The sequence below is a fragment of the Arachis hypogaea genome, chromosome 5 (genome assembly GCF_003086295.3).
Source record: "Arachis hypogaea cultivar Tifrunner chromosome 5, arahy.Tifrunner.gnm2.J5K5, whole genome shotgun sequence".
NCBI classification, from domain to species: domain Eukaryota; kingdom Viridiplantae; phylum Streptophyta; class Magnoliopsida; order Fabales; family Fabaceae; genus Arachis; species Arachis hypogaea.
The window spans coordinates 86,289,852-86,434,030 of record NC_092040.1 but is presented as its reverse complement, the minus strand read 5'-3'; positions in this window follow the sequence as shown (position 1 = coordinate 86,434,030).

The window sequence follows — 144,179 nt, the reverse complement described above, 5'->3', positions numbered from 1 at the left end:
TCTAAACTTCAAAGGAAAAAGTGAGATGCCAAAACTGTTCAGAAGCAAAAAGCTACAAGTCCCTCTCATCTAATTAGAATTAATATTCATTGATATTTTGGAATTTATAGTATATTCTCTTCTTTTTATCCTATTTGATTTTCAGTTGCTTGGGGACAAGCAACAATTTAAGTTTGGTGTTGTGATGAGCGGATAATTTATACGCTTTTTGGCATTGTTTTTAGGTAGTTTTTAGTAAGTTCAAGCCACTTTTAGGGATGTTTTCATTAGTTTTTATGTTAAATTCACATTTCTGGACTTTACTATGAGTTTGTGTGTTTTTCTGTAATTCCAGGTAATTTCTGGCTGAAATTGAGGGACTTGAGCAAAACTCTGAAAAAGGCTGACAAAAGGACTGCTGATGCTGTTGGAATCTGACCTCCCTGCACTCAAAATGGGTTTTCTGGAGCTACAGAACTCCAAATGGCGCGCTCTTAACAGCGTTGGAAATTAGACATCTAGAGCTTTCCAGCAATATATAATAGTCCATACTTTATTCGGGAATTGACGACGTAAAGTGGCACTCAACGCTAAGTACATGCTGCTGTCTGGAGTTAAACGCCAGAAACACGTCACAACCCGGAGTTGAACGCCAGAAACACGCTATAACTCGGCATTCAACTCCAAAGGAAGCCTCAGCTCGTGGATAGATCAAGCTCAGCCCAAACACATACCAAGTGGGCCCCAGAAGTGGATTTATGCATCAATTACTTACTCATGTAAACCCTAGTAGCTAGTTTAGTATAAATAAGACTTTTTACTAGTGTATTAGTCGTCTGGTCTAGTCTAGTCTTTTTGGGGGGGACCACGTTTAATCTTGGGACAATTAGTTCTCAGATCATGGGGGCTGGCCTCTCGGCCATGCCTGAACCTTTCACTTATGTATTTTCAACGGTGGAGTTTCTACACACCATAGATTAAGGGTGTTGAGCTCTGCTGTACCTCAAGTTTCAATACAATTACTATTATTTTCTATTCAATTCTCTTTTATTCTTATTCCAAGATATACGTTGCACTTCAACTTGATGAATGTGATGATCCGTGACACTCATCATCATTCTCACCTACGAACGCGCGTGACTGACAACCACTTCCGTTCTACCTTAGGCCGGGCGCATATCTCTTAGATTCCCCAACAAAATCTTGGGGGTATAAGCTAGATAGATGGCAGCATTCATGGGAATCCGGAAAGTCTAACCTTGTCTGTGGTATTCCGAGTAGGATTCCGAGAATCTGGAAAGTCTAACCTTGTCTGTGGTATTCCGAGTAGGATTCCGGTATTGAATGACTGTGACGAGCTTCAAACTCCTGAAGGCTGGGCGTTAGTGACAGACGCAAAAGAATCAAGGGATTCTATTCCAACCTGATTGAGAACCGACAGATGATTAGCCGTGCTGTGATAGAGCATAGGACCATTTTCACTGAGAGGATGGGATGTAGCCATTGACAACGGTGATGCCCTACATACAGCTTGCCATGGAAAGGAGTAAGAAGGATTGGATGAATGTAATAAGAAAGTAGAGATTCAAGAGGAGCATAGCATCTCCATACGCCTATCTAAAATTCCCACTATTGACTTACATAAGTATTTCTATCCTATTTTATTTTCTGTTTATTATTTATTTTTGAATTTATCATAAACCATTTAATCTGCCTGACTGAGATTTACAAGGTAACCATAGCTTGCTTCATACCAACAATCTCTGTGGGATCGACCCTTACTCACGTAAGGTATTACTTGGATGACCCAGTACACTTGCTGGTTAAGTTGAACGGAGTTGTGACCACACATAGTTGTAAACCATGGTATTGGCATCATGTTTTTGGCGCCATTGCCAGGGAAAGAAAAAGCAATGAATTTTACAAAATGCAATAACATATGAATCACAATTTCGTCCACCAGAGATCCAAGAGCAAATTCGAAACAGGAGCTGGGAAATCCTAGCTAATCCTGAAACAAAAGTGGGAAGGAATATGGTTCAGGAGTTCTATGCTAATCTGTGGCAAACAGACAGGCAGAGAATATCTGGAACTGCCCTCTATGACTATCGGACCTTGGTCAGAGGAAAGATTGTTCACATCCACCCTGACAAAATCAGGGAGATCTTTAAGCTGCCTCAGCTGAAAGATGACCCAGACTCTTTTAATAGGAGAATGATGAGAACAAACAAGGGCCTGGACAAGATTCTAGAGGATATATGCATCCCAGGAGCCAGGTGGACCACCAGCACCACGGGTGTCCCAAATCAACTCAAGAGAGAAGATCTCAAACCAGTAGCCAGAGGCTAACTGGACTTCATTGGGCGTTCCATATTGCCCACTAGCAACCGTTCTGAAGTCACTATTAAAAGAGCAGTGATGATTCACTGCATTATGTTGGGAAAAGAAGTAGAAGTTCATCAGTTAATTTCGTGTGAACTCTACATAATAGCAAACAAGAAATCCAAAGACGCCAAGTTGGCTTATCCAAGCCTAATTTCTATGCTCTGTAAAGATGCCAGAGTAAGGATGGGAATAACTGAGTATATCTCAGTTGAGCGGCCAATCACTAAAATATCAATGGAAAAATAACAGTTGCAGGATGACCCCATCAAGAGGAGAGCGCAGGAATTCCTCCCAGAAATCCCTCAATTTGAATACTGGGAGCATCTTGAGGCATCTGTTTTCAAGTTGCAAGACGCTATGGACCAAATAAAGGAAGAACAGAATAATCAAAATAGCATGCTTTGCAAATTGCTTAGGGAACAAGAGGAGCAAGGGCGCGACTTAAGGGAACTGAAGCGTCAGAAATTAATTCTTGAAGGACCAAGCACCCCACAGACTAGAGGAACATCCACTTCCCAAAATACAGGTTGTTAAGTTCTAATTTTAGCTTTAACTCTAAGATAGTTGTTGTTATAGGAATTTACCTTAGAAGATATATAGGAGTAGTGGTAATTAGTATATCTATTTTGATTTTATTTTCAATTAAGTTATAATTTATTTTTCTCATCATCATCAAACATGAATAAAATAGTAGATTTTTAGAATAAAAAGGTAATTTATATTTTTTGAGTTCTTAATAAGAAAAATTGTAATTAATTATATGTGGTGGCAATACTTTTTGTCTTCTGAATGAATGCTTGAACAGTGCATGTTTTTTATCTTGAATTTCATGAATGTTAAAATTGTTGGCTCTTGAAAGAATGAGAAACACGAAAAATATTATTGATGATCTGAAAAATCATGAATTTGATTCTTGAAGCAAGAAAAAGCAGTGAAAAAAAGAGAGAGAAAAATTACAAGGAATCATCGGATCAAGAAAAAGAAAAAAAGCCAATAGCCCTTCAAACCAAAAGGCAAGGGTGAAAAGGATCCAAGGCTTTGAGCATCAGTGGATAGGAGGGCCCAAGGAAGTAATTCCAGGCCTAAGCGGCTAAATCAAGCTGTCCTTAACCATGTGCTTGTGGCATGCAGGTCCAAGTGAAAAGCTTGAGACTGAGTGGTTAAAGTCGTGATCCAAGGAAAAAGAGTGTGCTTAAGAACTCTGGACAGCTCTAATGGGGACTTTAGCAAAGCTAAGTCACAATCTGAAAAGGTTCACCCAATTATGTGTCTGTGGCATTTATGTATTCGGGGGTAATACTGGAAAACAAAGTGCTTAGGGCCACGGCCAAGACTCATAAAGTAACTGTGTTCAAGAATCAACATCCTACACTAGGAGAATCAATAATACTATCTGAATTTTGAGTTCCTATGGATGCCAATCATTCTGAATTTTAAAGGATAAAGTGAGATGCCAAAACTGTTCGGAAGTCAAAAAGCTACTAGCCCCGCTCATCTAAATAAGAATCTAAGCACCACTTAAAACTCTGAAATATTATTTCTTCTTAATTTCTTTTCATCCTATTTTATTTATCTAGTTGCCTGAGGACAAGCAACAGTTTAAGTTTGGTGTTGTGATGAGCGGATATTTTATACGCTTTTTGGGGGTAATTTCATGTAGATTTTAGCATGTTTTTATTAGTTTTTAATAGAATTTTATTAGTTTTTAAGCAAAAAATCATATTTCTGGACTTTACTATGAGTTTGTGTGTTTTTCTGTGATTTCAGGTATTTTCTGGCTGAAATTGAGGGAGCTGAGCAAAAATCTGATTTAGGCTGAAAAAGGACTGCTGATGCTGCTGGATTCTGACCTCCCTGCACTCGGAATAAATTTTTTGGAGCTACAGGAGTCCAATTGGTGCGTTCTCAATTGGGTTAGAAAGTATACATCCAGGGCTTTCCAGCAATATATCAAGCATGAGTAGCATAGATCAAGCATTCAATGTCCAAGTTAGATTACCAAGTCTTTCAAACTAACAATATATTTGTAATAACAATTATATTTAATTAATAAAATATAAAAAGGATTTTGTGAAAAGCAGGCATTTAGAGTAGTAGAATAAAAGAAATCTAAAAATAGTGCACAATGCCATACAGGAGTTTTCACAAACACATAGCATGCATGGTAAATAAGTGGTGGAAAGTATTAAATTGAACATACAGGTAACCCTATAAAAAGTAATATAATTGTCAAATAATTCCTAATAATCCACAAACAAAATATAGAAAATAATGAGCCAAAGAAATTTCCAACACCAATTAAAAGAAAAATAAAGAAAAAGAAAGCGTAAATAATGAAAGTAAAAAGAAAAAGAAGAAGAGAACATAAAAAGAAGAATAAGAATAGAAAAGTAAAGAGGGAAGAAGAAAAGAAAAGACCTTGAGGATGATGGTGAGAAAGAGGAAGTAGAAAGTGAGAAAGAAGGAAGAAGGAAGAAGGGGGAAGAAAGAAATAAGGAGGGAGAAGAAAAATTAGGATTTGGGGAAGAAAAAGATAAGATATTTTGGCTGATCTGGATAAGTTGTGGGGCGCAGGCAACGCGGACGCGTGGGTCACGTGTCTGCGCGAATAGCGCTTATAGGAAGTGATGCGGACGTGTCGGTCACACGGACACGTGACATGATTTGTGCTAGTGGCGAGAGAGTAGCCTCACATTCGCACAATTCTCTGTGTGAAACTCTTTTTGCCAAATTTTAGGGTGACGTGTTCGCGTGGTTGACGCGATCGCGTGAGTGGCCATATTTGGAAAACGACGCGGACGCGTGGGTAACGCGTTCGCGTGGTAGGGCTTGTGCTTCTAGCGCGAGTCTAGCCCAATTCTAGCTCAATTTACTGCCATACACCCATTTACATCGATTTTATAGGGCCACGCGTTCGCGTGAGTGACGCAGACGCGTGGGGAGGCTTTGTCGCAAATGACGCGAATGCGTTAGTGATACAGTCGCGTGGGCGAGTTTGTGCCAAAGGCACGCCTCCAGCCACACTTTCGCGTGACTCTCTGCTCAATCTTATTTTCTTCCCAACGCACATATGACGCGGACGCGTCGGTGACGCTGTCGCGTCTCATGCATTTTTTTATGCAATATGCAAATGCAGATGCAAACTATAGGCACTAGTTCTGAGAAGAGCTATTGAAAAAAAGGGAATTAAGGGGAGGAAAAGAACGATCATACCATGGTGGGTTGTCTCCCACCCAGCACTTTGTTTTAATGTCCTTAAGTTGGACGCTTCACTAGCTCAGTTTTCTGCTATGAGTGGATCTTCGAAGAGGAAGATCTTTAGCTCCTTCTTTTTCTTCATCTTCTCACCATGATATAGCTTTAAGCGATGTCCATTGACTTTGATGAATTCAGAGCTTGAAGGATGACTCAGGTGGAAAACTCCGTATGGCTCAGCCTTCTCTACTCTATAAGGACCATCCTATCTTGATCTCAACTTGCCTGGCATGAGCCTCAATCTGGAGTTTTAAAGGAGGACTAAGTCCCCAGGTTGGAACTCTCTCCTCTTGATGTGCTTATCATGCACAGTCTTCATCTTTTCCTTGTAAAGCCTGGAGTTCTCATAAGCTTCTAGGCAAAGGCTTTCTAATTCCTACAGTTGCAACTTCCTTTCAGCTCCAGCTTTCTCAAATCCCATGTTGCACTCTTTCACTGCCCAAAAGTCTTTGTGCTCTACCTCAACTGGGAGGTGACAGGCTTTTCCATAAACTAAGCGGAAGGAACTCATCCCAATGGGTGTCTTGTATTCCGTTCTGTATGCCCAGAGTGCATCTTGTAGTCTGGTGCTCCAGTCTCTTCTATGAGGTTTGACTATTTTCTGCAATATATGCTTTATCTCTCAGTTAGACAACTCGGCTTGCCCATTAGTCTGGGGATGGTAGGCTGTCGCCACTTTATGAATTATCCCATGCTTTTTTAGTAAGCCTGTTAGTCTCTTGTTACAAAAATGGGTGCCTTGATCGCTCACGATTGCTCGTGGTGATCCAAAGCGACAAATGATATGGTTTCTAACAAAGGAAACAACAGTGTTAGCATCATCAGTGTGGGTAGGAATTGCTTCCACCCATTTAGAAACGTAATCCACAGCTAACAATATATAAAAGTAACCATTAGAATTTCAAAATGAACCCATGAAGTCAATGCCCTAAATGTAAAAAATTTCACAGAAAAGCATAATCTGTTAAGGCATCTCATCCCTCTTGGATATATTACCAAACCTTTGGCATGGGGAACAAGATTTACCAAATCCAGCAGCGTCTTTAAAAAGAGTGGGCCACCAGAATCCACAGTCTAAAATTTTTCTAGCTGTTCTTTGAGGGCCAAAGTGTTCTCTACTCTCAGATGAGTGGCAGCCTCTAAAATGGACTGGAATTCTGATTGAGGCACACACCGTCTAATTACCTGGTCAGCACCACACCTCCATAAATACGGATCATCCTATATATAATATTTGGACTCGCTTTTCAGCTTGTCTCTTTGATGCTTAGTAAAGTTTGGAGGAAAAGTGTGGCTGACTAGATAATTAGCTACATGCGCATACCAAGGGACTACTTCAGATCTTGTAAGTTGTCAAATGGGAAATTATCATTTATAGGAGTAGAGGCATCCTTAATGTGCTCAAGGCGACTCAAGTGGTCTGCCACTAGATTCTGGTTACCACTCCTATCCTTAATTTCTAAATCAAATTCTTGTAGTAGCAGTATGCAACGTATAAGTCTTAGTTTGGACTCCTTTTTAGCTAATAAATACTTTAGAGCTGCGTGGTCTGAGTACACTACTACTTTAGTACCAAGTAAATAGGCTTGGAATTTATCCAGAGCAAACATAATAGCTAAGAGCTCTTTTTCAGTAGTAGTGTAATTAGACTGAGCAGCGTCTAATGTCTTAGACACACAAGCAATTACAAACGGATCCTTACCTTCACGCTAAGCCAGCACTGCTCCTACTGCATGATTGGAAGCATCGCACATGATTTCAAATGCCTGGCTCGAGTCTGGTCCTCTCACAATTGGAGCTTAAGTCAGGGCGGTCTTCAGCTTATCAAAAGCTTGCTCACAATCTTCACTGAATTCGAACTCGATATCTTTCTGCAGCAATCTACATAAAGGTAATGCTACCTTACTGAAGTCCTTAATGAATCTCCTGTAAAAAGCTGCATGGCCAAGGAACGAACAGACTTTCCTCACGGAGGAGGGGTAAGGTAAACTAGAAATAACATCCACCTTTGTTGGATCTACAGAGATACCAGTATCAGAAACAATATGTCCTAGAACAATTCCTTGTTTCACCATAAAATGACACTTTTCAAAATTTAAAACAAGGTTTGAACTAACACACTTGTCCAATACTCTAGATAAACTATCCAAGCAAAGGCTAAATAAATCACCATATACGCTAAAGTCATCCATAAAAACTTTCATACAAGTCTCAATGAGATCAGAGAAAAGAATCATCACATACCTTTGGAAAGTAGCTGGTGCATTGCATAAGCCAAAGGGCATTCTCTTATAAGCATAAGTTCCAAAAGGACATGTAAAAGTAGTCTTTTCCTGATCTTCAGGGGCTATATGGATTTGAAAGTAGCCTGTATAACCATCTAAAAAGCAATAATGGGATTTACCTGACAGGCGATCAAGTATTTGATCAATGAATGGCAAGGGATAATGATCCTTGCGAGTGGCTTTGTTGAGATGCCTATAGTCAATGCAAACTCTCCATGAATTCTGCACTCTAGTTGTCAGAAGCTCTCCTTGCTCATTCCTTACTGTTGTGATTCCAGACTTCTTGGGCACCACTTGTACTAGACTGACCCATTCACTATCTGAGATGGGATAAATGATATCTGCTTTAAGTAGCCTGGTCACTTCCTTTTTGACAACTTCTAAGATGGTGGGATTCAATCTCCTTTGAGGTTGACGGACAGGTTTTGCTCCCTCTTCTAAGAATATTCTGTGCTCACAAACTTGAGGGTTGATACCTACTATATCCTCCAAGCTCCATCTAATCGCTTTCTTATGTTTTCTCAGTACACTGAGTAGCTGTTCTTCTTGTTGAGAAGTGAGTTCCCTTGCAATGATAACTGGAAACTTCTGCTTGTCCTCAAGGTAAGCATACTTGAGGTGTAGAGGGAGGGGCTTTAATTCTAATTTCTGCTCATGGCCAGGCTCTGGATTATCTGGAGCTGGTGATAATGGTAAAGTGCTCTCATTGTCTTCTGAAAATGTCCCCACACTTGGACCTTGCCCTATGTACTTCTCTTATAATTCTTCCCGGTGAACGTCAGCTACGGTTTCATCAATGATGTCACACTGGGAGATAGAATGATCTTCCGGAGGGTGCTTCATAGCTTCATTTAAACTGAATTTCACTATTCTACCATCTATTTCAAAAGAATAAGTTCCTGAAAATGCGTCCAGCTTGAACTTTAAAGTCTTCAAGAATGGTCTTCCAAGCAGGATTGATGATGGCCTCCCGGAGTCATTAGGGGACATTTCCAGGATGTAGAAATCAATGGGAAATATGAGCTCCTTGATGCTCACTAATACATCTTTAGCAATTCCAATCAGTGTAATAATGCTTTTATCTGCCAACACAAAACGAGCTGCTGACCTTTTTAAGGGAGGGAGCCTTAAATCATTATATATAGACAAAGGCATTATACTAACACACGCTCCTAAATCACACATGCAGTCAGAAAATATCACACCTCCAATAGTACAGTTAACCATACATGGACTTGGATCACTACATTTTTCAGGTATACCTCCCATTAAAGCCGAGATAGAACTATCTAAAGGAATAGTTTATAATTTATTAATTTTATCCTTATGTATACATAAATCCTTTAGAAACTTCGCATATTTAGGCACATGTTAAATAACATAAAAAAGGGGAACAATTACCTCAACCTTTTTGAATATTTCTACCATTTTGGGATCAAGTTCCATCCACTTCCTGGGTTTCCTTGCAAGTTGTGAGAAGGGGACAGGACGGGCGTTATCTGCAGCTTTAGCATCCTTTGGTGCTTCGCCCTGTGGTTGAGTTTCCTCTTCTTCAACTATGTCCTGCATGTCCTCTTCCTCTTCAGCATCTTCCACTTCCACTGCATTTATAGCTGGGGTATGTTCTGGTGGACTTGGCTCCTCTTGATTCCTCTCCTCCAATGTGGTTCTGGATCTCAGAGTGATGGCATTGATGCCACCCTTGGGATTAGGTAAAGGTTGAGAAGGAAGTACACTGGAGCTTGAAGGTTGGTTGGTGGAGTTAGGTGGTGAATCTAACCGAGATGAGATCTTGTAAAGTTGCAATCAGACCATTTAAAGTAGAGTTCAGCTGTGTATGCATGTCTTGCTACCCTTGTGCAAGAGAACGGAGCATCTCGTCACGTGATGAGAAATTAGAATAAGTGATCTGAGGGGCTTGTTGTTGATTATATTGTGGTCTTTGAGGCTGTCTTAGGTGAGGTGCTCTGTAAGATTGATTCTGATTCTGCTGTCTGATGTTGTTATTGTTATTCCACCACTGGTTTCCATTGTTATCTCTACCTTCTCTATTATAATTGTCCCTCCAACCATGGTTAGAATTATCTCTCCAACCTTGGTTGGAATTGTCTTGCCATCCATGGTTGAAGCTGCCACCTTGATTGTAGCCTTGATTGGGGCGGTCATAGAAGTTATGAGTGGCTGCCACAGTGTTGTCTTTATGTTGGAGCTGCGGACATTCATCAGTATAATGACTATAATCAGCACATATCCCGCATACTCTTTGTGGAACCAACTGTTGGCTTTTCTGTGGTGGAGAAGGCTGAGCTTGTTGAGCTTGTTGTTGATTCAACTGCATCTGCTTCAGTAGGTTGGTCATTTCACATATACTCTAAGTCAGAGCAGTAGTTTCTCTGCTAGAGGATACCTCTGCAATAGCTTTTGAGTGGCTTTGCCTCTGCCTATGATTCCTAATGGATTCAGCTAAGTCGCTGATCAATTGCCATGCTTCATCAGTGGTCTTGTACTTTTTCATAGACCCATTGCTAGCACCTTCCAATGTGGTCTTATCTTGAGGCTTCATACCCTGTGTGAAGTACCCGAGCAACACCAACTTGTTACTTATGTGGTGGGAACATGCTTCTAGAAGATTGTTGAAGCGCTCCTAATATTCGTAGAGAGTCTCAGATTCACCTTGAACAATCATGGAAATTTCTTTCCTCAATCTATCAGTAACTTCAGCTGGAAAGAATTTTTCCAGAAATTTTCTTCTAAGTGTATCCCAGTTAGCAACAGTCGCTCGAGGTTGAGTGTAGTACCACTCTCTCGCCTTTCCCTCAAGAAAGAATGGGAAGGCTTTTAATAGAATAGAAGTTTCATCTGCACCATCATGCTTGACAGTAGAACAGGCTGCCTGGAAATCCCTAAGGTGCTTGATAGGCTCTTGAGTAGGTAAGCCATGAAACTTAGGCATCAAGTTGAGTAGTGCAGTCTTTAGTTCAAAATCTGCAGCCACCGCTGGGTGATGCGCTTGATACGATTGCAGTGTGAAATCAGGGGCTCCATTTTCCTGGATAGTAACTCTCCTAGGTGCGGCCATGTCACCTGCACGTAAATCAACCGAACCAGTAGAAAGAGAGCTTGTTTCTTCCTTAAGTGACGTTTCAGATTCGCCCTCGGAGAGGACTAACCGACGCCGAGCCTGCCTTATACATGAAATAGTTCTTTCAATCTCAGGATCAAATACTTGCAAGCTTGGATCAGGTAGTGAATGCGTCATTCAATGAAAGAAACGTGCAGCTCATAGTAGAAAAATAAAATAAAATGCAAATAAATAAATTCCAATCAATAAATTAGCACTCTATTGCAACTCCCCAGCAACGGCACCAAAAATTGACGTGGCGAAAATTGGCAGATTAAGAAATAAATGTGAGAGATACGTTGCAAGTACAGTTCTTAACCAACAAAAATCTGCTTATCAATTTAGAAGGGTTGTCACAAAATTAGAATTAAAATACTAGGAGTATGAATCCCAGGTCGTCTCCCAACGAGTTGCAGAAAGATGTGCTATTTTAGTAATCAGAGGTTTTCCAAAGTGGTTTTGAGTTTGATAAACAGAAAATTAAATCAGATAATTTATGTAATTTAAATAAAAATCTTGACCGAGAGTAGATTAATGATGCACGGAAACTTGTCTCTCAACAAATTTCCCTTCGCTAGCGTTATTGGCACTCACTTCTGCCAATAAGGTTGCTCCTTCTTCAAAGTTGATGCCATTAATGTTCCCACTAACGTTCCAACTTTTCTTCTTTCCACGTTAGTGCCCACGTTAGTAGCACTAACGTAGCCACTAACGTGGCTCTTCTCTGCTTCTTTTGGCCTGAAATCAAACAAACAAAGTTCATCAAGGTAACATACAAGATGATCTTTATATATTAAGTGTGCTAATAATACTCAAAATCAAAACTTCACTCAGTGTGATCTATTTTATCATATTTACCCTGTATATTAGCTAAAATTCACCTATGCTTGAGATTTTGTTTCATGCAGAGATTTTTCATGCTATTACTCATATATTGGCAAAATTTGTATGAAAACTAAACAAAAATCTACTAAAATGACTACTAAAAGTAGGCAATGATGCACGCGCATCAATTAATCGGAAGTTCTATCCTTGTTGGAGTTCTCCCAAGATTAATTGATAATTGAAGGTTGTTCTACTTAGTCATCCTTTACTAGGTAGAGGAAAGTCAAGTAAGTTGGAAGTCTACTTCTATTCATAAGTTCTAATCCTCTCCCTTGGGAAGGATTAGTGTCAGTGATTAGAGAGCCATCCAACAATAAACCCAATTACAATTTTACTCTTGAGCATTCCAACTCAAGGTTCTCCTTTCAATCAACTCCCAATCAAGTTAGAGAACTACTCTATCATCATGAATGTAAACTCCACAAAATAAAAAAGGGAAATAAAGAAAGACATGATAAACAATAATCAAAAAGATCAATTAAAAATAAAAATATTTCTTGTATTAATAAGTTCTAAAAATAATCCGATCGTAACTCTGAACAAATTAAGGATATGAAAGAGTAAGTGAAAAGTAGAGAAAACAAACTAGAGCGATGAAGTCTTGCAGAAGTAACAACTCTTCTCAATATCCCAATCCAAAAAACAATAAAAACAAAAATCCTAAGAACTATATATGTGTAGAGAGAAAACCTAGAGGAGGAGTAAAATTAGATCTAAAAACAAAAAAATATGCGGAATGAGAGTTTTTTTTTAGTCTCTGCATGTTCCCTGGCTCTAATATGCATTTCTGGGCCGAAAGGTGGGTTAAAACGCGGCCCAGAATTCACGCCAGTGATTTCTGTAAATTCTGCAGATCACGCACATCACGCGACCGCATCGTCCACGCATTCGCGTCATCCAGCATTTTTCTGTGCCATGCGTGCGCGTCGTCCACGCATTCGCGTCACTCGTGCAACTTCCAATCCACGCATTCACGTCAGGCACGCGATCGCGTCACTACGATTTCCTCCATTTCGCGCAGTCGCATGAGCCATGCGCCCGCGTCACTTTTCGCTGGTCATCTCCTCAATTTCTTGTGTTCCTTCCATTTTTGCAAGCTTCCTCTCCATTCTCTAAGCCATTCCTGCCCTATGAAGCCTGAAACACTTAACACATAAATCACGGCATCGAATGGTATAGAGGAGAATAAAAATATACAATTAAAATATCTTTAGGAAGCAAGTTTTCAATCATAGAACAATTTTGGAAAGGACTTGTAATATCATGCTAATCATATGAATAGGTGGGTGAAAGACTTGATTAAACCACTCAATTAAACATAATATAAATCATAAAATAATGGTTTATCATACTTGTTTTCATACTTTTCTGCAACTTCTCCTTTATGGTTGTCTTTGTTTGGGGTTTCTTCTTCTACAACCTTCCCACTTTTAAGTGTAATGGCCTTGCATTCTCCTCTCGGGTTGGCTATGGTATCACTGAAAAATGTGTGTGTGGGCATTGGGATTTGCTTGGATAAGATCCCTACTTGTGTTTCCAACTTTGAGATTGCTGTGCCTTGATTTTTCATATTTGACCTGTATTTTTCTTGATTGGCGTCTATCCTTCTATTAGTCTGCGTTTGTCTCTCCATAAGGGTGGAGACGGCTCCTGCAAGCTGTGATGATAGTTGTGCTATTGTAGCCTCCATTCTCTCAAAGTTGCTCTTGATTTCACATGGTTGCATGGTTGAGGATGGTGTGTCATGATAGTGATTGTTGTGTGTTGGTTGGTTGCCATGGTATGATGTGTTTTGTGAATTATGGTAAGGTTTATGGTTGTTTGTTTGATTGTTGGGGTTGTGATTGTTGTGTTGATTTGATGGATAAGGTTTGTTGTGGTTCTGGTTATGGCTTTGTTGGTTTTCCCACCCAAAATTTGGGTGGTTCTTCCAGGCTGGGTTGTATGTCTTAGAGTTGGGGTCATATGGTGGTCTAGATGAGTTGTTCACACAATTAGCTTGTTCCCAGTCACCTTCAGATTCTGATGTACTTCCTTCTTATTGAGGAGTTTGGTCTTGAATGGCTGAGACTTGATTAGCTTCCATCTTATTGGTTAGGGTTGCTAGTTGTGCTGCAATTGCCTTGTTTTGAGCAAACAAGGCATCTACAGAATTGAGTTCTAGCACTCCTTTCTTCAGAGTTCTTTCTGAAGCATATAAATACTTATTTTCAGCTATAGTCTCGATGACATCTATGGCTTCTTCAATGGTTTTTTTCTTGTTGAGTGAGCCTCCTGAAGAATGATCCACGACCTTCTTTGATTCATAGGACAGCCCTTCATAAAAGATGTGTAGTTGTACCCACTCATTGAACATTTCTGGTGGGCATCTTCTTGTCAAATCTTTGAATCTCTCCCAGGCCTAATAGAGTGTTTCACCATCTAGTTGTTTGAAAGTTTGCACCTCAGCTCTTAGCCTGTTGATTCTTTGTGGAGGGTAAAATCTTGCAAGGAATTTGTTTACAACATCATCCCATGTGGTTAAGCTCTCCTTGGGAAATGCTTCCAACCACTTTGTTGCCTTGTCTCTGAGTGAGAAAGGGAACAAAAGTAGCTTGTAGGTGTCCGGATGTGCACCATTGGTCTTTACAGTGTCACAGATCCTCAAGAATGTATTGAGACGTTGGTTTGGGTCCTCCTGGGCACCTCCTCCATATGAACAATTATTCTGGACAAGTGTGATGAGTTGAGGTTTCAACTCAAAGTTATTGGCATGGATTGTTGGCTTTAGGATGCTGCTGCTACAGTTTCCTGGATTTGGGTTGATATAGGAGCCTAAGACTCTCCTTTCTTGCCAAACATGATTGCCAGCTTCCTCTCCATTATGGTTATGTGCTTCTTCCTCCATAGTGGTTTCTAGATCTTCCTCCACTTCTTCTTCTCCAACTATGCCTTTGCCTCTTGCTTCCCTCCTTAATCTAAGGAAGGTGCTCTCAGGTTCACTATCGAAGGGAGATACAATTCCTCCTCTTCTACCTATCCTACACTTAGCAAATGACCAGCAGAGAACAAGTAAAGTAAAAAAATGTTGATATTAGTGGTTAGCTTTGTTGATGCAATTAATCAAATAGTTAGAAGGATGGAAATATGGACAATGGATAACCAAAATAATCTAGAAAAAAAGGATAGAAATCAGAATAGAGACGTAAAATAAAAGAGCAATAAAAAATATAAAATAACAAGGGAATTAAATTGATTAATCTAGCTCTCCAATCAATTTAATCACTGTCAAATTTAAACCAATCCCCGACAACGGCGCCATAAATATTGATGGAGTTTTGGATTCACCCCCCATAAAATTTTTTATTATGAATCCACTCTTTTGGCAAGCGCACCAAAATTATCATCAAGTAATAACACACAGTGGAGTGGGATCATATCCACAGAGATTGGTAAATTTGAGCAGTTTTAATTAATTGATGAATTAGTCAAGCAGGACAGATAGATTGTAATTGTGGAATTATAAATGGCAGAATTGTAAAGTGTAGAATCATAAATGACTTAATTGTAAATGGGAATGGGGAATTGCATAATGTAAAAGTAAGCTATAAAGAAAGTGGTAAATAAGAATGGGAAAATTCATTGAGATCAGGAGATGTTGTGTCTTTGGATCAATTCCAGCTTATATCCTCTCCAATCCCTTAGTGACTCAATCTCCCAGATCTTGATCAATAGCCAATTTCATGGTCTAATTGTTCATGAAGAGAGATATGCTTGGTCCCTGATTATACCACACATCATCATAGGTCCAAGTAGAGGGAGGATTATATGTCACCATATCCAAACACCAAAACCCAGATTCTACTCAAGTGTGAGAAGGGATTTCAAGCATGGTTTCATGTTTCCTTTTCCAAGGTTCCCATGAAACCCATTTTCGCATTCAATCTCTTTCCCAAGATAATTGAACACTAAGCATGGAAAACGAAATTCCTCTTAGCAAATCAAAGAGAAGATAAAGAGAAGAAGAATTTTACTATCATCAGTCCATCAAGTCCAACAGAGCTCCCTCTCTCAAAGAGAGGGAATTTAGCTACTCATATCTCAAAGAAAAGTACTCAAAAGTAAAGAAGATGATGAAGTGTAAAAGTGGATCTAAAACTTAGCTCTCTAACTGCTTAACCCCCCTTTTTCAGTACTTCTTGGGGGTATTTATACTACTCCTAGCTCTCAAAATAAAAGAATTACAAAAGTGAAAAAGGAAAATTACAATTTGGAGGAAAAAGAAACTCAATAAGCGTGACTTCCCAGCTAGCGTGTAGCTGGCGCTTTAGTGGCGTGCCACGTGCTCCTCCAATTCAGGCTTGGCGTGCCACGCCCGGTCCCTCAAGTGGCACGCTCCTCTTCAATAACATCCCTGGCGTTCCACACCTTTGAGCTCAAGTGGCACGCCCAAGGTCCTTTAATACCCAATGTAGCCTGGCGTGCCATGCCTACGAGCTTAAGTGGCATGCCCTAGCCTTTTTTCTCTTCTTCTTGCCTCTGGAGACTTGAACAAGCATGGAACGCCCAGGGTCTGGCGTCCCACGCCCTTGCTGCACGCTTGATCAAGCTCTCTGGAAAGTTGAACTAGTGTGGCACGCCCAGGGTCTGGCGTGCCACACCCTTTGTAAGCAAGTGATTCTTCTATTTGGCGAGCCACGCCACGAACTCAAGTGGCATGCCCTAATGGCTTTTGCTTCCTAAATGACACTGGCGTGCTACGCCTGGGGTTCAAGTGGCATGCCCAAGTGAGGAATAGTGGAGGGCGTGCCACGCCCTCGACCCCAAGTGGCACGCCCATGTGTTTGGCCTCCTTCGTCCTCTCTGGAAACTTGTGCCAGCGTGCCACGCCTAGAAGCTGGTGTGCCACGCCCATGATCTTGCCTTGGTTCCAGTAGCTAGCGTGCCACGCCCAGCACTCAAGTGGCACGCCATAGTGAGATTCTTGGACTGGCGTGCCACGCCTTCGATACTAAGTGGCACACCCAGCCCTTGCTTTGGCCTCTTTGTGCATTGGCGTGCCACGCCTAGTCGCTCAAGTGGCATGCCTAAGTGGGATTGAGATCCTGGTGTGCCACGCCTTCGACCTCAAGTGGCACGCCTAGACTTCATTGGCCTTCGGCCCCTTCTCTAAGATTTTGTACCAGTGTGCCACACCATGCTGCTTAAGTGGCACGCCCATACATTTGTGGATTTCTCAAGCTTGGCGTGCCACGCCTGGTCCCTCAAGTGGCACGTCCAAGTGACTTTTTGATGCTGGCGTGCCACGCCTTCGATACCAAGTGGAACGCCCATAGAAGGTGATGGTTCAGGCGTGCCACGCCCAACCTGGCGTGCCACGCCCCCTTTAGTGTCCTCCATTATTGCTCTCTGGAACTTTGTACTAGCATGCCATGCCCAGTTCCTGGCGTGCCACGCCCATGTGAATGCTTGAGAATCCTCCTCTAGAATTTAGTACTGGCGTGCCATGCCCAGCTCATGGCGTGGCACGCTAGTTCATTTTTGTGGCGCTTGCTCTAAGTGGCACGCCCGCTTCACACGCCTAGCTCATTTTTGTTGCTTTCTTCCCCTTTTTGGTGTCTTTTTCACCTGAAATTCAGCACAACTCATCTCAAAGTAATGTACCATAATATTCATCAAATAATGCATAAATTGCAATGATCAAATGATATTTATGCTCTTTTATGATCCTCTTTATGCAAGAAAGAAAGGTAGATGATGCAAGTCATCAGCCTTCTTTGAGGTTGCACCACAGGTCTTGAGTCTTCTTCTAGCAAGATCTTGTGCATGTAGATCGTATGGCTTATACCCTTGATGTCATCAAGGATGAATTAATGATCACTGGAAAGTTATCCTCTCCACCAAGGAATGCATACTTGAGATGAGGAGGGAGGGACTTCAATTCTTGCTTCGGCACCTCATCTGTCTTGCCTTCAAAAGAGATTTCAGCTACTTGTTCTTCTATGACCTCTTGATCTGCTTCTATTTCTTTTTCTTGATCCTCCTGACCTTTGGTTTCAAGCACTTCTTCCACCAAGACTTCTATCATTTCAACTCTGATATACTTTTCTTTCTCAGGGGGATATTGCATTGCTTTAAAGACATTGATGATCATTTGCTCACCATGAACCCTGAGGATCATTTCACCTTTCTCTACATCAATGATAGCTCTTGCTATGGCTAAAAAAGGTCGCCCCAAGATAATCAAGTTGTGTCCCTCTTCTTCCATATCTAGAATGACAAAATCGGCAGGGAAGATAAATTCTCCAACCTTCACCAACAAGTTCTCTACAATTCCATTAGGTATCTTGAGTAATCTATCAGCCATTTGAAGTGACATTCTGGTGGGTTTGACTTCCTCTATTGCAAACTTTTTCATCAGTGAGAGAGGCATCAAATTGATGCTAGCACCTAAATCATAGAGAGCTTTTTCCAAGGTCATATTGCCTATAGTGCATGATATGATGAAACTCCCAAGATCTTTGAGTTTTGGTGGGAGACCTTTTTGAATTACTACACTACATTCTTATGTCAAGATCACAGTCTTCTTTTCATTCCAGCTTCTCTTATTGATGAGTTCCTTGAGAAATTTTGCATATAATGGCATCTGCTCCAATACTTTAGCAAGTGGGAGGTTGATTTCTAGCTTTTTGAAAACCTATAGGAACTTGGGAAATTGCTGGTCCTTGAGCTCTCTTTGCAGCCTTTGAGGATATGGCAGAGGAGGGATATAAGGCTTCACCTCCTTCCTCTGTTCTCGTGGATGCTCTTCCATGACCTACTTTCCCTTCCTTGAAGCTTGTGGCTCTTCTTCATTCTTTTTAGACTTCTCTTAGTCTTTCTCTTTAGCTATTACTTCTTTATTGATGTCACCCTTGTCATTCTCCAATGTCCTTCCACTTCTAAGTTGAATTGCCTTGTATTCTTCCTTGGGGTTGGGAATGGTATCACTTGGAAAAGCATTGTTTGGTCTTTCAATTGGCTGTTTGGATAATTGTCCAATTTGTCTCTCTAGATTTCTCAGTGAGGCCTTATGGTTCTTGTTGGCCAATTATTGATGCTTTATCAATTTCTTCATCATCATCTCCGAATTGGAGATTCTTTGGGATTCTTGTGGTGGTTGTGGCTGAGTGTGGGATGTAGATGGTGGATGAATGTTATTTTGGTTAGTTGATGGGTTATTTGGTGGATAGTAATTGGATGGGGGGTGATTATTTTGTGGTTTTCTGTATGGATTTTGGTTAGTGGTTTGATGATTTTGGTGGTTTATGTTGCGAGAGTTGCTTTGGTTGGAGTTTCTTTGCCATGACTTCTGGTTTTCTCCCCACTTCAGATTGGGTTGGTTCCTCTAAGAGGAATTGTAAGTATCGCCATGGAAGTCATTTTGTCCAGATCCTTGATTGTGCATGTACTGAACCTATTCAAGCTGCTACTCTTCATAGCTCTCTTCATTTTGTCCCCACGCAACTGGTGGTTAGTTGGTTGACCTTACTACAGCAAGTTGCAGTCCCTCCATCCTATTTGACATCATCTCTATTTGTTGTTGATGTTGCTGATGCATAATCTTGTTTTGAGCCAATATTGTGTCAACACCTTCAAGCTCAAATACGCCTCTCTTGGGAGTTGCTTGTCTTTTAGAAGAGTAGAAATACTCATTGTTAGCACCATGTCTAGAAGATCATGTGCCTCTTGTGCAATCTTCATCATTTGAAGTGATCCTCCTGAAGAATAATCCAAATCTTTCCTTGAACTCATGGATAGACCTTTATAGAAAATTTGGAGCTCAACCCCCTCACTGAACATTCCCTCTAGACACCTTCTGATCAAAGCTTTATACCTTTCCCAGGCTTTATACAATGATTCTCCCTCTAGCTGTCTGAAGGTTTGCACATCAGTTTTCAGTTTAATGACTCTTTGAGGGGGGTAGAATTTGGCTAGGAATTTGCTAACCAAATTATCCCAGTTGGTAATGCTTTCTTTTGAGAAGGTTTCTAGCCAATGGGTGGCTTTGTCTCTCAATGAGAATGGGAATAACAAAATCTTATAGATGTCAGGGTGGACTCCATTGGTTTTGACCATGTCACAAATTCTCAAGAACAAAGAGAGATGTTGGTTTGGATCTTCAGCAGGGCTTCCTCCATATTGGCAATTATTCTGGACTAGGGTGATTAATTAGGGTTTGAGTTCGAAATTGTTGGCATGGGCATTGGGAGTTAAGATGCTGCTCCCATAATTTCTTGGGTTAGGGATGGTGTAAGAAGCTAAAACTCTCCTTTGAGGCTAGCCATTGTTGTTGGCCATATCCTCTGGTGGATTAGGGAGGTTACCCTCCATCTCTTGATCTTCCTCTTCTAATTTTTCTTCTCCAATCACTCCCTTCCCTATTGCTTCTCTTCTCAATCTCAATAAGGTTCTCTCTGGTTCAGAATCAAAGGAGGTGGATGCACCTCTTCTTCCTCCTGGCATACAACACAAACAAACCAAAACACAAGCAGAGCACTCTGTTGCTAGAGTGAAGTCACAGTTAGTAGAAACAAAATCACAAACAGTTAATAAACTTTACGAAAACAAAGAAAAATGCTTAATGTAGATTATCACCTACTTGATTATTGTCGATCTAAATTGATCCCCAGCAACGGCGCCAAAAACTTGATGGACAAAAAGTTAAATTCTGCACAAATTCACCGGCAAGTGTACCGGGTCGCATCAAGTAGTAAAACTCACAAAAGTGAGGTCGATCCCACAGGGATTGATGGATCAAGCAACTTTAGTTGGGTGATAAATTTAGTTAAGCGGACAGTTGGTGTTTTGATTGAAAATTGATTAACAGAAGGTAAATTGCATGAAATTAAAATGCAGAAAGTAGATTGGCAGAAACTTAAATGGCAAGAAAAGTAAATTGCTGAAACTTAAAGAGCAAGAAACTAAAAGAGCTGAATCTTAAATCGCAAGAAATGTAAATAACTGAATCTTAGAGTACAAGAAAGTAAAATTGTAGAACCTAAATTGCAGGAAAACTTAAATTGCATGAATTATAAAGGGAATTGGGTTCAGGGAATCAATGCAGCAGTAATTGCAGAATTAAAGTAAACTCAGATAGATCTAATTTAGGAAATTTAAAGAAAATTATTCATCAAGGATTGGAGATATCATAATCCATCATGAATCAATTGAGTCTCAACTCCTTTCTCAATCATATGAGTAGATCTATGGTAGATTGAAATTGATTGGATCCCAATTCCTTGGCAATCCAATCTCTCTAATCATAATCAATCTTGCCAATTCCTTGATCTAATTGTCATGAGAAGAGTTAGAGCACATTCTCTTATCCATAAGTCACACAAATTCTCAAAACCTCAATTCCTCCCGAATGGGGTTAATTGAGAGAATTGTGAAGGATAGAGTTCCGATCCAATTCTAATGCAGGTGATTCCCCTTCCGAGGCTCACACCCACATTCAGTTGAATTAAACCCCCTTCTAGAGTGAATAATTCACAATCAAAACAGAAGATATCCTATAGCTACCCAAGCAGATTGAGAAGAAGAAGAATTTCATTGATTCATTATGATTACAATAGAGCTCCTCCCCCTAATGAAATTGGGGTTTAGTTCATCATTGCTCAAGTAAAAACTAGAAAATAGAAAATTGCCGAGAAATGCAGAAGAAAAAATACAAAGAAAATGAGTGCAAAGTTTCCCAATTTGGTTCCCTGAATCCCTAGCCTTCCAGATCTGCTAGCTTTTTCTCTAAATCAAATTCTTCTCTATTTATACACTTTCCAATTCAGTCTTCAAGTCCTTGGATTGGGCTTTTTGGCCTCTATTGAAGTAAGCTAGTGTGGGTCTTAGTGATGTTGAAGAGGGATATTTGGCAATTCATGTTTTTGATCTGCATGGGTTCTCAATTTCACTAAAGCTGGTGTCAACGTTGGTGATCAACATTTGACAGAAAACGTTGAGTCAAACGTTTGTCCTAAAAGAGGATTTGAAATAAGTGAGCGTTGGCACTAACGTTTGATTCAACGTTGGTGCACCAACGTTTTTCCACTGATGCCTGCACGTAGCCCACGCGTACGCGTCGAAACAGCGGTTTGCGCGTGTGCATTGCTCACGCGTTTGCGTGTCTGGCTAAAATCTGCATCCGACGCGTACGCGTCGATGCAAGTTTTCCAACTCCAATTTTGGGCTTCTCATCGAGAACGTTGGAGGCAGCGTTTGTGGCAACATGGGACCTCCAATGTTTGCTTAGTCACGCGTATGCATTAAATGAAATTTTTGCCATTTTGCGCGCGCACGTTGTTCACGCGTACGCGAGAATCGCTTTTCCACGCGTACGCGTCATAGAGGAGTACACGTCGCCCAAAGTTCTTTCAGCTTCAGAAATGCAATTCATTGCAAGCGTTAGAGGGTTCCCTCCAACGTTGGAACCCAGATTTTATAACGTTGCCAGCAACGTTGGTGGACCAACGCTGGTCACCAACGTTGCATACCGCCTTCTCTTCCAATGTTTGAGGTAACGTTGGTGTGCCAACTTTGGCCACCAACGTTGCTTCCTCTACTTCTTCTTCTGTTTCTTCCTCTGGTTCTTCCTCTGGTTCTTTCTCTCTTCTTTTCCACCTATCATTAATCAAACAATTGCATCAAACTTTGATATAATCACAAGGTGTTTGCATCATTCATAATATCAAGTAAAGTTTGCAAAAATCCTTATAAAAAAGCACATAAACAACAATGTTTAACTGAATCAAGGGATGCATGAAATTCCAATCCAATAACTTACTTATTACTCAAGAAAGTGCATAAAACCTAACGAAAACAAGTAAAAATGCTTGTGAAACTAGCCTAAGATGACTTGTCATCAATAATATTCACTAATCCTTCTCTTGAGACAATTATTATTAGAGTCAAATATTTCTATTAAATGGTAATGCACAATTGGGTAACTGTACAAAAAAGATTCACTGACAGATTTTAGCACAACAATCATTTAGAAAGCAACTTGTAATCATTTTGCAACAAATTTTAGCAAAAAAAATCATTTACCTAAAATAGATATTAGACTTGTAAAACACAATTAGCATAATTAGGGAAAAATTTCAATGCACTCACCTTGTTTTAGAACATAAGCGTGGAGTTTGGATCTGTAACACTCCAAGGAAGAGGAGCGTCTGGTAGCAGATTTGAAGGAGCAGGTGCGGATGTCAAAGGTTAGGTAAGACTGGTCTGAACCTTCGATAGGTGGTGCCTGTGGCAGAGGCTAGAAGTGACGGTGGTAAGACTCTCATGCACCTGCATCCAAATTGAACCACACACTACGTAGGAAGAGATCGTGAGTAAGTCTAGCAGAAGAGACAGAGCAGAGGAGCACGTGAGGACCTCGAATATGGCAGAAGTAGTGCTTTTCTCGATGGGGAAAGGGTGCTTGTTACAAGGTTAGTGGTGACAAACCTGAGTTTGGTAGGATCTGAAGGTTTGAGGATGTGAGAATGATTGAGGGCTAGGGTTAAGTTTGGTTTGTCTTCTGAAAGAAAAGATAATGAGACTAATCCTACAAGAGAACATAAGCAGATTGGATTTTGCTTTACCGACTTTTGTCCAATGTTCTTGGTAAGAATGAAAATAACACAAAAGAGTAAATTGAAACCAAATAAAAAAGAAAATGGGATGGATTTGGAACCAAATAATAGAGAAAGAAATCTGAACCAAGTTAAATAAAGGTATAATCTCAACCAATTGGCACATGAATAGCGAGCAGATCTGGGACAAAAGCGTCAGCTGTAAGGGGTAAGTGGGCGCTTCTCCTCTTGTAAAATATTGAAAATCTAGCCCGAAAAAGGAAAAAAAATAAAAAAAACCTAATAAATGAAGAAAGGAAGAAGGAGAAGACCTTGCGATGGGCAGTGGTAGAGCTGATGGAAGTTGGAGGCGATGCTGGTAAGACACTCGTGCACAGCTTAAAGGAGATGGCAAGCGGATCTGGTAGAGTAGAGAAGGCAGAAGAGCAAGGTGTAAAGAGAACGACTTTGAGAGATCTTGAGACCACAGAAAAGACGATAATGGAAATTAGAGAGAGAGAGAGAGAGAGAGAGAGAGGAGGAGGGAGAGATAACTCGTAGCAATTGTTAGGGTAAACACAAAATGAGATTGAGATGTAGCAGAGAGGAAGAAGGGGCAAACCTACATGAAAAAGTATAATGTATTGCAGCATTGCTTAAAATTACTGCGTAAACCGCCTCTAAATTCGTAGATAGCGGCTGATTTAAAAACCGCCTCTAATATGACGCCACCATCTGCCACTTTCCTTGTAGTGCTTGTCCTCGCGATTCGCAGTTCACTGCCGCAGCCCCTCTTCTTCCATCACCGCCACAACCTTTTTTTCTTTAATTTTTTTGTTTTTGCTTCTTCTTCTGGTTTTGCTTTTGTTGTTGCTTTGATTTCATTATCTATTGTTGGTGTTTTTGTTGTTCTTCTAGTTGTTGTTGTTTCATTGTTGTTGTTGTTTCACTGGTTTTGCTTCTGCATTCTGCTTCTGCATGCTTCTTCTGCATTTTGCTTCTATTTTTGTATTTTCGGGAAGGTGGAGGAAGGGCATTTTCGTCCAAAGAACGATTTTTAAACAAATTGAAACCTTAGGGACCATTTTGTAGCGAAAAAAAGACCTGGGACAAAATAAATTTTCAGCCTCTACGTTAGGGACCAAAGTCGTACTTAACACTAACAATTTACTACAACCTTCCACTGGAGGCTTGGTTGGATTTTCAGGTGAGAGGGTCCCGGTATTGGGATCTGTGTGGTTACAAACTGCACTGGGTGAGCCTCCCTTATAAAAAACTTCAGATGTTCAATTTTTAGTTTTTGACTGTTTTAGCCCTTAAAATTTGATACTCGGCCGAGCTTTCTTTAATAAGTTCGGTGCTATAGTATCCACAATTCATCTTTGTGTTAAATTTTCTGTGGATGATCTTATAGCAACAATTCATAGCGACAACCATAAGGCTCGTCAATGTTACAACAATATTCTGAAATGACCCAACCGAAGTGTCAACGCCCAAGTAAACAATATTAGTAGTTAGGACGAACTCCTAGTTTTGGCCGACCTTGATCCAAGGGCTGATGCCCTCGAACGGCCAACCCCGACGGAGGATTTACAAAAAATCTATTTTGCAGATAACTCGGAGAAATACACTTATGTGAGAACCACACTTAGCTCGGAGGAAAAAGCTTCATTTCAAACATTCCTAGAACAACATGCCGACCTAATCACTTGGACACTTGCCGACATGCTTGGCATTGCCCTATCAATAATCTCTCATAAGCTGGCATTGGACCCTTCTGTTCGACCTATAGCATAGAAGAAACGAAACCTAGGCCTTGAAAGAAAGCAAGCCTCTTTGGAAGAGACTCAGAAGCTCATCAGTGATGGCTTCGTACAAGAGATCAGATTCACAACATGGTTAGAACATGTCATCTTGGTAAAGAAACATAACAGTAAATGGCGCATGTGTGTTGATTTCACCGATCTCAACAAAGCATACCCAAAAGATTCATATCCCTTACCATCTATTGATTGTTTAGTGGACAATGCTTTAGGTTATAAAACACTAAGTTTCATGGATGCATATTCTGGCTAATGCATCCATCCGATCAAAATAAAGCTGCATTTATTACTGAATACGGAAATTACTGTTATAATGTTATGCCATTTGGACTTAAGAATGAGGGAGCAACCTATCAACGTCTTATGGACAAGGTATTTGCAGCACAGATCGGCAGAAACCTAGAACTTTATCTTGACGACATGGTAGCCAAAACAAAGCTAGGCAACAATCATCTTGACGACCTTGCAGAAATATTCAACCAAATAAGGAGATACAATATAAGACTTAACCCTGAAAAGTGCGCTTTTGGTGTACAGGGAGGCAAATTCCTTGGATTTATGCTCACCAACGGCGGAATCGAAGCCAGTCCAGAAAAATGCTAAGTTGTGTTGGACATGGCAAGCCCACAAACAATCAAAGAAGTCCAATGGTTAACAGGGAGACTTGCTGCACTCTCTAGATTTCTTGCTTAGCTTCAAAGTCTTTCTGTTTTTTTCAAACACTAAAAAAGAAAAAAAATTTTCATTGGACTAATGAATGTGAAAATGCTTTCACAACCATAAAAAACACTCTTTCAAAACCACCTATTTTGCAAAAACCCCTTCAAGGAGAACAACTATATTTATATTTATCTGTTACTGATTGGGCCATAAGCTTTGTTCTTATTACAGAGAGACAGAAGCAGCCACAACCGATCTATTTTATTAGTAAGACTTTGCAGGATGCTAAGTTTCGCTATCCTAAGATTGAGAAGTTAGCCTTAACTTTGGTATTTTCAACCCGACGTCTCTGGCGGTACTTTCAAAGCCATGTCATCCATGTCAAAACTGATCAATCTTTACAATAAGTTCTCCAAAAACCAGAATTTGTTGGCTGACTAGTAAAATGGTTGGTTGAATTCTCCAAATTTGACATCAGATACCAGAGCCGAGGTCCAATAAAGTCTCAATATTTGGCAGATTTTATTGCTGAATTCACGAAACCCAATTTCTGTGGATAATCCAACTCAATGGACTTTGTATGTGGATGGGGCATCCAACCCTCAAATTACTCAAAGATGGCAATGGTCACGTCATAGAGCAATCCTTACACCTTTTCTTTCAAAGCAAGCAACAATCAAACTGAATACAAAGCTCTAATTGCCGGGCTAAGACTTGTAGTCGACCTAAAAATCTTCGACTTACATGTATACTGTGACTCCTTGCTCGTCGTGCAACAGGTAAACAATCTTTTTCAAGTAAAAGACCCATTATTAGCAAAATATTTGACAGTTGTCAAAAACCTTATTTCTAACTTTTCAAAATTTAAAATTTTACATATACCTCGCGAACATAATAGCCGAGCTGATATCCTATCTAAGCTCTCCGGCACACAAACACCAACTTCGTCTCTATACCAATTCACACTACTCAAACCAAGCATAGATCTAACCAAAGTTCTAAGTATAACATAGGATGAGGATTAGTGAACACCTTATATAAAATACCTCAAGACTGGGATCATACCAGACAACATTGATAATACTCGGCAATTCTGCCAACAAGCCTCCTTTTTTTACTATATATAACAATTGCCTGTATAGACGAGGATTCTCTCGTCCTCTGCTCAAATGCCTTTCCAGGTCTGAAGCTGACATTGCAATTGCAGAAGCACACGAAGGAATATGTGGAACACACTTCGGAGCCTAAAGTTTGTCCTCAAAGATACTCCGAGCTGGTTTCTTTTGGTTGACATTGCAACAAGACTATAAAACAAAGGTAAAAAGTTGTGACAATTGCCAAAGGCACAACCCAATTAGACACCTACCAACCGAATCCCTTCACAGTTCCGAGGTAAGTTGGCCCTTCAATCAGTGGGGCTCGACATCCTCAGCCCTTTCCCTTTGGCGGCAAGCCAAGTAAAATTTTTAATAGTAGCAATTGATTACTTTTCTAAATGGATAGAGGCACAATCCCTAGCAAAAATCACATCCCAACAAATGGTCTCCTTTGTATGGAAAAATATTATCTGTAGATTCGGCATACCTCGACACATTATCACTGATAATGGTCGCCAGTTTTCCGATCATAAATTTACCTCCTTTTTGCATGATTTAAAGATCAAACAACACTTTTCATCGATAGAACATCCACAAACAAATGGCATAGCCGAGGCTGCAAACAAAGTTATCTTACATGCTCTACGAAAGAAACTTGACGATGCCAAAGGTCTCTGGTCCGAATTAATACCAGAGGTCGTTTGGGGATATAACACCACAACACCCTCAATAACAAAGGAAACACCTTTCCGTCTAATATATTTCAAATGTAATGATACATGTTGAGATCTCCCAAGCATCACTACGGACACAAATTGCCGATCACTGTACAATAGATACAGCTCGCCAACATGACCTAGACACCGTTGAAGAAACTCGATCTTTGGTAGCAATCGCACACCGATCTATGCAATAGCATATAGCTCGAATATACAACAAGAAGCTCCACCCCAGATCCTTCCAAGTAAATGACTTGGTGCTCAGAAGAACATAACAGGCTAGAAGACCCCCAACCCATGGTAAACTAGCAGCAAACTGGGAAGGCTCTTGATAAACCCCATTTGTAAGGTTTATCCTGTATTAATTTTTGGGGATTTTATCACCTTTTACCCATATTTATTCAATGAAATAGCATGGTTTTATAACTTCTCCCTTAATTGTGCTTAAGAGTGAAAACATGCTTCTTAGGTCTTAAAATAGCTAAATTTAATTCACCTTGATTCCATTAGATGCCTTGATATGTTTATTAAGTGATTTCAGATTTATAAGGCAAGGATTGGATCAAGGGAATGAAGGAAAAGCATGTAGAAATGGAGAACTCATGAAGAAATGAAGGAATCGCAAAAGCTGTCAAGCCGACCTCTTCACACTTAATCGACCATAACTTGAGCTACAAAGATCTAAATGATGCGGTTTCAGTTGTGTTGAAAAGCTAACATCCGGGGCTTCAAAATGATATAATATTTTCCTTTTGATTGTTGTTGTTGATTTCTTACATTCAACTGTTGTTAGATTATACTCTTGTTATCAATTTACTATGCTTTTCCTTTGTGCCTTCCAAGTGTTTGATGAAATGCTTGGTTGGATTTTAGTATAGATTTTATTCCTCTTGGCCTAGGTAGAGTAATTAGTGACGCTCGAGTTATCTAATTCCTTTGTTGATTGATAATTAGAAGTTGCTAATTGATTTGGATACCACTAAAGCTAGTCTTTCCCTTGGGAGTTGGCTAGGACTTGTGGAATCAAGTTAATTCATCCACTTGACTTTCCTCTATGGTTAGAGGTTAACTAAGTGGTAGCAATGAATAATTTATGATCACAATTGAGGAGGATAACTAGGATAGGACTTCTAGTTCTCATATCTTGCCAAGAGCTTTGTTAGTTATTAGTTTATTTTCTTTGCCATTTATATTTCTTGTCTAAAATCTCAAAAACCCCAAAATATCTCATAACCAATAACAAGAACACTTTATTGCAATTCCTAGGGAGAACGACCCGAGGTTCAATACTTCGGTTTATACATTTTAGGGGTTTGCTACTTGTGACAAACAAATTTTTGTATGAAAGGATTAGTGTTGGTTTAGAAACTATACTTGCAACGAGGATTCATTTGTGAATTCTAGACTGTCAAGAATCCTATCATCAAAATGGCGCTGTTGTTGGGGAATTGCAATGGTGTTATGTTATTGGTTATTGTATATATATGAATAGTGTGAATAGGTTTGTCTTTTGCTTGTTTTCTAGTTTTTGTTAGTTTTATTTTATTTTTCCACTATGAATTCTCACTTTGGCTATGAGTATGATTACAACTATGTTGTAGGTAATGGGAGCTATAATGAAGATGCATATCAAGAATGGGACAATCAAAGGTGGGAGGAGCCATATGCATATGATCAATCCTCATGGCAAAAACCTCCACCAATGCACTGTGAAGAAGAGTCATTCTATGATGCATACTAATCCAATGGCTATGGTGATTCTCCTTGTGATTTTCAAGAACCACCACCATATGCCTATGAGCTATACCCTCAACATAACTCTCAACAATACTCACAAGCCTCTTTTCACCAAACACCCCCATATGACCTTAATCTATATCCACCCAACCAACCACCTCTTAAACCATATGAGCCATACATGGAACCACCACCATTCTAATATCAACACTTCCAAGAACCACCTTCAATGTATGAAAATTTTCAACCACAAGATGAATTCTACCTTCCACCACAACCTCACATGGAAGAATATTCATATCCATCGATCCAAGAGCCATATGATCCTAATCATGATATCCAAGCAGAACAAAAGTCAATGGATCATCTCAAGGAAGTATTGGATCAATTTCAAATAACCATGCAGCATGTTGTGCAACAAGTGGAGCAAGTGGAGAATGTCGAACCACCATACCCTAATTATGATGAACCACCCTCTTATTATGAACCCTTCCTCCAAAACAATGAACCTTTCCATCCACCCCAACCTCCAATGGACAACATCCTTGATGTTCTTGTACAAGGACAAGAGGAGATGATAGGGATGTGCAATAATTCATGACCACCTTAGATGAGGTGGTAAACCGATTAGCCTCCCAATGCTAGAACAACCAAAGAGCTCCCATGGCTACATATGGAGAATCCAAGGAAGAGCATAGCATGAAGGAGAGATTGGAAAATCCAATAGAGAAGGAGGAATGCTACTTTATATTAGAGCAAATGGAGGAACCTATGATTGTTGAAGAAGAGGAAGAAGTGGTTGAAGATTTAGGAGATGCGGAACCTCCATGGGAACCTAGAGTAATAGAAAACTCCTCTGAAAAGATTGAAGTTGATGTTAAGGAGGAATGTGCACAACCTCCAAGGCATATCCCATATAAAGACTTGGAAGGAGTGGAGCAAGAATTGAGTTCCCTTGGTGATGAAGATCAAGCATCAAAGTCTAGTGGTGGTGAATCCTTTGAACTTGAAGAACCTTCTCTTGATGAGATAGAAAGCAATGTGGAGGTAGATTTCTCTCGTCCTCCCATTTATGATTTGAGTGATAGAGAAGAGTTAGATAACATTGATGGACAAAGGATTGAATTCGAGAAATCTTGTGAAGAGGTGGAAAGCCTTAGAAAAAGAAAGATGGGAGTTGAGTACGCTTTGTCAAGACCCTTGGAAGCTTCTTTGCCTAGGTTGTCATATATCCCTTCACTTGAATGGGTAAAACTCATTTCTATTAGCTTTATTGTCCCACTTGAATATGGTTTTCTTGAAACAGATGGTCAATGGTGCACGAATTTGTAATTCGCACAACTAACCAGTAAGTGCACTGGGTCGTCCAAGTAATACCTTACGTGAGTAAGGGTCGATCCCACGGAGATTATTGGTTTGAAGCAATCAATGTTTATTTTATTTGTCTTAGTCAGGATACCAATAGGATTCTTTAGCCTCGTATTTTAATAAAGAAAAGGGCATAAAATAAATAGTTATTACTTTAATAATGGAGAATAAAAGCGTTACTTGTAGTGCAGTAATGAGAAATATGTTGGAGTTTTGGAGATGCTTTGTCCTTTGACTTCAACTCTTCCTTGAAATCCTTCAACACACGCAAGGCTCCTTCCATGGCAAGCTCTATGTAGGGTGTCACCGTTGTCAGTGGCTACTTCCCATCCTCTCAGTGAAAACGTTCCTGTGCTCTATCACAACACGGTTAATCATCTGTCGGTTCTCAATCAAGTTGGAATAGAATCCATTGATTCTTTTGCGTCTGTCACTGATGCCCAACCTTCAGGAGTTTGAAGCACGTCACAGTCATTCAATCCCAGAATCCTACTCGGAATACCACAGACAAGGTTTAGACTTTCCGGATTCTCATGAATGCTGCCATCAATCTGGCTTATACCACGAAGATTCTGATTAAGGAATCTAAGAGATATTCATTCAATCTGATGTAGAACGGAGGTGGTTGTTAGGCACACGTTCATGGATTGAGGAAGGTGATGAGTGTCACGGATCATCACCTCCTCCATAATTAAGTGCGAATGAACATCTTAGATAAGAACAAGCGTGTTTGAATGGAAAACAAAGGAATTGTATTAAATCATCGAGACGCTGCAGAGCTCCTCACCCCCAACAACGGAGTTTAGAGACTCATGCCGTCAAAAAGTATGTAATTCAGATCTGAAAATGTCATGAGGTACAAGATAAGTCTCTAAAAGTTGTTTAAATAGTAAACTAGTAACCTAGGTTTACAGAAAATGAGTAAACTAAGATAATTGGTGCAGAAATCCACTTCTGGGGCCCACTTGGTGTGTGCTGGGGCTGGGACTAGAGCTATCCACGAGTTGAGGCCTTTCTTGGAGTTGAACTCCAAGTTATAACGTGTTTTGGGCGTTCAACTCCGGATCATGACGTTTTTCTAGCGTTTAACTCCAGACAGCAGCATGTACTTGGCGTTCAACGCCATGTTACGTCGTCTATCTTCGTGCAAAGTATGGACTCTTATATATTGCTGAAAAGCCCCGGATGTCTACTTTCCAACGCCGTTGAGAGCGCGCCAATTGGACTTCTGTAGCTCCAGAAAATCCATTTCGAGTGCAGGGAGGTCAGGATCCAACAGCATCAGCAGTCCTTTTTCAGCCTAACTCAGATTTTTGCTCCGCTCCCTCAATTTCAGCCAGAAAATACCTGAAATCACAGAAAAACACACAAACTCATAGTAAAGTCCAGAAATATGATTTTTGCCTAAAAAATAATATTATTCTACTAAAAACCAATTAAAACATGCTAAAATCTACATGAAATTACCCCCAAAAGCGTATAAAATATCCGCTCATCACAACACCAAACTTAAACTGTTGCTTGTCCTCAAGCAACTAGATAAATAAAATAGGATGAAAAGAAATTAAGAAACAATAATATCTCCGAGTTTCAAGTGAAGCTCAGATTCTAATTAGATGAGCGGGACTAGTAGCTTTTTGCTTCTGAACAGTTTTGGCATCTCACTTTATCCTTTGAAATTCAGAATGGTTGGCATCCATAGGAACTCAGAATTCAGATAGTATTATTGATTCTCCTAGTTTAGTATGTTGATTCTTGAACACAGCTACTTTATGAGTCTTGGCCGTGGCCCTAAGCACTTTGTTTTCCAGTATTACCACCGGATACATAAATGCCACAGACACATAATTGGGTGAACCTTTTCAGATTGTGACTCAGCTTTGCTAAAGTCCCCAATTAGAGGTGTCCAGAGTTCTTAAGCACACTCTTTTTGCTTTGGATCACGACTTTAACCACTCAGTCTCAAGCTTTTCACTTGGACCTGCATGCCACAAGCACATGGTTAGGGACAGCTTGATTTAGCCGCTTAGGCCTGGATTTATTTCCTTGGGCCCTCCTATCCATTGATACTCAAAGCCTTGGATCCTTTTTACCCCTGCCTTTTGGTTTTAAGGGCTATTGGCTTTTTCTGCTTGCTTTTTCTTTTTCTTTCTATTTTATTCCTCTCTTTTTTTCGCACAAGCTTTTGCTTTTTCACTGCTTTTTCTTGCTTCAAGAATCACTTTCATGATTTTTCAGATCATCAATAACATTTCTCTTGTTCATCATTCTTTCAGGAGCCAACAATTTTAACATTCATAGAATTCAATATCAAAAATATGCACTATTCAAGCATTCATTCAGAAGACAAAAAGTATTGCCACCACATATAATTAATTAGAATTTTTCTTGTTAAGAACTCGAAAAAAAATATTGCCTCTTTATTCTAAAAATCTACTATTTTATTCATGTTTGATGATGATGAGAAAAATAAATTATAACTTAATTGGAATCAAAGTAGAGATACTAATTACTACTACTAATATATAACTTCTAAGGTAAATTTCTAATAAGAACAGTTATCACAGAGTTAAGGCAAAGATTAGAACTCAACGACCTGTATTTTGGGAAGTGGATGTTCCTCTAGTCTGTGGGGTGCCTTCAAGAATTCATTTCTGACGCTTCAGCTCCCTTAAGTTCACATCCTTGCTCTTCCTGTTCCCTTAGGTGCCATGATCTTAATGAGTTTTAGCTCAGTGATCATGGCAAATCACACCAAACTTAGAGGTTTGCTTGTCCTCAAGCAAAAGAAAGGAAAGGAGAGGAATAGAAGGAGAGGCAGTTTCGAAAAAAAAGATAAGATGAGTTGAGAAAGATATGAGAAGAAATTAAAAAGATTTGAAAAGGAATTGGATTGGAAAAAGATTTGTGTTTATGAATTAAGATACATTTGATATTTTTGAAAAAGGGATTTTAGAAATTAGGGTTTTTAGAAATTAGGATTAAAATTTTTTGGAATTTGAAGGATGATATTTTGAAACATGTTTATGCAAGAAATCATGAATTGAAACATAAAAATTAAAAAATTTGTGAAGAAAAACGAATTTTACCTCCTCCCCACCATCCTGGCGTTAAACGCCCAACTGGTGCATGTTTTGGGCGTTTAATGCCCAATTGTTGCTTCTCCTGGGCGTTCAACGCCCAGCTGATGCTTCTTTCTGGCGTTGGACGCCAGGAAGTCCTTTGTCACTGGGCGTTTTTTTGAACGCCCAGGACGCTGTCAATCTGGCGTTAAACGCCCAGAAGGTGCTTCTTTCTGGCGTTCAACGCCCAGAAGATGCTCCTTTCTGGCGTTTAACGCCCAGATGGCTACCCTTACTGGCGTTGAACGCCCAGTGGGTGCTTCTTTTGGGCGTTCAACGCCCAAAATGTTTCTTACTGGCTTTTTCACGCCAGTGAGCTTCCAAATTTCCCTGTAACTCATGTGAATTCAATCAATTGCTATTTTTACCCTTTGAAGATACTTGGACTCATACCTGTAAAAAAAGGAAATTTATTTAATTAGTAAATAAACTTTGTAAATGGCTGGGTTGCCTCCCAGCAAGCGCTTCTTTATTGTCTTTAGCTAGACTACCACTGAGCTCTAATCAAGTCTCAGTTTTGAGCATTCTTGCTCGAAGTTACTTTCAAGATAATGTTTAATTCTCTGTCCATTAACAATGAACTTTTTGTTAGAGTCATTATCCTGAAGCTCTACGTATCCATATGGTGATACACTTGTAATTACATATGGACCTCTCCACCGGGATTTTAATTTCCCAGGGAATAATTTGAGCCTAGAATTAAATAGCAGAACTTTCTGCCCCGGCTCAAAGACTCTGGATGACAATTTCTTATCATGCCATCTTTTCGCTTTCTCTTTGTATATTTTTGCATTCTCGAAAGCATTGAGTCTAAATTCCTCTAGCTCATTTAACTGGAGCAATCGTTTTTCTCCAGCTAACTTGGCATCAAGGTTTAGGAATCTGGTTGCCCAGTAGGCCTTGTGTTCCAGTTCCACTGGCAAGTGACATGCCTTTCCATACACAAGCTGGTATGGAGAGGTCCCTATAGGGGTCTTGAATGCTGTTCTGTATGCCCACAGAGCATCATCCGAGCTCCTTGCCCAATCCCTTCTACGGTTAATTACAGTCCGTTCTAGGATTCTTTTGAGTTCTCTATTTGAGACTTCAGCTTGCCCATTAGTCTGTGGCTGATATGGAGTGGCCACCCTGTGGCTAACTCCATAACGAACCAAAGCAGAGTAAAGCTGTTTATTGCAGAAATGAGTGCCCCCATCACTGATTAATACTCTAGGGGTACCAAATCTGCTGAAGATGTGTTTCTGGAGGAATTTTAACACTGTTTTAGTGTCATTAGTGGGTGTTGCAATAGCCTCCACCCATTTGGATACATAATCCACTGCCACCAGAATATAAGTGTTTGAGTATGATGGTGGGAAAGGTCCCATGAAGTCAATGCCCCATACATCAAACAACTCAATCTCCAAGATCCCTTGTTGAGGCATGGCATAACTGTGAGGCAGATTGCCAGATCTTTGGCAACTGTCACAATTAAGTACAAACGCTCAGGAATCTTTATAGAGAGTAGGCCAGTAGAAGCCACATTGGAGGACTCTTGTGGCTGTTCGTTCACTTCCAAAATGTCCTCCATACTGTGATCCATGGCAGTGCCACAGAATCTTTTGTGCTTCTTCCTTAGGCACACATCTACGGATTACTCCGTCTGCACATCTCTTGAAGAGATATGGTTCATCCCAAAGATAGTACTTTGCATCTGTGATCAATATCTTTGATTGCAGCCTACTGTACTCTTTGGGTATAAATCTCACTGCCTTGTAGTTTGCAATGTCTGCAAATCATGGCACTTCCTGGATGGCAAAGAGTTGTTCATCCGGAAAGGTTTCAGAGATCTCAGTGAGAGGGAGGGACGCCCCTTCCACTGGTTCTATTCGGGACAGGTGATCTGCTACTTGATTCTCTGTCCCTTTTCTGTCTCTTATTTCTATATCAAACTCTTGCAGAAGCAATACCCATCTTATGAGTCTAGGTTTTGAATCCTGCTTTGTGAGTAGATATTTAAGAGCAGCATGATCAGTGTACACAATCACTTTTGATCCTACTAAATAGGATCTGAATTTATCAATGGCGTAAACCACTGCAAGTAGCTCTTTTTCTGTGGTTGTGTAATTCTTCTGTGCATCATTTAGAACACGACTGGCATAATAAATGACGTGCAGAAGTTTGTCATGCCTTTGTCCCAACACTGCACCAATGGCATGGTCATTGGCATCACACATCAATTCAAATGGTAATGTCCAGTCTGGTGCAGAGATGATTGGTGCTGTAACCAATTTAGCTTTTAGAGTCTCAAATGCCTGCAGACACTCTTTATCAAAGATAAATGGCGTGTCAGCAGCTAGCAGGTTGCTCAGAGGTTTGGTGATTTTTGAAAAATTCTTTATAAACCTCCTATAGAATCCTGCATGCCCCAGAAAGCTTCTGATTGCCTTAACATTAGCAGGTGGTGGCAATTTTTCAATTACTTCTACCTTAGCTTGATCCACCTCTATTCCTTTGTTCGAAATTTTGTGCCCAATGACAATTCCTTCAGTCACCATAAAGTGACATTTTTCCCAGTTTAAAACCAGGTTAGTCTCTTGGCATCTTTTCAGAACAAGTGCTAAATGGTTAAGGCAGGAGCTGAATGAGTCTCCAAATACTGAAAAGTCATCCATGAAGACTTCCAGGAATTTTTCCACCATATCAGAGAAAATTGAGAGCATGCACCTCTGAAAGGTTGCAGGTGCATTGCACAGGCCAAATGGCATCCTTCTGTATGCAAATACTCCAGATGGGCATGTAAATGCCGTTTTCTCCTGATCCTGGGGATCTACTGCAATTTGATTATAACCTGAATATCCATCCAGGAAGCAGTAATATTCATGACCTGCTAGTCTTTCTAGCATCTGGTCTATGAATGGTAAAGGAAAATGATCCTTTCTGGTGGCTGTATTGAGCCTTCTATAATCAATGCACATACGCCACCCTGTAACTGTTCTTGTAGGAACCAGTTCATTTTTTTCATTATGAATCACTGTCATGCCACCTTTCTTAGGGACAACTTGGACAGGGCTCACCCAGGGGCTGTCAGAAATAGGATAAATAATCCCAACCTCTAGTAATTTAGTGACCTCTTTCTGCACCACTTCTTTCATAGCTGGATTCAGCCGCCTTTGTGGTTGAACCACTGGCTTGGCGTCATCCTCCAGTAAGATCTTGTGCATGCATCTGGCTGGGCTAATGCCCTTAAGATCACTGATGGACCACCCAAGAGCTGTCTTGTGTGTCCTTAGCACTTGAATTAGTGCTTCCTCTTCCTGTGGCTCTAAGGTAGAGCTTATAATTACAGGAAAGGTATCACCTTCTCCCAGAAATGCATATTTCAGGGATGGTGGTAATGGTTTGAGTTCGGGTTTTGGAGGTTTCTCCTCTTCTTGAGGGATTTTCAGAGGTTCTATTATCTTCTCTGATTCCTCCAAATCAGGCTGAACATCTTTAAAGATGTCCTCTAGCTCTGATTCGAGACTCTCAGCCATATTGACCTCTCTTACCAGAGAGTCAATAATATCAACACTCATGCAGTCATTTGGGGTGTCTGGATGCTGCATGGCTTTGACAACATTCAACTTAAACTCCTCCTCATTGACTCTCAAGGTTACTTCCCCTTTTTGGACATCAATGAGGGTTCGGCCAGTTGCTAGGAAAGGTCTTCCTAGAATGAGAGTTGCACTCTTGTGCTCCTCCATTTCCAGCACCACAAAGTCAGTAGGAAAGGCGAATGGTCCAACCTTGACAATCATGTCTTCAATCACTCCTGATGGGTATTTAATGGAGCCATCAGCAAGTTGAAGACACATCCTGGTTGGTTTGATTTCTTCAGTTAAACCAAGCTTTCTGATAGTGGATGCAGGTATTAGGTTGATACTTGCCCCAAGATCACATAAAGCTTGCTTGGCACAAGTACCCTCTAATGTGCATGGTATCATAAAGCTCCCAGGATCTTTAAGCTTCTCAGGTAAGCTTTTCAGAATGACTGCACTGCATTCTTCAGTGAGGTAAACTTTTTCAGTTTCCCTCCAATCCTTCTTATGACTTAAGATCTCTTTCATGAACTTAGCATAAGAGGGTATTTGCTCAAGTGCTTCTGTAAACGGAATCTTTATTTCAAGAGTCCTGAGATAGTCTGCAAAGCGGGCAAATTGCTTATCCTGTTCCGCTTGGCGGAGTTTTTGAGGATAAGGCATTTTGGCTTTGTATTCCTCAACCTTAGTTGCTGCAGGTTTATTACCTACAGAAGTGGGTTGGGAAGCCTTTTTAGAAGGGTTGTTATTAACACTTGTATGTGACTGATCACCCACTGGCATTTGAATGCCAGGGGTGGAAGCTGGAGTGGCGTTAGACGCCACTTCCTTATTTGTTACTGGCATTTGAACGCCAGAACCATGTTCCCTTTGGGCGTCAACGCCGGATTCATGCTTGTTTCTGGCGTTGAACGCCAGGAATGAGCATGGTCTGGGCGTTCAGCGCCAGCATCATTCCTCTCTGGGCTCTGATTGTCCTCAGAGGGATTTTGAGTAGACATCTGTTCATTTCTTGGCTTCCTGTTGCTTTGAAGTGAGGTATTTAATGTTTTCCCACTTCTTAATTGAACTGCTTGGCATTCTTCTGCTATTTGTTTTGACAATTGCTTTTCTGTCTGCTTTAATTGCACTTCCATATTCCTGTTAGCCATTCTTGTTTCCTGTAATATTTCCTTGAATTCGGCTAGCTGCTGAGTTAGAAAGTCTAATTGCTGATTAATTTCATTAGCCTGATCCACCGGACTGAGTTCTGCAGTTACTGTTTTAGCTTCTTCTTTCATGGAAGATTCACTGCTTAGGTACAGATGTTGATTTCTGGCAACTGTATCAATAAGCTCTTGAGCTTCTTCAATTGTTTTTCTCATATGTATAGATCCACCAGCTGAATGGTCTAGAGAAATCTGAGCTTTTTCTGTAAGCCCATAGTAGAAGATGTCCAATTGCACCCACTTTGAGAACATTTCAGAGGGGCATTTTCTTAGCATCTCTCTGTATCTCTCCCAAGCATCATAAAGGGATCCATTATCTCCTTGTTTGAAGCCTTGGATGCTTAGCCTTAGCTGTGTCATCCGTTTTGGAGGGAAATAGTGATTCAGGAATTTTTCTGACAGCTGTTTCCATGTTTTTATGCTGTTCTTAGGCTGGTTATTTAACCACCTCTTAGCTTGATCTTTTACAGCAAATAGAAACAGTAATAATCTGTAGACATCCTGATCCACTTCTTTATCATGTACTGTGTCAGCAAATTGTAAAAATTGTGCCAGGAACTCTGTAGGTTCTTCATGTGGAAGACCAGAATACTGGCAGTTTTGCTGCACCATGATAATGAGCTGAGGATTCAACTCAAAGCTACTAACTCCAATGGAGGGTATACAGATACTACCCCCATATGAAGCAGTAGTGGGGTTAGCATATGACCCCAGAGTCCTCCTGGACTGTTCATTCCCCCTTAATTCCATGATGGAATAAATGAGATGGTATGTATGTTGATATTATTTATTTTATAAAAATTAATTTTTATAAAATAAAATAAAAATGAAACAAATAAAAGAAATTGAAAATATTTTGAAATTGAAATCTGAATTTTTATATAAAATTTTCGAAAAAATAGTTTAAAATTAGTTAGAAAGTATATTTTTTTTTTGAATTTTGAATTTTATGATGAAAGAGAAAAATATGCAAAAGACACAAGATTTAAAATTTTTAGATCCAATGTTCCTTATTTTCAAAAATTTTGGAGGGAAAACACCAAGGAACACCAAACTTAAAAATTTTAAGATCAAAGCACAAGAAAGACTCAAGAACACTTTGAAAATTCACAAGAACACCAAGAACAAAAGGAAGAACACCAAACTTAAAATTTTTAGAAAACCAAGACAAATTTTCGAAAATTAAAGAAAATTTAGCAAGAAAACACCAAACTTAAAGTTTGGCACAAGATTCAATAAAAGAAAAATTATTTTTGAAAAAGATTCCAAAGAGGATACCCAATTATGAAGAACAACTACTAAAGCTCCAGCAAAATGGGCAGCAACTTCAGAGTTAATTTTAAAAATGGATATAAGTAAAAATTTTTGAAAGTTACTGTTTGAAAAAGCACAAGAGAAACAAGAAAAGACACAAAACAAGAAAAACTAAAGATCAATCAAGAAAAATGGACAAGAACAACTTGAAGATCAAGGAAGAACCAAGAACACTAACACGAAAATTTTAAAGAAAATATAAAATATGCAATTAACACCAAACTTAAAATAAGACACTAAACTCACGAAAAATTAACAACTAATTAATAAAAATAATATTTTTGAAAAGAAAATTTTTTTTTGAACAGAAACTATCCTATCAAAATTTGATGACTCTATAACAACAAAAATAAATTATTCCTAATCTAAGAAATAAAATATGCCTTCAATTGTTCAAACTCAATAATCCCCGGCAACGGCGCCAAAAACTTGGTGCACGAATTTGTAATTCGCACAACTAACCAGCAAGTGCACTGGGTCGTCCAAGTAATACCTTACGTGAGTAAGGGTCGATCCCACGGAGACTATTGGTTTGAAGCAATCAATGTTTATTTTATTTGTCTTAGTCAGGATACCAATAGGATTCTTTAGCCTCGTATTTTAATAAAGAAAAGGGCATAAAATAAATAGTTATTACTTTAATAATGGAGAATAAAAGCGTTACTTGTAGTGCAGTAATGAGAAATATGTTGGAGTTTTGGAGATGCTTTGTCCTTTGACTTCAACTCTTCCTTGAAATCCTTCAACACACGCAAGGCTCCTTCCATGGCAAGCTCTATGTAGGGTGTCACCATTGTCAGTGGCTACTTCCCATCCTCTTAGTGAAAATGTTCCTATGCTCTGTTACAGCACGGCTAATCATCTGTCGGTTCTCAATCAGGTTGGAATAGAATCCATTGATTCTTTTGCATCTGTCACTGACGCCCAACCTTCAGGAGTTTGAAGCACGTCACAGTCATTCAATCCCAGAATCCTACTCGGAATACCACAGACAAGGTTTAGACTTTCCGGATTCTCATGAATGCTGCCATCAATCTGGCTTATACCACGAAGATTCTGATTAAGGAATCTAAGAGATATTCATTCAATCTGATGTAGAACGGAGGTGGTTGTTAGGCACACGTTCATGGATTGAGGAAGGTGATGAGTGTCACGGATCATCACCTCCTCCATAATTAAGTGCGAATGAACATCTTAGATAAGAACAAGCGTGTTTGAATGGAAAACAAAGGAATTGTATTAAATCATCGAGACGCTGCAGAGCTCCTCACCCCCAACAATGGAGTTTAGAGACTCATGCCGTCAAAAAGTATGTAATTCAGATCTAAAAATGTCATGAGGTACAAGATAAGTCTCTAAAAGTTGTTTAAATAGTAAACTAGTAACCTAGGTTTACAGAAAATGAGTAAACTAAGATAATTGGTGCAGAAATCCACTTCTGGGGCCCACTTGGTGTGTGATGGGGCTGGGACTAGAGCTATCCACGAGTTGAGGCCTTTCTTGGAGTTGAACTTCAAGTTATAACGTGTTTTGGGCGTTCAACTCCGGATCATGACGTTTTTCTGGCGTTTAACTCCAGACAGCAGCATGTACTTGGCGTTCAACGCCATGTTACGTCGTCTATCTTCACGCAAAGTATAGACTATTATATATTGCTGGAAAGCCCTAGATGTCTACTTTCCAACGCCGTTGAGAGCGCGCCAATTGGACCTCTGTAGCTCCAGAAAATCCATTTCGAGTGCAGGGAGGTCAGGATCCAACAGCATCAGCAGTCCTTTTTCAGTCTAACTCAGATTTTTGCTCAGCTCCCTCAATTTCAGCCAGAAAATACCTGAAATCACAAAAAAACACAAAAACTCATAGTAAAGTCCAGAAATATGATTTTTGCCTAAAAACTAATATTATTCTACTAAAAACCAATTAAAACATGCTAAAATCTACATGAAATTACCCCCAAAAAGCGTATAAAATATCCGCTCATCAGTCAACTTAGGATGATTTGTGGGATAACGCGTAAGAGAAGAATATTTAGTGGATGGAGTTGCAAATCAAGGCTCATTTTGGTTGATACGTCAAGTCTTAGATGCAAGGGTTGGGCTAGTGCTCAATTGAATGGGTCTAAAAGGAGAGTTTGGTATCACCTTGAGAATTCCTCTTGCTTACCACCCGGATGGATTAATGATGATCAACCTCAAGACGGGTGTGAAAATAAAGTGTGGGATCCCGGATTATAAGATGAGGACCACTTTTGGGAGCCCATGGTTTGTGAGGAACTCTACCCAAGCTTAGAGTTATTAATCTTGAATGATGGAGCTTATTGGAAGTCCAAGCATTGGTGGATGTTCCAAGATAAATTTAAGCACAAGCCACCTTGAGAGGAGCTCCCTATAAGTCCAACTTAAGGACAATAAACAAAAGTGCTAGATGGGAGACAACCCACCATGGTAAACTCTTTTCATTTTTCTCTTTTGTAAATATTGGTAGAATTAGTTTAATTTCACACTTTGTTTAGTTTGTTGAGTTTCTTTGGTAGTTTAGCATGTTAAATAACGTTTTAGGGTGTTTTTGTAGCTGTTTGGAGGTTTGAAATGCTTGGTTTGGTGTAAGAACTTGGAAAAATTTTGAAAAATTGAGCACCATTCATGCGTACGCGTACATGGCGCGTACGCGCGCTTCAAGCATTTTCGACCATCCACGCGCACGTGTACATGGCGCGTACGCGTGGATGCAAAAATTCCCTCCCCAGCCAAAACCCGAGAGTTAGGCCTGCACTGTGCAAACATTGGGCCTAAGGCACAAACTAACCCACACGTGCGTGCACCTGGGGATTAGGCCAACCCTAGTACTTTCTTGTTGATTGCGCCACTTGCAACCCTAGTACTTTCTCCCGAGATTTAGGCCAACCTTGGATGGTATGCACATCGACGCGTGAGCGCACCGTGCACATCCGCGTCGGTAAAAAAAATGGTGTTTATCGTATTTGTATACTTTTATTCTTTGCATTTTCATTTTATTTTTATAGATTGTTTTTACTTTATGTTTTTTTTAGTTTCTTATTTTAATAATGGTGTTGAATTCTTTTACTCAATTGTTGAGACTCTCTTGCATTATTTTGGTGCTTCATAACTTGTTTGATATTGATGGGTGACGAAAATTTTAAATCAATGCTCAATCTTTCATGACTCTTGTGTTCTTTATGCATTGATATGACCTCATATTGTCTTTCATGACCAACCCTTTCTTGTTTGAACTTGATGCTCAACATGCTCTTTATCGCATTTACCTATGCTTTGCCTTTACTCTTGCATCAAGTATTAGTTGATATGCCTTAGCTTATATTGCTTTCTCACTCACATGTTGTAGTTACTATGTAGTAGAGAACCATACTCTTACTTGGCATTAGCCCCCGCCTACATTCTATTTGCTTTGATATCTTTATTGTAGGCTTAACTTTTCTTTCCTTTTCTCTCCTTCTAGGTTAGCCACCAAAAGAAGGAAAGAAGAAAAGTTTTTAAATGGGACAACAAACAAGTCATCCGCACAATCTTTTGAAGAAACTCATCAATTGTAGCAACCCGTCCACCTTGCTCTCCTTTGCATGCACCGAGGATGGTGCAATCTTCAAGTGTGGGGAGGTCGTCTGACCGATCTCCATGGGTAACAAATTCCTTTTCAACACCAACTCTTAGTTTTTAGTGCTTGCATTGCATGATAGGTTACATGTTATTTAGAATTTGCACATATTTTTACTATTTCTTTCTTATTAGGATTACTTGGTTAAGGTGATGATATCCTTTCCAAGAAACTATTTTAGGGCACCCTACCAATTTGAGAAAATAATTTTGTTGAACTTGCTTGAAAGAATTTATTTTGGAACATGGTTTTGAGATAAGAATACAAGCTTGTGAGTTTTGAGCCTAATGAGGTGGTTACATCTTATAACCACTTATTTTCCCTTCTTGTGTGCAATTGTTCTCTTTCTATGATTGTAATATTTGATTTGTTTAATTCTTTATGTCCATTATTCCTTGTATTCATGCATTTATATGATTGAGGCCATCAATTCATTGGCTCACTTACCTAAATAGCCTACCTTTTACCTACCGTTGTTAACCAATTTTACGCCTACGCTTAACCCAATTGTACTTTATTTTAGCACATTACAAGCCTGGTGTGCGAAATTGTAAATCACACTTTTCACAACTCTGCACAACTAACCAGCAAGTGCATTGGGTCGTCCAAGTAATACCTTACGTGAGTAAGGGTCGATCCCACGGAGATTGATGGCCTGAAGCAAGCTATGGTCATGTTGTAACTCTCAGTCAGGCAGATTCAAATGGTTATGAGGATTTGATAATTAAAAGATAAATTAAGCGGAAAATAACATAGAGATACTTATGTAATTCATTACTGGGAATTTCAGATAAGTGTTTGGAGATGCTTTATTGCTTCTGAACCTCTGCTTTCCTTTTGTCTTTATCCAATCATGCATGCTCCCTTCCATGGCAAGCTATATGATTCTCTCAGTGAAAATGGTCCGGCTACAGTCTCTGTACGGCTAACCAACTGTCGGATTGCTCGTCTTGGATGGAAAATACCAGGCATAGCTACCGCAGGGATAATCATCTATCGGTTCTCACTTGTGTCGGAATAAGAACCATTAATCCTTTTGCACACTATCACTGCGCCCAACTTTCGCGAGTTTGAAGCTCCTCACAGTCATTCCTTCCCAGATCCTACTCGGAATACCACAGATAAAGTTTAAACTTTTCGGATCTCAGGAATATTGTCTATTGATTCTAGCCTATACCACGAAGATCCTAATCACGGGGTCAGATGCTCTGTTGTCAAGAGAGACGATGCGAATCCGTGGATTAGAGACCCAAGAGAGTATACTCCGGCTGGCGTCCAATGACTACATTGAACATCATGTAGACCACTTTGTGGTTGTCAGGCACGTGGATCTTGGCTAAGCGAGTACTGAAGATAGTGGGTGATTGTCACGGGTCACCCCTTCAGTCTGACTTAACTGAATTAAGTACAAGCGTATATCTTGGAGAAGAAGTAGGCGTGAATTGAAGGAAAAACAATAGTACTTGCATTAATTCATGAGGAATAGCAGAGCTCCTCACCTTAATCTATAAGGTGTAGAAACTCCACCGTTGAAAATACATAAGAATAAAAGGTCTAGGCATGGCCGGATGGCCAGCCTTCCAAATGGCATCAGAATTCAAAAATAGGGGAAGAAGACCTGATCAAAGGATGGAAAAGTGGTCCTAAGATAAGAATACAATAGTAAAAAGTGCTATTTATACTAAACTAGTAAACTAGGTTTACAGAAAATGAGTAACTAAGTGCAGATAGTGCAGAAATCCACTTCCGGGGCCCACTTGGTGTGTGCTTGGGCTGAACATTGAAGCTTCCACGTGCATAGGCTCTTCTTGGAGTTAAATGCCAGCTTGAGTGCCAGTTTGGGCGTTTAACTCCAGCTTTGGTGCCAGTTTTGGCATTTTATGCCAAAAAAGGGGTCTCTGGTGAGCATTTGGACGCCAATTTGGGCCATCAAATCTGGGGCAAAGTATAGATTATTATACATTGCTGGAAAGCTCAAGATGTCTAGTTTCCAATGCAATTGAGAGCGCGTCAATTGGGCTTCTGTAGCTCCAGAAACTCCATTTTGAGTGTAGGGAGGTCAGAATCCAACAGCATCTGCAGTCCTTTCTCAGCCTCTGAATCAGATTTTTGCTCAGGTCCCTCAATTTCAGCCAAAAAATACCTGAAATCACAGAAAAAATACACAAACTCATAGTAAAGTCCAGAAATGTAAATTTTGCATAAAAACTAATAAAAATATACAAAAAAGTAATTAAAACATACTAGAAACTACCTAAAAACAATGCCAAAAAGCGTATAAATTATCTGCTCATCAAAGCCTAAAGCGAAAAACAATAAAAGTTCCTTGTTTAGATCTTTGATTAGCTTAGGCTAGTGAGAGTGTTTCATCCTTAAAGTTATATTACAGTTAAAAGTCAGGGCCAGGCAAGTACTCTTTTTCTTACTCACAAGATTTTTCGCAAAACGGGTTTTGCTTGGAAAGGTTTTAACGAGGCTTGCCTACCTGCACCTTTGTAATCAAAGGTCTATGAATACATGTATAAATACTATATTTTTTGTTTACTCTATCTTGCTGTAACATTTTTTCATTCTTGTCCGGGTTCTAACCTCTATCTCGCCGACTTATATTCGAAATGATAGTGCACCGATCTTAGCTATTCAATTCAAAATTCCAATATAAGCTAGACAAATCCTATCTTCTCAATTATATCTTTTTTAGATACAACCATCAAACAAATGTTGACTAAGGTCAAGCAAATACAAATACCATAAAACGTATTGCTATCAACCAAATCATGCAAATGCCTTCACCAAACAAACAAAAATCAAAGGCTATTTTCACATATAAACATCAATATTGTTTTTAGATGTGCCAATAATATAAAGTTCAACAAAATCTCCATAAAGAGCATATCAAATTCCAAACAAAAACAAAACAAGTACATAGTACACAAGTCCAATTAAAATTAAACTATTCAACATTCTCATCCTCCTCTTCAGCTGCACCGTCATCTTCAACCATGGTTCCATCTCGAATTATCTTCCCTGGATGCATCTGAGAAAAGTCGAACTCAGGAGCAAGAAACTTTGCCTGTAGTAAAGCTTGTTCAAACCCTTCCAGCAACGAATCCAGGATCTCTGCCTCCTTTTGTTTCTCCATCTCTTTCAACTTCGCCATCATCTCAATCTTCTGAGCACTCATGGTAGAAAGGCCGGCTTCCTTTTTCTTAAGATCCTCCACCTCCCTTGTATAATTCTCTTTCATGAGCTCCAACTCTTTCTCACTCTCAGACAACTTAGTTTCCATCTCGGCTACTTTGGCATTTTTTAAAGTTAACTCCTCTTTCAAACTCGGATCTTGCTTCTGCCCAGCAAGTTTTCGATGCTTCTTTTCTTGGCTATGCCCTAAGCTCACTAGCCGAAAACCAAGAACCTTGCACAGCTAAACAAAAGCCACAAAAAATACCCTAACTAAAAATTACACATATACAACAAGCACAAAACATACCTGCATATATTGATCAATGGCGATACCTCGTTCGCCATAGACACATCTGCCGGCGACTGGCACACCTCGTCGGCAGTGACCATATAGGGAAAATCCTTCCCCCATACCAACGAGTATTACTTTTCTCGGAAACGTCATGTAACTTCCTCTGATTCTCAAAAAAATCATGAATTTCTTCAATTGGAACCTCATCCCTATCTTCTTCAGAACTCTCAGACAAATCCACCACCTCAGTTTTCTTCTTCTTCAAAATAACCTTTTTTTCTTTTTGGTTTAGGCTGATTTACCTCACCAGCTCTAATGGCTTTATCTGCCTTTGAAGTCGACCCCTCCTTCTCGAGTTTTTTACTTTTCACCCGAGCTCTTAGGGTCACAGCGGAAACCCCGGGATATTTTTCCTCTGAAAGCAAATAAAATCAAATAGTCAAGAAAATGTTCAAATTTTATTCACACCACAATATTTTAGAAGCTTACCTAAATAATCTATCACTGCTTGCTTATTTTCATCTCATTGTAGTAGATCAAACACAGATATTAGTTCTTTTTGGTCAACCACTTCTACCAAATACTCAATAATACATTCATTTCTTAGATTTATCCCTTCAGAACTGAGGATATTCTGAGGTTCTGAGCACCACCATAATGGAAATTTTTCCCCTAAATCCTGATCTAAATAGAAGGGGAAGTCATCTTCAGCACTCCTCACTTATTGAAGAACGGAACTCTCGCGCGATCTAGAATTTTCACAAATAAATTTCCGTTGTAAGTATAGCTTCTAGACCGACAAGAATTCCTTTCTTACAAAAGTTTTGGTTGTCACAAGTAACAAACCCCTTTGGAATTGATAACCGAAGTATTTAAACCTCGGGTCGTCTTCTCAAGGAATTGCAGGGAAGTATGATTTACTATTGGTTATGCAAAGGTATATTTTGGGGTTTTGAAAAGGTTTGAACAAATAATTTAATTGATAAGAAAAATAAATTAATAATTAGAAAATCTCTTGGCAAGGTATGAAAACTGGAAGTCCTATCCTAATTCTCCTTATCAATGGTGATGAGAATTATATTTTTGCTACCATTAAGTCAACCTCTAACTATAAAGGTCAGTTAAGTGGACAAATTAATTTAACACCTAAAGTCATAGTCAACTCCTAAGGAAAGACTAGAGTTATAGGAATCTAAATCAATCAGCAAAGATATCAATTATCAAAGCTAAATAAAAATTATATATCTAAAAATACCTCAAATTGCATTAGTTAAGAAAATCCTAACATGAAAGGTTCATAAGCCAATTTGGCAAACTAAAATAAAATAATAGAATGAATAAAAGTAGAAGAGAAATTAAATTAAAGGAACATTGAACCTGTGATAAAGAAGAAATAAATCCTAATTCTAATATAAATCCTAATCCTAAATCCTAAGAGAGAGGAGAGAACCTCTCTCTCTAAAAACTACATCTAAAATCATGAAAAGTGAATTATGATCTGATCTAAAGTATCCCATTCATTCCTCCACTTTGCATCCTTTAATCTGTGTTTTCTAGGCTTAAAATTGGGCCGAAAATAGCCCAGGATTCGCTGGTTGCGCAATCTGCCACGCTGATTTTCTTCATTGCGACGCGTCTGGGTGGAGCACACATTTGCGTCGCCTAGCTGAATGGGCACTATGGTAAATTATATATCAAATCGAAGCCCCGGACGTTAGCTTTCCAACACAGCTGGAACCGCGTCATTTGGACCTCTGTACCTCAAGTTATAGTCGTTTTAGTGAGAGAGGGTCAGGTTGACAGCTTTGCAGTTTCTTCAACTTCTTGTATTCCTTCCACTTTTACATGCTTCCTTTCCATCCTCTAAGCCATTCCTGCTCTGTAATCCCTGAAATCACTTAACACACATATCAAGGCATCTAATGGTAATGAGAGAGGATTAATATTAGCAAATATAAGGCCAAAGAAGCATGTTTCAAATCATAGCACAAAATCAGGAAGGAGAATGTAAAACCATGCAAATCATATGAATAAGTGGGCAAGGACTTGATAAAAACCACTCAATTGAGCACAAGATAAACCATGAAATAGGGGTTTATCAACCTCCCCACACTTAAACATTAGCATGTCCTCATGCTAAGCTCAAGAGAAGCTATAAAGAAGTGAAGAGGAATGATTGAGAGTATGCAATGCAACTTATCTATATGAATGCAATTACCTGCAAAATATTTCTACCTACTTGGTTAAAAGTAAATAAGTCTTTCAAGAACAAATATGAACTGGATTTCACTAATTCAAATCACAAAATACAATACAAATAACTTGCAAAGAAGAAGATAGCTCATGAAAGCAGGGAACATAGAATTAAGCACTGAACCCTTACTGGTGGTGTACATCATTCTAACTCTCAAGTGTCTAGGGTCAATTCTCTCAATTCTCTACTAATCTTGCTTTCTATAGCTTGCTCTTCATCTAATAATCAACAAAAATTTAATGCACCAATACACAAATCAAGAGGTCTTTTAAGGGTTGTAATGGGGTTAGGGTCTAGGTAGGATTGTATTTGGCCAATTAGACTAAAATCTGAATCCTTAATTAACTTAAACTTTCCACCTAACTTAGGACAATCCATGTAATCATAATATAAAATCAATAACTACCCATTAACTGTGTTTACTACATATTTATGCATTCCAAGTTTTGAGTACAGTACATGTGCATTGCTATCACCATTTACTTTGGGGCATTTTTGTCCCCGTTTTATTTTTCTGCTCTTTTTTTCTCTTTTTTTTATTTTTCTTTTCTTAATAATTTTTTTTCAATGCATATGATTAAGTTATTGAATGCATAAACATGTTCTTAACATTTTTCACATTTTCACACAAAGTCTAACATACTCAATTCCCAAACCAAACATTTCCAAACCCACTTTCCCCACACCTAATTCATGAGCACTCTCACTAGTCTAAGCTAATCAAGTATTCAAATTAAGGACATTATTGTTTTTCGCTTAAAGTTAGTGATGAGCTAAAGTAAAGAACAAGGGGTAAAATAGGCTCAACATTGGTTTGCAAAGGATAATAAAAGGTAAGGCCATATGGGTATGTAAGCTCAGTGAAACAAGGCTTCAATCATATAAGTGCATGCATACATCAAATAATGGAAATATAGAATTAAGCAAGACAAAGATCACAATTTTAGAGAGAAAAACACACACCAAAAATAAAATATTGGTTGATAGAATGCAACCAATTCAAATAGGCTCAAAATCTCACTGGTTTTGTGTGTTCGAGCTTTAAACAATGTTCTAAAATAAGATTTCTTCAAACAAATTCAATAAAAATTTTAATTCAAATTAGTGAAATGCTATAAAAAAGTTTCTTGAAAAAGAAAATATTACTTCAACCAAGTAATGGTAATATATGTGCAAAATCAAACAAACATGCAAACAAACATGCAAATGCAACAATGAAAAACAAAAATTGGTGTTGAGAAGAAAGTGACTAACCCACGGAGATCGATATCGACCTCCCCACACTTAAAGGTTTCACCGTCCTCGGTGCATGCTAAGATATGCAGGTGGACAGGTTACTTCAACTTATGCTTTTCTCCAAAGATTGAGTAGATGAACTAGTTTGTCTCCCCATTAAGAAGCTTTTTTTCTCCCTTCGTGGTGGCCATCCTGAAAGAAGGGGAAAAGAAGAAAAGTAACCCAAAAATAAAGATAAGAACGTAAATAACATATGGGTGTTAATGCCAAATAATAAAGGTCTCAATTACATGGTAGCTACAACATGCAAGTGAGAAAATAGTGGAAGCAAATGGCATATCAATAGTGTAAAAGTTGCAACAACGGGGAAGAGAGTGTGGGTAATGCAAGATAGTGTAAGTGCATATCAATGCAAAAGGAATATCAGTATTATAAAAATTAGCATTGACTTATGAATAATAATACCTGTTCCGAGGGTCACCTGAAACGTGTAGCTCGGTCATTTTGGAGAAGTCCCGAGGTGGGGGAACTGATGACCCGAGCTTGATATGTAGAGTGGTTGGTGGTTGTACCTGCAATGACACTCCGATGCTTAAGTTAGCATGGGTCCAAGCAGATATGTGTAGAATGTGGAATGAATGCCATACCTGGGTGTTCCAGTGTATTTATAGTAGTTGGCCGTGATCTTCCCTGGATATGATATTCTTATCTTATCTTATCTTTTGGGAGTTTTATCTCTATCTTTTGTGGAACCGCCCTTTCTAGGCCTTTTCGGCCTTTAGGTTTTGGGCTGCGTTCCTTTTGATGGGCCTTCCTTGCTTTATGGTCCGAGGTCCGACCTTTAGGTGTGGGCCTTAGGGCGAGGTCGGACCTTCTATGAACTTGCCGAGTTGGGGAGCTCGGTCAGGGTATGAACAGTGCCCCTGCCCGAGTTCGTCCTTTTTGAGAGGTCGAGCTCGGGTATAGTAGTTTTTGAAAATTCAAAAAATGGCCGTTTCAGCATTTATTGCTTTTTACCGTTTCTCCTCGATTTCCGTTCGGGCTCTGTGAAGGCATTATTTATTTGCTCCCTTCCTTTTTCTTCGTTTATTCTGTTCCCTTCCTGTTTTTGCCATCTCCTTTTTCGAGTACCGCTTCTTTTTTTTTTGTTCTTCTTCCCCGAATCTTTCCGCGTGTCTTTCCGGGGTTTCCTCTGCGCCGTCGTTCCGTTCTCCTTGCTTCGGAGCTCGTTGTCCTCGTTTCTTTCTTCCAGGTTTGTTCCCCTCTCTTTTCTTGTGCACATATGCTTCTGTTTCTTTTGTGTGGCTCTTTGTTTGTTTCTTTTCCCTATGCCTGGGTTGCCCCGAAAAGAGGCGCCGCCATTGCTTTGTTTGTTTTGTATATGGGGGGGGGGGCTCTTTTCTCTGGTATTTTGTTCCGGGTTGCTGCATTTTCTTCTAAAAGATCTTTGTTTCTTTGTTTTGCTGAATGGGTTTTCGCTGTCTGCTTTTTATGTGATTTTTGCTTGCTGTTGCATTCTTCTTTGTAGGCAAGAATTTTATGTCTCGAAAGGTTCTTCAAGCGATGTCGACCAAGATTCCAAGTGGTCTTGGTTGGGTAGATCCTGTTCCTCTAAGAGTCCCTTCTGTGGTAGATTCTGAGTATTTAGCTAGGTTTCGTAGGCAATGTAGCATATGTGAAGATAGAGAGTCTGAGAGGGATTATGAACTAGTAGCCCCGGATTCCGAGGAGAGAGTGTGCTTCCCGCCCCTAGATAGTTCCGAGAAGCTCTTCTTTTACGCTTATGACTATTTTTTCTCTAAGCTGGGTGTCCGACTTCCTTTTACCGACCTGGAGTCCGAGGTGTTATGGTCTTGTAACCTTGCCCCTACGCAGCTCCATCCAAATTCTTGGGCGTTTTTAAAGCTGTTTCAACTTTTGTGTCAGTTTTTGGGCGTTGCTCCCTCTATTTCTCTTTTTTCCTACTTGTTTGTGTTGACGAAGCCGGGGTCGGGTGGAGGGAAGGTATCTTGGGTCTCTTTTAGGGCTAACCAGGGAAGGAAGTTTTGTACCCTTTATGATGAGTCCTTTCATGATTTTAAGAACTTTTATTTCAAGGTTCGGGCTACTGGAGACGTCCGACCTTTCTTTCTAGATGAGAGTGGGGAGCCTTCTTTTCCTCTTTGTTGGCAGGAGAATGTAGTGTCTGCTAAGTATACCTTTGAGAGTCTAGATGAGGTGGAGCAGGCTTTTGTGGGTGTGGTGAGCAGTTTATGGGGTCGGGCACCTCACTTGGACACGAAGAAAATGTTGGGAGATCCAAGCCTTCTCCGTTCCGAGTTAGGTAGTTCCCGACCTCTTCCGAGATTCATCTTTTTTAGTATTTTGGTTTTGCTTGTTTTTGGTGGAATTTCTGTTGTGGTAATCCTTTTCTTTATTTTCTTGTAGAGATGTCTTCTCAGGCGGATTCCATGAAGTTCCTTCGTCGGACGAAGAAGTCTGTGGCTGCTCGGAATATCGAGGCCGGGGAGGCTTCTGCCCGATCTTCTCCGCAGAAGACTACTGTGGGTGTTCAGACTCGGTCGAAGACTATTCCGACTCCCCAGTTCCGAGCTATAAGTCAAGATCCTCCGACCTCTGGGCCTGTTGCTTCTTCTCCTCCTTCGTCTTCGGGTCCTCCTCCCAAGAAGCAGAAGACCTCTCAAGAGCTTGCGGGTTTTAATGATAAGGATTTCGATGCTCTTGGTTGGATTGAACAGCATATTCTCCCTCAGACTTTCATTTCTACTGATGATGTGTCTATGGAGCACCATTTTCAGTATATGGCGCGGAGCTGTGTCCGGATGGCCAGTCTTCATGCTGCTATTACCCGGGAGTTCAAGAAGTCCCCTATTGGTGCGACCAACTCCCGACTTGAGAAGGCTCAGTCTGAGTTTGAGAGGATTAGTCAACTGAAGGCTGCCAGGATTACTGAGCTGGAGGCATCTTTGGAGAAAGAGAAAGCTAAGGCTACCGCGGCTGTGGCGGCAGCGAAGACATCGGAGGAGATGGCGAAGGCGGCGACGGAGAATTATACTCGGTTATATGCCGAGCTTGTGGAGACAAAGGAGAAGTTGCAATCTGCTCAGGATGGTTTTTACGAGCTAGAAGGTCATGTGGCCAAGGGTATGGATGCTATGTTTGAAAATCTGAAGGCTCAGGTCCGGGTTCTGGCTCCCGACCTAGATCTGAGCTTATTCAGTACGGATAACGTCGTTGTGGAGGGAAAGATTGTTCCTGCTCCCAACGAGGATGAGGTTCCGGTGTCCGACCCCAAAGTTCCGTTTGTGAACCCGACCTTACCCTTGGCCGGGGATGGCTCTGGTGTGGAGGTTTCAAACCGGGATGACGTTGCCGTCGATGCAGTCCCGATTTCTATGTTTCCTCCGCAGCCTTCTGTTGATGTGGAGTCCGGAAAGGACCTTGATCCTCTGTAACCTTTTATTTTTGGTGTTTTGCCCGACCTGTGGGCTCTTTTGTTTTTGGATGGTTTCTGTGAACGCTTTGGACACCTTTTTGCCTTATTAGCTACTTGTAGTAACTTTTTAGCTTTTTTATGCGGTGTTTTTGTTCGCGTTTTGACTTTTTGTTCCGCTTTTATGCTTTTTAGTTGTTTTTGGATAACAACTTTTTAGCTAGCGCTTGGAACTTTTGCTTGTACTTTTTAGTTGTATAGCAACTTTTTAGTAAGCGTTTTCGAAATCTTTTGTTTTCGTTTTTTCGCTTGCACGTTTTAGTTGTATAGCAACTTTCTAGTAAGCGCTTCCGAAATCTTTGTTTTCGCCGTTTTAAGGCTTCTTTCTTTGGATCCGGGTTTTTTCTCGGACCTCGGACGTTTCGAGTACCTCCTTTTGTTGGGTCCGACCTTGTTGTTGGTCGGCCTTTTAAGTTATTTTTGTAATCTCTTTTTATTTGGCTTTTTGAGCCTTTTCAGAGTTACTTTATAACTTCTCACATTAATTTGAACCTCGTCGCTTTATCTTTGCCGACCTTGTGTGGCCTCTTGGCAAATGATTTTTTGCGTTTTGTCGAGCATAAATTAATGCGCCTTGGCGGGGTACTTTCTAGGATTTGTTTCATCATGAGGAAGAAGAAATGAAAATAGAAAAATTTGATTAGTATTAAAAAAGAAAGAATATTTACATAGTGTTTACCCTTGAATAGGTCGGGTGTCTTTACTTTAACCGGGTGTCTCATTAAAAAACCCTTGCAGGGGAAAAAGAGTACACCTCGGGTTAAATTTTTCTAGCTGTAGTACCGTCTTAGATTACAGGCGTGCCAGGCCCTGGGCAGCTCATTGCCTTCTAGGTCGGATACTTTGTAATAGCCTGTCCCTAAGACTTCTGTTACCTTGTAGGGTCCTTTCCAATTTGCAGCTAGCTTTCCTTCTCCCGATTTTTGTGTTCCGATGTCATTTCGGATTAGAATCAGGTCGTGTATGGAGAAGCTTCGCTTTATCACTTTCTGATTGTATCTGAGGGCCGTTCTCCGTTTTAAGGCTTCTTCTCGAATTCGGGCTCTTTCTCGGACCTCGGGGAGGAGGTCGAGTTCTTCCTTTTGTGCCTGCGGGTTGCCTCCTTCGTTGTAGAAGATGACTCTGGGTGACCCTTCATCTATTTCGATAGGAATCATTGCCTCCATCCCGTAAGCTAGTCGGAATGGTGATTCTCCCGTTGTAGAGTGTGGGGTTGTCCGATATGCCCATAGCACCTGGGGGAGCTCTTCGGCCCATGCCCCTTTGGCCTCTTGGAGTCTTCGTTTTAACCCGGCCAAGATGACTTTATTTGCAGCCTCTGCTTGTCCATTGGCTTGTGGGTGCTCGACTGATGTGAATTGCTGTTTGATTTTTAGTTCGGCCACCAAGTTCTGAAAACTTGTGTCCGTGAACTGTGTTCCATTGTCTGTTGTGATGGAGTAGGGGACTCCGAACCTTGTGACAATGTTTTTGTATAGGAATTTGCGGCTTTTCTGAGCCGTAATGGTGGCTAAGGGTTCAGCTTCGATCCATTTTGTGAAGTAGTCGACCCCTACTATGAGGTATTTGACTTGCCCCGGTCCTTGTGGGAACGGGCCGAGTAGGTCGAGTCCCCATATTGCGAAGGGCCATGGTGCGGTGATGCCGATAAGGTCTTCGGGTGGTGCCTTGTGAAAATTGGCGTGTTTTTGGCAGGGGGGCATATTTTCACAAACTCCGTTGCGTCTCTTTGCAAGGTCGGCCAGTAGAACCCGGCTCTGACTATTTTCTTGGATAGTGCCCGAGCTCCGAGATGGTTCCCACACATGCCTCCGTGGACTTCTTCGAGGACGCTTTTTGCTTCTGAGGTTGGGACGCACCTAAGGAGGGGGTTTGAGAATCCTCTTCTGTATAATACGTCGTGAATTAGTGTATAATTCTGGGCGTCTTTCGTGAGTCTTTTAGCTTCCTTTCTTTCGGCGGGGAGAGTTCCCGACTTCAGGTAGTTGAGTATGGGGGTCATCCATCCTTGCTGTTGGTTGGATATATTTAGCGTTTCTTCCTCTCTTAGCACGGAGGGAGATTGTAAGGTTTCTTGGAGGAGACTTCTGTTGTTGCCTCCGGGCTTGGTGCTGGCGAGCTTTGAGAGAGCGTCTGCCCGGGCGTTTTGTTCCCGAGGTATGTGCTGGATTTGTATTTCTGAAAAGTGGCGTAATTGCGCCTGTGTTTGGTCCAGGTATTTTTTCATAGTTGGGTCTTTGGCCTGGTAGCTTCCATTTACTTGTGATGTGACGACCTGGGAGTCGCTGAAGATCGTGATTCTCTGGGCTCCGACCTCTTCGGCTAGCTTTAGACCTGCTAGTAGGGCCTCGTATTCGGCTTGGTTGTTCGAAGCCTGGAACTCGAATTTTAGGGATAGTTCTATCCGTGTTCCTTGGTCGCTTTCGAGTATAACCCCGGCTCCGCTTCCTGTTTTGTTTGAGGATCCGTCGACATACAGGTTCCATGAGAGTGGGGTTCCAGGGGTCTCCGTGTATTCTGCGATGAAGTCGGCTAGATACTGAGATTTTATGGCAGTTCGGGCTTCATATTGGAGGTCGAACTCGGACAGTTCCACCGCCCATTGTAGTATTCGTCCTGCCAGGTCTGTTTTTTGCAGGATGTGTCTCATGGGTTGGTTTGTCCGGACGTTGATGGTGTGGGCTTGAAAGTAGGGACGGAGCCTCCGGGCTGTGAACACTAGGGCGTAGGCGAATTTTTCTATCTTCTGATAGTTTAACTCGGCCCCTTGTAGTGCCTTGCTTACAAAGTATATGGGGTGTTGTCCTTGGTCGTTTTCTCGTATTAACGCTGAAGCGACTGCTCGATGTCCAACCGAGAGGTATAGTACGAGTTCTTCCCCTTTTAGAGGTCGGGTTAGGATTGGTGGCTGCCCGAGGAATTCCTTGAACTCTTGAAAGGCTTTTTCGCACTCCGGGGTCCATGAGAAGGGTTTCCCTTTCTTTAGGAGTGAGTAGAGAGGTAGTGATTTTATCGCTGATCCTGCCAAGAATCTTGATAGGGCAGCTAGCCTTCCATTCAGTTGTTGTACTTCTTTGACACACGTCGGGCTCTTCATATTGAGTATTGCCTGGCATTTGTCCGGGTTCGCTTCGATGCCCCTTTGAGTCAGCATGAAGCCTAGGAACTTTCCGGCTTCTGCGGCGAAGGTGCACTTTGTCGGGTTAAGTCTCATGTTGTGTTTTCTGAGGGTGCCGAAGACACTGGTGAGGTCGGTTAGCAAGTTTCTGTCTTCTTGTGTCTTTACCAGCATGTCGTCAACGTACACCTCCAGCTGTAGTCCGATGTGCTCTGAGAACACTTTGTTCATTAGCCTCTGGTAGGTTGCCCCTGCGTTCTTTAGCCCGAAGGGCATTACGACGTAGCAGTAGTTTGCCCTTGGGGTTATGAACGAGGTCTTTTCTTGGTCGGGTCCGTACATCGGGATTTGATTGTATCCTGAGTATGCGTCCATGAAGGAGAGATATCTGTAGCCTGAGGCTGCGTCTACTAAGGCGTCGATGTTTGGTAGTGGATATGGGTCTTTGGGGCAGGCTTTGTTGAGATCCGTGTAATCGACGCACATCCTCCATTTTCCGTTGGGCTTTTTTACCAGGACCACGTTTGCGAGCCATAGGGGGTATTTTACTTCCCTAATGAACCCTGCATCTAGCAGTGCTTGTACTTGTTCTTCTATTGCTTGCATGCGCTCGGGTCCGAGCTTCCGGCGTCTTTGTTGGACAGGTCGGGATCCCGGGTAAACTGATAGCTTATGGCACATCAGGTCGGGGCTTATGCCTGGCATGTCGGAGGCTTTCCAGGCGAAGAGGTCGGAATTCTCCCTTAAGAGGGTTATGAGTTCCTCCTTTAGGCCCGTTTCGAGGTTTGCTCCTATGTTTGTTACTTTTTCAGATGTGTTCCCGATCTGGACTCTTTCGGTTTCTCCCTCTGGTTGTGGCCGAAGATCTTCTCGGGCTTGAACTCGCCCGAGTTCTATTGTGTTGATCTCTTTTCCTTTTAAGCTCAGGCTTTCGTTGTAGCATCGCCGCGCCAGTTTTTGGTCGCCTTTTAGGGTAGCGATTCCTTTTGCGGTAGGGAACTTCATACAGAGGTGTGGGGTCGAGACTATAGCTGCCAGTCTGTTTAGGGTTGGTCGCCCAATGAGGGCATTGTATGCTGAAGTGACGTCGACTATAATGTAATCGATGCTTAATGTTTTAGATTGCTCGCCTTTCCCGAAGGTAGTGTGTAGCGAGATGTATCCTAAGGGATGGATCGGGGTATCTCCTAGCCCAAATAGGTCGGTGGGATAGGCCTTTAGTTCTTTTTCTTCAAGTCCGAGCTTGTCGAAGGCCGTTTTGAAAAGGATATCTGCTGAGCTTCCCTGGTCAATCAGGGTTCGATGTAAGTTGGCGTTTGCTAGGATAATGGTGATTACCATTGGATCGTCGTGCCCGGGTATTATCCCTTGAGCATCTTCTCGGGTACACGAGATAGTAGGTAGTTCGGGCAGGGGACTGTCTTCTCGGACGTGGTAGACTTCTTTGAGGTGTCTTTTTCGCGAGGATCTGGATGTTCCTCCGCCTGCAAAACCTCCATTTATCATGTGAACGTGCCTTTCAGGGGTTCACGGGATTTGTTCGGCCCGATCTTCGTTATCTCCCCGCCTTCTCTTCCTGGTCTCTTCTCCTTTCTCTGCTATGTATCTGTCGAGTTTCCCTTCTCTGGCTAGCTTTTCTATAACATTTTTTAGGTCGTAGCAGTCGTTAGTAGAATGACCGTAGAGCTTGTGATATTCACAGTATTCGGACCGATCTCTCCCCGCTCTCTTGTGCTTCAGCGGTCGGGGCGGGGGGATCTTCTCGGTGTGGCATACTTCTCTGTAGACGTCTACCAGGGAGACTCGGAGGGGGGTGTAGTTGTGGTACTTCCGTGGCTTGTCCGAGTTGGGTTCTTCTTTCTTCTTCTGTTCCCGATCTCGATCTCGGAGTGGGTAGTTTGATTCCTTCCTAGAAGAGTCTCTTAGCTGGGAGGTTTCCTCCATGTTGATATATTTTTCTGCCCGCTCCTGCACCTCGTATAGGGAGGTCGGGTATCGTTTGGATAGGGACTGGCTAAACGGTCCCTCTTTTAGGCCGTTTGCTAGTCCCATGATGGCTGCATCAGTGGGCAAGTGTTGTATGTCCAGGCAGGCTTTGTTGAATCGCTCCATGTATTCTCGGAGAGTTTCTTGGTTACCTTGTTTGATCCCGAGTAGACTGGGAGCATGTTTTGTCTTGTCTTTTTGAATGGAGAACCTTGTTAGGAATTTTTTGGTTAGGTCCTCGAAGCTGGTGATTGATCTTGGTGGCAGGTTGTCGAACCACTTCATGGCTGACTTGGTGAGAGTGGTGGGGAAGGCTTTGCACCGAATCGCGTCGGAGGCGTCGACTAGGTACATTCTGCTTCTGAAGTTGCTGAGGTGGTGATTTGGATCGGTGGTGCCGTCGTAGAGATCCATATCGGGTGGCTTGAAATTTCGTGGTACCTTCTCCTTCATGATCTCTTGCGTGAAGGGATCATGGTTGCATTCGGGGGTGGTGCCGCGTTCTGTCCGGTCTTTTAGATTGGCCTCTATTTTCCGTAGTTTTTCTTCTAATTCTCTGCGCTTTCGAGCCTCCCTTCTCAGATCTTGTTCAGTTTCTTTCTGCTTTTTTATGTCCTCTTCGAGTTGTTTCAGTCGGTTTTGTTGTGCCCGGACTGCTTCCAAAATTTCCGAGCTCTTTTCTTTTTCGGAATTTTGTGGATCTTTGTTTGGGAGTGATGTTTTTGGGCGATTCTGTTTGTTTCCTCCTGGAGTGCGTGGCGATAGAGGGCTGTCCGGTCGTTCTCCGGTGTCAACTTCGTCCTCTTGTTCTGATGCGGCGTGGCCATTGTTGAGAGGGTCGTCCGCCATGGTAAAGGGATGACTTCCAGGTCCCCGGCAACGGCGCCAATGTTCCGAGGGTCACCTGAAACGTGTAGCTCGGTCGTTTTGGAGAAGTCCCGAGGTGGGGGAACTGATGACCCGAGCTTGATATGTAGAGTGGTTGGTGGTTGTACCTGCAATGACACTCCGATGCTTAAGTTAGCATGGGTCCAAGCAGATATGTGTAGAATGTGGAATGAATGCCATACCTGGGTGTTCCAGTGTATTTATAGTAGTTGGCCGTGATCTTCCCTGGATAAGATATTCTTATCTTATCTTATCTTTTGGGAGTTTTATCTCTATCTTTTGTGGAACCGCCCTTTCTAGGCCTTTTCGGCCTTTAGGTTTTGGGCTGCGTTCCTTTTGATGGGCCTTCCTTGCTTTATGGTCCGAGGTCCGACCTTTAGGTGTGGGCCTTAGGGCGAGGTCGAACCTTCTATGAACTTGCCGAGTTGGGGAGCTCGGTCAGGGTATGAACAATACCCAATTAGAATAAAATAAGTCATGAAACACCAGAATAATTCAAGAAAAGATGCAATAGTTGAAAAACAAAATTTAACACCAATGGAAAAAGAAGAAGAAAAGAAGAAAGGAGGAAGAAAGAAATAAGAAGGAAAGAAAAGATTTAGATATGGGGAAGAAAAAGATAAGATATTTGGCTGGTTTGGATAAGCTGTGCAGCGCAAGCTACGCGAACGCGTGAGTGACGCGCTCGCGTGGTGTGCGGTAAGTTCAGGTGATGCGGATGCGTGGGTCACGCGATCGCGTGACATGATATGTGCTATTGGCGCGAGTGCAGCCTCGCGCACGCACAACTCTCTGTTTTATATGCATATTGCCAACATTTAGAGTGACGCGGTCGCGTGGGTGAGGCGATCGCGTGGATGGCTTATTTTGAAAAACGACGCGGACGCGTGGGGCACGCATTTGCGTGGTAGAGCTTGTGCTTCTAGCACGAGTCCAACCTAATTCCAGCTCAACTTTCGGCCATACACCCCTTTTTACATCGATTTACAGGGCCACGCGGTCGCGTGGATCAAGTTGTGCCAAAGGCATGCCTCCAGCCACACTTTCGCGTGACTCTCTGTTCAATTTAGTTTTCTTCCCAACGCACTTATGACGCGGACGCGTTGGCGACGCTTACGCGTCACGTGCGTGTTTTTTTATGCAGTATGCAGATTGCAATGCTAATATGAATGTTATGCAAAATTTCAGGTTCAATCAAAATTCAAAAACAAACAAAACAGACTAGAATTAAAACTGAAAAAGGAACGATCATACCATGGTGGGTTGTCTCCCACCTAGCACTTTTAGTTAAAGTCTTTAAGTTGGACATTTGGCGAGCTCCCTATTATGGCGGCTTGTGCTTGTACTGATCCAGGAATCCCCACCAATGTTTGTACTTCCAATAGCCTTCGGGATCCCAAACTAGGCGCAGAAAGCCTTCAAGCAAGCTAAAGCAAGTGACAAGGCCCCAAGAGTATTGATTTCTAGATTGAATTCCAGGGTCCCAAACCTTGCTTTTGCACCCGTCTTCTTGTTAAGCAATATTGTTCCATCCGGGTGGCAAGCAGTCTGAATTCTCACTGAAGCAGCTAAACAACTTCCTAGACCTATTCAGTTGAGCTCTACACCAACCTTTGCATTTAAACTTTGAGCACACAACCATGATGAACCTTGCTTGACAACTCCAACCACTAACCATCTTCCTCTTACTTTTAATGCCACAAAGAGATCTAAATTGACCATCCGTCTCTAAAAGCCCATACTCAAGTGGGAAGGTAAAGGTCAAGGATAAGAATTTTACCCACTTGAACATTGTGTTGGACGGTAATGGCTTCGGGAGAGGTGCTTCTAATGACCTTGCAAGCTCCAGTCCCTTGTGCTCTTCTTTGACAACTTCTACCTCTTTGCAATCTCCTTCAATATCAACCTCTTCTTCTTGGTAGATTTCTTCCAATTCAATCTCTGCTTCATTGTTCACCAAGGGCATGGGAGGTTGTGCTTCTTCTTCTTTCATCTCCATGTCAAGTCCAATGGGAGAGGACACAAATGTAGATAAGAATTCATCAATGATCGAATCCATCTCTTGACCATCCCTTTCAAAGTCTTCAATCATGAGATGCCTTGGAGGTTGTACACCTTCCTCAACATCAGTTTCAAACGTCTTTGAAGGAGGTTCTTTAACTTGACCTTCCCATGGAGGTTCAGCATCTCCTAAGTCTTGAACCGCTTCTTCTTCTTCAATAATTCCGGCTTCCTCCACTTGTTCCAGTACAAAGTCACGCTCCTTATTGTCCACTGGAGTTTCTAGTGTCTCCTTCATGCTACGTTCTTCATTAGATTCTGCATATGAAGCCATGGGGGTTCCTTGAATGTCCGAACGTCGGAACGGCAATCGATTTATCGCTTGATCCAGGTGTTTAAGTATGAAATCGTATTCCTCCTTGATGGCTTCTTTTTTATGATAACTCCCTTCAACTACTCCTTTATCTGTAAAGGTCTCAACTACCTTCACCTTTAGTGCCTCCTCTAACTCCTTATGAAGTATGGATTCGCGAAGATGATCCTCTCTCTCTTGTTCCATGTCAATAGTATCATTGGGATCATGTTGCTCTTGGGTTGATGGATATGGGTGCTCTTCCATAGATGGTGGTGATGGGATGGGTGGATCATTATGTGGGTGAGATGGAAGTGCATTGGAGCTTGAGGGTTGAACATTGGAGGTGGAGGGTTGGTTCATGCAGGATATAAGATTTTGTAGTGTAGAGGTGAGTGCTCTCCATGGAGGTTTGGGGTGGATAGGAGGGTTCATTTTTTTTGGAAAACAGGTTCATAATACGGAGGTGGTTCTTTTTAATAAGGATATGGAGATGGTGAATATTGAGGTGGTAGTTCTGGGTATGGTTCATATGGTGGTTGGTGTGGTCGATAAGGATTAGGGTCATATGGAGGTGAATGGCAGAAAGGAGCTTGTGAGTGTGGTGGTTCGAAGCTATGTTGAGAGGGTGGTCGATAAGCACAGGGTGGGGCTTGTTGGTGATTACAAGGCGGTCCACCATATCTATCATCCTGGCATACATTGCAGAATGGTCTTCGTCCATAATATCTTGGAAGGTGTTGTTGCCTACTCTTGGCTCCATCCATCTTTGATTGCTTAGACCGTAATGCATATTCCTGTTATAGCTTCTATTCTTTTCAACAAATTTAGAACCAAACTCAAAGCGAGAGGGGTGAGAGTTCATGGTAGTAGGAGAAAATAGAAACAAAAGCTAACAAAAAGAAAATATTTTGAAAAAGATTTGATTTTTGAAAAAAGATAAGATAAGATTTTGAAAAAGATATGATTTTTGAAAAAAAGAAAAGATATGATTTTTGAAAAAAAAGATAAGATAAGATTTTGAAAAAGATTTGAATTTTTTTTTTGAAAAAGATTTGAATTTTTTTTTTAAAATAAAAATTTGAAATTTTTTTTTGAAAAATTATTTACAATAACCAATAATAAGGCACATGTTTGCAATTCCCCCGCAACGGCGCCATTTTGAAGAACGGAACTCTCGCGCAATCTTTTTCCTTTTTGGTTTAGGCTGATTTACCTCACCAGCTCCAACGGCTTTATCCGCCTTTGAAGTCGACCCCTCATTCTCGAGGTTTTTACTTTTCACCCGAGCTCTTAGGGTCGCAGCGGAAACCCTGGGATATTTTTCCTCTGAAAGCAAATAAAATCAAATAGTCAAGAAAATGTTCGAATTTTATTCACACCATAATATTTTAGAAGCTTACCTAAATAATCTATCACTGCTTGCTTATTTTCATCCCATTGCAGTAGATCAAACACTGATATTAGTTCTTTTTGGTCGACCACTTCTACCAAATACTCAATAATACATTCATTTCTTAGATTTATGCCTTCAGAACTGAGGATATTCTGAGGTTTCGAGCACCACCATAATGGAAATTTTTCCCTTAAATCCTAATCTAAATAGAAGGGGGAGTCATCTTCAACACTTCTCACTTACTAAAGAACGGAACTCTCGCGCGATCTAGAATTTTCACAAATAAATTCCCGTTGTAAGTATAGCTTCTAGACCGACAAGAATTCCTTTCTTACAAAAGTTTTGGTTGTCACAAGTAACAAACCCCTTTGGAATTGATAACCGAAGTATTTAAACCTAGGGTCGTCTTCTCAAGGAATTGCAGGGAAGTATAATTTATTATTGGTTATGCAAAGGTATATTTCGGGGTTTTGAAAAGGTTTGAACAAATAATTTAATTGATAAGAAAAATAAATTAATAATTAGAAAATCTCTTGGCAAGGTATGAAAACTGGAAGTCATATCCTAATTATCCTTATCAATGGTGATGAGAATTATATTTTTGCTACCATTAAGTCAACCTCTAACTATGAAGGTCAGTTAAGTGGACAAATTAATTTAACACCTAAAGTCCTAGTCAACTCTTGAGGAAAGACTAGAGTTATAGGAATTTAAATCAGTCAGCAAAGATATCAATTATCAATTACAATGAGTTTGACAACTCAAGAGTTACTAATTAATCAACCAGAACTAAGAATGTTGAAAGCTAAATAAAAATCATATATCTAAAAATACCTCAAATTGCATTAGTTAAGAAAATTCTAACATGAAAGGTTCATAAGCCAATTTGGCAAACTAAAATAAAATAATAGAATGAATAAAAGTAGAAGAGAAAGTGAAGTAAAGGAACATTGAACCTGTGATGAAGAAGAAATAAATCCTAATCCTAATATAAATCCTAATCCTAAATCCTAGGAGAGTGGAGAGAACATCTCTCTCTAAAAACTACATCTAAAATAATGAAAAGTGAATTATGATCTGATCTGAAGTATCCCCTTCGTTCCTCCACTTTGCAGCCTTTAATCTATGTTTTCTGGGCTTGAAACTGGGCCAGAAATAGCCAAGGATTCGCTGGTTGCGAAATCTACCACGTTGATTTTCGTCACTACGACGCGTCCGCATGGAGCACGCATTTGCGTCACCTAACTGTACGGACACTATGCCAAATTATATATCAAATCAAAGCCCCGGACGTTAGCTTTCCAACGCAACTGGAACTGCATCATTTGGACCTCTGTAGCTCAAGTTATGGTCGTTTTAGTGTGAGAGGGTCAGGCTGACAGCTTTGCAGTTCCTTCAACTTCTTGTATTCCTTCCACTTTTGCATGCTTCCTTTCCATCCTCTATGTAACACCCTACCATACAGAGTCTTATGCTTAAGTCATAATTCAGAGATGGCAAGGTATTACGACCTCTAAAATAAAAATTTAGTACGTATAGTAGTATGAATAATTGATTATAACTAGGAGCCTTTGTAGAAAAAGGGGTAAACAAAAACCGCAACCTTAAAGCGCAACACTCCGATCGATAACGTAACGAAAAAGGATAATCCAACGCGTGATTATATATATACAAAGGAGTGTCAAAAACAGGAATATCAAGACTCAGAATCCGGATGCGGAGATAACCGGTCCGAGCATAACAGTATATACATATGATAAAATAAGGAAAACCCCAAAGGAAACCCAAAGGGACACAAATACATAAAACCTATTCTCCAAAATCTCCCATAAGAGGAGTCATCACAGTTTGTATTATTTAATGGAGATAAAAGTATCTAAGCAAAACATATAAACCAAAAACATGGTCCCCAAGAACAAGGAATCTTCGCAAACTAGAAGTCTCCAGCATGCCTCAGCGGGAAACCTCACGTCCTGCATCTGAAAACCACAAAATCCGCATGGGTGAGAACCAGTGGTTCCCAGCAGGTAACAGCTTCCACATATATAATACATAACAATGGAGGAAAGCCAAAGGCAATCTTAGAGCTTCCTCCAGATAATATCAAAGCTTATAAACAAGCTAAACCATATAAGGGCATCTGACTAAAGATTCTTCAGTCTAACTAATACTTCCCTTTACAATTCCTTCAAACCTCCCAACCACCAACAGGAGTATATTATAGCAAACACAGTTATATCAGACAAAGAATATACAAATAGGAGCAGTTAAGACATTTAGACAAATAGCAATTAATATGCAGTCAAATAGGCAATCTCAAACAATTCACATAGTATGCATATGATGAATGCCTGTCCCTAGTGGCTGATGATATCATCTTGTCGGTTATATAGCCAACCCGACAAGTCCTGGTCGCTAACCATTGGACTGTCCCTCTGTCGTGCATCCCCAAACTCGAGTTATACTCGTTATAAACTTGATCATAAACATGATCCATATCCATCACCCTCTCTGGTGAATATTTACGGGGGTTCGAGCTCATCCGGGCCTTTCACAGTGCCCGGCCACACTTACGACATAGGGTCAACAGAGTCTCAAGCCTCAACCTGGAGCACGTGGTGGCTAGCCACTGCTACTTCCCAGGGAAACTCGTATCTCTGATAGTGGAAGTGCAAATCACAATTATCAATAATTCAGCATCAACATGCATGAATTCTCATCCATGGATCAACATCCATATCAGCCATTCTGGCTCACGGTTAAATCCATAACCAGCCAATATTCATAGCATACACAGCTATTCCGGCTCATGGTTAAATCCATAACCAGCCATATCATTAACAATTATAGCCTTTCGGCCCATGGCATAACAAGCACTTCCACCACCATCCTCCACATCTCACATAATCATCTTGATCCTCATTGATCATTCATTTTCCCCTTGCTTCGCTCGCAAGTTATCACATTCACTAGCCCCTTTTTAATAGCTAGGCATGCCATAATGATTTAAGACATAAAGGGTGAGATCGGAGGCTTAGAAGTATGAGATTTGGCTTTTAAAACTCAAAAATCAACTTTGGGATGAAAGCAGGGTTGCGCGTATGCGCACTCCACGCTCACGCGTGGGTGACCTCAAAAACTCATCGACGCGTAAGCGTCATGCACGCTAACGCGTGGATTCCAAACTTGCCCATCGACGCGCACGCGTCAACCACGCGTACGCGCGGGTGTTCTCGTGCCCCAGGCACAACACCGGCACAGTTCTGGCATAACTCTCTGGAAAATGGCTGGGCATTGGGTGCAGCACAATCGGCGCGCCCGCGCACATCACGCGCACGCGTGGATGGCACTTTTCGGAAGATCGGCGCGCACGCGCCAGGTGCGCCCACGCGCAAGGGGTTATTCTGCTAAAAATTTTCTAAGTTAAAAGCTGCAGAATTCACAGATTTTTACCCCAATCTTCCAACGGACATAACTTCCTCATTTTAAATCGTTTTTCACCCGTTCTTCGAACGGCATGGACATCCCGGATCCAATTTCATTTCTAAACAGATTTGATACAAAATGGAGATCCGTAGTCCAAGTTATGTCCCGTTAAAGTATGCCCAAAAACCATATTTTCATACAAAACCACAATATGCCATTTTCAAAACAAACCATTTTTAACTCTTTTCAAAATCAATCAAAACATGCCAATTTCATCCCTTTCTTTGAAATCAATCAAAATGTATCGAATTCAACATCAAGCCTCCTCAACTCACACATTGACACACTACCACAAATTACCAAAATCACTATTTCATCATTTTAACCCACTTCACCCAAGTGGCTCAAACTCAAACATATTGACATATCATATACTATTCCTCATGCCAATTCTCAACAACATCAATTCCAATAAATCATCATGGTGCACAATCAACATCATACTCACCATCAACATGGTTCAACCCACAATTCAACCATAACCCATTATCAAGCATATATCACAACATGCATAATTCTCATACATCATACCACCAAGGCATCAATAATCATCATCACATATGTGACCACATCATATATCTCAATCATTCAACAACATCAACCATTCAATGCCTATCTTAGGGCCTCTAGCCTAAGTATTTCCTACCACATTACATATTAGATACGGGAAACCGAAACCATACCTTAGCCAAATTTCCCAAGCTCCACCGGAGCACTTCCAAATCACTTATCCACAAGCTCTCAAGGCCTCAACACCTCCAAGAACAGATTTCTCACCACCAAACCCTTTCCAAGCTTTTCAAAGTCACCAATTTAAGCTCCAATATCCACACATACACAACCTAAGCCACAACCATCATACCCATACACAACATCTCAAAACCCAAACCTCATAAAACAACAAAATACACTAGGGTTGAGAATCTTACCACACCCAAGGTCCAAGGAGACAAGATTAACCTTCTCCTTCAAGAGAGTTGGGTCCTATAACATCAAAGAACCCAAAATCTCAACATTTCACCCATGAAACTCGAAAATAGGGGCTGGAATTTCGAACAGAAACTTGTGGCTTACCTCAAGATTGGTTGTATGGGTTTTGTAGAGCTCTCCGCGGTGAACGCGTGGCCGCAAACGGGGCGGCAATCGGAGCTCTAGATCAAAAGTTATGGTGGTTTGAAGATCAAGTGAGAGAGAGAAGTTGAGAGAATGTTCTTCCCTTCCTCTCCACCATTTCAGCTTGTGTGTGTAACAAATGAGGAGAGAGAGTGCTGAAAACTAGGGTTTTGGTTAAGTTATGTTGGGCCAAGGGCCCACTTTGGGTCCGGTTGGCCCGGTTTGGCCCGTTCGGTCCAATCTTGGTCCGAATTCTATAAAATTGGTACCGAAATTCTCGTCTCAATCTCCTCTATCACATTTAGCCATAAAAATCACATTTTAGGCTTTCTAGAATAAATTCTCATTTATGGGTTAATTAGCCGTTAATTAACCGGGTTTTACATTCTACCCACCTAATTGGGAATTTTGCCCACAAAATTCAAATGCAATTACCTGAGAATAACTGCAGGTAATCCGTTCGCATCTCCGACTCAAGTTCCCAAGTGTGTTCCTCAACACCGCCTCGACTCCATGCCACTTTGACCAATGAAACCTCTTTCCCACGCAACCGTTTGATACTAGTATCATCAATTCTGACTGGAGCCACTGGAAGCGTCAAATCTTCCCTCAACTGAACCGATTCAGGTTCCAACACATGGCTAGCATCAGGGGTGTACTTCCGAAGCTGCGACACGTGAAACACGTCGTGTAGGTTCGAAAGATGAGGTGGTAGAGCCATCCGATACGCCACCGGTCCAATCCTCTCTAGGATTTGAAATGGACCAATGTATCGAGGATTCAACTTCTTTGCTTTGATCGCCCTACCTATTCCCGTGGTCGGAGTAACCTTAAGGAAAACATGATCTCCTTCCTCAAATTCTAAGTGCTTTCGCCTCTGATCGGCGTAACTCTTTTGACGACTCTGCGCCGTAAGCATCCTATCACGGATTTTCTTGACTTGTTCAATAGTCTCAGCTATCATTTCCGGCCCTAACAAGCTTTTCTCTCCAGTTTCATACCAACATAGTGGAGATTGACATTTCCTCCCATACAAGGCCTCATACGGAGCCATTCCAATGCTCGCATGATAACTATTATTGTATGCAAACTCCACTAATGGCATATACCGATCCCAACTCACCGGTTGGTCCAAAACACAAGCTCTCAACATATCCTCTAGTGTTTGGATCGTCCTCTCGGATTGACCATCTGTTTGAGGATGGTAAGCCGTGCTCAAGCTTAATCGGGTTCCAAAAGCTTTCTGAAATGCACCCCAAAACCTTGAAGTGAAACGAGGATCTCTATCCGAGATTATAGTAGCAGGTACACCATGAAGTCTCACAATCTCCTTTATGTACAACCGTGCTAGCTCTTCAAGGGTGTAAGTCATCCGAATGGGCAAAAAGTGAGCTGACTTCGTCAGTCGATCCACAATCACCCAGATAGCATCAAAACCAGTTCTAGTCCTTGGCAATCCCGCCACAAAGTCCATTGCAATACTTTCCCACTTCCATTGTGGAATCTCTAAAGGTTGCAACATACCGGAAGGTCTTTGATGTTCAATCTTTACCTTTTGACAAGTTAAGCACTTTGAAACATATTCCGCCACATCATTCTTCATACCCGGCCACCAAAACATCGCCTTTAAATCATGGTACATCTTAGTACTTCCCGGGTGAATGGAGAATCCGCTTTTGTGTGCCTCCTTTAAAATATCTTGTCTCAAAGTGCCAACATCCGGCACAATGATCCTACCCTTGAATCTCCATAACCCATCTTTTTCTTCTGACACTCTCCACTGTTTTCCTTGCTCAATAGCCGGTAATACCTTCCATAACGCTTCATCATTTTGATGAGCCTTTAGGAGTTCGGACTTAAAATCACTTGAGATCTCTAATCGGCTCAAACACAAAGTTCCGGATACTTCTCGAGCACCAATTTTCAAACTCTCAAATCCCTTGAGCAACTTCTCCTCTTGAAGCATCATCCAAGCCGCATATAGCGACTTCCAACTTAACGCATCCGCCACTACGTTCGCCTTTCCCGGATGGTAATTCAACTCAAAGTCGTAGTCCTTTAACAATTCCATCCACCTTCTCTGCCTCATATTAAGCTCTTTCTGATCAAAGAGATACTTCAAGCTCTTATGATCAGAGAAAACTTGGAACTTAACCCCATAGAGGTAATGCCTCCACACCTTCAAGGCAAACACAACTGCAGCGAGTTCCAAATCGTGCGTAGGGTAACTAACTTCATGAGGTCTCAACTGTCGTGAGGCATACGCCACCACATTACGATGCTGCATTAGCACGCACCCTAGACCCTTCAATGAGGCATCACAATACACCTCAAATGGCTCATTCGGCTCGGGTAACACTAATACAGGTGCAGTGGTCAACTTTTTCTTCAATGTCTGAAAGCTCTCCTCGCACTCAGGAGTCCAAACAAATGGAGTGTCTTTGCGGGTTAACTTTGTCATTGGCAAAGCTATCTGTGAAAAGCCTTTGATAAACCTTCGGTAATAGCCAGCTAAACCCAGAAAACTCCTTATCTCTGTTACGGTGGTTGGTTGCTTCCAATCCATCACAGCCTCTACCTTAGTTGGATCTACGGCTATTCCCTTCTTACTCACCACGTGACCCAAAAACTTCACCTCACTCTTCCAAAACTCACACTTAGACAGTTTTGCATAGAGTTTCTTCTCCTTTAAAATCTGCAACACGGTCCTCAAGTGTTCCGCATGCTCTTCTTCAGTCTTGGAATAAATCAGTATGTCATCAATGAAGACAACAACGAATTTATCCAAAAACGGACGGAAAACTCTATTCATGTAATCCATAAACACTGCAGGAGCGTTCGTCAACCCAAAAGACATTACAGTGTACTCGTAATGACCATAACGAGTCCTGAAAGCGGTCTTAGGGATATCCTCACCCCTCACCCTTATCTGGTGATAACCGGATCGCAAATCAATCTTGGAGAAAACTCCAGCTCCTTGTAACTGATCCATAAGATCATCAATTCTCGGCAATGGGTACTTATTCTTTATTGTAACCTTGTTCAGCTGCCTGTAATCCACACAGAGCCGCATACTCCCATCCTTCTTCTTCACCAGTAACACTGGAGCACCCCACGGAGAGACACTTGGGCGTATAAAATTCTTTCCCAACAAATCCTCTAATTGAGACTTTAGCTCGTTCATCTCTAACGGTGACATCCTATAAGGAGCACTTGAGATTGGTCCTGCCCCGGGCACCAATTCAATAGCAAACTCAACCTCTCGGTTAGGTGAAAACTCATCAATATCATCAGGAAACACTTCCGGAAACTCACACACAACCGGAATCTGTTCCAACCTTTGGTCATCACCCGAAACACCCGCTGTTAACAACATGATACCCTGACATTCGGTTCCGGAACAATTCACCATCATCGAATTCAAGTAATAATTATTCACCACAACCGGCCCTTCTGTATCGTCCGGCATAAAGTACACCGACTTTGTAGAACAATCAAGCAGAACATGGTTCTTAGATAGCCAGTCCAATCCCAAGATAAGATCAAGACCAATCATCGGCAAGCAGACTAAGTTATGAACAAAATCACGCTGCTTGAACCTAAAGGAAACTTCCGGGCATCCTAGCCTAGTTACCATAGCCTCATGGGTAGCATTATACACCTTTAGGTCATAACCTAAAGTTACAATCTTCAATCCTAACTCATGGGCTTTCTCAAATGCAATAAAAGAATGCGATGCTCCCGAATCAAATAAAGCATTTAAAGTTTGACCAGCTAATTCACAGTTACCTCGAATGAGTGCCTCAGATCCCTCAGCTCCTACAGCTGAAGTGGTGAACACCCGACCAGTCTGTTGTGCCTTCCCAGCACCTTGTTTCTGCCTCTCCAGACAATTGGCGGCTTTATGCCCCGCCTTTCCACAAGTGTAGCACAAACCCCATCCGGCCTTGCATGGTGCTCCCGGATGGTGACTCCCACATCTAGCACAAGCTTGTTCATTCTGAGGCTGCTTCCCAAACTTCTTCGCTTGGGAGTTGTTGTTGTTGTTGGGCCTCCTGAAAGAGCCTCCCCTCTTGAAAGACGAACCTCTAGGTGCAAAGCTCTTCCCTCGGTTCTGTGGGAATGATCCCCTTTGACTCCCTTTCTCAGCGGTTGCCCTCTTCACACACTCTTCAGCAACCCTACACTTGTTCACCAACTCGGAGAAGGTCCTAATCTCCATTGGTCCCACTGAACTGAAGATATCACTCCGGAGTCCTCCTTCATACTTAACACACTTCCATTCCTCATATTCTACCGGAGTCCCTTGGCACATACGAGAGAACCTGAACAGCTCCTCAAATTTGTCAGTATACTCTGATATGGACATAGTACCCTGCTTCAGCTGTAACAATTCAAGTTCCTTAGCCGTCCTAGCAGAAGTCGGAAAGTACTTCTTATAGAACTCCTCTTGGAAAACATTCCAAGTGATATAGTCATCGCCTTGCTGCAGAAGACGTCGGATACCTTGCCACCAATGCGACGCTTCACCGACAAGCATATAGGTAGCAAACTCAACACGCTGTCCTTCAGGCACCACTTGCGCTTGCAGCGCTCGCTCTATAGCCTGAAACCAGGTATCAACCTCAGTCGGACTAGTAGTTCCCTTGAACTTAGGTGGATTAACCTTCAAAAAGTTTGCCAAGGTCATCGGACCCTGAACTCCACCTCCATCATTACCATGGTTGTTCATCTGTTGACCAAGAGCTTCAGCAGTGGCTTGCATCGCAGCAGCCATGTTCTCCAACGCAGCCATAAAGTTTACCGGGTCATTAGGGTTATTCTCCGGTGCACGAGCATTCGTACGACCTCTCGCACTACCTCTACCGCGTCCACGAGGTGCCATCTGGTTCCTATACATACCAAACAATCGATATTAAGTTGATCAGTCTCAATATCGGAAGTCTAGTACTTCAAAGTCCCAAATGCATGCTCATGAACGTTTATGCCAATTATATCAAGCAGATATACTAATAGCACATAACACACACACAGAGAATGCACAGAAGCATAATCAGTCCATCCCTCAGGCTCTACAGGAACGAACTGCTCTGATACCATAATGTAACACCCTACCATACAGAGTCTTATGCTTAAGTCATAATTCAGAGATGGCAAGGTATTACGACCTCTAAAATAAAAATTTAGTACGTATAGTAGTATGAATAATTGATTATAACTAGGAGCCTTTGTAGAAAAAGGGGTAAACAAAAACCGCAACCTTAAAGCGCAACACTCCGATCGATAACGTAACGAAAAAGGATAATCCAACGCGTGATTATATATATACAAAGGAGTGTCAAAAACAGGAATATCAAGACTCAGAATCCGGATGCGAAGATAACCGGTCCGAGCATAACAGTATATACATATGATAAAATAAGGAAAACCCCAAAGGAAACCCAAAGGGACACAAATACATAAAACCTATTCTCCAAAATCTCCCATAAGAGGAGTCATCACAGTTTGTATTATTTAATGGAGATAAAAGTATCTAAGCAAAACATATAAACCAAAAACATGGTCCCCAAGAACAAGGAATCTTCGCAAACTAGAAGTCTCCAGCATGCCTCAGCGGGAAACCTCACGTCCTGCATCTGAAAACCACAAAATCCGCATGGGTGAGAACCAGTGGTTCCCAGCAGGTAACAGCTTCCACATATATAATACATAACAATGGAGGAAAGCCAAAGGCAATCGTAGAGCTTCCTCCAGATAATATCAAAGCTTATAAACAAGCTAAACCATATAAGGGCATCTGACTAAAGATTCTTCAGTCTAACTAATACTTCCCTTTACAATTCCTTCAAACCTCCCAACCACCAACAGGAGTATATTATAGCAAACACAGTTATATCAGACAAAGAATATACAAATAGGAGCAGTTAAGACATTTAGACAAATAGCAATTAATATGCAGTCAAATAGGCAATCTCAAACAATTCACATAGTATGCATATGATGAATGCCTGTCCCTAGTGGCTGATGATATCATCTTGTCGGTTATATAGCCAACCCGACAAGTCCTGGTCGCTAACCATTGGACTGTCCCTCTGTCGTGCATCCCCAAACTCGAGTTATACTCGTTATAAACTTGATCATAAACATGATCCATATCCATCACCCTCTCTGGTGAATATTTACGGGGGTTCGAGCTCATCTGGGCCTTTCACAGTGCCCGGCCACACTTACGACATAGGGTCAACAGAGTCTCAAGCCTCAACCTGGAGCACGTGGTGGCTAGCCACTGCTACTTCCCAGGGAAACTCGTATCTCTGATAGTGGAAGTGCAAATCACAATTATCAATAATTCAGCATCAACATGCATGAATTCTCATCCATGGATCAACATCCATATCAGCCATTCTGGCTCACGGTTAAATCCATAACCAGCCAATATTCATAGCATACACAGCTATTCCGGCTCATGGTTAAATCCATAACCAGCCATATCATTAACAATTATAGCCTTTCGGCCCATGGCATAACAAGCACTTCCACCACCATCCTCCACATCTCACATAATCATCTTGATCCTCATTGATCATTCATTTTCCCCTTGCTTCGCTCGCAAGTTATCACATTCACTAGCCCCTTTTTAATAGCTAGGCATGCCATAATGATTTAAGACATAAAGGGTGAGATCGGAGGCTTAGAAGTATGAGATTTGGCTTTTAAAACTCAAAAATCAACTTTGGGATGAAAGCAGGGTCGCGCGTATGCGCACTCCACGCTCACGCGTGGGTGACCTCAAAAACTCATCGACGCGTAAGCGTCATGCACGCTAACGCGTGGATTCCAAACTTGCCCATCGACGCGCACGCGTCAACCACGCGTACGCGCGGGTGTTCTCGTGCCCCAGGCACAACACCGGCACAGTTCTGGCATAACTCTCTGGAAAATGGCTGGGCATTGGGTGCAGCACAATCGGCGCGCCCGCGCACATCACGCGCACGCGTGGATGGCACTTTTCGGAAGATCGGCGCGCACGCGCCAGGTGCGCCCACGCGCAAGGGGTTATTCTGCTAAAAATTTTCTAAGTTAAAAGCTGCAGAATTCACAGATTTTTACCCCAATCTTCCAACGGACATAACTTCCTCATTTTAAATCGTTTTTCACCCGTTCTTCGAACGGCATGGACATCCCGGATCCAATTTCATTTCTAAACAGATTTGATACAAAATGGAGATCCGTAGTCCAAGTTATGTCCCGTTAAAGTATGCCCAAAAACCATATTTTCATACAAAACCACAATATGCCATTTTCAAAACAAACCATTTTTAACTCTTTTCAAAATCAATCAAAACATGCCAATTTCATCCCTTTCTTTGAAATCAATCAAAATGTATCGAATTCAACATCAAGCCTCCTCAACTCACACATTGACACACTACCACAAATTACCAAAATCACTATTTCATCATTTTAACCCACTTCACCCAAGTGGCTCAAACTCAAACATATTGACATATCATATACTATTCCTCATGCCAATTCTCAACAACATCAATTCCAATAAATCATCATGGTGCACAATCAACATCATACTCACCATCAACATGGTTCAACCCACAATTCAACCATAACCCATTATCAAGCATATATCACAACATGCATAATTCTCATACATCATACCACCAAGGCATCAATAATCATCATCACATATGTGACCACATCATATATCTCAATCATTCAACAACATCAACCATTCAATGCCTATCTTAGGGCCTCTAGCCTAAGTATTTCCTACCACATTACATATTAGATACGGGAAACCGAAACCATACCTTAGCCGAATTTCCCAAGCTCCACCGGAGCACTTCCAAATCACTTATCCACAAGCTCTCAAGGCCTCAACACCTCCAAGAACAGATTTCTCACCACCAAACCCTTTCCAAGCTTTTCAAAGTCACCAATTTAAGCTCCAATATCCACACATACACAACCTAAGCCACAACCATCATACCCATACACAACATCTCAAAACCCAAACCTCATAAAACAACAAAATACACTAGGGTTGAGAATCTTACCACACCCAAGGTCCAAGGAGACAAGATTAACCTTCTCCTTCAAGAGAGTTGGGTCCTATAACATCAAAGAACCCAAAATCTCAACATTTCACCCATGAAACTCGAAAATAGGGGCTGGAATTTCGAACAGAAACTTGTGGCTTACCTCAAGATTGGTTGTATGGGTTTTGTAGAGCTCTCCGCGGTGAACGCGTGGCCGCAAACGGGGCGGCAATCGGAGCTCTAGATCAAAAGTTATGGTGGTTTGAAGATCAAGTGAGAGAGAGAAGTTGAGAGAATGTTCTTCCCTTCCTCTCCACCATTTCAGCTTGTGTGTGTAACAAATGAGGAGAGAGAGTGCTGAAAACTAGGGTTTTGGTTAAGTTATGTTGGGCCAAGGGCCCACTTTGGGTCCGGTTGGCCCGGTTTGGCCCGTTCGGTCCAATCTTGGTCCGAATTCTATAAAATTGGTACCGAAATTCTCGTCTCAATCTCCTCTATCACATTTAGCCATAAAAATCACATTTTAGGCTTTCTAGAATAAATTCTCATTTATGGGTTAATTAGCCGTTAATTAACCGGGTTTTACACTCTAAGCCATTCCTGCCCTGTAATCCCTGAAATCACTTAACATGCATTTCAAGGCATCTAATGGTAATAAGAGAGGATTAATATTAGCAAATATAAGGCCAAAGAAGCATGTTTTCAATCATAGCACAAAATCAGGAAGGAGCATGTAAAACCATGCAAATCATATGAATAAGTGGGCAAGGACTTGATAAAAATCACTCAATTGAGCACAAGATAAACCATGAAATAGGGGTTTATCACTTACAAATAAATTTCTAATGAAGGTTTTTCTTCCAGATATTCCATCAACACCTCAAAGGTTCACAAAAAAGCCCATCCCTTAGGATGAAGCTGAGAGGGGGCATAGTTCAATTGCCTCAACACTTGACACTCAAATTCTGAAAATTGGAGCTTTACTCTCAATTCCTCCATAATATAGCTATGCATGGAGAAAAATTCAAAACCCTCCCCACTATGATATACACGATCATCACTGGAACAGGGTAACAACTCAACGCGAATCCCAGAACCTATCTTCACTATCTTTTTCAAATCTGTTGTAAGACCCCAGATTTTTAGAAAATAAATAATGAATTATTTATGTTTATATATGGTTTTATTTTTAGAAACGTTATGAGACTTCGAGTTTTAAATTAATTCGGTTTTATATAAATTTCAATTATAATTAGATATTTTTGATTTACTGAAATTAATGGTTCTTGCAAAATTAAAATTCAAAGTTTTAGTAATTGGAAATAAAAGAGAGTTTTGTATATAATTTAAATTAAATAATTAAAAGTTTTGATTAATATTATTCATTTTTTTCTAAATTGTAAATTAGAGCATTTATTAAAAATAATTTGTAATTTGAAAAATAAAATAGTTTTCTTAAAATTAATTATATTGATTAAATTTGGTTTTAAATTAAAACTCTACTCAAACTCTAAATTCCCAATTCTAAACCCTAATTCCTAATTCACTAATCCTAACCCTAATTTCTAAAACACCCACACAGGTATACCCCCCAACCACCTGTTCATTCTTTAATAAGCCACAATTTACTCTTCCTCACCGCCACACCGCTTCCCCTTTCTTCTAAAATGTACCATACAGCAATAGAAATAAAAAGAAAGAAAAAAGAGAGAGATCTAAGAGTGAAGATGCAACAGGGAAGAGAGAAGAGAAGAGGGAGGAGCTGTGCCACCACCGCCGGCCTTGGGCTCGTCGTTCATGCCCGTCACGTCGCCGCCCAGCCGCGTCCAACCCACTGCCAGTCGCCGCCATCGTCGCCAACAACAGAAGAGAGAGAAAGAGGCAAATGCGAGGAGAGAGAAAGAGAGAAAGGGCGGAAGAGAGAGAGAAGCTGCGCCAGCCCCTCGCTACTGTGCCGCATCGCCATCCAAGGGAGGAGGAAGGCCGCCAATGCTATTCATGAAGCCATCAATGTTGCCGTTCGCAAAGAAGAGAGGGAGCTCGTGATGCCTTCACACCACCAAACCGCCACCGCCACTGCTAGGGTTTGGCTCTGTCAGGTCCTGCCGCCGCCAAGGGTTCCATTCTGGTCAAATCTTCCATCGCCACTGTTGCATCTGTGTTGTTGCTCTGCTGCCATTGCCGCAGGTGGAGTCTGTCGTTGAGCTGTGTGTCGCTGATGGTGGTGAACTAAACTGTCGTCCTTGTTGCTGAAGCTGGTTGGGGTAGCCACTGTAACTCCCTTTCTTAGCCATTTCTTGCCTTTTTCCTCACCAAAGAACACTACTAGAACCACCGGTGAAACTAACTCGCACTATTTCTTGTTGTTTTCATTCAATTTGAATCCAATATTTCCTCTGGGTGCTGTGGTCATTGACGTTGCAATAAGAAATGAATGTTGATGTCATTGTCATAGACAGGTTATCGCTACTGGTTATGATTCATGAAAATGGAATGTGAATGGGCCTTGTGCCAAATTGCTAATGTGAAAGGGCCCGCCTAACGGATAGTCTGAGATTGATAATGCAGGAATATTTGCCTAATTGATAGCACTATTCCTTACTGTGATACACATTAAAATGTTATTACCATGAGGCCTATTTGACATGGGTAACTGTGATGCCAAGGTGTCTAATTGACATAGTAAAGGGACCATATTCAGGGTTCACTCCGAGAAATGTCGGGTTGCGTGTAGACAACTGACGCATGAGCTCAAAGCCTACTTAGGACAGACATGAATCATATTGATTGCACATTTGCATTTGGTCTTGTTTTGCTTGTTGTATTTTCTCTGTGATTGTGCTGCTTGACTTGTTTGTCTTATTGCAATTTGTTTGTGTGTTGATCTATTTCTTGTGCTATTGTTTCTCTGTGATTGAAAACTGAGGTTGTGATTGAGATTAGTTTAAGTTCGGAAATTTAAAGAAGGTAATAAGTTAATAAAGTAAAAATAAAAAGTATTTCCAAAGGTTTAACAAAATAGTTTTATTGAGTAAAGTTATTTATTTGCATTTTATTTCATTACTTTTACGGCCTTCCTATTTCCTACTGAGAACTAGTGGTTTGTTCTCACCCCGAAATCTTCCACCCTTTCAGTGACACAGGTTCGGAGACTTAGTTTGAAGCTGCGGGCGATTATGAGTTTTATTTAAGTTAAGTTTATGTGTTGAATTATTTTCATAGAATTCCCTTGCCTTTGTTATTTAAGATTTTATTTTATACAGAGGGATAAGAATTGTATCTGAGTTTCTTTTAGATTCTTTTGTATAATATTTTTTATTATTAATAATTACGTGATTATTATTACTTGGTGTCCTTTGATGAATGAGTTTGATTAATAAAAAAGAAACAAAGTTTCTGGCATGTTCTCAAAATTGAAACACGAAATCGAAATAACGGCTCAATATTAAATAGTAAATAAGGAAAAAAGGTTAGTAACGCCTCACTTTGGTATGATCATGACGTGCTAAAAGTTAGGATGTTACATCTATCTCTTTCACAGCTTCCATGTATGTAAACAAAGATGTACGCACTTTTACATCTTGACTAACCCAATCATATGACCAGTCCACTTTATCCTTTTTTCTCTCTATCTCTCTTGAAAGCCATTTTCAACAACAAAAACTCAAAAGATGTAGAAAACAGAACACACAGAAAGGAGAAAACTAGCACATACCTTTTTTACTCATTACTTTCTCAACAACCTTCACAAGCAATTCTTAATGCAAATGAAATAATGATTTGGGAGGAAACTATTTTCATTCCAATGAGGTTAAGAAAAAGTAACCACCACAGGTTAAGTTCCCCACACCTATTCTACTAATCAAATCACCAGTCCAAATGGCATTGGAAATGAAAAACCCTTTAATGCCATCATTACTTATCTCTCTCTACATTTAAAACTGATACTTTTCCAAAGCAATTATTTAATATAATTTTTAATCAAGTATGTTGAATTGGGGCTTCATAACTATCCCACTCGCCGAGTTATTGCTCGTCGAAAAGCTCAACCTGCTTCATTAAAAATATCCTCAGGCTAAGCCTGGGGGCTATGATATGGCTGTTACAAATCCGATGTCATAACTCGGTATTATACACCATAACTCGGCATGAAGCGTTACGCTTCAACTCAACGGATTACATTCTGAAATAAAAGCGTCCGACCTGATGTTGTCACCTACTAAATTCTAATAATTGCTTTTCAATGTAGATGACCATCAGAAGCATAACCAATCTATTCTACTCCACCTATAAAGGTATGATATTTTATCCTCGAAAGATACACTGAATTCACAATACTACTTTAAGCATTGGAGTGCCTTTTGTAGCTACACTCCCCCTTTGTTCATACTCTCTGCGATGTGATATCACTCTAGGTGAAGAGCTCAGACCTTTCTAGTATATAGCTCGGCGTTGAAGGCAACTCGGCGTCGACTCCCAAAAACCGAGTTACGTCCAGGTTATTCACACAACAACAACAACAACAACAACAACAACAACAACAACAACAACAACAACAACAACAACAATAATAATAATGTTATCAGTTTCAATTATTATAAATTTATAAAATGTATAATTGGAAAGAAAATATTTGATTGACAAAAAATTTATATAAAGGATAAAATTAAAAGTAAATTTCAAATATTAAAGGCAAAATTAAATCAAATTAAATGGTAAGAGTATTTTTAAAATTTTTTAAAAATATTAGAAACATAAACATAATTTATCCAATTTATAATTAAATGTTTAGTCGTTCAATTATCATTTCTATTTAACATAATTTAATATCTACACTGCATTTTAGACCCAAACACTATCAAAGATCATATGACCACAAGAAAATAGTTAATTAACGATAGATTTTATAATCGATTTTTCACCCTTTTCGATCGACAAATTTTAGGTTACTGACAAATTCCACCTACAAGTAAAGCCATTGTTGGTAATATTTTGTCGACAGACTTTTGCATCAATAAATTACTGATAGGTTTTGTGTTGTTACTAACTGGAAATTCTTTTGAAAAAATACATCGCAAATTTGCCAAAACATGCATCCACCTTTCTGATAGATTATTCGTTTACAAACTTAGACACTTTCACATCCTACACGGAATTCTACAATTATTATCAGATTTTATCATCGTTTACTCAGAAAATCCGACGATAAAAAACGTTTAAGGAATATCGTAATGCTCGACAAAAACATGTTACGCTCAAATTTTACAAGGACGGCGTTAAATGCTTAACGATTATCATAATGCGATGGTAATATTGGTCTAAGATGACGAATCTATTTATCCATTATTGTAATGCTCAACGAATCTGCCAGTAAATTCGATCATAACTAATAGATAAATATAAAATTAAAAAATTAATTAATTAATTACTGGCGAATATATATCCCTTGTAATTAAATTCAATCATAATTTATAAACGAATTTTTTAATTATTATTTTTTTAACAAATAATTAAAATTTGTAAACATATTTTTTAATTATTTTTATTAAAATTAATATTTATTTTACTATTGAACATAATAAGAAATAAATATTATTTTCTATTATAGCAACAAATTAAAGTATTAATAATAAAAACTAAATGCACGACATCATTTACACCGTCCTCTTGGCCCTTCCACTCCTCATGGGTCGATAGTATCGATGCCAATGTCGAGCCCCACTCCAGTAGTATTTCCACCTGTGCGGACCTGATGACTCCCTTGCGGATTTACTCCAACTCTTGCAAGATGTAAGCACAGTAAGCTGCGATGGGTTGTTTGTCTTTCTCCACTATGCATTCGTCAGGTTAGGTGTGCAAGGAGGTCTTGGATCTGCTCCTCAGCCTATTGTAGATGTTGTTCCCGGTCATGTAAGCTTTAGGTGAGGTTATGGACATGCTCACATCCCTACCACTGGCTCTTACTCCCATGGCAGCTCACGTGGCCTCGCACGACCACCAAATCATCGTCGACGTCAACCACACCAAGCTCTGCTACTGCGCGGGTCCTGAGTAGTTCAGGATCGCATAGGTCTCAAGTTTCAGATATCGCAGACCAAGTCTAAGATATGCACTCCCAAATCTAAACTTTTCTTTGCTCCTCGATGCCTCTGTTCCTCAGTCTTCCTCTTCGTGCTCTCAGCCACTTCGATGATTCGATGCTCTCATCCCAGCCTCACCCTCAACCTCCATGCCTCTCATTCTATGTGTTCTTTGTGGAATTCTCAATCACAACCTCAACGCTTTTTACACTTCAGAATGACTCAAAATTGATCCTGAATGTGTGATAAAATGTATTTAAATAGAGGGTTTGAAACTGTCATTTATGAATGGTTTATGCAATTTTTTGGACAATTGTTTGCTGTTTGATAATTATTTAAGGTTGAGAGGTTAGATCTCCATTTTCAAAATGTAAATGTACATAGTTTAAGTCTACTAGTGATATTAAATATTAGTGATAAGTACTATTTTAATCCCATGGTGCAAGATGAAAATCAAAATCGTTCTTAATAATTTTTTTTTCAAAATCATCATTAGCTTAATTTAATTTTGAAATCATCCTTTTATCAAAAGATGACAATTTTGGACCATTTTACGTTTAGAGATGAAGAAAGGATATTGATGTTTAAAATTTCTTTCCACGATAAAATAATAAAGATCCAAAATTGTTGTCGTCAAGCCCAAAGGGGCAGGTTTTCATTCTATCTGACCTCGACCTATCCTACTTTAACCAGTATTGAATCCGCCTTCCCCTACTTGTGGGTACTACAAAAGTGAATCTTAACCGGCCCCGTGAGTACATGCCTTATCCATACCCGCTTCTATAACCATTAAAATTTAGCAAACAAAATTAAATTTTACAATTTATATAACAAAAATCACTTCCACATATAAATTAAACAAAAATAGGGACGGATTTTCACCCTACTCAATCCTGCCTCGCATCGGAGCTGATAATTATCCACTCTGACTGAATAGGGCCAGGAAAAGTAGGACACCCGTGAATCTGGATAGTATATGTTGCCACCCCTAAGAAAAGAAAAAGGATAGGGTTAAAGAGATGTGAGTAAAATGGTTTAAAACTTATCATCTTTTTAATAAAATGATGATTTTAAAAATAATTTTAATGTTAAGAATGATTTTGAACAAAAAAACTACATTAAGAATAATTTTGTTTTTCATCCCAAATTGTAAAAACTAAAATAGTACTTATCCCTTAATATTATGATAAAGGGGTTTGAGCCAAAATTATTGGTTTTATATTCAATGTGGTGAAGGAAGTTTAGAAGTTGGGAGTAGTTTTGGAGTAGGCAGGTATTCTTATAGTAATGAAATATCGGGTGTAGTTTCAACAGCTTACTCTAATAGCGGAGAAAGAGGAACCTAATCCTAATGTACAAATATGTTTCTGCATGTTAGAATTGGTACGCAGGTCTCTTTGGACAGAATCTGTTTACTTACAATTGTCAATTACTACAAAAATGTTATAGGCAATAAATCTGAAAACACAACTCACAATATTTGTTTGACCAAATGGTGACATTAATTAGAGAAGTCACCTTGAATCATAGTGATATTTTCAAAACCTATTACAAGGGCAGTTTAGTAAGAGCCTTAGAAAAGCATGAGGCTCAGATTGTTGAGCGAGCCTAAAATCCACTGATCACAAAAGACGAGGTGTAGATGCAAACAAAAAGTGGACGCAAGCATAGGAGGACCTACATGGTTGGATGTGTCTACACCACCATTACTCCACATTTTTATCTGTTGTTGCGGTGCTAGATGGCATATCCAGTCAACCACCAATGGACTAGAGCAACATAAGACGAGATATCAAAAGATAGAGGCACACTACCAATAAGAGAGGGAGGAGTGGAGACATGATCATAAGAGGTACGAGGCATATATCACTCGCCTCAAGCAGACTATCAACACATATAGCATATCTGTGAGTAGAAGAGCACAGTGAGCCAAATGAACAAGTTTATGCGATAGATGCAAAGCAACTTATTGAGCGGTGCTTTAGTTGTAACGACCCACATTTTTTAAAATCTAAATATAACTATGCTATAATTTATTTTATTAATTGGAATTCTTTATTTTTAGAAATTATTTTATTAAAAGTAATTAAGTTAATTTTATAACTATTTGAATTCAATTAAATATATATATATATATATATATATATATATATATTAACTTGAGTAATTGACAATTTTAATTTAAAAATAGAATTTAGTTAATAATATTATTATCGAGTTCGATATCCGCTAATATGAGTAAATATCGATACTTTTTGGTGAACTTAATTTTACTAATACTTCATCATATGTTTTTTATCATTATGTTATTGATGTCATTTATATTAGTAAATTATGTATATTATTACTTATGTTTTAATATATCCAACTTTCATAGTTATTCGCTTAAGATATTTATAATTTGAACAACTGACTCAACAGCTCCGAGCATTGACACCCAACCCTTATTTTAACGAAACATGACGCCTATGCCTATAATTATTCTTCATCATCATCTAATATCATTATATTTGTTCCATTTTATTTGATTTGGCCGAAGCCACTACAGGAACAAAAGGAAAGAAAATGAGAATATATATATATAACTTGACACCTAAATAAAGCTTTAATTTTACACCACAAATTACCATTAGCCGTAATCTTCTTCATTTCTTCTCATTCATCACCAAACCATAAGAAAGAAAAGGAAAGCGAATCGAGAGAGAAGAGTGTGAGAACCCCTATGACTATGGTGTTTTCAACTTTGATTTCTTAATATTTGTAACTTCAATATAAAATTTAATCCAATAGGATCACAATTAGGCAAACATGTACATAAACGATAACGTATGATTGAAATAAGTAATCAAATCACATTTTAAGGAGGAAATCTGGTGGACGAAATTATGATCCATATTCTTTGTACTTGTATGAAATTTAATAATTGGCTCTATTTGAAGTCACAAATTCGTTCAACTAACCAGCAAGTGTACTGGGTCGTCCAAGTAATAAACCTTACGTGAGTAAGGGTCGATCCCACAGAGATTGTTGGTATGAAGCAAGCTATGGTGTAAGGGTCGATCCCACAGAAATTGTTGGTATGAAGCAAGCTATGGTCACCTTGTAAATCTCAGTTAGGCAGATTAAATGGTTATGGATTTCGAAAATAAATTAATAATAAACAGAAAATAAAATAGGATAGGAATACTTATGTAAATCAATAGTGGAAATTTCATATAGGTGCATGGAGGTGCTGTACTCCTTCCATATCTCTATTTTCTTATTACATTCATCCAATCCTTCTTACTCCTTTCCATGGCAAGCTGTATGTAAGGCATCACCCTTGTTGATAGCTACATCCCATCCTCTCAGTGAAAATGGTCCAAATGCTCTGTCACAGCACGGCTAATCATCTGTCGGTTCTCAATCAGGTTGGAGTAGAATCCATTGATTCTTTTGCGTTTGTCATCACGCCCAGCCTTCAGGAGTTTGAAGCTCGTCACAGTCATTCAATACCGGAATCCTACTCGGAATACCACAGACAAGGTTAGACTTTTCAGATTCCCGGGATCCTACTCGGAATACCACAGACAAGGTTAGACTTTCCGGATCCCCATGAATGCCGCCATCTATCTAGCTTATACCACGAAGATTCTGTTGGGGAATCTAAGAGATATGCGCCCGGCCTAGAGTAGAACGGAAGTGGTTGTCAATCACGCGCGTTCATAGGTGAGAATGATGATGAGTGTCACGGATCATCACATTCATCAAAGTGTTGTGCAATGTATATCTTGGAATAAGAATAAAAGAGAATTGAATAGAAAGTAATAATAATTGTATTGAAACTTGAGGTACAGCAGAGCTCCACACCCTTAATCTATGGTGTGCAGAAACTCAACCGTTGAAAATACATAAGTGAAAGGTTCAGGCATGGCCGAATGGCCAGCCTCCATGGTCTAAGGACTATGCACCCCCAGATGTTCCTCAGATCTAAAGTGATCCAAAGATATCTAATACAATAGTAAATTATCCTATTTATACTAGACTAGCTACTAGGGTTTACATGAGTAAGTAATTGATGCATAAATCCACTTCCGGGGCCCACTTGGTGTGTGTTTGGGCTGAGCTTGATCTATCCACGAGCTGAGGCTTCTCTTGGAGTTGAACGCCAAGTTGTAACGTGTTTTGGGCGTTCAACTCCGGGTCGTGACGTGTTTCTGGCGTTTTACTCCAGACAGCAGCATGTACTTGGCGTTGAGCACCACTTTACGTCGTTAATTCCCGAATAAAGTATGGACTATTATATATTGCTGGAAAGCTATGGATGTCTACTTGTTAACGCCGTTGAGAGCGCGCCATTTGGAGTTATGTAGCTCCATAAAATCCATTTCGAGTGCAGGGAGGTCAGATTCCAACAGCATCAGCAGTCCTTTTGTCAGCCTTTTTCAGAGTTTTGCTCAAGTCCCTCAATTTCAGCCAGAAATTACCTGAAATTACAGAAAAACACACAAACTCATAGTAAAGTCCAGAAATGTGAATTTAACATAAAAACTAATGAAAACATCCCTAAACGTAGCTTGAACTTACTAAAAACTACCTAAAAACAATGCCAAAAAGCGTATAAATTATCTGCTCATCACAACACCAAACTTAAATTGTTGCTTGTCCCCAAGCAACTAAAAATCAAATAGGATAAAAAGAAGAGAATATACTATAAATTTCAAAATATCAATGAATATTAATTCTAATTAGATGAGCGGGACTTGTAGCTTTTTGCTTCTGAACAGTTTTGGCATCTCACTTTTTCCTTTGAAGTTTAGAATGATTGGCTTCTCTAGGAACTTAGAATTTCGGATAGTGTTATTGACTTTCCTAGTTAAGCATGTTGATTCTTGAACACAGCTACTTATGAGTCTTGGCTGTGGCCCTAAGCATTTTATTTTCCAGTATTACCACCAGATACATAAATGCCACAGACACATGACTGGGTGAACCTTTTCAGATTGTGACTCAGCTTTGCTAGAGTCCTCAGTTAGAGGTGTCCAGAGCTCTTAAGCACACTCTTTTTGCTTTGGATCACGACTTTAACCACTCAGTCTCAAGCTTTTCACTTGGACCTGCATGCCATAAGCACATGGTTAGGGACAGCTTGATTTAGCCGCTTAGGCCTGGATTTATTTCCTTGGGCCCTCCTATCCATTAATACTCAAAGCCTTGGATCCTTTTTACCCTTGCCTTTTGGTTTTAAGGGCTATTGGCTTTTTCTGCTTGCTTTTTCTTTTTCTTTCTATTTTTTTCGCCACTTTTCTCTCTTTTTTTTCGCAAGCCTTTGCTTTTTCACTGCTTTTTCTTGCTTCAAGAATTAATTTTATGATTTTTCAGATCATCAATAACATTTCTCTTTGTTCATCATTCTTTCAAGAGCCAATAATTTTAACATTCATAAACAACAAGATAAAAAATATGCACTGTTTAAGCATTCATTCAGAAAACAAAAAGTATTGTCACCACATCAATATAATTAAATTAAATTCAAGGATAAGTTCGAAATTCATGTACTTCTTGTTCTTTTGAATTAAAACATTTTTCATTTAAGAGAGGTGAAGGACTAATGGATTTTATTCATAGCTTTAAGACATAGTTACTACATACTAATGATCATAAAGTAGAGACACAAAACATAGATAAACACAACAAAAAAACCGAAAAGCAGAAAGAAATAAGAACAAGGAATGAGTCCACCTTAGTGGCGTCTTCTTCTTGAAGGTCCAACAATGTCCTTAAGCTCTTCTATGTCCCTTCCTTGCCTTTGTTGCTCCTCCCTCATTACTCTTTGATCTTCTCTTATTTCATGGAGAATGATGGAGTGCTCATGATGTTCCACCCTTAATTGTTCCACGTTGTGGCTCAAATCTTCTAAGGAAGTGTTGAGTTATTCCCAATAGTTGTTGGGAGGAAAGTGCATCCCTTGAGGCATCTCAGGGATTTCTTGATGATGAGCTTCCTCATGCATCTCTTGAGAACCGTGAAGGGTCTCTCTTGCTTGCTCCATCCTCTTCTGGTGATGGGCTTATCCTCTTCAATGGAGATGTCTCCTTCTATGATAACTCCAGCTGAGTAACATAGAGGGCAAATAAGGTGAGGAAAAGCTAGCCTTGCCATGGTGGAAGGCTTTTCGGCTATTTTGTAGAATTCATTGGAGATGACTTTATGAACTTCTACTTCCTCTCCAATCATGATGCTATGAATCATGATGGCTCGATCCACAGTAACTCCAGATCGATTGCTAGTGGGAATGATGGAGCGTTGAATGAACTCCAACCATCCTTTAGCCACAGGCTTGAGGTCCAGTCTTCTTAGTTGAACTGGCTTGCCTTTGGAGTCTCTCTTCCATTGAGCTCCTTTCACACATATGTCCGTAAGGACTTGGTCCAACCTTTGATTAAAGTTGACCCTTCTAGTGTAGGGGCGTACATCTTCTTGCATCATGGGCAAGTGGAACGCCAACCTCACATTTTCCGGACTAAAATCTAAGTATTTCCCCCGAACCATTGTGAGATAATTCTTTGGACTCGGGTTCATACTTTGATCATGGTTCCTAGTGATCCATGCATTGGCATAGAACTCTTGAACCATTAAGATTCTGACTTGTTGCATGGGGTTGGTTAGGACTTCCCAACCTCTTCTTCGGATCTCATGTCGGATCTCCAGATACTCATTTTTCTTGAGCTTGAAAGGGACCTCAGGGATCACCTTCTTCTTTGCCACAACATCATAGAAGTGGTCTTGATGGCTTTTGGAGATGAATCTTTCCATCTCCCATGACTTGGAGGTGGAAGCTTTTGTCTTCCCTTTTCCTTTTCTAGAGGATTCTCCGGCCTTAGGTGCCATTGATGGTAGTGGAAAACAAAAAAGATTGTGCTTTGACCACACCAAACTTAAAATATTGCTCATCCTCGAGCAAGAGAAGAAAGAAGAAGAAGAGAATATGGAGGAGAAGGGGAAGTGTAGGTTCGGCCAAGGTATGGAAGAGGAGGTTGTGTTGTGTGAAAATGAAGTAGAATGGAAGGGTATATATAGGGAAAGGGGAGAAGGTAGGTTCGGCCATTTAGGGTGGGATTGGGTGGGAAAATGTTTTTGAACTTTGAAGGTAGGTGGGGTATATGGGGAAGAGTGGGTGGATGTGAGTGGTGAATAGGTGATTGGTGAAGGGTTTTTGGGAAGTGTGATATGGGGAAGAGTAAAATAGGATTAGGAGGTAAGGTGGGAATATAGTAGGTGGGGATCCTGTGGGGTCCACAGATCCTGAGGTGATCCTGTGGGGTCCACAGATCCTGAGGTGTCAAGGAATTCCATCCCTGCACCAAATAGGCATGTAAAATGCCTTTGCACACCATTCTGGCGTTTAAACGCCGAGTGGTGCACATTCTGGGCGTTCAACGCCCACATATAACATGTTTCTAGCGTTGAACGCCAGTTTCATGCTTGTTACTGGCGTTCAGCGCCAGCTTTTCCTCTAGGCACATTCCTGGTGTTTAGCGCCAGAATGTTGCTTGTTTCTGGCGTTCAGCGCCAGATTCATGCTCTGTTCTGGCGTTGAACGCTAGCCAGATGCACCTTACTGGCGTTGAACGCCAGCCTGTGCTTCCTCCAGGGTGCGAATTTTTTTCTGCTGTTTTTTATTCTGTTTTTAATTTTTATGATTTTTTTTCGTGACTCCACATGATCATGTACCTAATAAAACACAAAATAACAATAAAATAAAATAAAATAAAAATTAGATAAATAAAATTGGGTTGCCTCCCAACAAGCGCTTCTTTAATGTCAATAGCTTGACAGTGGCTCTCATGGAGCCACAAAGGTCATCAGGTCAATGTTGTATAGTCCCAACACCAAACTTAGAGTTTGGATATGGGATCTTAACGCCAAACTTAGAGTTTGGTTGTGGCCTCCCAACACCAAACTTAGAGTTTGACTGTGGGGGCTCTTCTTGACTCTGAACTGAGAGAAGCTCTTCATGCTTACTCTCTTTTGTCACAGAAGGATGGCCATGTGCCTTAAACACATGGTAGTTCCCATTCAATTGAAGGACTAATTCACCTCTGTTGACATCTATCACAGCTCCTGCTGTGGCTAGGAAAGGTCTTCCAAGGATAATGCATTCATCCTCTTCCTTCCTAGTATCTAAGATTATGAAATCAGCAGGGATGTAAAGGCCTTCAACCTTTACTAACACGCCCTCCACTATTCCATAAGCTTGTCTCAATGACTTGTCTGCCAATTGTAATGAGAACAAGGCAGGTTGTACCTCAATGATCCCCAGCTTCTCCATTACAGAGAGTGGCATAAGATTTATCCCTGACCCCAGATCACACAGAGCCTTTTCAAAGGTCATGGTGCCTATGGTACAAGGTATCAAAAACTTGCCAGGATCTTGTTTCTTTTGAGGTAGAGTTTGCTGAATCCAGGTATCCAGTTCACTAATGAGCAAGGGAGGTTCACTTTCCCAAGTCTCATTACCAAACAACTTGGCATTCAGCTTCATGATAGCTCCTAAATATTGAGCAACTTGCTCTCCAGTCACATCTTCATCCTCTTCAGAGGAAGAATAGTCTTTAGAGCTCATGAATGGCAGAAGGAGATTTAATGGAATCTCTATGGTCTCTGTATGAGCCTCAGATTCCTTTGGATCCTTAATAGGAAACTCCTTCTTGCTTGAGAGACGTCCCAGGAGGTTTTCCTCACTAGGAATTTCGTCCTCCTCCTCCCTTGTGCATTCGGCCATATTGATTACATCAATGGCCTTGGACTCTCCTTTTGGATTCTCTTCTGTATTGCTTGGGAGAATACTAGGAGGAGTTTCAATGACTTTCTTACTCAGCTGGCCCACTTGTGCCTCCAAATTTTTTATGGAGGATCTTGTTTCACTCATGAAACTGAAAGTGGCTTTTGACAGATCAGAGACTAGATTGGCTAAATTAGAAGTGTTTTGTTCAGAATTCTCTATCTGTTGCTGAGAAGATGATGGAAAAGGCTTGTTATTGCTCAGCCTATTGCGTGTACCATTGTTAAAGCCTTGTTGAGGCTTTTGTTGATCCTTCCAAGAGAAATTTGGATGATTTCTCCATGATGAGTTATAGGTGTTTCCATAAGGTTCACCCATGTAATTATCCTCTGCCATGGTAGGGTTCTCAGCATCATAAGCTTCTTCAGAAGTTGCCTCTTTAGTACTGTTGGATGTATGTTGCCATCCATTCAGATTTTGAGAGATCATGTTGACCTGTTGAGTCAACACTTTGTTCTGAGCCAATATGGCATTCAGAGCATCAATTTCAAGAACTCCTTTCTTCTGAGGTATCCCATTATTCACGGAATTCCTCTCAGAAGTGTACATGAATTGGTTGTTTGCAACCATGTCAATGAGTTCTTGAGCCTCTTCAGGCGTTTTCTTTAGGTGAATAGATCCACCTGCAGAATGGTCCAATGACATTTTCGAAAATTTAGACAGGCCATAATAGAATATATCTAATATGGTCCATTCTGAAAACATGTCAGATGGACATCTTTTGGTCAGCTGCTTGTATCTTTCCCAAGCTTCATAGAGGGATTCACCATCTTTTTGTTTGAAGGTTTGAACATCCACTCTCTGCTTGCTCAGCTTTTGAGGAGGAAAGAATTTATCCAAGAAGGCAGTGACTAGCTTATCCCAGGAGTCCAGGCTATCCTTGGGTTGTGAATCCAACCATATTCTAGCTCTGTCTCTTACAGCAAAAGGGAAAAGCATGAGTCTGTAGACTTCAGGATCAACTCCATTCGTCTTTACAGTCTCACAGATCTACAAGAACTCAGTTAAAAACCGATAAGGATCTTCAGATGGAAGTCCATAAAACTTGCAATTTTGTTGCATTAAGGCAACTAGCTGAGGTTTCAGCTCAAAATTGTTGGCTCCAATGGCAGGAATGGAGATGCTTCTTCCATCAAATTTGGATGTTGGCTTTGTGAAGTCACCAAGCATTCTCCTTGCATTATTATTATTTTCGGCTGCCATCTCCTTCTCTTGTTCTAATGTTTCTGAAAGGTTACCTTTAGATTGTTACAACTTAGCTTTTCTTAATTTTCTCTTCAGAGTCCTTTCAGGTTCTGGATCAATTTCAACAAGAGTGCCTTTATCCTTGTTCCTGCTCATATGAAAGAGAAGAAAACAAGAAAAGAAAGAGGAATCCTCTATGTCACAGTATATAGATTCCTTTATGATAGTAGAAGAAGAAAGAGTGAAGAATCCAAACACAAGGGATAGATTATGTTCGGATTTTTAGATGAAAAGAGGTGAAGAGAAGTGTTAGTAAATAAATAATTAAATAGAATAAGAGAGAAGAGATAGAAAATTTGAAAATAATTTAAAAAAAAAGTTTAGTAATTTTCGAAAATTAGAGATAAGATAAGATTAAAATTAAAATTTAAAACAAAAGAATTTTTGAAAAAGAGATGAGATATTTTCGAAAATTAGAGAGGGAAAAGTAGTTAGGTGGTTTTGAAAAAGATAAGAAACAAACAAAAAGTCAAAGAGTTAGTTGAAAAAGATATTAAAATCAAATTTGAAAAGATAAGAAGATAAGAGGTTAGATAAGATATTTTGAAATCAACTTTTGAAAAAGATAAAATTTTTGAAAGATAAAAGATAAAAAGATTTAATTCAAAAATTTTAAAATTACTTACTTCACTAACAAGAAACTACAAGATAAGATTCTAGAACTTAAAGATTGAACCTTTCTTAACAAGAAAGTAAAAAACTTCAAATTTTTGAATCAATCACATTAATTATTAGTGAGTTTTCGAAAATGTGATATAAAGATAAGGAAAAGATTTTGAAAATAATTTGAAAAAGAATTTTTGAAATTTTTGAAAAATAGAAAAAAATGAAAAAGATATAATTTTTGAAAAAGATTTTGAAAAGATAAGATTTTTAAAATTGAAAATTTGACTTGACTTGTAAGAAACAACTAATTTTGAAAATTTTTGACTAAGTCAACTCAAATTTTCAAAAATTTGGAGAAAAATAAGGAAAAGATATTTTTTTGATTTTTGAAAATTTTAATTATGAGAGAGAAGAACACAAACATGACCCAAAACATGAAAATTTTGAATCAAAACACATGATGCATGCAAGAACACTATGAATGTCAAGATGAACACCAAGAACACTTTGAAGATCATGATGAACATCAAGAACATAATTTTGAAAAATTTTTGATGCAAAGAAAATATGCAAGACACCAAACTTAGAAATCTTTAATGCATGGACTCTAACAAACGAAAAATGCACATGAAAAACAACAAACAACACAAAACAAGAAATTATCAAGATCAAACAAGAAGACTTGTCAAGAACAACTTGAAGATCATGAAGAACACTATCAATGCATGAAATTTTCGAAAAATGCAAGAAAAATTTTTTTTAAAGCATGCAATTGACACCAAACTTAAAGATTGACTCAAAACTCAAACAAGAAACACAAAATATTTTTGGTTTTTATGATTTTATGATTTTTTTGGATTTTTATTAATTAATTTTTTTTTCGAAAATATTTTTGGAAAACAAAAAAGAAAAGAAAAATTTTGAAAAAGTTTTTGAAAGAAAAAATTACCTAATCTGAGCAACAAGATGAACCGTCAGTTGTCCATACTCGAACAATCCCCGGCAACGGCGCCAAAAACTTGGTGGACGAAATTGTGATCCATATTCTTTGTACTTGTATGAAATTTAATAATTGGCTCTATTTGAAGTCACAAATTCATTCAACTAACCAGCAAGTGTACTGGGTCGTCCAAGTAATAAACCTTACGTGAGTAAGGGTCGATCCCACAGAGATTGTTGGTATGAAGCAAGCTATGGTCACCTTGTAAACCTCAGTTAGGCAGATTAAATGGTTATGGATTTCGAAAATAAATTAATAATAAACAGAAAATAAAATAGGATAGAAATGCTTATGTAAATCAATAGTGGGATTTTCAGATAGGTGCATGGAGGTGCTGTACTCCTTCCATATCTCTATTTTCTTATTACATTCATCCAATCCTTCTTACTCCTTTCCATGGCAAGCTGTATGTAGGGCATCACCATCATCAATGGCTACTTTTAATCCTCTCGGGAAAATGGTCCTATGCGCTGTCACTGCACGGCTAATCGTCTGGAGGCATCACACTTGTTGATAGCTACATCCCATCCTCTCAGTGAAAATGGTCCAAATGCTCTGTCACAGCACGGCTAATCATCTGTCGGTTCTCAACCAGGTTGGAGTAGAATCCATTGATTCTTTTGCGTTTGTCATCACGCGCAGCCTTCAGGAGTTTGAAGCTCGTCACAGTCATTCAATACCGGAATCCTACTCGGAATACCACAGACAAGGTTAGACTTTCCGGATCCCCATGAATGCCGCCATCTATCTAGCTTATACCACGAAGATTCTGTTGGGGAATCTAAGAGATATGCGCCCGGCCTAGAGTAGAACGGAAGTGGTTGTCAATCACGCGCGATCATAGGTGAGAATGATGATGAGTGTCACGAATCATCACATTCATCAAAGTGTTGTGCAATGTATATCTTGGAATAAGAATAAAAGAGAATTGAATAGAAAGTAATAATAATTGTATTGAAACTTGAGGTACAGCAGAGCTCCACACCCTTAATCTATGGTGTGCAGAAACTCAACCGTTGAAAATACATAAGTGAAAGGTTCAGGCATGGCCGAATGGCCAGCCCCCATGGTCTAAGGACTATGCGCCCCCAGATGTTCCTCAGATCTAAAGTGATCCAAAGATATCTAATACAATAGTAAATTATCCTATTTATACTAGACTAGCTACTAGGGTTTACATGAGTAAGTAATTGATGCATAAATCCACTTCCGGGGCCCACTTGGTGTGTGTTTGGGCTGAGCTTGATATATCCACAAGCTGAGGCTTCTCTTGGAGTTGAACGCCAAGTTGTAACGTGTTTTGGGCGTTCAACTCCGGGTCGTGACGTGTTTCTGGCGTTTTACTCCAGACAGCAGCATGTACTTGGCGTTGAGCGCCACTTTACGTCGTCAATTCCCGAATAAAGTATGGACGATTATATATTGCTGAAAAGCTCTGAATGTCTACTTTCCAACTCCGTTGAGAGCGCGCCATTTGAAGTTTTGTAGCTCCATAAAATCCATTTCGAGTGCAGGGAGGTCAGATTCCAACAGCATCAGCAGTCCTTTTGTCAGCCTTTTTCAGAGTTTTGCTCAAGTCCCTCAATTTCAGCCAGAAATTACCTGAAATCACAGAAAAACACACAAACTCATAGTAAAGTCCAGAAATGTGAATTTAACATAAAAACTAATGAAAACATCCCTAAAAGTAGCTTGAACTTACTAAAAACTACCTAAAAACAATGCCAAAAAGCGTGTAAATTATCCGCTCATCAAAATCCAAAACAAAAAATTTCAATGAAAATAATGAAAGAAGAGATGACATCAAGTCACATAGTATAAATAAAGAGTATACGTCGAAACGAGTTCTTAAAATGTAACTTCTAAAATTCCCAAACCCCGTGATTCGCATAACCTATTATTTCTATTTGTTCGTCTATGATAATCCATTAGTGTTTTCATATACACAAATCATCAGTATTAAGTTGGTCAAACCTAATACCATGAGAGATGCAACAACATTTATCAATAGACAATTATGCATTTGAAACTTAAACTTTTGTCATTAGGACAAGTCCTACTGCATGACAGACATTCAGAACATGCAATAAAGTATAGTTCTATTTTCAAGGCTCTAATAGGAACAAACTGCTCTGATACCATAATATAACACCTTTACTATCAGAGTGGCGCAACTGGAAGCGTGACATTATAATAATAAAGGTGTTACATTAGTCCCTCCTCCATATCCACCTTCTTCGCAACAACTATGAGCCAACGATCCACTACCATTGCCATGACCACCACTTAAACACGGGGATGATGATGATGGTGGGTTCGTAGATGATGATTACTTGTAGTAACTAAAGAGAATTTTATTGTATTTATTTTAGATTCTTGTTTTGTACTTTGAAGAATGTTGTATGCTTAAGTGTTATTTAGTTTCAATACATTTTGATATTATAAATATTTGCTCTATGATTGGATAATTTATTTTATAATTCAATGAACAGGTACTAGAAAATATAATAAATACATATTATTAATACAAAAATAGAAAAAAATAAAATATTTTTATTGATTACTTGGTCAATTGGTCGTGAGTAAAAATATATAATAAGAATCAATAAAAAATATTTATTCAAAAGGAAGATGCCTAGGGGTTGGAAAAACAAGAATATCCCTACTGAAGGCTTTCCACCTCAGAAGAAGGGAATTCTTGAAGTTGGTACTTTGAATGCCATATTGGCTTAGAATAAGATCTTGACCCAGCAAGTCAATATGATCTCTCAGCTATTGACTGGAATGCAAGCTGCAGCTGGCAGCACTCAAGAAGCTTTTTCTGAAGAAGAAGCTTATGACACAACAAAAAAAAAGGCCTGTCGGCACCCTTTTTTCTTGCCACGCTTTTAAAGCGTTCCCAAAAGTAGTCTATGGGCACGCTTTTGCGAAGGTGACCATTGATTTATTATTTGGCCACGCTTTTTTTGCCACGCTTAAAAAGCGTGGCCATAGAGGAAAATTGGCACGCTTTTCAAGGGTGGCCACTTATTTGAAATTTGGCCATGCTTTCTTACTGCCACGCTTGAAAAGCATACCCATAAAGAGAAATTGGCACGCTTTTTCGAGAGTGGCCACTGATTTGATGTTTGGCCACGCTTTTTTTTTTGCCAGAAAGAAACCAACATGCTTAAAAAACATGGCTATACCTTGTGTATTTTGGTACCGTAAAAAAATGTACCGATAGAATTCTCTCGCCTAAAATTTAGTTTCCCACCTATTTTTCCCACACTTAACCTTTTTTTCTAAGTTATCAAAATTTGCCCAACAACACACACTAATAACTTACACACTAACTAAAACAATGAAACCCTAAAAGTTCAGCGTTCATCTTCTCGCTCGAACCCTCTCGAACCCTAAAAGCTAAGGCGCCGTCAGCTTCATCTTCGCGATCGAACCCAGCCCTGGTCATGGTGTTGCTCGCCTCTCTCTGTCACGGTGCTGCTCAGCCTCATCGTGGTGCTCTTCGCCTCTCTCTGTCGCGGTTTTGCTCAGCCTCATCTTCTCGAACCCAGCCCTGGTCGTGGTGCTGCTCGCCTCTCTCTGTTTCGCTGTTTTGCTCGCATCTTATCCCGCATCTGGCATCAAGGTTTGTTTTTCCAGCTTTATCGATTTTGTTTACTTGCGTTTATGCTTGGTGCATTCTTTCAATGTTAATTCTCTGCTTATTATTCCATTGCGGATCATTTTTTATTACTTTCTGGATGCTGATTGGTCATAGGTGCTGCTGAGAAGTTGGGGAGCAGGTGTTTGCTCATCCTCTTCACTCTTTGACCATCTCTCAAGAGCTAAGCTTCTTTGTTTTTCTTTTATTAGAACCATGTGTTCTTGAAGCTTTCTGGTGGAGGTGAGGTTTTTCAGCAATGTTCTTTTTTATTATTCATTATTATTTTATCAAAATGGTTATGTAATTTGATAGTGATAATGGGTCCTGTGGCACAGTGTTTTTCAATGTCATGTTTTTCTTCATATTTTATTTTATTTTTGGGAATTTGGGTTTTATAATTCAATTTGATTTCTAGATTTTGAATCTGGTTATGTTTATATATCCGTGTTCCTCATATTAATATGAAACTACAATGTTTGGTGTGAATAAATTTTCTTTTTGCTTTGGATTTGGACCTCTCACCATTGATAATGTGGTTAATTTCATGGGCTTTTTTTAATGCTAAATATTTCTGGAAGAATGTATAGAACTACTAATTCAGAATTTCCTGTTTCAATTGAGACTCTCAATGTTTTTAAGTTTTTGTGATTCAAGGAATTTATAGGTACTCAGAACTGTTTGTTAGTCCAGTGCCAGAGATTGATCCGTACGAAAAACCCTGTTTAGTGAGATAAGATCGGATTGTTTTTCCAATTGAAACAAGTAATGAAACTTGATAGCAAAATAAAATGACATGTAACTTGATTATTTTCAGTGTTTGTTCTCAAAATCTTTGCACTAAGACTAGCAGTTCTTGTTATTGATGTCAAGTCAACTTGTTTGATCCTTAAATAATCATGTTCTTTTAGAATTGTATGGAAACAAAAAATGCTCTTACATCTATCTGAGATAGTAATTTTGATTTTCAAACTTAAACATCTCTGGAAAGCATTTTGCATTTAGTCTGTTCATGATGAGTATAGCTTTTCTCATAGGAGCAATAATGAGAATGGTGGTTTTCTGTTCTTCATGCTTGATATCCTACGTTAATTTGATCTTGCTTGTAATAAATTTTAATTTGATAAGGATATAGCCACATTTTTAGAACGTGGCAATAGTTTTTTTTTAAATTGACAATGATACAGCCACGCTTTTAAAGCATGGCAATAGGTTTATATCTAGGTACATTTAAAAAAGAGAAGCCTTATTGTTCCCTATCGGCATGCTTTTGAAGTATACCCAAAAACAACCTTCTGGGACGTTTTAAAAGCGTGGCGATATGTGTACTTTTAGGTACGCTTTTAAAGCGTACCTATAGGTTAAGACCTATAGCCATGCTTTTAAGCGTGGCAATAAATGATATCGTGGCAACAGAAAAAGCGTGCCGATAGATCCACAAAAGCGTGGCGATAGAGCAACCGGCACGTTGGCGGATGTGACCCTTTTAAAAGCGTGCCGATAGCTCCAAAAGCATGGCAAAAAGCTATCGGCATGCTTTTTTGCACATTTTGGCATGCTTTTAAAGCGTGGCAGAAAGCTTATTTTCTTGTAGTGTGATCCTGATGAACCCACCATGGAGGAGGTGAGTTACATGGGAGAACCCTATGAAAACACCTACAATCTCTCATGGAGGAATCATCCTAACCTTTCATGGAAGGATCAACAGAATGCTCAGAAAGGCTTCAACAACAATCAAGGTGGAAGAATCCAAAATAGGTTCAACAACAGACCACCATTCTCATCTTCTCAAGGGAATATGGAAACCCCCAAGCAGAACCTTTCTGACTTAGTTACTATAGTCTCCAACCTCTCTAAGACCACTCATAGTTTATAGCTGAAACAAGGTCCTCCATAAAAAAATTTGGAGGTACAAGTTGGTCAACTGAGCAAGAGAATCCTGAGACTCCTCCTGACACTCTTCCTAGTAACACTGAGGTAAACCCAAGAGAGAGTGCAAGGCCATCACCATTGAGGCTGAGGCCAAATCTGAGAGACTGGGATGGCGTTAAACACTAGTGAAGAGCATATCACTGGCCGTTTAACGCCCATCCTGGCATAAGAACTGGCGCTGAACGCCAGTGAGGAAGCCCTAACTGGGCTTTCAACGCCCAAACAGACAAGGAAGCTGGCGTTAAACACCAGCAAAGACATCCCTGCTGGGTGTTCAACACCCAAAATGGTAAGGGAACTGGCGTTTAATGCCAGTAAGGGTATGTATCATGGGCGTTCAACACCCAAAGAGCCATCAAACCTGGCGTTAAACACCAGTAAAGGCACACCCTTTGAGTGCTCAATACCTACTCAGCAAATCCCTATCCAAAAAATCCCTACTCAGGAAATACCTACTCAGGAAATCCCTACTCAATACCTACTCAGGAAATACCTACTCAATACCTACTCAGGAAGCCAAGGCTCATATAGAGATCATAGAGGTTCCTTTGCATGCACTTCTGCAATGCATGAGTTTTGATGAATACTCATCCTCTGATGAGGATGAGAATACTAGGGAAGAGCAAGTTGCTTGGTACCTAGGAACTCTCATGAAGCTGAATGTCAAGCTATTTGGTATAAAGCCTTTGGAGGAAAAACCTCCACTACTTATCAAAGAGCTAAATGCTTTGGTTCACCAGAAGCTACCTCAGAAGCTTCTGGGTGACCTAAGGTCAAGTATAAACCTCATGCCACTCTTTGTAATGGAGAAGTTAGGAATATTTGAGGTACAAGCTGCAAACATCTCATTAGAGATGGCAGACAAGTCAACGAAGAAGCCCTATGGCTTAGTAGAGGATGTCTTGGTGAAGGTTGAAGACTACTACATCCCTGCAAACTTTATAATCTTGGATATTACAGAGGATAGGGATGAATCTATCATCCTCGGAAGACCTTTCCTAGCAATTGCAAATGCCATGATTAATGTGGCAAAGGGAGAAATAGTTTTCCAACTAGGAGAGGACTAAATCTTATTCAAGATGTCCAACCCTAATTCTCCTTTGAGAAAAGAGTGATAATTGTGCAACACCTAGTGTTCCAACCATCTCTTTCAGTGCAGAGCTTTACTAAGCCCCTAAACATCAATTCAAAGTTTGGTGTTGGGCAGCCATTAACAAGCACTGAGAATAAAGGTACTAGAAAGAAAGTACCTAAAGGCTAGAGGGACAAAAAAGTCCCCACCGAAGGCCTCTCACTTGGCATGAGAGTTGTCTTCACCAAGAAACCAGTCATACCACATACAGTGAGTCGTGTCCTGTCTCTAGAGCATATAGAGCTCATTCATGAGAAGACAGGAAGAAAGTTCACTGTAAGGGACAAAATTTTGAGCCCATACTCACCTCCATAAGGAGCTAACTGTCAAGCTAATGACGTTAAGGAAGCGCTTGTTGGGAGGCAACCCAACCCTAATTAAATATTTACCTACCCCACTTCTTCCTTCTTACTTTCACACTTCCCGATACACTCTTCCATATAAACCCTAGCCCAATCACATCCATAGCATTTCCTCAAAACCATCATAACTCCCACCAACCCTCACCCAATTCAAAATCAAATTTCTCACCCATTTTCCCCACCCATAACCGAACCTAACCCTAGCCCACTCCTATAAATACCACTCATTCTACCCCTGCATACACGCACCTTTCATACACCTATAAGCCCCCATTTAGCCGAGCCCTCCTTCTCCCTCCATCTTCCTCTATTTTTTTCTTCTTCTACTCCATTCTTCTCTTTTCTTTATTCTTGCTCGAGGACGAGCAAAGTTTTAAGTTTGGTGTTGGAAAAGTCTATCTTTTTTCTTTTCATTCCCATTCATGGCACCCAAGGTTGGAGAACCCTCTAGAAAGAGGAAAGGAAAGGCCGTAGCCACCACCTCCGAATCATGGGAGATGGAGAGATTCATCACCAAAGCTCACTAAGACCACTTCTATAAAGTAGTGGCAAAGAAGAAGGTGATCCCTGAGGTCCCTTTCAGGCTCAAGAAGAATGAGTATCCGAAAATCCGAAGAGAGATCCGGAGAAAAGATTAGGAAGTCCTAACCAATCTCATTCAAGAATTTGGGATTTTAATGGTGCAAGAGTTCTATGCTAATGCATGGGTTACTAAAAACCATGACATTAGTGTGAACCCAAATCCCAAGAATTAGAGCACCATAGTCCGAGGGAGAATCTTAGATTTCAACCCAGAAAGTGTGAGGTTGGCATTCAACTTGTCTCTGATGCAAGGAGACCCTCATCCTTACACTAGAAGAGTCGACTTTGATCAAAGATTGGATCAAGTGCTCTTAAACATCTGTGTGGAAGGAGCACAGTAAAAAAGGGATTCCCAAAGCAAGCCTACTCAACTAAGAAGGCTTGACCTCAGGGCTGTAGATAGAGGATGGTTGGAATTCATCTAACGCTCTATCATTCCTACTAGCAATCGGGCAGAAGTGACGATTGACAGGGCTATCTTAATTCATTGAATCATGATTGGGAGTGAGGTGGAAGTACATGAGGTGATACCTCAAGAACTGTACAAGATAGTTGAAAAGCCTTCCACCAAAGCAAGGTTGGCTTTCCCTCATCTCATATGTCACATATGCAATTCGACTGGAATTGTGTTAGAAGTAGACATCTTCATTGATAAGGACAAGCCCATCACTAAGAAGAGGATGGAGCAAACTAGAGAGAATGCACATGAGCCTGTGCAACCACCTCTGCATGAGATCCCTGGGATGCCTCAAGGAATGTATTTTCCTTGTCAAAGCTATTGGGATCAATGGCAGACTTCTCTTGGAGAACTAAGCACTAATATGGAGCAATTGAAGGTGGAGCATCAAGAGCATTCCACCACCGTCAACAAAATAAGAAAAGATCAAAGAGCCATAAGGGAAGAACAAAGAGTCATGAGGGAAGAACAACAAATACAAAGGAGTGACATTGAAGAGATCAAGCACTACATTAGATCCTCAAGGAGGAGTAGTAGGCACCATCACTAAGGTGGACTCATTTTCTTAATTCCCTTTCCTCATGATATTTTCTGTTTTCTATTATGTTTTACTGTCTGTTCTCTTATTCTTGTTGTATGATCATCTATGTCTTAAGGCTATAAAATGTTCCACATATCTCCCACCTTGCTTAAAAGAAAATTTATTTGAAAAGAATTGATAAATACATGAATTTTGAGTTTTATGATAAGAATAATTAATTATTTTGATGTGGTGGCATTGCTTTTGTTTTTTGATTGTATGAATGAATAGTGCATATTTGAAATTAGAATTAAGAATGTTGGCCCTTGAAAGAAAGATGATGAAAGTGAAGTATTATCAGTAATATGAAAAATCCAAAAATTGATTCTTGAAGCAAGAAAAGCAGCAAAAAGCCAATAACACTTTAAACTAAAAGACAAGGGTAAAAGGATCCAAGGCTTTAAGCATCAATGGTTAGAAGGGCCTAAAGAAATCAAAATCCTGGCCTAAGCGGCTCAACCAAGCTGTCCCTAACCATGTGCTTGTGGTGTGAAGGTGTCAAGTGAAAAACTTGAGACTAAGCAGTTAAAGTCGTGATTCAAAGCAAAAAGAGTGGGCTTAAGAACTATGGACACCTCTATCTGGGGATTCTTGCAAAGCTAAATCACAATCCAAAAGGGTTCACCCAGTTAAAATGTCTGTGGCATTTATGTATCCGGTGGTAATACTGAAAAATAAAGTGCTCAGGGTCACGGCCAAGACTCTAAAAGCTGTGTTCAAAGAATAAAAAAGAACTAAACTAGGAGAGTCAATAATATCATCTAGATTCTAAAGTCCTAGAGATGCCAACATTTCAGAGTTTCAATGGATAGTGAGGTGCCAAAACTATTTAGAAGCAAAAAGCTACTAAGTCTTGCACATCTGATTGAAACTGAGCTTCATTGAAAACTCTGAAATTTATTGTACCTTACTCTTCTTTTTTTTATCCTACTTGTTTTTAGTAGCTTGGGGACAAGCAACAATTTAAGTTTGGTGTTGTGATGAACGGATATCTTATACGCTTTTTGGCATCATTTTCATATAGTTTTTAGTACATTTTGTTTAAGTTTTATTAAGTTTTCATAGATTTTAGTGTTAAATTCACATTTTTGGATTATACTATGAGTTTGTGTGTTTTATGAAATTTAAGTTATTTTCTGGCTGAAATTGAGGAGCTGGAACAAAAGTCTGTTTTAGAGGCAGAGAAAGTGCTGCAGATGCTGTCCGGATCTGACCTCCTTACATTCAAAAGAGCTTTTATGGAGCTATAGACATCCAAATGGAGAGTTCGCAATGGCTATGAAAAGCCAACATCCAGAGCTTTTCCAAAATATACAATAGATCATACTTTACTTCAGAACAGATGGCCCAAAACTGGCATCCAACACCAGCTTCCTGCCCCATTCTTGGCATCTAGCGTCCACCAAGGAGAGACCAGCATCCAAACGCCCAAAGATGTGCCTCTAGCCAGTGTTCAACACCCTAGAGCCCTCCTAGCACGTGGATCTCAATAAATCTCAGCCTAAACACTCACCAAGTGGGCCCCAGAAGTGAATTTTAGCACTAAAAGATTGTTTACCCTTTTGATGTAATCCTTAGTCATTAGTTAGTATTTAAAGACTTTTACACCTCTCATTCGAGGAGGACGCACACCATATTTTTATTTATCATTGTATTCTCTATCAGTATGAGTTTCTAAACCTCCTAGGTTGAAGGGAGGAGCCCTGCTGAGTTTTATGAATTAATAAAAGTATTACTGTTTCTCTTTAATCCGTGCTTGATTCAATTCTAAGATGTATCTTCATTATTCAACTTGATGAATGGAATGACCCATGACAATCATCTTCATTCTTCATACTAAGACTGCGTGCCTGACAACCACCCGTGTTCTTCTTAGGTTCATGTGAATACGTAACTGGAAAGCATCGAACCACCATCTTGGTTATAATTCTCTTAGACGGCTAATCCACGACCTCGTTGGGGACTTATCGAGACACCAGTTCAGCCGAGGTATGGGGAGATTAGGGGCTTTGTGGTAGAGGCTGGAACCCAAAGGCACATCATTCTCTGATCTGGAAGATTCAACCTTGTTTGTGGCGTTTTGAGTAGGATCATGAAGGAGAATGAACTGCAGGAGCTTCACCCTCAATCAGAATGGATCCACACTAACTCTAGAGTTCAGATCTGGAGGAGTATTGGCGGCTGCTCAAACCAGCATCAATCACATACAGCTTACCGTGGAAGAAATCATTCACATTTGAAGAAGACAGTAAGACAAGAGTTAATCCAGAAGGACAAAGCATCTCCAAGCCTTAACCATCTTCTTATCATAGTTTACATGACTTTTGAGTTCTAAGTAACGTTCTCTTTCTATTTCACTTTTATGCATTCAAATCCAACAACTCTTCTAGTCGCCTGACTAAGATCTACAAGATAACCATAACTTGCTTCAAACCACAATCCTTGTGGGATCGACCTTGATTCGCTCAGGTATTACTTGGATGACCCTGTGCACTGATGCGTAAGCATCTTGTCTATCTTTTCCTAGTAAATTTGCATCTAAATTGTTGAGTTTAATTAAGAATAAATTATATTTTAGCCACTATGGATGCTATTTTGAGTTTTGTGCAATTTTATTTATTTTAGGTAGCATTCGGAGGGATTTGCTGAAGTTTTTGCAGAGAAAAAGAAGAAACCAAAGAGATGACCAGCGAAGACCGACGCGGACGCATGGCTCACGTGACCGCGTGGAATGGAGAAATCGCAATGACACGATCGCGTGCCTGACGCAAACGCGTGGACTGGAATATGCACAAATGACGCGAACGCGTGGACGACGCAGACGCGTCACATGCGCGATCTGCAATAATTCAGAAAACGCTGGTTACGATTTCTGGGTTGTTTTGACCTAGTTTTCAGCCCGGAAAACACAAATTAGAAGCTGCAGAATGGACAAATCAAGTGGTCCCCACCCATCAACTGAAGATCTGTTAATTAATTCAAATTTAAATTCAAATTTTATCTTTTAGGAAAAGATATTATTTTTAATTTTTTATTTTAAACCTATTAGAATTAGTAATAAATAGAAACTCTGTACATTTAGACAGGTACCAGGAGATTGTTACCAGAACCCTTATTTTTCTTCTCTGAACCATGAGCAACTAATCCTTCATTGTTAAGGTTAGGAGCTCTGTCTATTTGTAATGGATTAATTCGTTTGATCTTTCTAATTTATTCATGTTTTGATTTATATTTCAATAATTGTTTTCGCTCTTAATTTTATGAATATTGGGTGGAACAGAAGTATGACCCATGTTCTAATTGAGTTCTTGTAAAACTTAGAAAAGCTCTTTACTTGAACAACAGCTTGTAAACATATTATACTAAATTTTTAATTGTTTGTAATTAATGGGATACGTGACATATAATCCCTTTATTTGTGGATAATTAGGATTCTTTTGGCATATAAACAAGAAATTGATCATCACCCCCTAATTGGAATTAATTGACCAAGGAATTGGCAGTTAATGAATTTTAGAGGAGACTAGGAAGGTCTAAGGAATTAGGGTCTAGTCACATATAGTTTTCCATGAAATTATATCTTGCATGATTAAATTAGTTAGTAATAAAAGTTAATCTGGAAAATAGATAACTCTGAAACCTTAACTGTTTTCTCAATATTTTATTCCCAACTTATTTATCTGCCTGTCTTTGATATTCTGAATTTACACTTAAACCTTTCGAACATCTCAAAACCAATTTTTGCTTGCCTAACTAAGCTTATCACTCAATAACTGTTGCTTAATCCATCAATCCTCGTGGGATCGACCCTTAGTCACGTAAGGTATTACTTGGTACGACCCAGTGCACTTGCCAGTTAGTAAGTGTGGGTTATAAATTCCGCACCAAGTTTTTGGTGCCGTTGCCGGGGATTGACTGTGATTAAAAACTACCAGTTGTTTGATTGCTTAGATTAGGCGTTTTAGTTTTAATTTTTATTTAAATATTTTTTTATTATTTTTCAAAAAAAAAATTTTAACGTAAAATTTTTCTTTACGTTGTTAACCAATTTTTTTCTTCTTTTCCGTCCAGTACCCCTTCCCCCCTTTTTTCGTTTTCTTTTTTTCTTTTATTTAAAAATATATATATATATATATATAATATTTTCGAAAAGTTTTTTTAAATAAATAGCACCAATATATTTTTTTATTTTCTGAAATTAAGTTTGGTGTTACCTATTTATTATTTTCCTTCCATTTATTTTATTCAATATTTTTTATCTCTTTACACAGGTTACCTCACTGGAAATTCTCTGCACTCTGACGTAGAGATTCCCATTCTTTCTTATTTTCTGGTTGTTTATGCGCAGGAACAAAGACAAAGAACATCTCTTAGACTTTGATCCTGAACCTGAAAGGACGTTCAGGCACAACAAGCAAGACTTTACAAGGCTACAGAATCCACTATGGATCCCAATAATAATGCTAATGTCAATATGGCAAATCCGAATGGGGATGATCAACAAAGGAGAGTGTTTGGCTCTTATTCTACCCCTACTACGAATCTTTATGGAAAAAGTATTGTGGTGCCCCCTATTGCTGCGAACAACTTTGAGTTGAAGCCTCAACTGGTCACCTTGGTGCAACAAAACTATCAGTATCATGGTCTTCCCCATGAAGACCCAAATCAGTTTATTTATAGTTTTTTGCAAATTTGTGATACCGTGAAAACAAATGGAGTAAACCCAGAGGTGTACAAACTCAAGCTCTTCCCGTTTGCTCTGAGGGATGGAGCAAAACTATGGCTAGATTCTCAACCAAAGGACAGTTTGGATACTTGGAACAAGGTGGTTACTGAGTTTCTCACAAAATTTTTTCCACCAAAGAAGCTGACTAAGCTTAGGATGGAGGTTCAGACCTTCAGACAGAAGGATGGTAAAATTCTGTATGAAGCTTGGGAGAGATACAAGCTACTGACTAGGCAATGCCCTCCAGACATGTTCTCCAAATGGACACAAATAGACATATTTTATGAAGGCTTAGGTGAAATGTCCAAAATGTGCTTAGATAATTCTGCAGGAGGATCATTGCACAAGAAGAAGACACCGGAAGAGACTATTGAGCTTATTGAATTAGTTGCTAGCAACCAATATTTATACTTCTCTAACAGGAATCCTGTGAACTCTGAGGCTCCTCAGAAGAAGGGTGTCATGGAAGTGGAAACTCTTAATGCTATTCTTGCTCAGAACAAGCTTCTGAACAGGTCAATTACATGAGGAGTGCTACTAGAAATCCCAACAATGATCCATATTCTCAGACATATAATCAAGGTTGGAGAAATCACCCAAATTTTGGATGGAGAGACCAACCTCAGAGACCTCAAAATTTTAACAATATTCTCAAGGCGGCTTCCAACAGAATAATTACAATAACCGCCAACCTCAGCCTCAGCAGGCCAACTCTAAATCCAAGGAAGATTCGAATTGGGAGATGATGAGGAGTTTTATGCAGGAAACAAGAGCCTCCATCAGGAACCTGGAAGTGCAAATGGGCCAGCTAAGCAAGCAAATACCTGAAAGGTCTACAAGTACATTTCCAAGTGATACAGTGGTGAACCCAAGAGAAGATTGCAAGGTGATTCAATTAAGAAGTGGTAAAACAGCTGGCTCTGAGACAAAGGCTAATGAAGAGCTAGTTGAAAAGAAAGCTCCAGAGGAGAAAAAGGAAGAAGTGGAGCACGCCCCTACAATGCGTGCAGACAACCCATTCCCTGACTCTCTAGACACATATCCTACTTTGCCAAAGGCTCCTGAATACAAGCCAAAAATGCCATATCCTCAGAGACTTCAGAAGGCTTCCAAGGAAAAACAGTTCTCTAAATTTTTAGATGTGTTCAAGAAGTTACAGATCAACATTCCCTTTGCAGAGGCTCTGGAGCAAATGCCTCTCTATGCTAAATTTATGAAAGAATTGTTGACCCACAAGAGGAACTGGAAGGAACAAGAAACAGTGGTGTTAACCAAGGAATGCAGTGCCATTATTCAACACAACCTTCCTGAGAAGATGCCAGATCCAGGGAGCTTTATCATTCCTTGCACCATTGGAGATTTCACCATTCAGAGAGCTTTATGTAACCTTGGAGCCAGCATCAATCTCATGCCACTTTCAGTGATGAAAAAGCTTCAAATTGAGGAGGTAAAACCCACTCGTATTTCTCTTCAACTTGCTGACCTTTCTATTAAATTACCTGTGGGTGTTGTTGAGGATTTACTTGTTAAAGTAGGACCATTCATCTTTCCTGTTGATTTTGTTATATTAGACATGGAACAGGAGGTAAAATCCTCTATTATACTTGGTAGACCCTTTTTAGCTACAGGTAGAGCTTTGATTGATGTACAAAATGGTGAATTGACCCTGAGAGTCAATGAAGAACAGGTGGTCCTTCATGTTTTTGAAGCTCTCAAGCACCCTAATGATTCTGAAGGGTGTATGAAAATAGATATTATTGAACCACTTGTTCAAGAGGTACTAAAAGCTGAGGTGCTGGATGACATTTTGGATCCTATCTCTGAATATGAATTAGTTGAAATTGATAATTCACCACCCCAGAAGGCTATGGTCTACACGCCTAAAGCAGAGGAGGAAGTCTCCAAGCTTGAGCTCAAATCCTTACCTCCTTCTCTGAAATATGTGTTCTTGGGTGAGAATGACTCATATCCAGTAATTATTAGCTCTTCCCTGAATCCTGAAGAGGAAGAGGCGCTTATTTCAGTGCTCAAGAGCCATAAAACAGCTCTTGGGTGGACCATTAGTGACTTAAAGGGGATTAGTCCAACCAAGTGTATGCACAAGATTCTCCTTGAAGATGATGCTAAACCAGTCGTGCAACCACAAAGGAGACTCAATCCAACCATGAAAGAGGTGGTCGAAAAAGAGGTAATGAAACTATGGGAAGCAGGAATTATTTATCCTATTTCTGACAGTCCTTGGGTAAGTCCTGTGCAGGTAGTCCCCAAGAAAGGAGGGATGACAGTGATCAAGAATGAAAAGAATGAGATTATTCCCACACGAACTATCACAGGATGGAGAATGTGTATAGACTACAGGAGGCTCAACACTGCTACAAGGAATGATCATTTTCCCTACCTTTTATTGATCAGATGCTTGAGAGGTTAGCTGGTCATGCATTTTATTTTTTTCTAGATGGATATTCTGGATATAATCAAATTACATTGGACCCCCAAGATCAAGAGAAGACAGCATTCACATGCCCCTTTGGAGTATTTGCCTACAGAAGAATGCCTTTTGGACTTTGCAATGCTCCAGCAACTTTTTAGAGGTGTATGCTTTCAATTTTTTATGATATGGTTGAAAAGTTTATTGAGGTATTTATGGATGACTTTTCTGTTTTTGGTAATTCTTTTGAATCCTGCCTTAATCATTTATCTCTTGTTTTGAAACGGTGTCAAGAATCAAACCTTGTTTTAAACTGGGAAAAATGTCATTTTATGGTTACAGAATGTATTGTTCTTGGACACCGGATTTCAAGTAAGGGAATTGAGGTTGATAGAGCAAAGGTGGAGGTAATTGAAAAATTACCACCACCTACTAATGTTAAAGCAGTCAGGAGTTTCTTGGGTCATGCAGGATTTTATAGAAGATTTATAAAGGATTTTTCTAAAATTACTAAACCTCTAAGCAACCTCTTGGTTGCTAATGTTCCTTTTGTCTTTGATTCTAATTGTTTGCATGCTTTTGAAACTCTGAAAGCAAATCTTACCTCTGCTCCCATTATAGCTCCCCCTGATTGGGATCTACCATTTGAATTAATGTGTGATGCTAGTGACTTTGCTATAGGAGCTGTTTTAGGACAGAGGCATGGTAAGCTTGTACATGTCATTTACTATGCCAGTCGTGTGTTGAATGATGCCCAAAAGAATTACACAACTACAGAAAAGGAATTATTAGCTATTGTGTATGCTGTTGATAAGTTTAGGTCCTATTTACTTGGCTCTAAGGTTATTATTTATACTGATCATGCTGCTTTGAAGTACCTTCTAACCAAACAGGATTCTAAACCAAGATTAATCAGATGGGTGTTGTCCTTCAGGAGTTTGATATTGAGATAAAAGACAGGAAAGAGTCAGAGAATCAAGTAGCCGACCATCTTTCCAGAATTGAGCCTGAAGCAGGAGTACAACCACCCACAGCTGTGACTGAGACATTTCCAGATGAGCAGTTATTCCTCATTCAGCAGGCACCATAGTGTGCAGACTTTGCAAACTATAAAGCCATGAATTTTATCCCAAGGGAGTACAGTAGGCAACAAGTGAAGAAGCTATTGACTGATGCAAAGTACTATATTTGGGAAGAACCATACCTTTTTAAAAGGTGCTCGGATGGAATAATCTGGAGATGTGTCTCGGATGAGGAAAAGCAGCAGATTCTTTGGCACTGTCATGGGTCTGATTATGGAGGCCACTTTGGTGGTGAAAGGACAGCTACAAAAGTCCTTTAGAGCGGGTTTTACTGGCCGACTCTCTTTAAAGACTCAAGAGCATTTGTAAAGCACTGTGGCAGATGTGTAAAAGCTGCAAATCTCCCTGCAAACCATGAAATGCCATAGCAGGGGATTCTTGAGGTTGAGTTGTTTGATGTGTAGGGTATTGATTTCATGGGACCTTTCCCACCCTCACATTCAAACAACTATATTCTAGTGGCAGTTGACTATATGTCTAAGTGGGTGGAAGCCGTAGCTTTGCCCACCAATGATGCCAAAGTGGTAATGATCTTTCTTCAGAGATATATCTTTAGCCGGTTTGGTGTCCCAAGGACACTCATTAGTGATGGAGGAAGCCATTTCTGCAACAGATAGTTGGACTCTCTTCTGCAGAGATATGGAGTCCGTCATAAAGTGGCAACCCCCTATCACCCTCAGACAAGTGGACAGGTTGAAGTTTCCAACAGGGAACTTAAGAGGATTCTAGAGAAGACCGTCAGTGTTTCAAGAAAGGACTGGTCTAGGAAGCTTGATGATGTTCTCTGGGTATACCGGAGAGCATACAAGACTCCAATTGGCATGTCCCCATATCAGTTAGTCTATGGCAAAGCCTGTCACTTGCCAGTTGAGCTGGAGCACAAGGCTTATTGGGCAATTAGGTATCTGAATCTTGATTCAGAAGCTGCAGGAATTAAGCAGATGCTTCAGTTGAATGAGCTTGATGAATTCAGATATTCAGCCTATGAGAATGCCAAGCTCTATAAGGAGAGAACCAAGCTACTGCATGATAAGAAGATTTCCATCAGAGTCTTTGAGCCAAGACAAAGAGTGCTTCTGTATAATTCAAGGCTCAAATTCTTTTCCTGGAAGCTGAAATCCCGGTGGTCAGGACCGTTTGTGGTTACCAGAACCTCACCATATGGTCATGTGGAAATACAGGAAGAAAATTCTGACAGGAAATTTACCGTGAATGGCCAGAGGTTGAAGCACTATCTTGGAGGCAAGATTGACCGCCAGAGGTCCACTCATCTGCTGAACTAGCAGAACTGACCGTCAAGCTAGTGACATTAAAGAAGCACTTGTCGGGAGGCAACCCGATAATTTCGTATCCTTCAATAATTTTCGTAGTAGTTTTTCTTAGTTATTTTATTTTTATTGAGTTCTTACTAATTTTCTGATCATGCAGCTATGTTCTCCTAGGAACCGTACATCTAAAAAAAAGAAAAAAAATGCCATGCGACGCGACCGCATCAGCAACGCGTCCGCGTCGCAAGGAGAGGGGAGAAAATAAAAAAACGAACAGAGAGTCACGCTGGAGCGTGGCTGGAGGCGTGCCAGTGGCACAAATCTCCCCACACAACCGCATCGCCTATGCGTCCGCGTCATGTGGGAATATTAGCCTCCCACGCGACCACGTGACCCACGCGGCCGCGTGCCCTGATTTTCGACGTAAAAAGGGTGCACAACCAAATATTGTGCTGGAGTGGTAATGGCTTGGTGCTAGACGCATAATCCCTATCACGCGAACGCGTCGCCGACACGTCCGCGTCATTCCCTTCTGAAGCCACTCACGCGATCGCATGCCCCACACGATCGCGTCACCCCAAATTTGGCAAATATTTAAATTCGAACAGAGAGTTGTGCAGGCACGAGGCTGCACTCGCGCCCAAAGCATAACATGGGTCACGCGACCGCGTGATCGACGCGACCGCGTCAACTAACTAAAACGCAATCACGCGAACGCGTGCCCCACGCGTTCGCGTCGCTTGCGCCACACTAGTTCGCCGCCTAGTTTTCTTCCTCTCTCTCCCAATCCTAATTCTCTCTTATTCTTTTCTCCTCTTATTTTTCTCTCCTCTTAATAATTTTTTCTTCTATTTTCAGTACTTCTTTGCTTGAGGACAAGCAAACCTTTAAGTTTGGTGTTGACGTTGCGCGTATTGGTTTTCTGGCACCAAAAGGGAGGCGAATCATCTTCACAGAGGAGCATAACCTGAAAAATAAAGCGACCGCTAGGATAACTAAGGTGGTTGAGTTCCTTTCATTTTTATTCCTCTTTTCTATGTTATGTTCCGGTTTTCTGCTATTTTACTTTGTCTGTTGCATGATCTTTTATTAGTTAGAATTCTAGACCTAGTTTTTTTTTAAATTTCTTTAATGCTGAAAAGATGTTTCATGTACCACTCACTGAACTTGAATCTAAAAAGAAAAGAAAAGGAAGTGATGTATTGCATGAGAAATTGAGTTTAATTCTAAGAATAGTCTTATTTACTTAAATATGGTGGTATTTTCTGTGATTTTTAAATACATGATATGAACAGTTCATATTTGAATCTGAATCAAGGGATGTTGATGTATAAGGAATAGGAATTTAGAGAATTATTATGACTTCTCTGAAATAAATAAAAATTTAATCCTTGAAGCAAAAGAAACAGCAAAAGAAAAAAAATTATTATATAAATAAATAAATAATAATAAAAGTAAGGTCCAAGGCTCTGAGCATCAATGACTAGGGAGGTTAGACATGATTAAAAGCTCAAAGAGTTGTTTCCCTAGTCACATGCTTGTGGTGTGATTGTGTCAAGTAATCCTTGAGACAGAACACTTAGAGTCAAGATCAATTGCATTTAACAGAGTATGCCAAAGGCTTTGAGCACCACTGTCTGGGAGTAATTAAAAGAAAAATCAGAACTCAAAGAGAGTTCCCGAGTTAAGTGCTTGTGGTGTTTCTGTATCAAGTAACTCTTGAGACAAAACATTTAAAGTCACGGCTAGGCTCAAGGTGCAGAGCACCAAAGAAAAATAAATTAAAGTAAATTTTGCTGTGTTCAAGGATTAAATTGAAATATAAAAGATCAGAGAATTCATAATATCATTTGGATTCTAATTCTAAATGACAATAACATTCTTGATTCAAAGGAGAGTGAGATGCCAAACCTATTCAGGATTACAGTTATAAACCCCACTATAAAAAGAGACATGAGCTTAATCGAACTCTCATTCTCATGCAAATTCACATCATAAGCTTATATTAGTTTTGGTCGCTTGAGGACAAGCAACAGTTTAAGTTTGGTGTTGTGATGCGTGAGCATCTTGTCTATCTTTTCCTAGTAAATTTGCATCTAAATTGTTGAGTTTAATTAAGAATTAATTATATTTTAGCCACTATGGATGCTATTTTGAGTTTTATGCAATTTTATTTATTTTAGGTAGCATTCGGAGGGATTTGATGAAGTTTCTGCAGAGAAAAAGAAGAAACCAAAGAGATGACCAGCGAAGACCGACGCGGACGCATGGCTCACGCGACCGCGCGAAATGGAGAAATCGCAATGACGCGATCGCGTGCCTGACGCGAACGCGTGGACTGGAATATGCACAAATGACGCGAACGCGTCGACGACGCGGACGCGTCACATGCGCGATCTGCAATAATTCAGAAAACGCTGGTTACGATTTCTGGGCCGTTTTTGACCCTGTTTTCAGCCCAGAAAACACAAATTAGAAGCTGCAGAATGGACAAATCAAGTGGTCCCCACCCATCAACTGAAGATCTGTTAATTAATTCGAATTTAAATTCAAATATTATCTTTTAGGAAAAGATATTATTTTTAATTTTTTATTTTAAACCTATTAGGATTAGTAATAAATAGAAACTCTGTACATTTAGACAGGTACCAGAAGATTGTTACTAGAACCCTTATTTTTCTTCTCTGAACTATGAGCAACTAATCCTTCATTGTTAAGGTTAGGAGCTCTGTCTATTTGTAATGGATTAATTCATTTGATCTTTCTAATTTATTCATGTTTTGATTTATATTTCAATAATTGTTTCGCTCTTAATTTTATGAATATTGGGTGGAACGGAAGTATGACCCATGTTCTAATTGAGTTCTTGTAAAACTTGGAAAAACTCTTTACTTGAATAACAGCTTGAAAACATATTATACTGAATTTTTAATTATTTGTAATTAATGGGATACGTGACATATAATCCCTTTATTTGTGGATAATTAGGATTCTTTTGGCATATAAACTAGAAATTGATCATCACCCCCTAATTGGAATTAATTGACCAAGGAATTGGCAGTTAATGAATTTTAGAGGAGACTAGGAAGGTTTAAGGAATTAGGGTCTAGTCACATATAGTTTGCCATGAAATTATATCTTGCATGATTAAATTAGTTAGTAATAAAGTTAATCTGGAAAATAGATAACTCTGAAACCTTAATTGTTTTCTCAATATTTTATTCCCAACTTATTTATCTGCCTGTCTTTGATATTCTGAATTTACACTTAAACCTTTCAAACATCTCAAAACCAATTTTTGCTTGCCTAACTAAGCTTATCACTCAATAACTGTTGCTTAATCCATCAATCCTCATAGGATCGACCCTTACTCACGTAAGGTATTACTTGGTACGACCCGGTGCACTTGCCGGTTAGTAAGTGTGGGTTATAAATTCTGCACCATGCACTTGCTGGTCTAGTTGTATAAAGTGTGAGAATTCGTGCACGAGATGCTAGCTGGAGTGGCGCAGAAACACATAGCATGCAAAAGAGGTTTTTTTGAGGTAAAGAGGATGGTAAGGCTGGCATAGCCTTAGTCAATGAAAGATTGTACAAGCACCTTAGATGTTGGGTGGTCTAGGAGTGGGTGATCTAGTAATTTGGAATACAATACTTATTATTTAAGTAGTAGTAGAGGTTTGCTAAGGAGGAGTGTCCTGTGTGAAAAATGATATTATGCTCTTCCAATAATTTAGTTTCTTATGAGAAGTTAGATACACAAAAGTTGCCTGTAAATGGTGGTCCATGGAAAGATATTTGCAACCTACAAGTAAGGGATGCACGTGTGAGAGATAAGTTTGTTGTAGGGATGGCCATGGTAGTAGGGATGGTTTAAGGAGGAGGTTCTTGAAAGATACTTGGCTACAATCTAAAATCCTGAAGACTGAGTTCCAAGGGTTGTACTCAGTGTCAGCTCAGTAGAAATCAGTTATAGAAAATATGTGATTTTTGGAATGGCCTGGTCTGGGTTTGAAAATTTCAATAAAAGAAAAAGTTATGCCTATGGGAGACAAATTTATTGAATCAACTCTATGAGAGGCTACTTTTAGTTAAATTGATCATAGGTAATGTGGATATGTTGGTTTGAATTTTTTATAAGAAACACGGATACTCTTCTAATTCATGTGCCGGATAGTGCAAGAGAGTTGTTGTCAAAACATGTGAAAAGTAACATGTTTGCTAAAACTAGATTAAAAGATTTGGTGCTATTGAAAATTGAATTATCTGCTTGGTTTGTGCTAGTGGGCCCATAAACACTAAGATTTTCTTAGATAGATTAGGGATCATTAACAGTAAGGATAATAATATTGAATAAAAAGAAAATTGAAATAATAGAAAATTGTTTATTGTCTATAATTTTGTGTGATAAGTTTGGTGTGCATTAGTGTATAAGTTTAGAAGATACTAATTTACCCATGTTCTGTGAGAGAAATTTTTGAGAGTTGGATAACATTTCCAATGAGAAAAGAAATACGAAACAAGTGGGTTATTATCTTCTGTGATGTAGTTTTCATTATCTGGTTGAGCAATAATTAGTAAATAGGAGGTGTGAGTACTATAAGAATACATAAAGTTCATAGTTTGAGTATTTTAGTTGTAATTATTTTTTTTTTAATTCTTCAAATGCAATAAGCTCTATTATAAGTGTTGAGCTCTTTCTATCTTTCAAAAAAAATATTATTATTTTTTAAAAAAGAAATGAATTTAACACAACAAATAGAACATATAAGATAAATAAAAAGTCACAAAGTTAGAACAACAATCTTATGATGTCCTTGAAATTGTCAACAACTAATGAAGTCAAACACCACTCCATCTCATGTAGCTTTTGAATAACATGCCTATAATCTCATCAATTTTTATTATTTTATGTTGAGACATGATCTCATTTTTTTTTACCAAATATTTCAAATAAAAAAGAAATTAATCAACCACTTTCTATGCATGTTCTTTCTGGTTCAATCAACATTATTCTTAAATTTTGTTGATAATTATATTCTTAAAAATATCATGATAATTTTTTAAAATATTTCAAATAATTTAAATAAAAATTAACAATTTATACTAACAAATTAACATAATCACTATTTTTTTTACAATTCTTCACATCTTCACATAAAAAAATAAAAAATATAACAAAAAATAGAAAAATAAAAAAACTCGATAACAAGGAGATCAAAATATTATTAAACAGAACCTACAAAAAAAGGAGGAACAAAATAAATCTACAATGGCTAAAAATGACAAATAGAGATGAGGGATTTATGGCGAGTAAAATATTTTTTATTATTACTTAATAAAAAATTCAAAGAGATTTCATTATATCTTAAGAAAGTATCATTATTAGCCTAATAGTAACTATGTATAAAAGTCAATAGTTTTTTAGGAAAAGTAATTTCTTTGTGTATTGATACTATAATATTAAAATTCTTTTCATATACTACCTATATTTTTTCAGCAAAATATCATCACTAATTAAGTACAACAAAGAAAGGAAACAAAAAAAAAAGACATTACAAAATTTCAAATGTAAAGAATGTACCACTAAACACAACCACAAATGAGAATAGGACAATTTAATACATCTTAAAAATAAAAAATTTTCTAAAATAATATAATTTTCGCTTTAATTTTTGGAAAATACCCAACTAATAGCTAAACCAAGACTTAATCTATTTATTATTTTTTCATATTAAGAAAAATATATTTTGAAAAATTTTGTGACGAAACTATAGGTTTATATACAACATGCCAACACTAAATAAGTTTATGAGAAAATTTTACGAGAGACTTATAAATCTTTCAAGAAAACATATCAAATAAGTCTTTAAAAAATTGAACTATTATACTTCAAGGTTCCTAAAATATTACAAATAAGTCCTATAAGAGACTTACATGTTATTTAATTCATTCAAAGACCTATAAGTCCTTTATATTTTTTTTTTAAAAAAACTTGGTATTTTAGGGACTTATAAGTCTTTCAAAAAAATTTTTAAGAGATTATTTTTTTTAGATAAAATAATATATAACAACATAAACAATTACAAAAAGTATCATTTTAACTTTTAGTTACTTTAAAATTTTAAAAAATATTTAATATAAAGTTTTTTTTAAATATTTTTTATATTCTTCAAAACTATCCCCAACATTTAATTTAGTTCAATTTTTTCTCAAGATTTGAAAGTAAATCATTGTCATCATCGTCTTTTCAGCATTATCTCTCGTACTTTCTAACCTTATCATTGACATTATTAGCATTCCTACATCATGCTACACAAAGACACCCAGACAGAGGTTCTTACAGAAGATATGCCACTAGAAGCCATACCCAGACAAAGGTTGTTGAGTTATGTTAGGAGCGGATAGAAACTGACATATGAGCTCATTACATGCACTAGAAATAGACATGCATCATACTTGTTTGCGCATCTTTCTTTGTTATATGTTTTTGTGATTCATGAGTGTGTGCTTCTTGATTAATTATTTTTCTGTGCCTTTGGTTGTTAAAGTTTGTATGTATCCTGTAGTTGTTGTTGTTGGTTAAGTATAACATAAAATGTAACTATCCCGACCCTACTAAAGACTTTCCAATTCTTACCCTTTCCTTTTCACCCTTCAGATAGAGTCAGGAATTCTGTTCTATGAGCTTCCACATCCTTATATATACCAGGATCCGGTGCATTGTAGTTTCTATATAGTAGCCATGGAGCCTTGAGTACGCCTATACGTGTTATGCGACCATCCTTTTTAGCACCCTATAGATACCCCGTACTTCAAACCCAGACGCACCATACGAGTTTTCGCTATCGTGGCTTCATACAAACGCATCCTACCATCGTTTCTCAGAAGAACCTAGACATCCTATTCTAACACAGCAGGTGGACCACGTAGTTTTTTAGCCTAACCTAGTTGAGTAGTTTGTTCCTGCACCTTATCCTGATTGGGACCTTCTTTTTGAGCCGATGGTATCATCTTTCTCAGGCATAGATTAAAGGGATCAGTCAGGACCTCTAGTAGAGGGATTAGATCACATATCAGCAGATAGACTTGTGTTCACGGGTGACCCTGCACACATAGACATCAACAATGGTAGTAGTTCCAGGAGTTTCCCTGAGATCAAAGTGATTTCTGATGATGATGAGGACTCGGAGGAGGATTCGGAGATGGTGGAGATCTTGTTTTCTGATAGCGACAGTTTGAGAATGGTAGAATCTTTTGATAGCAATATAGCTTAGCACTAGTGTTTTGGTTTATACTCTCACTATTTGTTATAACCACATAGAAATTAGGAGTTTGTTAGACTTACTAGGCTAGTTCAGGCACTAGACTAGGGGCTTTATCTATGGTCCAGGATGCAGAGTGTCAAGTGTATATATATGTACATAGTTATGAGTAAGAGTGTATGAGAATATGCAGTACTGACTTCTTTTGGATAATGTTTTTGTTTTGTTACGTGTTTAGTTTTCTTGTGTTTTATTTGTGAGTAAAGTATTGTTTTTATCCCTAACGTTTGGGGTAAATCCTATTTGTGTCCCTAACGTTTAAATCATCCTATTTGTATCCCTAACGTTTGTAAAAGTGATTTAATGTTATCCTGCCGTCAATTACACATCATGAACGCTTTAGTTTGAGTTTTAAAAATCTCTTCTTGAAGTTATAATATAAATGTCTGGGATATATTTGATGGTCCACTTTGAAAAATAGCTCATCAAAAGTTGAAACTAATTCCTATAATATTTACATAATTCACTTTTTTAGGAACATAATTGAATCTAAAACACAAATAGTGGGTATAATATTAAAATCGAACACATCCAGGTGAGACTAAATTGAAAATGAATACATCCAAGTGAGAATAATTGAAAAATATAATCTGATTTGTTAGTATAATTGATAGTAGGATAACATTGAATCACTTTTATAAATGATAGGGATACAAATAGGACGATTTAAACGTTAGGAACACAAATAAAACTTACCCTAAACATTGGGAACAAAAACGATACTTTACTCTTTATTTATTCTTCTAATTTTTATTTTCATGTATGTTGTTTTCGGTTATCCATATCCTTTTGTATAAAAAAAGAGATTTCCAACAAAATTGATCATGTGCTAACAAGGTTACATGCTTAATATTAAATAGTAGTTATATTTAGGAAGCAAGTTGGTGACATTCAGTTTTCAGTATGATCATGCCGTACCAAAAATTGGACTGTTACAATTTGGTTTCAGAGCAGTTCATTCTCAGTAGAGCCTTGAAAATGGACTGAATCATGCTTCTTTGCATACTCTGTGTTGTGTCTCGTGCTCTTAGGAATATCTTTGTGATATGGATTGCATGATTGTCACTATGTATCAATTTTAGAGACTATTCATACTTTACCTAAAATGGTAAGACTAATCACCTTAATATTAAATATTGAGTGTGAACATGATCTTGATGGTTGTACAGGGACGAGGATCACTACAAGATTTTTGTTTATTTGTGGGAGTTTTTTCTCTTATTTGTGGAGATTTATAACCCCCACGAAATGGTTTGTGGGGGTTACTAAAACTCCCAAAATTTGAGATGCCACGAGGTCTTTTGTGGGGGGTTTTTAAAAACCTCCACAATCTATTTAGTGGGGGGTTCTATGTGTGTTTAATGGGGGTTTTATATTGGATTTTTGTGACAGTTCTTGGTCCATGTTTGTGGCGGTTCAAAACCCCCACAAAAAGACTTTTCTATTTTAAAAATAACAACTATTTTGTGGAGGTTTCAAATCTTCACAAACCTGTCAATATAATTTTTAAAAATTAATCTACATCATTATTACACTACTGATCATTTATTATTAAAAAAAAATATTTAAGCAATACATTAAAAATGTAGAAGAAAATTAAAATAAAAGAAATACTTTAAAATAAAATATAGTACACTACCATAATTTTCCAATCACATTAATTACAACTAGAAAATATCAAAAATAGCATGATAAAATACAAACTTATGTACAATGAACATAACTAGATAAATGTATTTGCAAACAATGCAAATAGATTTTGACTTCAAGCCATACCATTATCATCTTGAAAGAATGACATACTAATATAGTAATTAAACATTTTTCTAATTGGCAGTGTTAAACATTTATCTAGCAATTGATTTATGTGCTAAGACATATAGTTTTACATTCTATTATTTTACGTTATGCCCTTCTGCAAAAGGAAAATGACCATCTAGCCATTTTGATGGTATGCTATAACAAATAGTTCTCTGATTCTGAATCTTTCGAATTGGCACTCAAATCAAATATAATGTACAATCAAGCTTGAGCTAAAAGGGATAGGTATCATTTGTGTAAACACATAGTAAATGGATTGAACTCGTACAAAGTCAAGTGCATTACATTAGAAACCTTCAATTTTTAACTTAATATTAACAGTATTTCACTAGAAAACTGGTCATAACAAGGTCTAGCAAACAATTCTATGCCTATTATTTAAGATGTAGAGGAAGCTATTATATATCAAAATAAAATGGGAGAATATTAGATGCTTGTGAAATAACATCATACAGAAGAAATATATTACAGAAGAGCAGAATTAGAAGCATACAGGAATCCATAAGTTCCACAAGCCTTTTTTCTTTGAGTTCTCCTTTAACGTCTCCTCAGCCGGATGAATAGTCCAACGTGATTCTGACTTGGGCGAGTTTGTTGAATTCATTTTTCATGGGGTATATATGTTCCTCCATGAACTTGATTAGTTTGTTCCTTAATGTCAAAACCTTTTGACTAGGAACAAACTTCCCCCCACTTGATAGGCCCTGCATGTCGTTCCCTTCCACCAACTCTTTTGAATGGGATTGTGCATTCACATCTGATTTGTTAAGAGTAAGAAAGCGTCAGCTATTGGGGTAGTGATAGTAATTGTTTCTAATATGATTACCTTCCAATAAAGTAAACTAAATTGCATATAAGACCCCATAATATTTAAATAGTATAGCTACCGGATGGAGGATGCTGAGGAAGTATAGATTTTTGTTCGATAAAGTTCCAAGCAGCATCTATAAGACCCTCTGCAAGTACCCCTACGTGTCGAGCACGCTCACCTCCTAATGGATTACCCTGTATTTCACAAAAAGATTCAGTAAAATATTTAATCTTAAACTTCAATGCCAAGTGAATCTTTTACATACCTTAACCCATCTTCTATATACTCCCACAAAAATCGAAGCCCCTCGAAAGAAAGAAAAGGCAACATAGAACATCCACTCAGCGATGGCCATTTTCTTCCCTGACATCGAAAACTTGTCCGTTAGAGATTTATTAGCATAGATAAATGTAGGATATAAAATCAGCAACTACTTCATTTGACTATCGTTAGACATCAGATAAGTATATTATATGATGCAAAATTCAGCTATGGAATAACATGTAGATGAAAATATACAAGTGTCAAAGGCGATAGCACAAAATCAATATCCTTAGTCTATAAAAGAATATTGAATAGGTGATAAAAATAATTCCAAATTGAGCATATACAACAATGAATATTAGTGTTTTAGCACGTACTACTGATGACTGCGCATCATGTACCCTTTTTCTTATCTAAAAGGACCATAAAAAGAGCATAATCTCATTTATCAATGCAATTTCATGAACTAAATGATATATATTATGGTACATTGCTTTGAATTGGGTTTGTGTTGAATTTCAGGTGAAAAGAGCAACAAAAAGGGAAGAAAATAACATATGAAGCTGGGTGTGCCACTTGAAGCTATGGGCGTGGCACGCCAAGCCAACATTCTAGCAAAGAAGGTTGAAGAATTTCACATGGGCGTGCCACTTGGAGCTCTGGGCGTGGCACGCCAAGTTGTGAAGGCACGTCTCAAAGAGTGCGTGCCACTTGGTATTTTGGGCATGGCACGCTAGGCTTAAGGTCTAGAGGAGTGATTTTGAGCCCCACTATGGGCGTGGCACACCAAGAAGTGGGTGTGGCACGCCGGGGCATATGCCAGCCTGACCTCCTCTCATTCAAATGAAGATATCTTGTGTTATACAACTCCAAATGGGGTGATTCCAGTTCCATTAGAAAGTAGACATCCAACACTTTCCAACCATATATAACAATTTATGATGGACACTAGAATTGATGAAGATATTGACCCCGAAAACACAGGGAGAAAAAGACGTCACTACAGAGTTACCAGTCTGACCTATTCTTCTTCTTCAAAGGGACATAACTTGAGTTGTAGAGGTCCAAATGATGTGATATTGGTCGCTTTGGAAAGCTGACATCAAGAGCTTTCCAACGATATATAAGACTCTAGGGTAGAAGTTAAAACTGGAGGTGAAAAAGGCCATTATTTCAGTATTGCAAAACCTGGGCGTGCCACTTGGTATCGAAGGCGTGGCATGCCAGCTCAAGAATCTCACTATGGCATGCCACTTGGAGTCTTGGGTGTGGCACGCCAGTTCAAATGGCCAGAGAGGAGATTTTGGTGCATCATTGAAGGCGTGGCACGCCAGTTTTGGGCATGGCACACCAATTTCACAATATATGGGGCGTGGCACACCAGAAGTGGGCGTGGCACGCTAGGCTACCTGACAGACTGACCTCTTCACCTTCAAATGGGCATAACTTGAGCTACAAAGGTCCAAATGAGTTGATTCTAAAGGTGTTGGAAAGATAATATCCAGCACTTTCTAATAATATATAAAACGTAATAGTGGACATTCATTTTGAGGCCCAACCAACTCCATACTTTCAACATTGCAAAGTGGGTCATACTCCAAAGGGCAAAATCAAGTGGGAGTGGCACTTGGAACCACACGCCAACTTCTCCCTGCAGTCCTCAACCTTCAATCAAGCCCACTACAACTCTCATTCAAGTGACACTTATCAATCAATCAATGCCACAAGAAGAGTCTAGAATAATTTATTTTTATTTCATTGTAATTTGCTTTTAATTTCATTTAAGTTTGTAATTTATGAGAGCCTATATAAGGGCCTTAGTTTCATAGAATTACTCATGCTGGATTGGGGAAAGTCTTAGGACCCTGGTGCACAAAATTGCAATCACACTTTTGCAATTCTGCACAACTAACCAGCAAGTGCACTGGGTCGTCCAAGTAATACCTTACGTGAGTAAGGGTCGATCCCACGGAGATTGTCGGCTTGAAGCAAGCTATGGTTATCTTGTAACTCTTAGTCAGGATATCAATAATTATCAGGTTTGATTGTGAAAAGTAAAAGAACATGAAATAAGTACTTGTTTTGCAGTAATGGAGAATAGGTTGAGGTTTTGGAGATGCTCTGTCTTCTGTATCTCTGCTTTCCTACTGTCTTCTTCTTCATGCACGCAAGACTCCTTCCATGGCAATCTGTATGTAGGATTTCACCGTTGTCAATGGCTACCTCCCATCCTCTCAGTGAAAATGTTCAACGCGCTCTGTCACAGCACGGCTAATCATCTGTCGGTTATCAATCGGGTTGCAATAAAATCCAGTGATTCTTTTGCGTCTGTCACTAACGCCCAGCCCTCAAGAGTTTGAAGCTCGTCACAGTCATTCAATCCTTGAATCCTACTCAGAATACCACAGACAAGGTTTAGACCTTCCGGATTCTCTTGAATGCCGCCATCAATTCTAGCTTATACCACGAAGATTCTGATTAAAGAATCCAAGAGATATTCACTCAATCTAAAGTAGAACGGAGGTGGTTGTCAGGAACACGTTCATAAGCGAGAATGATGATGAGTGCCACGGATCATCACATTCATCAAGTTGAAGAACAAGTGATATCTTAGAATAGAAGCAAGCGTGATTGAATGAAAATCAGTAGTAATTGCATTAATCCATCAAGACACAGCAGAGCTCCTCACCCCCAACCATGGGGTTTAGAGACTCATGCTGTAGAAGATACAATGAGAAACGTGTAAAGTGTCATGAGGTGAAGATACAATGTCAAAAGATCCTATTAATAGTGAACTAGTAACCTAGGGTATACAGAAATGAGTAAATGACGTAAAAATCCACTTCCGGGGTCCACTTGGTGTGTGCTTGGGCTGAGCATTGAAGCTTTCATGTGTAGAGACTTTTTCTGGAGTTAAACGCCAGCTTTTATGCCAGTTTGGGCGTTTAACTCCAATTTTTGTGCCAGTTCCGGCGTTAAACGCCGGGAATTCTGAAGCTGATTTGCAACGCCGTTTGGGCCATCAAATCTCGGGCAAAGTATAGACTATTATACATTGCTGGAAAGCCCAGGATGTCTACTTTCCAACGCAATTGAGATCGCGCCAATTGGGCTTCTGTAGCTCCAGAAAATCCACTTCGAGTGCAGGGAGGTTAGAATCCAACAACATCTGCAGTCCTTTTCAGCCTTTGAATCAGATTTTTGCTCAGGTCCCTCAATTTCAGCCAGAAAATACCTGAAATCACAGAAAAACACACAAACTCATAGTAAAGCCCAGAAAAGTGAATTTTAAATAAAAACTAATAAAAACATACTAAAAACTAACAAAAATGTACTAAAAACATACTAAAAATAGTGCCAAAAAGCGTATAAATTTTCCGCTCATCACAACACCAAACTTAAATTGTTGCTTGTCCCCAAGCAACTGAAAATCAAATAGGATAAAAAGAAGAGAACATACTATAGACTCCAAAATATCAATGAAACTCAGCTCCAATTAGATGAGCGGGACTAGTAGCTTTTTGCTTCTGAACAGTTTTGGCATCTCACTTTATCCTTTGAAGTTTAGAATGATTGGCATCTATAGGAACTCAGAATTCAGATAGTATTATTGATTCTCCTAGTTAAGTATGATGATTCTTGAACATAGCTACTTTATGAGTCTTGGCTGTGGCCCAAAGCACTCTGTCTTCCAGTATTACCACCGGATACATACATGCCACAGACACATAACTGGGTGAACCTTTTTAGATTGTGACTCAACTTTGCAAGAGTCCCCAATTAGAGGTGTCCAGGGTTCTTAAGTACACTCTTTTTGCCTTGGATCACTTTTTATTTCTACCCTTGCCTTTTAGTTTAAAGGGCTATTGGCTTTTTCTGCTTGCTTTTTCTTCTTCTCTTCTTTTTTTTCTTTTGTTTTATTTTTTTATTTTTTGCTTTTTCTTGCTTCAAGAATCAATTTGATGATTTTTTTAGATCCTCAATAACATTTCTCCTTTTCCATCATTCTTTCAAGAGCCAACAAATTTAACATTCTTTAAACAACAAATTCAAAAGACATATGCACTGTTCAAGCATTCATTCAGAAAACAAAAAATATTGTCACCACATCAAACTAATTCAACTAGTTTCAGAGATAAATTCGAAATCCTGTACTTCTTGTTCTTTTGTAATAAAAACATTTTTCATTTAAGAAATGTGATGGATTCATAGGACATTCATAGCTTTAAGGCATCGACACTAAGATACCAATGATCATGTAATAAGACACAAACATAGATAAACATAAGCATAAAAATTCGAAAAATAGAAAATAAAGAACAAGGAGATTAAAGAACGGGTCCACCTTAGTGATGGCGGCTTGTTCTTCCTCTTGAAGATCTTATGGAGTGCTTGAGCTCCTCAATGTCTCTTCCTTGCCTTTGTTGCTCATCTCTCATGATTCTATGATCTTCTTTAATTTCATGGAGGAGTATGGAATGTTCTTGGTGCTCCACCCTTAGTTGTCCCATGTTGGAACTCAATTCTCCTAGGGAGGTGTTGATTTGCTCCCAATAGTTTTGTGGAGGAAAGTGCATCCCTTGAGATGAATCTCTCCATCTCCCATGGCTCGGAGGTGGAAGCTTTTGCCTTCCCTTTCCTCCTTCTAGAGGTTTCTCCGGTCTTAGGTGCCATAAATGGTTATGGAGAAACAAAAAGCAACGCTTTTACCACACCAAACTTAGAAGATTTGCTCGTCCTCGAGCAAAAGAAGAAAGAAGAGAGAGAGTGGTGGGGTAGGTGGGGATCCTGTGGGGTCCATAGATCCTGAGGTGTCAAGGATAATTCATCCCTGCACCAAGTGGTGAGCAAAAATGCTCCTTCTGCCAATCCTGGCATTAAACGCCGGGCTGGTGCCCATTTCTGGCATTTAACGCCAGCTTGGTGCCCATTCCTGGCGTTTAACGCCAGTCTGGTGCCCTTTTCTGGCGTTAAACGCCCATAATGGTGCCAGACTGGGCGTTAAACGCCTATTTGCTGCCCTTACTGGCGTTTAAATGCCAGCAAGTTTTCCTCCAGGGTGTGCTATTTTTCTCTCTGTTTTTCATTCTGTTTCTACTTTTTCAATTGATTTTGTGAGTTTCCATGATCATCAACCTATAGAAAACGTAAAATAACAAAGGAAAATAATAAATATAACATTGGGTTGCCTCCCAACAAGCGCTTATTTAATGTCAGTAGCTTGACAGTGGGCTCTCATGGAGCCTCACAGATACTCAGAGCCATGTTGGAACCTCCCAACACCAAACTTAGAGTTTGAATGTGGGGGTTCAACACCAAACTTAGAAGTTGGTTGTGGCCTCCCAACACCAAACTTAGAGTTTGACTGTGGGGGCTCTGTTTGACTGTGTTTTGAGAGAAGCTCTTCATGCTTCCTTTCCATGGTTACAGAAGGGGTACCTTGAGTCTTATAGTTTGCACTGTCTGTAAGCCACGGAGCTTCCTGAATAGCAAATAATTGCTCATCCGGAAAGGTTTCAGAGATCTCAGTAGGAGGGAGGGATGCTCCTGCTACTGGTTCTATCCGGGACAGGTGATCAGCTACTTGATTCTCTGTCCCTTTTCTGTCTCTTATTTCTATATCAAACTCTTGCAGAAGCAACACCCATCTTATGAGCCTGGGTTTTGAATCCTACTTTGTGAGTAGATATTTAAGAGCAGTATGGTCAGTGTACACAATCACTTTTGATCCTACTAAATAAGATCTGAACTTGTCAATGGCATAAACCACTGCAAGTAACTCCTTTTCTGTGGTTGTGTAGTTCTTTTGTGCATCATTTAGAATACGGCTGCCATAATAAATGACGTACAGAAGCTTACCATGCCTTTGTCCCAATACTGCACCAATGGCATGGTCACTGGCATCACACATTAGTTCAAATGGTAATGTCCAGTCTGGTGCAGAGATGACTGGTGCTGTGACCAGCTTAGCTTTCAGAGTCTCAAACGCCTGCAGACACTCCTTATCAAAGATAAATGGCGTGTCAGCAGCTAGCAGATTACTCAGAGGTTTGGCAATTTTTGAAAAATCCTTTATAAACCTTCTGTAGAATCCTGCATGCCCCAGAAAGCTTCTGATTGCCTTAACATTGGCAGGTGGTGGTAATTTTTCAATTACCTCCACCTTAGCTTGATCCACCTCTATTCCTTTGTTCGAAATTTTATGCCCAAGGACAATTCCTTCAGTCACCATGAAGTGACATTTTTCCCAGTTTAAAACTAGGTTGGTCTCTTGGCATCTTTTCAGAACAAGTGCTAGATGGTTAAGGCAGGAGCTGAATGAGTCTCCAAATACTGAGAAGTCATCCATGAAGACTTCCAGGAACTTTTCTACCATATCAGAGAAGATAGAGAGCATGCACCTCTGAAAGGTTGCAGGTGCATTGCATAGACCAAAAGGCATCCTTCTGTAGGCAAATACTCCAGAAGGATATGTGAATGCTGTTTTCTCTTGGTCCTGAGGGTCTACTACAATTTGGTTGTAACTTGAATAGCCATCCAAAAAGCAGTAGTATTCATGACCTGCTAGTCTCTCTAGCATCTTGTCTATGAATGGTAAAGGAAAATGATCCTTTCTGGTGACTGTATTGAGCCTTCTATAGTCAATACACATGCGCCACCCTGTAACTGTTCTTGTAGGAACTAGTTCATTCTTTTCATTATGAACCACTGTCATGCCTCCCTTCTTGGGGACAACGTGGACAGGGCTCACCCAGGGGCTATCTGAAATAGGATAAATAATCCCAGCGTCTAGTAACTTAGTGACCTCTTTCTGCACCACCTCCTTCATGGTTGGATTTAGCCGCCTCTGTGGTTAAACCACTGGCTTAGCATCATCCTCCAATAGGATCTTGTGCATGCATCTTGCTGGGCTAATGCCCTTAAGATCACTTATGGACCACCCAAGAACTGTCTTGTGTGTCCTTAGCACTTGAATTAGTGCTTCCTCTTCCTGTGGATTTAAAGCAGAGCTTATGATCACTGGAAAAATGTCACCCTCTCCCAGAAATGCATATTTCAGGGATGGTGGTAGTGGTTTGAGCTCAGGTTTAGGAGGTTTCTCCTCATCCTGAGGAATTTTCAGAGGTTCTTTTATTTCCTTTAGTTCCTCCAGATCAGGCTGAACATCTTTAAAGATGTCCTCTAGCTCTGATTCGAGACTTTCAGTCATATTGACCTCCTCCACCAAAGAGTCAATAATATCAGTACTCATGCAGTCATTTGATGTGTCTGGATGCTGCATAGCCTTGACAACTTGAACTCATCCTCATTGACTCTCAGGGTTAATTCCCCTTTTTGGACGTCAATGAGGGTTTGTCCAGTTGCTAGGAAAGGTATTCCTAGAATGAGAGTTGCATTCTTGTGCCCCTCCATTTCCAGCACTACAAAGTCAGTGGGAAAGGCAAATGGTCCAACCTTGACAATCATGTCCTCAATTATGCCTGATGGATATTTAATAGAGCCATCAGCAAGTTGGAGGCATATTCTGGTTGGTTTGACTTCTTCAGTCAAGCCAAGCTTTCTGATAGTGGATGCAGGTATTAGGTTGATACTTGCCCCGAGATCACATAGAGCTTTCTTGGTACAAGTACCCTCTAATGTGCATGGTATCATAAAGCTTCCAGGATCTTTAAGCTTCTCTGGTAAGCACTTTAAAATGACTGCATTGCATTCTTCAGTGAGAAAAACTTTTTCATTTTCTCTCCAATCCTTCTTATGATTTAAGATCTCTTTCATGAACTTAGCATAAGAGGGTATTTGCTCAAGTGCCTCTGCAAACAAAATCTTTATTTCAAGAGTCCTTAGATAGTCTGCAAAGCGGGCAAATTGCTTATCCTGTTTCGCTTGGCGGAGTTTCTGAGGATAAGGCATCTTGGCTTTATATTCTTCAACCTTAATTGCTGCAGGTTTATTCCTTACAGAGGTGGTTGGAGAAGCCTTTTTAGAGGGGTTACTACCAGCACTCTCAGGTGTCTGATTCTCCATTGGCGTTTGAACACCAGGATTGGGTGAAGAATGGGCATTTAACGCCAACTTTTCCCCCTTTTCTGGCGTTTGAACGCCAGAACTGGGCAGGGAATGGGCGTTTAACGCCAGCTTTTCCCCCCTTTCTGGCGTTTGAACACTAAGAGTATTCCTTTCTGGGCTCTTACTGTCCTAAGAGGGATTTTGGACAGTGGTTTGGTTATCCTCTGTCAATTGTTCCTTTATTGGCTTTTTGCTACTTTGAGCAGTGTTATTCAATGTCTTCCCACTCCTCAGTTGAACTGCTTGGCATTCTTCTGTTATCTGTTTAGATAACTGCTGTTTTACCTGATTCAACTGTGATTCTATGTTCTTGTTAGCAATTTTAGTTTCTTGGAGCATCTCTTTAAATTCTGCTAACTGTTTTGTCATCAGGTGTAATTGCTGATTAAGCTCAACCATCTGTTCTTGAGGAGTAGGATCAGTGGCTACTGCCATAACTTCTTCTTTTGTAGAGGACTCATTGCTAGAGTACAAATGTTGATTTCTAGCAACAATATCTATAAGCTCTTGAGCCTCCTCAATCGTCTTCCTCATATGTATAGATCCACCAGCTGAGTGGTCTAGAGACATCTGAGCTTTCTCTGTAAGCCCATAGTAGAAGATGTCTAGCTGTACCCACTCTGAAAACATTTCAGAGGGGCATTTTCTTAGCATACCTCTATACCTCTCCCAGGCATCATAAAGGGATTCATTATCCTCTTGTTTAAAGCCTTGGATGTCCAGCCTTAGCTGTGTCATCCTTTTTGGAGGGTAAAATTGATTCAGGAATTTGTCTGATAACTGTCTCCATGTTTTTATGCTTGCTATGGGTTGGTTATTCAACCACCTCTTAGCTTGATCTTTTACAGCAAATGAAAACAGCAATAATCTGTAGACATCCTGATCCACCTCTTTATCACGTACTGTGTCAGCAATTTGTAAGAACTGTGCCAGAAACTCAGTAGGTTCTTCCTGTGGAAGACCGGAATATTGACAATTTCGCTGCACCATGATAATGAGTTGAGGATTTAGCTTAAAGCTGCTTGCTTTAATGGGAGGTATACAGATGCTACTCCCATATGCAGCTGTAATGGGGTTAGCATATGACCCCAGAGTCCTTCTGAACTGCTCAATTCCACTTAGGTCCATGATGGAGAAAGGGAATATGATATGGATTCACAAGTAAAGTAAAATTGTTTTTTTAAATAACCGAAAAAAATGAAATAAAATAAATGGAAAATAAAATAAGAATTTGAAAACCAAAAGAGAATAAAATCAAAGCAAATTGAAAACTAAATTAAGTAATCAATTATAAAGATATGATTGAAAATTATTTTGAAAAAGATTTGATTTTTTTGAAAAAGATTTGAAAAGATCAATTTTTTTGAAATTAGAATTTTGACTTGACTAAAAAAAAGATATGATTTTGAAAATCTTTGACTAATTTAATGCAAAATTTTGAAAATTATGAGTAAAATAAGGAAAGGATAATTTTTTTATTTTTAAATTTTAATGAGGAAAGAGAAAAACAACAAAAAGACATCAAACTTAGAATTTTTAAGGATTAAGAAAGGACTAAGAACATGCAAATTCGAAAATTTAAAAGAAAACAAAAGCATGCAATTGACACCAAACTTAAAATATGAAACTAAACTCAAATAAAAGACTCTAAACCAACAAAAATTAAACAGTCCTAATCTAAGCAACAAGATAAACCGTCAATTGTCTAAACTCGAACAATCCCCGGCAACGGCGCCAAAAACTTGGTGCACGAAATTGCAATCACACTTTTGCAATTCCGCACAACTAACCAGCAAGTGCACTAGGTCGTCCAAGTAATACCTTACGTGAGTAAGGGTCGATCCCACGGAGATTGTCGGCTTGAAGCAAGCTATGGTTATCTTGTAACTCTTAGTCAAGATATCAATAATTATCAGGTTTGATTGTGAAAAGTAAAAGAACATGAAATAAGTACTTGTTTTGCAGTAATGGAGAATAGGTTGAGGTTTTGGAGATGCTCTGTCTTCTGTATCTGTGCTTTCCTACTGTCTTCTTCTTCATGCTCGCAAGACTCCTTCCATGGCAAGCTGTATGTAGGGTTTCACCGTTGTCAATGGCTACCTCCCATCCTCTCAGTGAAAATGTTCAACGCGCTCTGTCACAGCACGGCTAATCATCTGTCGGTTCTCAATCGGGTTGGAATAGAATCCAGTGATTCTTTTGCGTCTGTCACTAACACCCAGCCCTCAGGAGTTTGAAGCTCGTCACAATCATTCAATCTTTGAATCCTACTCAGAATACCACAGACAAGGTTTAGACCTTCCGGATTCTCTTGAATGCCGCCATCAATTCTAGCTTATACCACGAAGATTCCGATTAAGGGATCCAAGAGATATCAACTCAATCTAAAGTAGAACGGAGGTGGTTGTCAGGCACACGTTCATAGGCGAGAATGATGATGAGTGTCACGGATCATCACATTCATCAAGTTGAAGAACAAGTGATATCTTAGAATAGAAGCAAGCGTCATTGAATGAAAAACAGTAGTAATTGCATTAATCCATCAAGACACAGCAGAGCTCCTTACCCCCAACCATGGGGTTTAGAGACTTATGCTGTAGAAGATACAATGAGAAACATGTAAAGTGTCATGAGGTGAAGATACAATGTCAAAAGATCCTATTAATAGTGAACTAGTAACCTAGGGTATACAGAAATGAGTAAATGACATAAAAATCCACTTCCGGGGTCCACTTGGTGTGTGCTTGGGCTGAGCATTGAAGCTTTCATGTGTAGAGACTTTTTCTGGAGTTAAACGCCAGCTTTTATGCCAGTTTGGGCGTTTAACTCCAATTTTTGTGCCAGTTCCGGCGTTAAACACCGGGAATTTTGAAGCTGATTTGCAACGCCGTTTGGGCCATCAAATCTCGAGCAAAGTATAGACTATTATATATTGCTGGAATTCCCAGGATGTCTACTTTCCAACGCAATTGAGAGCGCTCCAATTGGGCGTCTGTAGCTCCAGAAAATTCACTTCGAGTGCAGGGAGGTGAGAATCCAACAGCATCTGCAGTCCTTTTCAGCCTCTGAATCAGATTTTTGCTCAAGTCCCTCAATTTCAGCCAGAAAATACCTGAAATCACAGAAAAACACACAAACTCATAGTAAAGCCCAGAAAAGTGAATTTTAAATAAAAACTAATAAAAACATACTAAAAACTAACTAAAATGTACTAAAAACATACTAAAAATAGTGCCAAAAAGCGTATAAATTATCCGCTCATCAGACCCTCTCCGTTCACCATCAATTTCTCCTCTTTTCTTTCTTACTTTGTAAATAATTTAGTTATGAGTTACTAACTCTTTCCATTAGGAAAGAGAGCTCTATTGTTTTTCAATGGATTGATTATTTTTATTCTTCTTCTTCTCTTCATCTTCTCTTTGATATGCTAGAAGGAATTTCGTTCTTAATTCTTAGTGTTCAATTATCTTGGAAAAGAGATTGAATGCAATTGGATTTCATGGAAACCTTGGAAAAGGAAACATGAAACCATGCTTGAAATCCCTTCTCACACTTGAGTAGAATCTGGGTTTTGGTGATGGGATATGTGACATATAATCCCCCCTCTACTTGGACCTATGATAATATGTGGTATAATCAGGGACCATTCTTCATCTCTTCTCATGAGAAATTAGACCAAGGAATTGGCTATTGATCAAGATTTGAGAGATTGAGTCACCAAGGAATTGGGACTCAATCAATCATGATTGCCAAGAGGTCAATGAGTTGCATGATTGAAGATGAGATGAAATCAATTAATCCGGAGAATACAATATCTCTTGATCCCAATGTTTATTTTATCTTTCTTTTTTTATTTACTTTGTGGTCATTTACATTTTCTGCACTTTACATTTCTAGCACTTTACTTTCTTGTACTTTACTTTCCTTGCCATTTACTTTCTTGCACTTTATTGCTTTCCGTTACTTTCATGTTATTTACATTTCCTTGTTGATTATCTCTCCAATTGTGCTTGTCTAACTAGGCTAATTAATCAACTATTTCTTGCTTAATCCAATTAATCTCTATGGATACGATCCCACTCCATTGTGGGTTATTACTTGACGAGAATTTGGTGCGCTTGCTAAAGAACGGATTCATTATATGTGGGTAGTGAAATCCAGGTCATCAACTGCCACTCAGCAATATTCAACCAAATATTCTGGTAGTGAAGGAATTCCCTCTGGTAATCCACGTTCCTTGCCTTCTCGTACTTTGTCAGGCCCAATATCTGCAATGTATGACTACAAAAGAAAGATACAGTGAACTTCACTGGCAATCTAATTAACGAACAACCTACATAATGTGATACTATGATCGTTATTAAGATTAGCTTTAAAAACTAGTTCAATTTGAAGCCTAGCTAAATAACCAGACAATTGAATGTTTAATCATTTAAATGACTTATTTACCTGTCTTTTACAATAATCATTTTGCCGCCCATATTTTCCTAAACCAATGGAGTTCACTTGGGAGAAAGCAATAGTGGCATCTCTTGAGGAGGTTTATACCAAGAGAGGTGATGAATCAATATTTTACGATATATTTTGGTTTGATTTGAGTGGATTTCATCACATAAACCCACATTTATTCATCTAAATAGCACACTTTTGAGATTTCTTCCTAGATTTGTGCTTAATTGTGAAAACATGCTTTTTAAGCCTTAAAATAGCTAAAATTAATTCACTTTAATCCCATTTGGTGCCTTGATGAATTTGTTGAGTGATTTTAGGTTTCCAAGGCAAGTATGGATGGAAGAAGTGAAGAGAAAAGCATGTAAAAGGGAAAAATCATGAAGAAAATGAAGTTTGGAAGTTGCTGCAAAGGTGCGTACGCACGCACAACGGTGACTTCGTGCAGGGATGCGTACGTACCAAGTGTCGTGCGTACGCATGATGGGAATTTTGCGCAACTGTGCGTACGCATGCACGCGTGCATATGCGTGAGGTCATTAATGCAAATCGCTGGGGGCGAATTCTGGGCCTCTAAAACCCAGTCCAACTCATTTTCTGAAGCTATTTAAGGCCGAAGTGAAGAGGAATGAAGGGAGAGCAATTAGGTTTAGCTTTTCTACGTTTTTCTCTTAGTTTCTAGAGAGAGAAGCTCCCTCTCTCTCTAGAATTAGTGTTTTTACCTTAGTTTTCTTTTAATTTCAGCACTTTAATTCTTGTTTTAATGTAGTTTCATTTATGTTTCTATGCTTTCTTGTCTTTACCTTCTTCATCTCTTTTGTTATTTTCTCTCTTATGTCATTTTCATGTTATAAACACTTTTGTCATTTTAATTCTAATTAATGCAATTTTATGTTTTCATGTCAATTATTGCTTTCTCTAGTTGTTATTGTTACTTTCTTGCTTTGGTAGTTTTAGAATTTATTTTATTGCAATTTAATATTATTTTATTCTCATGCACACCAAGTATTTGATAAAATGCTTGGTTGGATTTTTACATAGTTTTTCTACACTCTTGGCTTGGAATTGTTGACTTTGGTGTCCCTTGAGTCATTGATGTCCATTCTTGTTTGATATATTAGAGTAGTAAGTTAATTTGGTTTCCCTTGACTCTATGTGACCTAGTGTTGACATAGGACTTAGAGATTGAAATTAACTATGCCTATTTTGACTTATCTTCGATGTAAGGTTGACTAAGTAGGATTAACTCTTCATAATCATCATATGTTTGTGGTCAATGGCTAGGACAGGTAACCTTAGCTCTCAATTACTTGCCAAGAGGTTTCTTGCATTCTAAGTTTTTTCCTTGCATTTAATTGCTTTGACTTTTATTCCCTTGATGTTTAATTTCTTGCATGTTTAGTTTTCACATTCTTGGTTGAGAAATTGGATGTTTGGTTGGAATTGAGTTGTGGATGTCCATTCTGCATTGTGTGAGAAAAGTTAATTGGTTTGGTTTCCATTAACACTAGTCTTTCACTAAGTAATTAGTGAGTTGACTAGGACTTATGGATTCAGATCAATTACGCTCTTTTGACTAATTCTCAAGGAAGATTGACTAGTTTGGATTGATTCCACACAATTGCCATGTTTGTGGTCCACAACTAGGATAGGAAACCTAAACTCCCCAATTCTTGCCAAGAGTTGCCATTTACATTCCTTGCATGTTTATTTGCTTTCTTTTAATTCCTTGCATGTTTATTTGCTTTCTTTTAATTCCTTGCATGTTTATTTAATTCTTTGCTATTTACATCTCTTGCTCTCTTGCTTTCATTCCCAATTCCCCATGCTCTCTCTCATAGCCAATAAATTGACACTTAATTGCAACTCCTAGGGAGAATGACCTGAGGTTGAATTACTCTCGATCTCGGTTATTATAATTTGAATTTAAAACATTTGATGTGGGAATTAATTGTTGGTCTAGACTATACTTTCAACGATGGAATTCTACTTTGTGAAAATCTAGATCGATGAGAAATTCTCATTCATCAAATTTGGCGCCATTGCCGGAGAGTTGCAATGGTGTATGCTTTTGGCTATTGTAAATATGTTAATATGTAAATAGCTTATTTTTGGTTGATTGTACATTTGTTGCTTACTTGTTTTTGGCTTTTGTGAATATGTTAGTATGCGAATATCTTGCTTTTTATTTGCTATTGTAAATATGCTTCCCTTGTTAGCTTTTTGTTTTTCTTGTTGGGAGCTCATAACTTGTTGGACACTCCATTCAAGCTTGGTGCAATCAATTGGGAATTGTGGAGATTCTAGCATTGTTGGAAGCTCCATGATGAATACAAGTGATGAGCGGATAATTTATACGCTTTTTGGCATTGTTTTTAGTATGTTTTTAGTATGTTTTAGTTAGTTTTTATTATATTTTTATTAGTTTTTATTTAAAATTCACTTTTCTGGAATTTACTATGAGTTTATGTGTTTTTCTGTGATTTCAGGTATTTTTTGACTGAAATTGAGGGACCTGAGCAAAAATCTGATTCAGAGGCTAAAAAGGACAGCAAATGCTGTTGGATTCTGACCTCCCTGCTTTCGAAGTGGATTTTCTGGAGCTACAAAAACCCAATTGGCATGCTCTTAATTCTGGCGTTTAGTAGACATCCTGGGCTTTCCAGAAATGTATAATAGTCCATACTTTGCCCGAGATTTGATGGCCCAAACAGGCGTTCCAAGTCAGCTCAAGAATTCTGGCGTTAAATGCCGGAACTGGAACAAGAACGGGAGTTAAACGCCCAAACTGGCACAAAAGCTAGTGTTTAACTCCAAGAAAAGTCTCTACACATGAAAGCTTCAATGCTCAGCCCAAGCACACACCAAGTGGGCCCGAAAGTGAATTTTTATGTCATTTACTCATTTTTGTAAACCCTAAGCTACTAGTTATCTACAAATAGGACCTTTTTCTATTGTATTTTACATCCTGAAATCTTTTGATCACTTTAGATCTTAGGATCATCTTTGGACGTCTAGTTCTTAGATTATTGGAGGCTGGCCATTCGGCCATGCCTAGACATTGTTCTTATGTATTTTCAACGGTGGAGTTTCTACACACCATAGATTAAGGTGTGGAGCTCTGCTGTACCTCGAGTATTAATGCAATTACTATTGTTCTTCTATTCAATTAAGCTTATTCTTGTTCTAAGATATCACTTGTTCCTCAACTTGATGAATGTGATGACCTGTGACATTCATCATCATTCTCACCTATGAACGTGTGCCTGACAACCACCTCCGTTCTACTTTAGATTGAATGGATATCTCTTGGATCCCTTAATCGGAATCTTCGTGGTATAAGCTAGAATTGATGGCGGCATTCAAGAGAATCCGGAAGGTCTAAACCTTGTCTGTGGTATTCTGAGTAGGATTCAAGGATTGAATGACTGTGATGAGCTTCAAATTCGCGATTGTGGGGCGTTAGTGACAGACGCAAAAGAATCACTGGATTCTATTCCGACATGATCGAGAACCGACAGATGAATAACGGTGCTATGACAGAGTGCGTTGAACATTTTCACTGAGAGGACGGGACTGTAGCCATTGACAACGGTGATGCCCAACATACAGCTTGCCATGGAAATGAGTAAGAAGGATTGGATGAAGACAGTAGGAAAGCAGAGAGACGGAAGGGACAAAGCATCTCCATACGCTTATCTGAAATTCTCACCAATGAATTACATAAGTATCTCTATCTTTACTTTATGTTTTATTTATCTTTTAATCATTAATCCTCCATAACCATTTGAATCCGCCTGACTGAGATTTACAAGATGACCATAGCTTGCTTCATACCAACAATCTCCGTGGGATCGACCCTTACTCGCGTAAGGTTTATTACTTGGATGACCCAGTGCACTTGCTGGTTAGTTATGCGAAGTTGTGATAAAGAGTTGATATTGCAATTGAGCGTACCATGTTGATGGCGCCATTGATGATCACAATTCCGTTGCTAGGGAATTAAATGTCCTAACTACAGTTTCGCATTTGTTCCCTATAATAACAGTGCCAAGTTTTAATCTGGCAACAACACCAAGTTTTTGGCGCCGTTGCTGGGGATTGTTCGAGTTTGGACAACTGACAGTTCATCTTGTTGCTTAGATTAGATATTTTTCTTCAGAATTTTTAAGAATGAATTCCAGAGTTTCAAGGTGATGTTTCTATCATCACCAAAGCTAATTGATTTTCATCAATTTAGCTCTTGAATGCAATGTCCTGCTGAAGCTTGGCTAGCCATGTCTAATCTTTTTAGACTAAAGCTTTAGACTAACATTGCATGATTTCAGGAATTCTTATTAAAAATTTTGAATCTCTTTATCTTCTTTTCCATATAATTTTTGAAAAATCCAAAAAAATTACAAAATCATAAAAATAAAAAATATTTTATGTTTCTTGTTGAGTTTAGTGTCTCATTTTAAGTTTGGTGTCAATTGCATGTTTCTGTTCTTCTTGCATTTTTTGAATTCATTCATGTGTCTTCATTGATCTTCAAGATGTTCTTGATGATTTCCTTGCTCTGATCTTTAAATTCTCTTGTTTTGTGTGTTTTGTTGTTTCTCATATGCATTCTCAATTTGTTAGTGTCAGTAGTATACAAACTTCTAAGTTTGGTGTCTTGCATGCATTGTTTATTTGATTTTAGTTACATTTTGATTATTCCTCATTATTAAAAATCCAAAAAATTTTTAATTTGTGTCTTTTCAAGTCAATAATACAGAGAATTGAAGATTCGGAACATTCAGCAGAGGAATTACACAAAAAAAGCTGGGCATTCAAAACGCCCAGTGAGGAAGGAAAACTGGCGTTTAAACGCCAGCCAGGGTGTCTGGCTGGGCGTTTAACGCCCAAAAGGGTAGAGCTTTGGGCGTTAAACTCCAAAATGGATACCATTCTGGGCGTTTAACGCCAGGATGGCACAAGGGGGAAGATTTTGTTTTTAATTCAAATTTTTTTCAAGTTTCCATAATTTTTCAAAATCAAATCTTTTTCAAATCATATCTTTTCAATCATATATTTTCAACATCAATTTCTTTCCATTTTCAAAAATACTTGCTAACAATTAATGATTTGATTCAACATTTCAAGTATGTTGCCTTTTCTGTTGAGAAAGGTTTAATGTTTGAATCATATCTTTTCTTGTTAGCCAAGTCATTAATTTTAAAAAATCAATCTTTTTAAATTGTTTTTTTAATCATATCTTTTCAATCATATCTTTTTAAAACCATAACTTTTCCAATAATGGTGGAAGAAACAGGTTTAGCAATGGCAAGCCTTTTCCATCATCTTCTCAGCAACAGACAGAGAATTCTAAGCAGAGCCACTCTGACTTAGCAACCATGGTCTCTGATCTAATCAAAACCACTCAAAGTTTCATGACTGAAACAAGGTCCTCCATTAGAAACTTGGAGGCACAAGTGGGTCAGCTGAGTAAGAAAGTTACTGAACTCCCTCCTAGTACTCTTCCAAGCAATACAAAAGAAAATCCAAAAGGAGAGTGTAAGGCCATCAACATGGCCGAATTTGGAGAGGAGAAAGAGGCAGTGAGCGCCACTGAGGAAGACCTCAATGGACGTCCACTGGCCTCCAATGAGTTCCCTAATGAGGAACCATGGGAATCTGAGGCTTCCACTGAGACCATAGAGATTCCATTAGATTTACTTCTGCCATTCATGAGCTCTGATGAGTATTTTTCCTCTGAAGAGCAAGTTGCTAAGTACCTTGGAGCAATCATAAAACTAAATGACAAGTTATTTGGTAATGAGACTTGGGAGGATGAACCTCCTTTGCTCACCAAAGAACTGGATGACTTGATTAGGCAGAGATTACCTCAAAAGAGACAGGACCCTAGGAAGTTCTCAATACCTTGTACAATAGGCACCATGACCTTCAAGAAGGCTCTGTGTGACCTAGGGCCAAGCATAAACCTCATGCCTCTCTCTATAATGGAGAAGCTAGGGATCTTTGAGGTACAAGCTGCAAGAATCTCACTAGAGATGGCAGACAATTCAAGAAAACAAGCTTATGGACTTGTAGAGGATGTTCTGGTAAAGATTGAAGACCATTACATCCCTGCTAATTTTATAGTCCTAGAGATTGGGAAGTGCATGGATGAATCCATCATCCTTGGTAGACCCTTCCTAGCCACAGCAAAGGCTGTGATTGATGTTGACAGAGGAGAATTGATCATTCAAGTGAATGAAGAATCCTTTGTGTTTAAGGCTCAAGGATATCCCTCTGTAACCATGGAGAGGAAGCATAAAGAGCTTCTTTCAAAACAGAGTCAAACAGAGCCCCCACAGTCAAACTCTAAGTTTGGTGTTGGAAGGCCACAACCAAATTCTAAGTTTGGTGTTGAACCCCCACAGTCAAACTCTATGTTTGGTGTTGGGAGGTTCCAACATTGCTCTGAACATCTGTGAGGCTCCATGAGAGCCCACTGTCAAGCTACTGACATTAAAGAAGCGCTTGTTGGGAGGTAACCCACTGTTATATTTATCTATTTTCCTTTTGTTATTTTATGTTTTCTATAGGTTGATGATCATGAGAAGTCACAAAATCAATTGAAAAAAAGCAAAAACAGAATGAAAAACAGAAAGAAAAATAGCACACCCTGGAGGAAAGCTTGCTAGCATTTAAACGCCAGTGAAGACAGTAAATGGGCGTTTAACACACAGTCTGGCACAATTCTGGGCGTTTAACGCCAGAAAGGGGCACCAGACTGGCGTTTAACGCCAGGAATGGGCAAGAAGCTGGCGTTAAACGCCAGAAATGGGCACCAGCCCAGCGTTTAACGCCAGGATTGGCAGAAGGAGCATTTTTGCTCGCCACTTGGTGCAGGGATGAATTATCCTTGACACCTCAGGATCTGTGGACCCCACAGGATCCCCACCTACCCCACCACTCTCTCTCTTCTTCACCCATTCACCAATCACCTCAACACCTCTTCCCCAAAAATCCCTCACCTATCAAATCCCACCATTCTCTTCACCACTCACATCCATCCTTCATAAATCCCCACCTACCTCATCATTCAAATTCAAACCACTTTCCCTCCTAAACCCACCCATAATGGCCGAACCTTACCCCTCTCTCCACCCCTATATAAACACATCTTCACTCCTTCATTTTCACACAACCTGCACACTACTTCTCCCCCTTGGCCGAAAAACAAAGCCACCTCCATCTCCTCTATTTCTTCTTCTTCTACTCTCTTCTTTCTTCTTTTGCTCAAGGACGAGCAAACTTTCTAAGTTTGGTGTGGTAAAAGCATTCCTTTTTGTTTTTTCATAACCATTTATGGCATCTAAGGCCAGAGAAACCTCTAGAAAGAGGAAAGGGAAGGCAAAAGCTTCCACCTCTGAGTCATGGGAGATGGAGAGATTCATCTCAAGGGTGCATCAAGACCACTTCTATGAAGTTGTGGCCATGAAGAAGGTGATCCCTGAGGTCCTTTTCAAACTCAAAAAGGGTCAACTTTGATCAAAGGTTGGACCAAGTCTTCATGAATACCACTAAGAAAAGGATTGAGCAAACAAGAGATCCCACTCATGGACATGAGCATGAGGAAATTCCTCATCATGAAATCCCTGAGATGCCTCAAGGGATGCACTTTCCTCCACAAAACTATTGGGAGCAAATCAACACCTCCCTAGGAGAATTGAGTTCCAACATGGGACAACTAAGGGTGGAGCACCAAGAACATTCCATCCTCCTCCATGAAATTAGAGAAGATCAAAGAATCATGAGAGAGGAGCAACAAAGGCAAGGAAGAACAATAAGATCTTCAAGCACTCCATAAGATCTTCAAGAGGAAGAACAAGCCGCCATCACTAAGGTGGACCCGTTCTTTAATCTCCTTGTTCTTTATTTTTCTGTTTTTCGAATTTTTATGCTTATGTTTATCTATATTTGTGCCTTATGATCATTAGTGTCTTAGTGTCTATGCCTTACAGTTATGAATGTCCTATGAATCCATCACCTTTCTTAAATGAAAACTGTTTTTATTACAAAAGAACAAGAAGTACATGATTTCGAATTCATCCTTAAAACTAGCTTAATTATTTTGATGTGGTGACAATACTTTTTGTTTTCTGAATGTATGCTTGAACAGTGCATATGTCTTTTGAATTTGTTGTTCATGAATGTTAAAATTGTTGGCTCTTGAAAGAATGATGGAAAAGGAGAAATGTTACTGAGGATCTGAAAAATCATAAAATTGATTCTTGAAGCAAGAAAAAGCAGTGAAAAGCTTACAGAAAAAAAAGAGAGTATATGCGAAAAAAAAGGAGCAAGCAGAAAAAGCCAATAGCCCTTTAAACCAAAAGGCAAGGGTAATAAAAAGGATCCATGGCTTTGAGCATCAGTGGATAGGAGGGTCTACAGGAATAACATCATGGCCTAAGCGGCTAAACCAAGCTGTCCCTAACCATGTGCTTGTGGCGTGAAGGTGTCAAGTGAAAAATTGAGACTGAGCGGTTAAAGTCGTGATCCGAAGCAAAAAGGGTATGCTTAAGAACCCTGGACACCTCTAATTGGGGACTCTAGCAAAGCTGAGTCACAATCTGAAAAGGTTCACCCAGTTATGTGTCTGTGGCATGTATGTATCCGGTGGTAATACTGGAAAACAGAGTGCTTTAGGCCACGGACAAGACTCATAAAGTAGCTGTGTTTAAGAATCATCATACTTAACTAGGAGAATCAATAACACTATCCGGATTCTGAGTTCCTACAGAAGCCAATCATTCTGAACTTCAAAGGATAAAGTGAGATGCCAAAACTGTTCAGAGGCAAAAAGCTACTAGTCCCGCTCATCTAATTGGAGCTAGGTTTCATTGATAATTTGGAGTCTATAGTATATTCTCTTCTTTTTATCTTATT